Source organism: Anoplopoma fimbria, chromosome 12 (genome assembly GCF_027596085.1).
Source record: "Anoplopoma fimbria isolate UVic2021 breed Golden Eagle Sablefish chromosome 12, Afim_UVic_2022, whole genome shotgun sequence".
Taxonomy (NCBI): Eukaryota; Metazoa; Chordata; class Actinopteri; order Perciformes; family Anoplopomatidae; genus Anoplopoma; species Anoplopoma fimbria.
In genome coordinates, this window is record NC_072460.1 from 12,586,166 (window position 1) to 12,697,968 (window position 111,803).

The 111,803-nt window shown below is 41.2% G+C and overlaps 8 protein-coding genes across 10 annotated transcripts; 6 read left to right on the top strand and 2 right to left on the bottom strand.

The window, feature by feature from the left end:
• The first annotated feature begins 12,034 nt into the window (after nt 1–12,034).
• On the top strand, nt 12,035–40,845 carry LOC129099361 (adenylate cyclase type 6-like). The gene is given in 23 exon segments (XM_054608583.1): nt 12,035–12,104; nt 12,107–12,924; nt 27,811–27,960; nt 28,320–28,441; nt 29,925–30,036; nt 30,317–30,444; nt 30,770–30,931; nt 31,042–31,183; nt 31,423–31,551; nt 33,219–33,247; nt 33,485–33,632; nt 33,755–33,852; nt 33,987–34,074; nt 34,218–34,334; nt 35,150–35,299; nt 35,451–35,626; nt 35,854–35,886; nt 35,980–36,009; nt 36,121–36,253; nt 37,530–37,793; nt 37,963–38,167; nt 38,329–38,453; nt 39,764–40,845. Coding segments are annotated over 23 exon segments (3,558 nt in total). The 3' UTR covers nt 39,893–40,845.
• A 1,854-nt stretch (nt 40,846–42,699) lies between these two features.
• On the top strand, nt 42,700–51,787 carry galnt6 (UDP-N-acetyl-alpha-D-galactosamine:polypeptide N-acetylgalactosaminyltransferase 6 (GalNAc-T6)). The gene is made up of 11 exons (XM_054609173.1): nt 42,700–42,951; nt 44,184–44,692; nt 45,251–45,423; nt 46,871–47,020; nt 48,862–49,096; nt 49,183–49,300; nt 49,410–49,610; nt 49,800–49,931; nt 50,035–50,136; nt 50,238–50,396; nt 50,883–51,787. The coding sequence occupies exons 2-11, from the start codon at nt 44,211–44,213 to the stop codon at nt 50,994–50,996; spliced, it is 1,866 nt and encodes a 621-aa protein (XP_054465148.1). The 5' UTR covers nt 42,700–42,951; nt 44,184–44,210; the 3' UTR covers nt 50,997–51,787.
• A 393-nt stretch (nt 51,788–52,180) lies between these two features.
• LOC129099593 (glucose-6-phosphate 1-dehydrogenase-like) lies at nt 52,181–56,768 on the top strand. Of its 2 annotated transcripts, XM_054608884.1 has the most exons (13): nt 52,181–52,344; nt 52,949–52,986; nt 53,111–53,219; nt 53,307–53,524; nt 53,603–53,761; nt 53,920–54,045; nt 54,149–54,242; nt 54,348–54,534; nt 54,654–54,889; nt 55,358–55,434; nt 55,532–55,624; nt 55,724–55,789; nt 56,654–56,768. In XM_054608884.1, the coding sequence occupies exons 1-13, from the start codon at nt 52,228–52,230 to the stop codon at nt 56,664–56,666; spliced, it is 1,533 nt and encodes a 510-aa protein (XP_054464859.1). In that variant the 5' UTR covers nt 52,181–52,227; the 3' UTR covers nt 56,667–56,768. The 2 variants fall into 2 exon arrangements, with proteins under 2 accessions (XP_054464859.1, XP_054464857.1); XM_054608882.1 differs by lacking the exon at nt 56,654–56,768 and having other exon boundaries at nt 55,724–56,625.
• A 133-nt stretch (nt 56,769–56,901) lies between these two features.
• zgc:158263 (ceramide kinase family protein) lies at nt 56,902–63,196 on the bottom strand. Its single transcript, XM_054608881.1, has 13 exons — nt 62,970–63,196; nt 61,677–61,772; nt 61,310–61,447; nt 61,087–61,215; nt 60,930–60,993; nt 60,674–60,819; nt 60,514–60,588; nt 60,247–60,399; nt 59,860–59,965; nt 58,821–58,924; nt 58,142–58,338; nt 57,741–58,057; nt 56,902–57,537 (listed from the first exon to the last, which is right to left on the bottom strand). The coding sequence occupies exons 1-13, from the start codon at nt 63,094–63,096 to the stop codon at nt 57,423–57,425; spliced, it is 1,767 nt and encodes a 588-aa protein (XP_054464856.1). The 5' UTR covers nt 63,097–63,196; the 3' UTR covers nt 56,902–57,422.
• Nucleotides 63,197–65,187: 1,991 nt separating this feature from the next.
• naa10 (N-alpha-acetyltransferase 10, NatA catalytic subuni) lies at nt 65,188–68,057 on the top strand. Its single transcript, XM_054609590.1, has 8 exons — nt 65,188–65,403; nt 65,559–65,657; nt 65,769–65,827; nt 65,920–65,965; nt 66,087–66,202; nt 66,357–66,401; nt 67,202–67,286; nt 67,391–68,057. Exons 1-8 carry the CDS (start codon nt 65,383–65,385, stop codon nt 67,571–67,573), a joined length of 654 nt encoding a protein of 217 aa, XP_054465565.1. The 5' UTR covers nt 65,188–65,382; the 3' UTR covers nt 67,574–68,057.
• A 1,350-nt stretch (nt 68,058–69,407) lies between these two features.
• On the top strand, nt 69,408–78,147 carry arhgap4a (Rho GTPase activating protein 4a). 2 transcript variants are annotated; one of them, XM_054608683.1, is made up of 22 exons: nt 69,408–69,738; nt 71,086–71,175; nt 71,408–71,579; nt 71,714–71,876; nt 72,082–72,144; nt 72,228–72,356; nt 72,437–72,565; nt 72,767–72,988; nt 73,061–73,162; nt 73,784–73,957; nt 74,139–74,223; nt 74,352–74,379; nt 74,525–74,624; nt 74,707–74,767; nt 75,055–75,132; nt 75,243–75,371; nt 75,496–75,601; nt 76,031–76,258; nt 76,339–76,385; nt 76,468–76,699; nt 76,797–76,845; nt 77,415–78,147. In XM_054608683.1, the coding sequence occupies exons 2-22, from the start codon at nt 71,109–71,111 to the stop codon at nt 77,583–77,585; spliced, it is 2,535 nt and encodes an 844-aa protein (XP_054464658.1). In that variant the 5' UTR covers nt 69,408–69,738; nt 71,086–71,108; the 3' UTR covers nt 77,586–78,147. The 2 variants fall into 2 exon arrangements, with proteins under 2 accessions (XP_054464658.1, XP_054464657.1); XM_054608682.1 differs by having other exon boundaries at nt 74,349–74,379; nt 77,415–78,146.
• A 1,503-nt stretch (nt 78,148–79,650) lies between these two features.
• On the top strand, nt 79,651–83,131 carry ssr4 (signal sequence receptor, delta). Its single transcript, XM_054608684.1, has 6 exons — nt 79,651–79,846; nt 80,075–80,193; nt 80,292–80,366; nt 80,769–80,858; nt 80,964–81,029; nt 82,502–83,131. The coding sequence occupies exons 1-6, from the start codon at nt 79,798–79,800 to the stop codon at nt 82,604–82,606; spliced, it is 504 nt and encodes a 167-aa protein (XP_054464659.1). The 5' UTR covers nt 79,651–79,797; the 3' UTR covers nt 82,607–83,131.
• A 4,502-nt stretch (nt 83,132–87,633) lies between these two features.
• On the bottom strand, nt 87,634–102,336 carry LOC129099602 (vasopressin V2 receptor-like). The gene is made up of 6 exons (XM_054608898.1): nt 102,070–102,336; nt 94,925–95,310; nt 92,189–92,434; nt 91,811–91,957; nt 90,217–90,796; nt 87,634–89,331 (listed from the first exon to the last, which is right to left on the bottom strand). Exons 2-6 carry the CDS (start codon nt 95,306–95,308, stop codon nt 89,132–89,134), a joined length of 1,557 nt encoding a protein of 518 aa, XP_054464873.1. The 5' UTR covers nt 95,309–95,310; nt 102,070–102,336; the 3' UTR covers nt 87,634–89,131.
• Nucleotides 102,337–111,803: the final 9,467 nt, after the last annotated feature.

Below are 111,803 nucleotides of genomic sequence, written 5' to 3' on the forward strand. Positions count from 1 at the left end.
AATTTCTTGCTGTTCAGTCTAAATATAGCTCTCCTCTCCTCTCCTTCCCCTCCTCACATCACAGACTGGGGTTGGCAGTGGGGAGAGGATAGCGGAGGATTGTCAAAGTTCACTGAGTTTTGATGAATTCCCTCAAGAAAGAGCAAAGCAGATTTGAGACTGGCTCAGCTATATTCACTGATGCCAGATAGCCCATCTGAATGTGAACTAAGTGCCTATATGGAGAACAAGAACACACAGCCACTGAGGCTCGCCCCTGCTCAGTCTGCAGTGTGTATTCAGTCTCTGCAGCAATGATATGTTTTTTCTTCTTCCCTCTATGAAGATGATATTACATCTAGTGTTGTTCAATTCTCCTGGTGATGTGACGCAGGTGTACTTCATAATATTTCTTTTTTAAGCACTTTCCTTCAAAGTTCACACAGGCCTTCACGATCGAGGCAAAAGGAGAAAACGGATACGCAGGTTAATTATCTCGAAGGAATGGCTATCTTTTCGAAACAAGTACCCGCAATAGCTGAGCCTTGGTGCTAATAATACTTTTTTAAATTCTTTGCTTTGAGGGATAAACAATTATTTTTTTTTTAAAGTCTTGAATATCTGCTTTAAAGATCAGAGAAGACTCTATACTCTGGCTCTGCTACAGACACATTTCAGTTGGTGACATAAAGGCCCTATCATTTATTTTCTTGCTGAGCAGCGCAGAGCCACCCAGTGCCACCACACTCTTTTACTGTAAGCAACTGAGAAGCTCTGCACCAACTTGGAACTGAGTGGCTTGCGAAAGGGCACTTCAGAGAGGATGGATTTCCTCAACAAATAGGCAGATTTAAGCACAGCAGCTTTGCAGTCACCTGCCCATGTCTCCAACCTTTTGTCTTGTGAAGGTGCACCTTAGTGTCTGTGTGCAGTGGGAGCTGAGGCAGCATTACAGGCAGAGGTGGATCATCCGGAGCCAGTGCAACCAGAGTAGGGCAGAGTGGATCAATAGGAGAGCCACCCAGATTGATACTCCATCCTGTCCGGAGCAGCTCCACCCTCCTCCTGCTCTAATGTTGCCTAAGGCTTCTTTCTCCCTGACTGTAATGAGCCCTTGGCAGCCTATAAATAATCACTTCCAAAGCATTTCAACACACGCAACACAACTGCTTTCTCACCAAACAAACAAAGGCCTCCCAGTAACAGCCGCCTTGTACGTAGGTTTAAAAACTGGAAACATCTTGTATTAGCCAACCGCGAAGAGAAAAGCTACTGATGCAATGAGGACAATGTTATGATGACAGAGAAGATGGCATATAGTGGAGGAAGAGGAGCAGGACACACTGCGAGCCCAAGCCAGGAATTGCTATCTTTCACCCCCACTGTCGACTTGGTCTTGCCGGCTACGCTGTGCATACTTAGGTTTTCATCCCCCCAGGGATCCCTCAACCTGACTTCACCAAACTGCTTCAAAGTGCAGAGAGGCTGGAGCTAACCCACATAAAGCTGTGTGCCCACAGTACAGCACATAATGGCACAGTGCTGCTGCATCCTTCATTAAATCAGATGTGTTTGTTAGACGCTGACCTGATTTAAGTTTCAGTTAGGCCTAATTGGTGCGTCTTGGCTAGTGGGCTGAGCTAACTGAGGGAATGTCAGACTTATCAATATGTAATGGTGCTCTACATTATCAAGCAATCCAGCTTTACATCTAAAGACAGCGCATTTTCGTTCCAGGTTGAAGCTTAAAGGTCTTGGTTGGTTTAAGGTTGGTTTATCAAAATAAAAGTAATTTGTGTGTACATAATCCAGATGTTACAGCCAAGAAAGACAGATGAATCATCTGGAGATGTTTAAAATGGTAGAACAGAGGGATGTCCTAGATAAGACCAGCCAAACATACAGATGAATAAATGAGAGAGTATACATCCTAACGTTAATTCTCATCTTTAGTAATTAAAACTTAATATAAAAATGCAGTTTCTTAACAGGAACTCAAACAGAAACCGAACTGGAATCTTTGGCCCTCTCAACATTGCTGGTTCATCAAATTTAATCAAGGCATTGCACACTGATGCGTCGTCACACACACACACACACACACACACACACACACACACACACACACACACACACACACACACACACACACACACACACACACACACACACACATATGCATGCACGCATACACACACACAAAGCACTCCACTCCTCACGGGATAGGCTTTTAGTGCTCTGTCTCATGCAGTATTTAATTGACCCCACACAGGAAGCCTAGCGGTCCCAAATGCACTCCTTCCCCCCACCAACGGAGAAAGCATGAATGCCTGCAAGTATGCCCACAGCTTCCCACCACGGCTCCTCTGTCACACATCTGCACTAAATGCCATTTTCTGCTTTAGTGCAACTCAGAATTTCCACAGAAATGTCAGCGCTGACGGTGAGGAGTTTGGACGTACATCAAAATTTGTTCAAAAGGCTCCGAATGTAGATTCAAATTCAGCCATGCCCCACTTTGGCAGCCGCATACATGAACTCACATTTCTCAAACTTTCACTCAAAATTCCAATAGCAGAGTTGAAAGGCTTTCTTTTTTCTTCAAAGTAAAACCTGTGTCTTATATCACCATCTGATCAGGTATCACTCAAAAAAAGCATATTTATAATGGCCATCAATGCAATTTGCAGCAGAGATTAGATGCAGCAGAGATAGCAGTGTACTTACTCGGTTGGAGGTTGGAGAGCACACTCCCCGTCTCTCTTGGTCGCTCCCTCTGCTAGTCAGTCATGGTGTGCTCTCTCTCTTGGGTAACACTGAAGTGTACTGTAGCGTGCTTGTAAGCAGTCTATCCCTCTCTCTTTCTCTACACCCCCCTCCTCTCTTATTCTCCACCACTCTCAGTACACAACCCTTTGCTACGTCAGTGAGGCTCTCTCTGCTCTGCATATCATCCTTCCCTCCCTCTCTGCTGCTCCCCTCTCTTACCTTCATCTCTACCTCGCCTGTCCAATAGGTATCTGTATTGCAACCGCATCTTCAGTTCATTCAGGACTCTCCATCACAACGGAACATCACTGTGGTGAACAAGATTACCAGGTCCTGTTATGTTCGATGGGATTGAATCTTACAACGTAAAATCTCTGCTCACTGCTCTCGCGATGCAAAATCAATGCACACTGTCAGATCCAGAAACTCATAATGAACAAAAGTATTTGGACGCCTGAATATTACAACCATATGTGTTTGTTCTATTTTCAAAATCACAAGCAATTACTCTGTGCCTCCACTCTTCTGGGAAGGCTTTCTACATGAATTTGAAACCTGGCTGCAGAGATTTTCCTTTGCATCTATTGGGCCACCTTCACATTTGTGATGTCATGCACTGATGGGGGATGAAGGTCATCGCTTACAACAATTTGCAAAATTTAGATCAGGTGTCTGTGCAGGCCGGTCAAAGTCAGGAAATAATTTCTTTATGCAAATAGCTTTGTGCACGGAGTCAATGTCATGTTGTAAATATAGTTGTGTGTTGTATCATTAAGATTTCCCTTGATTGGAACTAACATAACACGCCCAGACCAAAAGTACACACAAGTAAGTGCACACTGGTATCTTCAACCATGTTCTCTACCTTACAAACACAAAGACAAAATCCTGAAGAGGAATATCAGCCATATCTACAGTCCTATCACAATATTATTTCAGCCACTAAGGATTTCAACATGTCAAAAAGCCAAAAGTTTAGAGACTGGAGAAAGTCTGGTGGTGGTGAGGGAATATGGGAGACATGTAAGTTGTCTCTGTTCGACATGTGGAAGCGTCCCCAGTGTAGCTCTCTGTTCACTGAGTGTGTTTGGTGGATGTCATGGCTGGCTGTATTCTGACATCTGCTCAGCTGCCAAGTGTACCGTATGTGTCATGGATATGTATGGATGTGGATGTTAAGAAAATAATAATAAAAACTTTCCAAACCAACTAAACATGCAAGAGAAGAAGAGCTGCTTCATGAATTCATTTCTGCGCAGAACGTTGTACGTAAGATAGAGTGTGAGATCGACAACATGCATCTAAAGACAGACCAGTCTGACAGCATAAAACCATGACTACAAATGAAACCTCCAGCATAGCTGAGATTCATAATTCATAGGATAGGTTGCAGGAAACAGTGAAGCGGAGGAGGAAAAGAAGAGAGAGAGAGAGAGAGAGTCATTCGACTTCTGCATGAGCAGTAGATGTGAATAAAACATAAAATGAATGAAGGTTTGAAAGTTAAACTCGACATTGCTTTGCGCTGAGCGAGAGACAGGCAGAAAAAAGAGCGAGAGCGGCTTTAGGAGCTGCACCCAAGCATTGAGTGCAGATGTCTGTCAGTCTGTCCCATAAGAAGCGCCTCTGTGGGCAGAGCTGCTGCTGGTGCATTATGGATGAGGGGCTATTTTAAGGTAGCAGGGATGCTGCATTTTGATTTTTGAGTGGAGGTAGATGACACCTGGCTGCTGCCAAATCCTTTCATGAGTTTGTACAGTACTTGATGGGTTCAGACATGCAGGTACAGCATGTGTTCCAACACAGACCTGATCCCTGTTTGAAGTGCGCACGCCAAGAGGAGGGAGGAGGTAAACAGTGACTGATAGTGTCACCAAGCAGCTCTTCACACAGACAGTGTACTTTTTGCACTGATAAATCACACACACATATGCACATTATGTAATATCTGGTGGGTTGTTGGTTAGATCACTGAGCAGTTCATTATTTACAAAGTGAAATTTAGCAACAACAATAAACAACACAAATTTACTCGGCAAACTATTGCTATGCAAAATAAATTGATTTGTACCAAATGCACAAATTAGACAACATTTTAGTTGCTTATTTCATTTTTCAAAGAACTCAGTAACTTCTGTCTTCTCAATATCATTCTAAACCAAGTGTCCAATGCCTCACTAAAAGTTATGTAACCAAAATTGAAAAAGTAATTTGCTGCTTTTTTTTCCAAGAGGAGATGCTTATTTTGATGTGCAAAACCTGCTCCAACGTGACGCTGGAAAGGCTTTTACCACACACCAAAGAATCTCGTGCAGAGAGACTGACTCGACCCCCTGCAGCTTGCCAACCAGACACACACTTAAGCAGATGTTACCATCATATAGCTCCTGTAGAGGACCTTCTCCAGGCTGGATAAGGATGGCAGCACGGTCAAAAGCATGTGCTTTGACTTTTCAAGCACCTTGAACTCAGTCCAGACTCCATGGGAGGGGAAACAAGATCATGGAGGTGCAGATGGACGCCCCAAAGGTGTCCTGGATCACGGATTATCTCACAGGTGGGCCACAGTTTGTCAACCTTAAGCCATTTATGTTCATTATGGAAAAGACATTATCATTCTCTCTATCCATATCTATTATAAATCGAACCTCTAGGAAAGAGTGACCCGCAGCGTGTCATGGTAACCTTTCATTTATTGGCCAGGATGATCAGGCTTAAGTAAGCAAGTCAGCAACCATCATAACTAACACAAAAAAAGACAACATATCAACATATAAAATACATAAAAAAAATATTGCATTATTATCTTCATCACACTGTTTTTCATAAGTATTCTCTGTTCTCTAAGAGACAATTATTACATTTAGAAAAATACTGTAATTACAATTCTGAGTCATTTAGATGAAACTACATCATGTACTCGCATATTGTATTTACAGCTACATAATCTATTGCTACACACAAAAATGTGATTGAGGACGGTCCAACTCTAAATTCCCCTCTTCATTTTTTAGTGTTTGCGAAACAAACAAGCCTTTAATTTTATTTTTTTTACAGTTGCATTGTTGTACTTGTAAATAATAATCTTTTCCTGATGTAATTCTGTTGCAAACTGAGAATAAAAGTTACAGTAAGAATATATGATTGTCAAAACGCCTCATAAGCATGCAGGTATAAGTCAGTCTCTCATGTATTGATATTAAAGCAATGAAGGAGAAAGCTTTTGTTGATTGTGAGTTGATTCCTCTGTACACATTCATAAGGAGTAGTGGAATATAAATGTGGGGGTTTTTTTTACATTCAGATACGAGCAACAACTGTTGTATCACTCTGACTGCATGTATGCTACGTGACAAAATCATTATTTTATCCTAAATGTAATAACTGTGGCTGACCCTGGAGCAGAACTGTAATCATTTCTGTCGTAGCCTAATAAAAGATCAAGTGGAAGCATGGACAGTCCCACAGTGCTGGATGATTGTTTTCATCTGTTGCTCAACCTGAACAATTATTTTTATTTTGGTTCAAATGTTTACCATGACAATCTTAAATCCCACTGCAGCTCTCACCTGTCCCTAATTTCTGCTGGCAGACGGACAGTGCCAGCTCTGCATGCATCCTATACTCCAAAGTGAAAGATTCCCGGTGAGGTCAGCCTGCCTAATTTAATTATCGGTATCCCAACGAGGACCTGCTTCTACCGTTACTGCTTGTTTATGTCTGAAGGGACAGTAATGGAGGGCTACACGACGCATGCATCTTGGTCATATTCATCCGTCAAAAATACCTCGACCACCGAAGAGATCTGAAAGAAGAGACAAGCTGAAAACAACCCACCTCGTTAAGCAGAAAGACGCTTGAATTGGTCAGGGACATCCGCAGTTAACGGGGATCTCGGTCACCTCAGCCCAACTTGGGTATAAAAAGAGCCTGTTTGTACAGTAAGAGGTGATCAGTTAAAGGTAGAGCACCTCGTCTCGTCCGAACATTTTCACAACACAGGAGAGAAGACGGCTCGGCTGCTGTTTGGTGCTTCATCTGGACGTGAAGCTCTGTCGGAATCTGCTCTGTAAAATCTCTTGTTTCTGGATTCACGGCATGATCAGTGACTGTACACAAAGCCATAGGCACGGACACACGGATGGATAGATTACAGCTTTCACAATAAATTATGCAAGACCTGCACTTTTCAACACAGCCCCGAGAAATGTCTGTTTTGATCTTGAATATGTGATGACCGTCTCTGAGTTTGGCATCAGTCCTCTTTAATTTGTGCCCGAACTCGCACACTGACATGTATGTTTGTATTATTATAAATTAAATCTACGGTTTCTGATTAACAACATTAATCTGGAGGCAAATGTGGCCCTTGAAGCTGTTCAAGATCTGTAGCTTTGTAACAAATAAAAAAATATAGGATGACCCATTCCATATGTCTTTTAATTACACGTCGATAATAATAGTCTACATTGTTACATCAGTACGAGATGTTTTTATTGAGTTATTCTTATAAAACATATCTAGAGGTGTGTTTGATTGGGGCGCTGTTTTCAGCGGAAGGAGACGTCTTGTGTTCGCAGGCTGGAGATGCGAGGCTACTCGGTTTTCACTGATCCAGCACTTTGTCCCCTCACATCCTGTAAACGCCTTCAATTTACACAGGGACAATCGATCTTCAGTCAGCCTATACTGCCAATGTCAAAAAGACAGGAGAAAGTCACTGTAAACACACTCACTCACACACACGGTGCCACAGAGGGGGCCCACAAAGTCGACTGGAGCAACATTGTGTGGTTATTTCGCACTGCCATGGACTTGAAGCAGCGTGTTGGTATTCGTGACAGTTCTGGGACAATCGGGAATACAATTGGCAAAATCCAGTGCAAGTAAAATGTAAAGATTCCCTTTTAAGATACATAGTAAGTACCCTCTAAGTTCAATTACTGAGTTTAAATTATTTGTTAAAAGTTTTTAGAATAGTGCATATTGTTCCTTTCTACATTGGAAAAAAGCTGAACTACTGGACACAAGATGATACCTAATCTAACTTCTACATAACTCACTAGACTTATAAAATAAAATACTATTACCTTCACAAGTGCAATAACTATATTTCAAGCTGCAAACACTGCTATACACACTTTACCCACCACCGAAGTTAATTCCCTTAAATGCAATTTTTGTATTTAATTAATATTACTACAACTTCCATGTCTCTTTTTTAGGACTATGTTTTAACTCAATGCACTTAACAGTTACTATTTATGTTGGTGTGTATGGTAGCCTGTGTCGTATTTATTTCATACTTGAATAGATGATGTATTTTTGTTTTTCAAAGTAACATATCTAAAACATCTGTTCTTATGCTTCTGCTGGTGTGACATTTGGCTTTCGTACTGTACGCCCGCAGCTACTGTATAGTGATTTACTCTATTGACTCTACTTCATATATATATATATATATATATATATATATATATATATATATATATATACTGTGTGTATATATATATTTATATATACACATATACATGCTTTGCAGTATATGGTGTAACAGCTTACTGTAACCTAATGTCTATTGTTCCCTGTGGGTTCTTCCAGGGTGTGTAGTTGTTTTAAAGGGTGGAAAGTCAACATGTGCTTCTGTGTCAACACCAGTTTCGCCTCACTGGTTTACAGATTAAACTGTTTCCTGGCTGGTTGTACAGACATTAAACGCGACCTACTCTTGTTTTAACGTCTTTATTGTTTAACTGTTGAAACTGCCTCTTCTAATGATTGAGTAGTTTCAATGTGACTGCTTTGGGGATCTTTGCAGTGATTATACACCGTCTCCACTAGGTGGTGCTATAACGCTGTCTGAATGTACAGTTTGATAGCACTGCTGGAGTTTTGCAACCTAAAAATAGAAATGCATATGTTTCCGATGTGTGTGTTGTGTTGGAATGTGGATGACACTGTGGGCTGATGTAAAAGTGAGAGAGAAAAAAAGACCAAATACACAATATTACAGCAAAGGGGTAAATCAAACACGCGCAGGAAGACCCACACTCGTGCCACCTCTAGGGGGACTCCTGTGTTCACGAATGCAGCCTGTGTGTGTGTCTGTGTGTCTGTGTGTGTGTGTTCGTGTGTGTGTGAAAGAGAGAGAGAGAGAGAGAGCGAGAGAGAGAGAGTCGGGGAGGTCGAAGCGGTGGGAATGTACTGTAGCTCTGGGAGAGAAGAGCGAAGGTTGTCCGGCTAAATTGGTAGTTTTCCCTCGCTTCCCCCGCTGAACCAGCCCCTCTCTCTCTCTTCCAGACCGACGGACCCGCATCTTAAAAGCGCGTGACGGCGGCTGCGTGAGGACAGAACACGAAGCTGAGCTGGAGCTCCACTGCGGTGCTACAGACACTCATGTAACGAAGATGTCCAATGGTAAGTAGGCTGCGCTGCTGCCTCTCTCTCTCTCTCTCTCTCTCTGAAGCTTTCCCGCGGCTGCGTCGGGGCAACTGCTCCGCACAGTGTTATTGTATGTGTTGCGGCTCGGCCGAACTGAAACGCGCAGTAAAGAGGATTGAGCAGGCTGTGGAGGAGGAGGAGGAGGAGGAGGGGGGGAGAGATATGCCAACAGCTGACTTGTACTACAGTGTTTTGCTGTGACGATTGCGGCGGCGTTCAAGAGCCTGACCTGTTCTGCAGGACTGTACACACACACACACACACACACACACACACACACACACACACACACACACTGAGCATTGGTCCGTGTGCAGGCACAGACAATTCATTTACACTTTTTTTTTTTTTTTTTTTTTTTTTTTCACACGATTAAGAGGCGAATCAGCTGTTTTGCTCAATGCATTTCTGGCCCACAGCAGTCTCACCCATTTCTCCTCGCCCAGTGACCCCCTTTTTTTTTTTGAGTCTAAACATAATGACGTACACGTTTATATATTGAGGGAGACAGGCCCAGTTTTGTTGAGCCCGTTATCACTGTGCACTAGTCCTGTCAACCGGGCTGCTTATCCCTGCGATATCAGGAGACACACACTGCCAAGATGGAAGTTGCCCGACGGAATGTGCATACTCCTGATAAGTTGTTAAAGGCGGTGATGTGTGACGAGTTGTGTCCTCCTGCGGTCCACAGACCCCGGGCTGACTCGGGGCTGACTCGGGGCTGTACGGTGTCTTCATGTGTAGTGTGAGGCTTCATTTGAACGCGGAGAGCTGTCGACTTCGCCCGTAGGCTACTTGGAGCGTCCTGTTATGTAATGCGCTTCGGCCGACTGCCTGCATCCAAACAGCCTGGGCCTACACGTGCCATTGCTAAACAATATTATTTTTTTTATATATATATTTTTTTTATACACCAAGCCTGTGTTAGCAGTGGGTACACAAGAGGGCTGTTGGTCAGTGTCACGTGGACAACACAGCAAGATTGTTGTTTATCTTTGCTGAAATGTAAGTGAATGCATCACCATCTTGATTTGTAATGCATGCAGGACGCCTGACTAAAAATCATCGGCCCATATGTGACACAGGTTATGTTCATGTTCAGTGCCAGATGCATGCATGTAACCTGCAGATTGTATTGCATAAGGGTCGCATACCGCTGCCGACCTGTCGTGAATGCATCAAAGGTGAGCCGAGGATTAAGGTTATTGCTGCAGGAAGCCTGCAAGCTCGGAGCAGAAGGTGAGCCGGCCATGCATTTGCATCATCCCAGACTGGGTCATAAACTAAATTGATGCTCTCAATATTAGTATCATGCTGACTGTAGTTTAAGTGTAGTAGTTTGGGTTATTTATGACTATATCAGTATTGGAAGGAGCTTAATTAATCATAGCTATCCGGGAAAAAGGTTTTCCAAGCAGAAACACATTTATAATCTTTAATAGAAATATGTACTGAAGACACAATGCAGCCACACTCAAACTAGCCTTCCAATTAGATTTGCTTTGTAAGTGGGGTGGTTGATCAACTCATATTACAAACTGCTGTTGATTGTAAACACGGCCATGTGTGCAGTTCATGTGCGCTGTTCCCACTGTTGTCTGCCTGGCAGAGATTTGCTTATTAAGTTTAGAGGTTAGCAGTGTCCTTGACATGTGCTGCCAGAAGCAAGCTATAGTGAGTCATCAAAGCTAATGGGGGGAAGCATGGGCAATTTAATCTGGACTGGAGAGCTCTTGATCTCTGATGGTGCCCACTCAGTAGGCCTTTGTTGTCAAATAGAGCACACCCATTCCTGCCCACTCAAGATGTTACGGGCAGATTGCAGTGATAGAGCATAGCGGACTGTTATCAACCAAGAACAGTCTCCTCCAAAAGCCCCCTGTGATACATGTTTAAAAAAATCCATCAATCGGCGGAGGTTTTGTTGAGATTGGACTGTTTTAATTTTTTGGTTTAATGGCCAAAATGACCAGTGGCACCTGCTGCACGAGGCAATAACTGGATGAGATCTGGTTGCCACAATAAATAAACAAAACCGGAAATAATTTCCATAGAAATGCTGTCCCTGCCTGGTGGGGGAAGATGATGAAGTCTTGCCAAACTTTCTGCCAAAGAATCACATATAAAAGCATGCAAATGCAAACATAAATAAGTAATCTGAATCAGAATCAGCTTTATTGGCCATTTATGCGTATATATACAAGGAATGTGACTCGTTTTTTTCTGTTGCTCTCGATATACACAGAAATAGACAAATAAACAAAAACAAGGACGACAAAGTAGAAAAAAAGTAAACATATACGCATTTAACTGCTATGTACAAATATACATTTAAACATACAAAAGTATATGAACCCCATTAACATATGCAATGCAACAAATGTGTGTTTTCCCTGATGTTTACGTATCCATAATGATCTTGACGCTCAGGTGAAGTTTCCTCAAGTGGTGTTAGTCCAACAACATCATGTGTATTGTTTGTGTTTTCACAGGAAAACAGGAGGTCTATAGAGGCACTCGGCGGTGTATAGGGCTGACACACTGACTGTTTCTACAAAGAAAGACGGCTCAGACACAGACACGCCTCTGATGCCTCGGGTCAGTCTGAGCTCATGGTGTGTGCTCGCTGGGATAAACTAGCGGCCCGGCCAAAGAGCGCAGTGTTGCTACACACTATAAAGCTCACACAGGTGAGAGGCTTCTCATTTCTCTGTGCTATTATCACTTAAACTGTCATTTTGCATGCAGGATGTTCAAATTAAATGGCCCAAATTTGGCTTTGCTTTTATATGTTTTTCAGTGTGTATGATCTCTTAATGTCCCAGTGTTTTTTGTTTTCTTTAGGATGTCGTGGGCTAGAGGCCTCTTCGTAGGCACGGTGGATGAGCGAAAGACAGCATGGGGAGAGCGCAACGGCAAAAGAGGAAGGACAGCTCGTCGTTGTGCAACCCACACTACATGAGCTGCCTGAGGGACCCTGAGGACCTGGATCTCCCTAATGCGTCCCCCCAACATTACCATTGTGGAGCAGGCACTAGTGGGGGCAGCTTCGGCTTGCGCTGTGGCTGGCAGGAGGACCACTATGGGAAGAGGATTGGTGGTGGGGACCTGGGTCTAAAGGCTGTGGACTTGGGCTTCGAAGATGTGCAGCTGAAGGGCAGGAAGGAGGAGGAATTAGGGGAACTAGCAGAGGGCGGCTGTAAGGGGATGACAGCAGCGGACTGCTGGATGAGGGTCATGTGGGTTTTCCAGTCTAAGAAATTTCAGTCCGCCAAGCTGGAGCGGCTGTACCAGCGCTACTTCTTCAGGCTCAACCAGAGCTCTCTGACCATGCTGATGGGGGTGCTGGTGCTGGTGTGCGGGGTCATGATGGCCTTCCACTGCATCCACACGACCCCCGACGTGGCCTATGTCTCAATACTCTCCGTGGCCATGGCCCTCTTCCTGGCCATGATGGTGGTGTGCAACCGCAACGGCTTCCACCAGGACTACATGTGGATTGTGAGCTACCTGGTGATCGGGGTGCTGATTGTAGTGCAGGTTTTTGGGGTGCTGATGGTTTACCCCCCTAGTGCCTCAGAGGGCATCTGGTGGACGGTCTTCTTCATCTACATTATCTACACGCTGCTGCCGGTCCGAATGAGAGCTGCTGTGGTTAGTGGAGCTGTGATGTCCACCATACACCTAGTGACCGCCTGGCAGCTCAACCAAGAGTACAAGTTCATTTTCAAACAGGTACGTGAAAGCAGGAATTACACATAACAACAGATCAGGTCTGAAAAAAAAATGTAGGGAAATATTCACTCGTATCTGTTAGTTGGTGTTAGGTGTGGGCGATATGGATATTATTCTATCAGAGCACATTTAATCTTATTTTGCAATATCAACATCAGTGAAAGCCGACACGATTAATCTGCAGCTATTTTGGCAACCAATTTATCGTTTGAGTAACATTTCAAGAAAACGCTTTGCAGGTATCAGAGTTTGAATTTCCTGCTTTTTTTCTGTTCGATATAATTGTAAACTGAATGTCTTTGGGTTTTGGCCTCTCAGGAAAAAAAACTAGAAAAATGTCACCTTAGACTCTTTGAAATTGTTGTTTTGATTTTATACAACAAATCAATCAATGAAGAAAATAGTCGCATCCCTGACACGCATTTTAACATTTTTGTGAATTTCCGTTTAGGAAGTATTTACAATTGAAATGACACATTAAGATCACTGTTTTTCTACACGAAACACATAGAAAAATCTTCATCAAATGAATACATAAAATCCAATCTGGTCATTCTCATACCACCAGTAGTCAAACAACTAAGCCAAATGCACTTTTAGTCATACTTTAGTCATACAACACTTCAAAGGACAGGTATACATTTACAAGTCTGTCTCAGTAAAATACTCCAAATTAAATGTACAGGTAAATCTGCTGTAATTGTTCCTCCTGTCCATACTGGTGGTAATTAAAACAATGTCGGTGTGAGAAAAAATAAATTTTGTTAGTTTTGTGTAACAATACATTTCAAAATTCAGTCAAGGTTATACAAGGCTTTAGCAAATCTGGGTTAGACAAATAAAAATGTGAATCTTCCAAAGTTAGGCTTTGAAAGATTTAGACTTGATTTGTTCGACTGCTGAAGCCTCTTATCAGTTTTGGCTGAACACAATACCTTCTTTAAGAAAACGACATGGATGGATGGCTAACATGCACAGGAACAACAATAACAGCTGCAATTATAACAGATTTTCTGTACATTTGGACATGTGAATATTTCTTTTTAAGACAGACTTGAACAAATGTGAATCAATCCATCAAAAGTCGTAAAACACTTGTTAGGCAAATTTCATTCTTGATGTGTCTTTTTGTCCTGTAGTTGCTGATGAATAGACCGCCGTCTCTGAAAATGAAAGAGAACATTTATATTCATGTGAAAACAAGACCCATGTCTCAGACTCGTGCTGCGAGACAGGGCCCACTATTATCACCATACAATTGAGCACAATGTTGTTACTGTATTCACAAGTGGAAACGCCCTACTTTCTCTTCCCATCAATATAGGACAAACATTGTACAGACTCCTCAACCACTTTTCCATGTCAAAGGTGGCGTACTAAAAGTAGATGGTGCTGTAGATCTCGGCAGTTTCTCAAATGAGATTTTTAATGAGCCTATGTTTTGTGCTGTAGGGCAGCTATTGGCAACTCTGTTGGGGTTTGTGGAAGGTCATCTGGGTTGAATGAGCCCGTTTAGCTGCATTGTGAGGGAATATCATGATAATGTAGCATGGTGCCATTCAGGCCGCAATCCCCTAAAACAAGGAGGCTATTGTAGTAAAGTGAAACAGGGTGGGGTGGGATACTCGGATTGTGCAATGAATTTGATGGAAAACATGAATATTACTTCTTCGCAGTGGAGGCTGTGGAAAAAAATAAATAAATACAGAAGTAGACACTTAAAATGGCTTCAGTTCTAAACACATTGGAATTATTTCTTCATACGTTTTGTCTGTGTATTCTTTTTGTATAAGCGGGCAGATTTTCATAGATTTTCTTATAATGTTCAGTGTGTTTGTGATAATTAGATTTACTCTGTGTCAGATTGTGCAATTTAATTTTATTTAGGGATTCAAAAACTATTCATGAATCTGCTCGACCTCCAAAACAGAAGTAATGTATAGTCTGTTTTTAAGTCCACAACTAACAATTATTTTTATTAACAATGAATGTGTCGACTTCATTTATGATTGTTTGATGGTTCCATAATCTTTTAGAAAAGAGGAAAAAAATGCACATCACAAGTATCCAAATGCTTGTTTTGACCAACATCGTTAAATTACAATCCAACAAAAATGAAAAGAGTCCCTGTATGTATGTTTTGTATGCATGTGTGCACTGTATGAATGTATGCGAGAGTGTTTATGTGGGTATGCACGGTATGTCTGTCTGTTGATTTTCTAGACAACCGTTAATCCGATGGACTTCACACTTGAAGGATTTATTGCTTAGGACCTAAAGAAGTTCAGTATTGAGTACAAGCTCTTCTGAACGACAGGACATATTTATTGGTAAGGTCTTTTGTACACACTGTGAAGTGTATTGAGAGGGTACCCCTATTAAGTGTTACACCGCCGAAAAGCATGCTGGGGAGAGCTCACTCTCCAATGTTTCTGTGATTCATTTTGACCCACATGACACGTATATGCTAGCATTGCTAGAGGATGCTACTATGTCATTGCAGGTACATTGCTTAGGACTCTTGGAAGTGCAGAGTCAAGTTGTTTGAATGAGCGGTTCTCGAGAAAAAAGCTGCAAGCAGCAATAACAGAGGTCAAGCAATCAGAAGGTTCTGAACAGGCACTGCACTTCTGAGATAGAACAGATAAAATTAGTAGACCTCATATTTTAGAGTCCAGAACCAGCAAATGTTTGTTGTTTTCCATTGGTAGGCAACTTCAAAGATTATTTTTAAATTGTTATTGATAATTTTTCTGTCGATCTAGTATTGATTAATCAATTAATCATTTCAGCACGGAAACCTTTTAAATATCGTTTTTAACCAATCATGTTCATTGATACAATAGGCCATTTACATTTTGACAAGAAGGGAAAGCACCGGTGTAAATGATAAAATGAATGGCTGTGTTCCATTTAGGTGCTTCAGGGTCAGGGCCCTTGTATTGGTCATGCTGGCTCACCGTCACACTGTCATGGCTCACTGGAATACTCAAATAGAGCAGAGACATCATTAATGTTTTTATTTCATGTTACACCTCTGATTTCCCAGTATGACAGCTATGACTATGAAGAAGGGGATTAACCCTTTTCAACCTTGTTCACTTTGTTGTTATCCCACAATTTTCCCGCCATTTAATTGGTGCCATAGGTCAACCTGCCAGTAAGAGCTGTGTAGTTAAGTGTTGGACTTTTTGCAGCTTTCAGTGGGGAATTCTTCCCATAATGGGATACATACTGTTTCAGAGGCCTTTTCACCCTTACAAGAATTCAAGAATCATGTGACAGACTTAAGTACATGATGTATTTTCCTGTTTGAATTGGACACGTTTGAAGACAATGGGTCAAACTAACTCCACTTGGTTGAACTTTGTAGCACTAGAAAGACATGGGATTGGTTTTCTCTACCAACCATCGCTATTAAGCAACCAGATGAATATGGAGCCACTCTGAATAAGGCAATATTTACATAACTCTACTGGTCCAGTGAGCTTGTGTGTTAAGTACCCATGCCCGAGACTAGACAGGGCGACTACAGGCGCATTGGTCTCTTGCCTCTGTACTCCCGCCCTGGTTTGTTGCATTGGTCTTCTGATGATGGACTGCTGCCCTGCCTGCGGGCTTGGACCCCAACACAGTGCATTCCAGCTCTCTAAACAATCAATGATGGTACATGGGTAGCTCTCGCTCTCTCTGGGGCTCATCGGCTTTTAATATAGATTGAGGCAAACACGTCATGTTTGCTGTTAGCAGCCATATCATCTGTGGAAAAATCTCATATTAAATGAAGAGGATTATTAATCCCATGCTGATTTCTTTGTTTTCACTCTTTTAGATTAGAGCAGTCTCAACAGGTATCTCGCTTCAACCTTCTTGCAGTTTTATGAATACAGAAAGACTCCATTCAATCTGTCACATCCCTCTGTATCAAACATGTCGGCTCACACAAACTCTGTGGCTCCTGTCGTCACGCGGTCAGACTCTGATCTGGGAAAGCTGGTTTCTTCTTCTTCTGGGACCTCATCATCCTCCAGCCGTTGTTTCTGTGTCCCAGACTTGTTTTTCCCCTATTTGTATTTTCCCTACGGAGATGTTCATGCAGGATCAGCGCTGAGAAGACGTGAGACCGATGACGGCGAGGACAAAAGGGGTCTTTGTGAGGGACCTCCTCGATGAAGCAGGGGAGGCATTGGGGGGGTTTGTGGAGGGTTACAGTGGTGAAAAGGGGACGGCCATGGATGGAGAGTGTGAAATAATGCTGGGCTGACGCACCCAGCTGTAAAAGAGCTCCTCCGTCTTTTCCCTTTTCTCTCTTTTTTTCTCTGAGTCATGATTTAATTCTCAGAAAATCCCAGTCAGATGGAGTAGCCTTTTATTTCTCAACGGGCTCAGATTGAGCTCCCTCTACTCGTGGGGATTGTTTCCATAGATCTCCATGTTCCCCCGCTGAGCTCTGAAGGGCCTCTTCTGACAACTATAGAGAGATGAACGTACAACTGCTCTCAGGAAGAAGCAAGTTACATCGCTGCTGTTCATTTGAAGTGCCTCTACTATCCTACAGGAACAGGGTTCAGAGGGACCTCATTCAATTTTATAGTTGGTGAATGAAAGGTTTTGACTCACACAGGATTAAATAGGGCTTCACTCGAGTCCTTACCCACACGTCCTCAGTGGTAGCCACCACCCTGAATACACACCTTTGGTGGAAAGATATTGAACATTCATGACTTGGAACATGGTGCAATAATATTTCATTTCATTAGATTTTTTAGAATTGGCACTGTTTTCTTTTCTTGGAATCAGTCTTGACTCGGAGCTGCTCAGACTTGGATCTAAGTGGACTTGACTACAGCCCTAGAAGTAACATATTAGTCTCATAAAGGTGGCCTGCTTTCTTTACTTGTTTCGGTCAAGCTTCATTTCTAAGCGGCCTGTTCTTCCTCACAGAAAACATTCAACATCGACAATTTATTTTAATACTCGCTGGCTCATCTTTGACGGCTCTTCTTGAAACATGCAATTCCTTCAAAACTATCTTCTGGAATTTGGATCCTTTATGAAGTCAATATTGGCGTAAGACTTAGAAGTGATTGCTCTTACCGTATAAAACGTTACACTTCATCCAAATGTCATGACAGTAGAACTATAATGTGAGGATAATGTATGTATGCATTCAATCACAATACAGATGTTGAAACGGCATGGTCCTTAACTTCCTTAGCTTCTGAACAATAAAGTTATATATAGTTGTTTAGAAGTTCAATATACACAATATAGGTCAAGACATGTCTTTTTTTACAACATAAACGCTAATAACTATTTAATCAATAAAGTTAATTTATTCTGTCCATGAGATATACCTTGTGTAATCTATATAATTTACTTTTGAACAACTTCAATGGTCTTCACTTTTTGTTGTCATATTGCTGATAAGTGGAAGACATATCTGCAAAGTGGTTCACGTTGTTGGAAACACTGTATGGATACTTAGTCCCTCCGTAGCTGCAAAATGTCCACAGAAGGGTCAATTCACGTTTTCTCTGGTCTTCTCTTCTGCTTACCAGGATTTTGCATGCCTCATCCTTGTAACTGGTTTAAAATGTCTGCTGCTGGCTTCTCTGACAGCTGATGTTGTGAAAGCTGCTTTACTTTCTAAGTTTTGACAGTTGGCTAACAACCTGCAGCCTTTTGATTGTAAGAAGCTTCCATATTCCTATTATTCTACTGGTGACGTCAATGTATGTTGTGGTGTTGTTTTTTTCCCAACATTTCTGTTTGCAACACTCAACATCCTCACGTCCAATCTTTACTCAAGCACATAAAGGCACAAACAGAGCCAGCAGTTTGTGTTGCAGTAGCTTCATGAGGTTTTGTTTGCAGCCTTTAGTGTAGGCATGAACAAACCTCAGATTATCGCCATCTGACTTTTTTAACACCCAATGAATTCTCATCATGTTGGCTGGGGAGTAGACAACACAATGAAGTGAGATTTTAGGGCATCACACAAACTCCAAATTTAAAAGAGTCCTCCTCACTAGAAAATGTCCACTTTGCTTTGGGCTACTTTTATCCGGTCACCTGACTGATTGTCTCATCCTTTGCAGCCGTGCGGCACTCAGTCAGACACGTATGAGTTGAGCCAGAACACACACACACACATCACATGGTCCAAAACAGATTCCTTTGGCCTTCAGAGTGCTTCCCTGTGAGACCACATGTCCCTCATGTTTTTCTTATGTCATTCTCTCTTGTGGACAACAAAGTTTTGCTTTGATATATGTATTTCTATAAGTGAAGTATCAACAGCTGTGCATCCATACGCCTATATGTCATAAAGGGGATTATGTGATTTACTGTGCCATTGTTTTCATTTAAAGAATTTATAACCAACCTCCGTGCAATATGTCATACATGGATTATCAAGGAACTAAACTGAGGTTGTTCTTTTGTGTGCAGCAGGATATATATTCGGATAGTCAAAATGATAAATGTAGTCCTCTAAAGTGTGAGCTATCCACAGGCAGGTCAAGATGAGAGTAAAGTCTTACATCTAGTCCGTAGTTTGTTATTGTGTGCTGATCTGGCACTAGAGGAAAAACCTGTTCTTCTGGCAGATTGTTATGGGGTCAACGAATGTGGGACTAGTGGAAACATACTGATCCCTCTGCTTAACACTGGGGAAAAAGATACCAATCAATGAAATGTCACAGGCAGGGCCGGGGCATACATAATGCATTTAGGCCACAACAAAAGTGTTACCTAAGGATAACCTTAAAGCAACCCACACAGCCTACCTTAACCCGTTATGCAATTATTTATGATGTTTTATTCGAAAGTACAGTAATTAACACTAGCTTATTTTTTCGACTAGGTCTCATTATTTTATACCTGATCTTCGGCACTGATAGTGTTTTGACTGATAGTTTGAAGAATAAAAAACGAAATCCTTTGTTTTGATCTCTTAAGCAATAATAAAGAACGAAATTTAGCTGAATTAGATTAAATACGATTTTGTGATGTTTTCTGATTCTGAGGATATACTGTATTTGATCTAACAATAAGCAGGACAAGACTACGAGTAAAACATTTAATACTTGACGCTCATACGTTTAATACGTGATTCTAGAGACATATTTGGTCAGCACCCAAAGTATTAAAGTTTGATACCCAGCCCTATTTATATTTAGCGTATCCGGTGTCCAGTGTACACATATTATGCACACAGACAGGCCAGGAGAAGTGGAGTGTGTGATCTGTGTCTGTCTGCGTGAGACTGCATGGATCAGACGAGCTCACTTGGCTGCTGTCAAATGGTGAGAACTCATCATCAGGTGCTGTGGGTGCCAAACAATGCACTGGCTCAAATAATAGATCCCCCCTGTACTCCCAGCCCCACACCCTGTCAGAGAGAGAGAGAGAGAGAGAGAGAGAGGGCTTGTGTCTCATCTAGTTATTATATTTCAACCAGAGGCAATAATACAAACCTGGATATCTTCCACCACCATCTTTGGGAGCAATTATGATTAGCGATAAGCGAAATATTGCTCCTAAAATACAGCCAATGATAAGGCAAATAATAGCCGGACTAATAATAGCTGTGCAAGTCTGGGATGAGGAAGTGCAAGCTTCTAATAACAGCTCATGCTTTACTAACATTTGGCTCTCTGCAAAAGTAAATACATGGATTTAGCACTACCATGGCGGACAGCCAAGAGATATATATTAGGAATCCATTAGCAGTGTTAAATGTTCATCTGTGTGGCATGCGAGCCCGAGGCTTTTAAGGGCAGTTTTACTCTGGATCCTTTTGAGCATAGTGCACCCTATCCCAGTGCCGCTGGCAGGAAGGTGAATGGCTCTCTGTCAAAGGTCACCATGTGTCACACTTGCCAACTGTCTTGTTATACCACTATCCCAGTTACAGTTACACCGTTAAAACAGCTTCAACATATGTCGGGCTGGTGTGAGCATGCATTACTGGATAGTAATTAACGAACATGTTCACTATCAGTGCGCAACCACCTTCCGGCTATGAAATGCACACCACTGTGAACAACCCATGTCTCTATTGTCAAAGACATTATAGACCTTCTTTAACCCGCTCAGCCTCTTTGTCTTTCACCTGACCTGCTTCTTAGATGCAAAGAGCAGATCATCCTAATGATTTGGTCCAGTCACTGTAGACAGTTTCTCCTGTTTTAAAGCATCGAGCCTCGGTGTCTCACAGCATGTCTTACTCACATTTTCAGTGAATGATGTCAGATACAATAACAAGACCCGGGTCTCATGATGTAATTGCACACACTCAGGGTTAATCCAAAGGAAGTTATCCTCCGTCTCGTGCCTCCACAGGATCCTCCCAATGAAGTGTGGTGAAAGCTCAGAAAGTGTATTGTCTTTGTGTTGTCATGTGTCACGCTCCCTCCTCGAAAGTAAAGAAAATAAAAGCCCTTTCCATTTAAGGTGGAAGAAAGACGGTACTGTTTTCTTTATTTGGCATCACAAGCACCGTAATGTTGTTAGGAAGAGCCATAGCTGCTAGAGTCAGTAGAGTTAATATGCCTAAATCACATTTCCCCTTTGTTTTTTGTATGTATAGAACAGTAAGGGCTGAGCAGAGGTGATCAGCAGAACATGCATCATAAACGGCCAGAACATGGAGACATATACAGTAGCAGTTCAGCTTGTAGTTTTCAAACCATAGGTTGAAACTCAACACCCATGCTTTTATTTCTATGGAACGCTGCTGATCAGGCTTCACACACTTGTCACATGCGAGATTTCCTTAAGATTGCCCGGCAGGTGGATGTGTTGCATGCATGAGTTTAGTTTCAGCTCATCCTTGACCGAGCAGCTCACGGAATGCCAAAACTTGAGTTAAAGCAACTGCTCTCGTTTCTGCTGTTTAAACTATAACCTGCTGTTCTTGTACCTGTATTGATCTGTATGTTTTGTAGTAAAAGTCAATATTGTGTATGGTTGGAGAGTTGGAACAGGGATGGACAGTAGATAACACAGAGTAGTGAATGTTAGGAGATGCTTATATAACTGCACATTGAAACCAAACTCTTGTATGTTTTTATTAGAGCTCCGGCATCTGGCCCACACACACTATCTCATTTAACGTAGCTTAATGCTCCTGCTCTTAATTCTGTTACTCAGTATTTAAAGACACTCTGCCTAAAAGAAGAGAAAAAACATGCTCTAGCGCTGAACAAATGTGGTACCATGTAGTCACCAGCAGACATTTTCCCTTTTTGGAGTTATCTGTTACATCGGTCTCTGTCGAAGCTAAATGGTGGCCTTGGGTTTGTGTCGTGCTTTGTGCTTTAAAGGAGATGGAGGCAAAGCCAGCTGTAATGGGAATTCCTGCATGTTTAGCTCACAGTCACACAGTTCAAGGTCTGGACTCCCTCACAGAGTTCAAATCAGTGAGAGCAGCCAACAGGGGAGTGAATGGGGCTGGTTGATTTGTTAGGCTAATTAACCAAATCTTGTGTTCACGCAGCCGCCGTGCTGTAATTGCAGCTGTGCCTGCGAGGGTGTGAGTGGGCAGGAAGTGAGGGGTTAGTGAGGACACAGCTGGGAGGAGAGTGTTGTGTCCAGCCCTGCCCACTCCTCCCCCTCCCTCCCTCCTCTGTCTTTGGAGCCAAGCTGACCCTGGACCACTGAGCAGCCAAGACCACTGACAAACAGACACGGTTATCAGCACAGTCTATCTCTGAAACTCAACAAAACAATGGAGCGTTAAATAGTAATATGTGTTTATGAAATCAGTTCACCCTATTGTCTCATAATTCAAATGAGGAAATATAGACACAGTGGACACCTGTTGGTACTGTTGCTTATGCTCCTAGTGATACTGCTATTGCTACTTTAATATTTGACTATAGTAATACGATAATCTATACTGTTTCTATATGAAAACATTCATCTATCTATCTGTCTGTCTATCTATCTGTCTATCTATCTATCCATCTATACATCCATCCATATATGTATTTGTGTATATATATATATATATATATATATATATATATATATATATATATATATAGCTAAAGCTAAATATTACTGACTCCAGCTTCTCAAAAGTGAGGATTTGCTGCTTTTCTATGTCTCACTGTATGACTGTTTAAAAATAATTTTAATCGAACAAAAACAAGCTTTTAGGGCTTCCTTGTGAGTAACAGTTTTCACTATTTTACACTTATTTATGCATTTATCAATACAAAGCATTTCATTGATTAGTAAACCTAATTTTAATTTGCAGCCCTAAAGTTAAAACAGAATGAACATTGGCTGAAGCTGCAGCATTAAGACACGTAAAATATATGCCTTGAAAACTTGAGGTTGTACACTCATTTCATGTAAGACTATTTTGTGGCCGTCCCTCTAGTTCACAGAGACCAGGAAAAACAAGGATTGAGGGACAATTGATAATGTCCTTAGACCTAAACCCAGGATGGTATAATTCAGCCAAATGAAGTAAGCCACAAAAAAGCACAAGGCGGCTTAAATGTCGGTTCATATGACCCTGCTGCTTTGTTTTAGGGAGCCGCCCTGTTCAAAGCTCTGAAATGACAACAAAGAAACTGTTATATCTGTGAGCAGTTTTTCCCAAAAGTCTTTCCCCTCTTTTCGCTGTCGTTCTTTTTTTTCTCTGAGACCAGTAAGTCCTCTGTACTGTTAGATCTTTATCGATTGCTTTCTTCAGGCTCTACAGGTTCAGAAAAAGTTGGGAAATCATGGCCAGCCAGATGCATGTTGTCCTCATTGGAACTGTTGAACTCAAGCCAGTAAAGAGAAAATTGAAGGTCGGGGCATTGAACAAGAAGGATAAATGAGCAATTTAATCTTTTGGTTGGTCAAATTAGAAAAGTGGAGTGGGTTTGAGTTGTTGTTTGCAGTTTGTTTAAGTCAGGGATCGCCGGGAGATATTTTTCCTCATGTTTGGACAACGGTTGTGTGCAAGTATTAATTCGGGATCTGTTTTCTCTGACAGATGTGCGGCCCGGGTCCAGCTCTATTTAGCTTCGCGGAATTTGCTACAGCGTTTCAGAAAGATTACCCCGTGGCCTCACTGGTCGCCTGAGACCAATTTTGGTTTGGCCCAAGCCATGACAAAAAACAAAGCTCTGATTCCAGATGGCAGGGACCCAAGATGGCAAAGACAAACACCCCCACTCCTCTGCAACATATATCTTTATAAGGCATGGCTTCTTTCTTGTGTCAGTAATTACACATTGTAGTAACCCCTGATTAGATCCTGAGTAAAGCATAAAAGTCTCATAGTATTGTCTATTTTTACCTCTCTGGTACAACATGTTATCTTTTCAGGCTGTGATCAGCAGTGTATGACGGGCTTTGACATTAATCTCTGTAAGACTTTTAAAATGCTCCAGATGCCTATCAAAGGCCATGTGCTGGAGAGTAGCCCCCATGTCAACAGCAGTCCGGGTCCCAAGAACCAGTGTGTTGACTTATGGGATGTAGCACTCTGGCCTTTTAAAGTTTAAACTTCAGCTTTACTGGAGCTCAGGGTTTGTGGGATATATGAACTTATCTTCTGTTGCAGGCCTTTTTGATTATGCCTGGACAAATCCAAACATTGATTACGTGGACAAAGCTTTTATTCAATAAGTGACAGTTGTTGTATTTGTGGTTATAAGTCCAACCTTCCCTGAACCTTCTAAAGAGTAAAATAAACACTTGTACACTTACCACAATGCCGCAGGTGGACAAGTCATGGAAACATCTCTTACTGATCAAGACAAAACATCAGTTGGGGCATTAGTTTTGCCTTTGAATGAATGGACCTTGGTGTGAAAACTTGATTTGAGCTCATGTACATTCCAGCATGCATGTGCGTGAGGGAATTGTCCAGTGGGATATTATTAAAGACAGAATGAATATCCTGTGTGTTTGCCAAGCCAAAATCTTTCCATCCCTTTCTGCCATTTGTTCTTTAACACGTTATCCGTCTGCCTTACTTTATAAAGCACCTTGCCGGGAGCCGCACCTTATAAGCCAATGTTTGGACTCCTTTTAACTTCACCGCCAAGAGGTTCCTGCTTAAGTAAATGTCGAGCGAGCCTCGTCTTTGAGAGCCAAAAGTCTGGAGGAAGAATGGTCAGGAGACATCAGTGGGAGAAACGCTTAAGTCCAGCTTAGTGGTTATGAAGAGAGTAGCAGTTTGCTAATGAAGAGAAGCTTCTACTTTTCTCTTTACAACACATTACTGTTTGGAGAGGGGAAGTGTCAGAGCTGCTGTGGGTCTGTGTCGGATTTGCAGGCCTGGGTGATATAAGTGCGGCAACAGACACAACAAGCTTCTGGATCAAAGAGCTGCCAGTCCAAAACACACACACACACACACACACACACACACACACACACACACACACACACACACACACACACACACGTTATATTTATTCAAAAGCCTCTGTGAATGCTTCTGCTTCTAATCTCCAGACCGTGTGGTGACTAAGCATAACTTTGCACGAACAAAATTATTGCTCATCATGTTTCCACACACTTTAGTTTCACCTATTCGGAGCCCCCAGGCTGTTATATTGAGCTATCATTCAAGATTTAGTCTGTCAATTGTTGTTCAGCTCTAATAATGCTCACCCTGAACGCACCATATCTGCTGATATTTGGGGGCTTTTGCAAGGTTTCAATAAATTCTGCATCACATTTTTTAATAAATGTGTATTCATGCTATCACTGCACTATTGTGTGTTTGTCTGTTCAACAAAGACACACTAAATCCTGAATGTGGGAATTCCAATGCTGCATTTAAGCACACGGCATGTTTGTTGCCAAATTATCAAAATCAGCTTGACGGGTATGTCTTAACTTGGATTGAAATGTGAGCGCACTCACATGGGATGCTGAATTAGCCGAATGCGAATTGAGTGCATTGCTAAAAAGTGTGGTCCTGGGAACTGCAGGTGGCCCTGTATCTCAGACAGGCAACTTAAGTAAGTTATCTTGCTCGCTCTGTTCAGAGCCATCTGTTTTGGATTAATAAAATCAGGTTATATCAGGGCCCTTCAAGACTGGAGTGTCAGGTCGCCGTTGGTGATCTGTAACATTACGATGCAGGGCTTATCAGGAAGCTCTGGCCTCTCAATGATTAATGAACACAACAGGCTAATCACTCATTGAGCGACAGTGCGGCACAAATTCAATGTTGCACTTAGAGAACAATTGCTCAGCCAGTCATGTAGAAAACAAGAGTGGAGATTCTTTGTAGGTCCTCACACCTGATCTTCGATATCCTGATGATGAGGTGTCTCAAACTTCTCTACAGCTTTGATCTGAATCTTTGAATGTTGACTGACAGTTGGCATCAACCATTCTCTGTCATCCTGCATCAAGTAAAAAAAAAAAAAAAAAAAAGTCCTTCTTGGTCTTCCCTACAAACCTGTTTGAGGGAACCTGGACGCATCGATATCACTCAGAAATAAAAAATGAGGATAAATTTTGGATGCTTTGTTGTTAGTTCTTGAATAATGTTGTTGCTCTTTGCCTGCATCAGCTACATCAGGGATTGGTATTAATGCACTACATCAAAAGCATGTTTGTGCGCTTCTAATCTAGTTTGACCATTTATTTTCAGATGGGATAGGAAGCTACCAACGACTCTCTTTGAATAAACAGTGGAATTTGCCTGGCGCTGTCCTGTGGAAACGGTGTTGTGTTTCAAGAGCAGGTTGTTAGATTGTCTCTGTCTTGTTGTGACAACAAAGGGCGAGTTCTTGTGTGTACAGTGTAAATCTCATCTCAGGACCACAGCGCAAAGCCTGCCATCACTCTACATGTTTGTTTTAGTCTTTCTTCGTTTTAATCAATGTGTAAATGCTAAGTTAGTAGTTTAATACTCCTCTTTTTTTAAAAGGCCAATAACACATTCATGAAAATATTCAGCGTATGTATAGTGATAATCATCACGATATCTGCAGTTCTCCATCTCTCCTCCGCCGTCTTTGTCATAAACTTACAGACACGCACACAAACACACTCTGGTTTGGCAACATACCAGCCATGGCTCAGAAGTCCTGGTTCTGGTGATGACATTTTTCATGTCCTCCAGTTTAGTCATGATGTTGTTATTAAGACTGATTAAAATTCTGCCTCCATGTGTGTGCTTTGCCTGCATGTCTTTTTCTCATTATTGATGATATCATCTTCAGAGGAAGCACTCTGTGCTCTGGTCATGGGTCAAGTGACTTTCCCAGGCTGGAGTGTGTTTCCGAACATGGAGCGGACGTATGTGTGTGTGTGTGTGTGTGTGTGTGTGTGTGTGTGTGTGTGTGTGTGTGTGCGTGCATGTCTGTGTATTTCTTAGCTGAGGGGAGGTCCTGATGTTCAGTCTTGGCTGTGGACTAGGGAGAAGAGAAATCATTAACAGACAAACAGCAGAGGAACGTTTTTAAGGTTGATGACCCCACAGAGATAACTTTATACAACATCCAAATTTCATTTACTTTTTTCCTTTTGAATGGATTACATGTACACACAATTAAAGACAATATAAACTTTAAGCTCAAGTAGAACAAAAACTGGAGTGACACATGTCACGTGTCCCCAGTCATGCATAACATCCAACCCTCTGGGGTTCCTATCTGCCGTTCAGAGCTCAAAATGTCTTCTTGCAGAGAAACTGCGAGGCCACCCACATGATATTTAACCAGATCACATCTAATGGCCCCTCAGACGTTTGAGGAATTCTTATCCTTGCAGTAAATTCTATGACACAGAGTGTTATCAATTTTCATTTATTGACCTCACCCAAGTCAGGCAGAGTTCACTGTATTCCTGTGATGTGACATATGCATGCATTTCACGCCCTCTGTCATTTTTTCTGTGTGTTATCAGATTAGTGCCAACGTGCTGATCTTCCTGTGCACTAACATGATCGGGATCTGTACCCACTACCCTGCTGAGGTCTCTCAGAGACAAGCCTTCCAGGAGACGAGAGGATATATCCAGGCCAGACTGCACCTGCAGAGAGAAAACCAGCAGCAGGTACACATATGTACACATATATATACACACGGATGCATATCCAAGCAAATAAGTGAGTCAGTCGTACCCGTGTCCTGGAGGAAAACTAAGCACATGCACGGATGAAAAAGAGCAACAAATGGGTGTCTCCATTTTCCAGTCTAATTTTTTTGGTGTCCGCTTTTGAGGTCAACAATATGCTCAAGTATAACGCGTATCTACACTCCTCGCTGTTTAACTAACACGTTCCCACGCAGATGCCAACGAGGCAGGGTGACTCATTGAGCATTCTTAACAGTAGAAACCGATGAAATGAATGGGCTCTCTCTCTCTGTCATTCTCTCTTTAATTTCTCTATTCTCTCTCTCTTTTTCTATTAGGAGCGCCTACTGCTGTCAGTGCTGCCAAGGCACGTTGCCATGGAGATGAAGGCTGATATCAATGCCAAGAAGGAAGATATGATGTTTCACAAGATCTACATCCAGAAGCACGACAATGTTAGGTAAATACAGTTAGATACACGTACATGCTTGCACGTAAGTGCGCCAACACAAACTCAGGAAGATGTCGGAGAGCTTGTCGACTTTGCTGTCACTGCTAGCACCAGTGGCTTTGACCTCACTCTGCTGACTGATGTGTCAGTTACAGAGTCACTCCAACAGCTATTTCCCTGACAGCATGTATTATGCATGTTGTTGTTTATTGACACTGACAGCACCGGGCTGCATTAACGACATTGACTTGGGCACACGGCTGTGCTTTCTGTAGCAAACGATAGGAGGCAGACCTCAAGTTTGCTGGCCCCCTGTCTCAGCCCTCGCCACTGGATTTCCCCTCCCGGGTGGGAATAACTCAGTACTTAACAGGTGATTGAAACTCACAATCTATCTATTAGCCCAGCGTTGATCCCAGCTGCTGCTGTTCATGTTGTGGTGGGGATGGTGGTAGGGGACTATGAAAGGAGGTTGCAGCAGCAATATCATGTTAGAGGTGACCCAAATAGGTGCAGGTGATGCACTTAATGGAATAATATGTTGCAGTTGCAGCTGCTCTACTAAGGTGTAAACTTACAGGAGCAGTCCATTATCAAAGTTTAAAACCTGCTGTCTTTGTCACAATATAATGCACAGGTCATTTTGTGAAACCTCTATACCAGACAACCATATTTTTATTCATTTTTGTATGGTGGTCACATAATTGAATAATCACAATATCAGCAATAACATGCTACATCTCTCTCCAGGAATACTTCACTGTTTACAATCCCCAGATCACAAAGTCAGTTTTCTTTGGCTCTAATTTTACTGTAGAAAATAGTTCAAGTGGAGACTGTTTTAATATCTCAAAACTTGGATAAATAAAACAAAGAACAGCATGCCAAAAACCACATCTGATGCATGGCTAGATAACACTAGGAGTAAGTGAGTAAGGAGTGAGAAAATATGTTTGTTTGTTGTGTAATTTGTGTGGACTGTCCTTTTTAAAGATGATATTCTGGCTCACAGCCTTGGTCAGGGTGGGAAATCCAGGTAGGCTCAAGACTGCTGTAATTAAGGGCCAGTTCTCCCTAAATGGGTGACCTCACGGGACCAACAGTGCCAACTGTCGTCCTCAACTGGAACTCAGAATGTCCGTGGTGTTGTTTATCCTCGTTTTTCTTACATCAAAAGTTAGCAATGAACGGCATGCAGACAGGGGGACGGGGGGGACGGGGGGGTGTTCTCAAAGGGACAGGCGGGAGAAGGTGACCTCCATTGGCCTAGATGATGAGAGCCAGAGCTGAACAAATGTCTGCCTCTCTCCCTCCCCTGCTCACATGGCAGCTGGACAGTGATGATGAAGGGAGGCGCTAGACCATGCTAACCAATTCCATACTTTATTGATTGATCTCATTCTCTGTATCGTTTGTCTTTCATTTCCCCTCTGTCTGTTTTGATGACCCTCAACCTCTCCCTCTCTACCTACCTCCATCACCTCTCTTGCAGCATACTGTTTGCAGACATCGAGGGCTTCACCAGCCTGGCATCTCAATGCACGGCGCAGGAGCTGGTCATGACGCTGAACGAGCTGTTCGCCCGCTTTGACAAGCTGGCCTCGGTAAGCGCCGACAACCTGCCGCCGCCATTTTCGCAGCAGAACTTTGCGGCACAGTTGCTTATGTAACTTTACAGTCTGTTGCCTTCGCTGTTAGTATGATAGAGCCAACATGATATACCAGAGTGGGGGTGTTTACCTAAGCATTGTGTAAAACAGCAATACGCTGAGACTGATGAGCCATCTAAATGATATATGAAAAGCTCTATATTTGGTATGAGCATGCTGTATATTAGCCATAATTGAAGGCCTAATATTTTATGGGTGTGTCTTTGCTGCACAGGAGAACCACTGTCTGCGTATTAAAATCCTAGGGGATTGTTACTACTGTGTGTCCGGGCTGCCCGAGCCCCGGGCTGACCACGCCCACTGCTGTGTGGAGATGGGAGTGGACATGATTGAGGCCATCTCGTGAGTCAAACACACCTTAATGCAAACACTCAAAACGACAACACACACATCCTTACAGTCCTGTAGTATGATCCAGTGAAGGTTGAGTTGAGATTTCCTGCTTTGATTATATCACATGGGAGAACAGAAGAGACGCTGTATAGCCCGAAGGTGACACTATTTTTTACAATTGTGTGTGTGTGTGTGTGTGTGTGTGTGTGTGTGTGTGTGTGTGTGTGTGTGTGTGTGTGTGTGTGTGTGTGTGTGTGTGTGTGTGTGTGTGTGTGTGTGTGTGTGTGTGTGTGTCTGTGTGTGTCTGTGTGTGTCTGTGTGTCTGTCTCTGCAGGCTGGTGAGAGAGGTGACGGGTGTTAATGTGAACATGCGGGTGGGCATCCACAGCGGGCGCGTTCACTGTGGGGTGCTGGGCCTACGCAAGTGGCAGTTTGACGTCTGGTCCAACGATGTGACTCTCGCCAACCAAATGGAGGCCGGGGGAAGGCAGGGTAAGCCCCTCCTACTCCACCTCCTATTGCACTGGCATATTCTTTCATAGCATGTTTTATTTCTTACACACTGGGTGTTTGTGTGCATGCGCATGTGTTTGTGTGTGTGTGTAGGCGGATCCACATCACAAAAGCCACACTACAGTATCTGAACGAGGACTACGAGGTGGAGCCGGGATTCGGAGGAGAGAGGAATGCTTATGTGAAGAAGAACAACATTGAAACCTTCTTGGTGCTGGGCTGCAGCCAGAAGAGGGTTAGTACACACACACACACACACACACACACACACACACACACACACACACACACACACACACACACACACACACACACACACACACACACACACACACATCCTTGATCACCTGCTTGACATCCTCAGAACTTCACACTAGTGCCATATTTCACACAAACAATATAATGTCTCGTCACCTGGCATAGAAGTCCTTGTTTGTCAAAGCCTTTACTCTAGTGGGGTTTCTTCACTTCCAGAAAGAGGAGAAAGCCATGATGGCCAAGATGCAGCGGGCACGTGCAAATTCTGTAGACGGGTTGATGCCACGCTGGGTGCCTGACAGATCCTTCTCCAGAACCAAGGAGTCCAAAGTCTTCAGGCAGATGGTGAGATGCACTCAGGGAGCACTTAGCTGAGCACATGGCACCTGTTCTTCTTGTCTAAATCTGATTTCCTGTGTCATCTTTTCCACTCTCTGAAGTCAAATCATAAATATAATTAGGAATATAATTATATATATCTAATTATGTCATCAAAGTAGCTGTTAATGTTTTCTCTTATACAGTCATTTAAGGGTCACAGGCCTGTTGTTAGGGCAGAAGTCTTTCCAACTTTCCATCAATATACTTCATACCAACTTCTTTTTTTCTCATAGAATCTCTGACAACAGAAAAAGAAAAATGTTGTTACGCATGGCTCTAAGGATGGCAGTATCTGTCTGAAATTGGGTACAGACATTCATGTCCCCCACATGATGAACCGTAATAACTTTAGTGATTCTGTAGGGTTTCCTCTAGCACCATCATCTGGCCAAAATTGGTCCGTACATGAAGTCAATTTATCTTCTATTTTTTACTTTGTGTAATGAACACGATACGTGTGTGTTTTTTCTTCCATAGCTAATGCTGATGATTATATACACGTAATTCCAGTGTTTGAGCCCATCGGCAAATTTTGTCACGATCATTTGTGGTAAAGTGCCAAAAATATGACTTAATAACAGTTATATATTATTTTCATAATTTAGGCTATTTGTTTTGTTTATTAAATATAGCTCTCCGAAAACTTCCTGCACAGACGAACATTTTAGCCTGTCTAATACTTTTGATTTACAACCAAATACTTACAAAACTAATGACATTCTCATTGTCAATGTTCCTTCGCTCTTCTGTTAGATAACTGTACAGAATACCACAGGAGTCGAAGATAACCTTTTATGAAACTTTATGTAGCGTTCAACAACAACTCTTCTGTCCTTTTTAACTCTTCCTTCAATTTCTTAGGGTCACAATATTATTTCACATTTACATACACACTAATAAGCAAATGTTAGCATGCTTACACACTAAACTAAGATGGTGAGCAGGGTTAACAGTATTCCAGTATAGCATCAGTATGTTAGCATTATTATTGTTAGTAACCGATCCTAAATGCAAGGCAAAGCAGGGGAACTTTATCTATAGAATGCATTTAATCACAGAAAAAGTCAATGTGCTTTACATTTAAATGCTGCCAACATGGCTGTGTAGTCTAAATACTCTATAAATATGAATTGAAGTGCCTGAAGGTAACAAATGTGTACTGAACTGTATAAAGCCTAAAGGAGACGATGGGAATGTGAGAAGTATTGATCTGTGCCCGTCAAACAAACAGGAGTTACAACAGGGCTCCCAGGGATTCCCAGTCCATCACATACGACTGAATCTGATGAGGCTGCAGCTGCAGACATTTCTCTTCCTCACTCTCTTTCATATCCTCCCTCTCTTTACGCTCAAAGTCTCATTTCCTTGTGTTTTTTACTCTTTTCCCCTCTCCTCCTCCTTTTGTCCTCCCTATCTCAGAGGGTTTGAGCCCTAGGGGCAAAGAGGGTGTAATTTGAAGCCTCCGAGCATTAATTAAAACATCAGTCTGGCTCTCAGGGATTAGCTGTGCAGATGTCTGAGTCTCTCCGTCTATTTTTCACTTGTACTGTGGCTACACGATAATCTCTCTCTTTCCTGCACTTTCATTGCTCTTTAGTCACATTTTCACTCTGTGTTTTTGTTTTTCTCAGGGCATTGATGAAGCATCCAGCAAAGACAAGTGAGTGTTTTGGCTCCAGTTTTTGTTATCAGGGGGGCTTTGGTTATTAGCGGTTGACTGGCAGACTGTCACTGTAGCGGTCTAACTTTAGAGCCCACTGTTGGTTTTATACAGTCAGATTCAACCCAGCACTAATGCCATATTAGCTCTGAGTCATCCTGCCTGTCACAGCATAGGCCAACTCATGCACGCAGACACAAACGCACACACTGACCTATTGTTCCATCTACCTCATAGCCGCTGCGCTCAGGAGGCCCTGAACCCTGAGGATGAGGTGGATGAGTTTCTTGGTCGGGCCATCGACGCGCGCAGCATCGACCAGCTGAGGAAGGATCATGTCAAGAAGTTCCTCCTCACCTTTCAGACCGAAGAACTGGAGAAAAAGGTTGCTATTTAATCAGAGTTGGTTCAAAATTCACCCAAATTCCTTGTCAAATAAACTGAGAGTTCCCGCTGTAATAATTGAGCTACACGGAAACTTATTTCTCATTGATTTTCTATTTTCAGTACTCCAAAAAGGTTGATGATCGTTTTGGGGGATATGTGGCCTGCACACTCCTTGTTTTCTGTTTCATCTGTTTCATTCAGATCATCATTTTCCCAAAGTAAGTAGCTCTTTCTGATAAGTTGCCTTTCCCAGTTATTCTGCACTGTGGACAGGAAATGTGCTCTTGATTAGTTTATGAGGAGTTAATGAGAGTTTTACATCCTAACCAGCCTGTTTTCTTCTCTTCCGCAGAACGACACTTATGCTCGGTCTTTACATCAGTATCTTCATCATCCTCACCAACATCCTCTTCATCTGTGCCATCTACTCCTGCATCAAAGTAAGAAACAAAGGCCCTCTCCTCTATATGATTGCTCAAGCAGATGTCTTCAGATAAGAGTCATTATCATATGTCTTCAGCCAGCGTCACTAATGGTATTAACTCTCTCTTATCTGATCTTCTCCTTGCCGTCTGTATTCAAGCTCTTCCCAGCTGCCTTGCAGACTGTAACCAAGAAAATAGTCCAGTCTCGTGCAAACAGCACACTGGTTGGCGTCTTCACCATCCTCCTCCTCTTCATTTCCTCCTTTGCTAACATGGTAGGGACTACAGCTCTTCATTTTGTTATTTTTGTTTCATGTAACAGTTGTGACTTGTTGTTTCAAGTTGTCCCCCATAAATGACATCATGGAAGAGTCTATGTAACTGCCTCACTTCCATTTGTCTCTCTTTCCATGAATCACTTCATATCAGATTTTCAAGAGGTCTCCAAGAATCTGCACCAAGCTGGCATTTTTAAAATTAGACTGCTTTGCCTAAGGGGGGGGGGAGCTATAATTAGTCACTGTGACAGATGGGGTAGTAGAAATAAGTCTATTATTAACCATCAACTTTTTTTCATGTTTACCAACATTTGTGTATGCGTAGATTAAAACTAGATGTTTAATGCTAGCACAACTTTATACGCCAATACAAATGCCATGACCAAGAAAAGTCATGGAGAGATTAATATCAATTATCAATTCTGAAACCTCATCAATCAAACATCAAATTTACTTATTTAACAATGGTATGTACAAAATTGTTACCCTCGGAAGCTATGCTGTGACTACGGTTTAGAAAAGAAGATGTCATGTATGTAATGTAACAGTTTAGCGTTGTAAATCTTATATTATATGAATACCTATATTATAAGCTAAATCGAAGGCATTTGATATTCCATGTCAAAATATTTTAAATGACCAGAAATTACAAATATTTCTAGCATGAACACTGTCTGATACAGTGTTTACTGAAATGTTTTATGTTTTATAATAGTGGCTTTCTGTTTGCAGCATGTGTGTATGTGTCTCTTGCTGTTTCATCTTTATTGGCTGACAGTTAAATGACAGACTTCGTTGTCCTTTCCTGCCAGTTTACCTGCAGCAGAGAGAGTCTGCAGGACTGCGTGGCCAACGAGCTGAACACATCGGTAACTCTCTGCCTGCTGCACAACCTGACCAAGACAGCAGAGGACGGGTTGACTCTGTGTTCCAGCCAGGCCATGCCCTGCCATTTCCCCGAGGTCAGTCCCGTAACATTTTAGCCTGTGTGTGTTTATGTTGTCTGTGTGTTCAGACAAATGCCTATGCGTATTTCTCTGTGTGCATGAAAAGTATGTTTGAATATCCACCTAACCTTCCTCCTCTTCCCTGGCTGTCTCCTCTCTGCTGCAGTATTTCAGCTACAGTGTCCTGCTGACCCTGCTGGCCTGCTCCGTGTTCCTCCACATCAGCAGCATAGGGAAGCTGGCTCTGATGCTGCTCATCCAGCTCACTTTCCTCCTGCTGGTGGAGTGGCCTCAGGTGGCCTTGTTTGACAACGCAGACCTGCTGGTCATCGCCAACACCCTGTGAGTCCCCTGCTAGAAACACACACACATACAATAACATACAGTACACTCACTCTTTCCTACATTTTTAAACTGATTGGTTCAGTTCCTGTGTCACAATATTGTGGTTTAGTTTGGACATGGCCTACTTTGATACGATAAGGTTTAGATGGTAAAAGACCTACTTTCTCATGTACCAGTTGGGCTCTATTCCTATTTTTGAATATGTTCTAAATTTCTTTCCTCAGGCAATTATCACCTGTTAATGATTCCCTACAACAGTAAGTTGTATTCTTCTTATTTTGTACTGCCCAATTACAGTGACTCATATGCTTTCTGGACATGACTTTCTCTTTTCTTTTCTCTTTTTCAAGGCCTGGTTTCAATGAAACTGCAGAACAGTGGTGAGTAGCTTTCATTTGGCGAATGTTAAAGTATGTGTCAGGTTGCATACATTTTACTCCAATGCAAGACATACGTTCATGTTTCCTGTCAACTCCTCTTTTTCTCCTCAGCCTGGAGAGCGTGACCAAGGTATCCTTAAAGGTCATGACCCCTGTTATCCTGACGGTGTTTGTTCTGGCTCTCTACTTGCACGGCCAGCAAGTGGAGTCTACCGCACGCCTTGACTTCCTCTGGAAGCTGCAGGTAAATTAAACTTAAACTTAAAACTAAGTTAAATTAAATTTCAATGTGCGTCACAGAAACACAACTGAAGCTACTTTTATTTGAACTCACAAAAAGGCATTTTTCAGAGCAGATATTTTGACTGTTCATAGTCTTCTCCATATACACATCGGACTTCAAATATAACTCTGCTACCTGCCACCTGCAAAAGTTCTCTGACGACTCTGCAGTTGTCGGCCTCATCTCCGCCGGCGATGAGAGGGAATACAGAGAACTGAACCAGGACTTCATAGGATGGTGCCGGCGGAACCGCCTCCAGATCAACTCTGGTAAAACCAAAGAGCTGGTGGTGGACTTCCGCCGGGGTAAACACTGTCCTCCGGAACCAGTGAACATCCAGGGACAGGACATTGAGATTGTGAAATCTTATAAGTACCTGGGTGTTCACTTGAACAATAAACTGGACTGGACTAATCATTCAAAGGCACTTTACAAAAAAGGTCAGAGCAGACTCTATCTGCTGAGGAGACTAAGGTCCTTTGGAGTGCAGGGAGCACTCCTGAGGACCTTCTTCGACTCTGTGGTGGCATCAGCCATTTTTTATGCAGTGGTCTGCTGGAGCAGCAGCATCTCAGCAGCCGACAGGAAGAGACTGAACAAGCTTGTCAGGAAGGCCAGCAGTGTGCTGGGGTGTCCACTGGATACGGTGGAAGTAGTGGGAGACAGGAGGATGATGGCCAAGCTATCATCCCTGATGAACAACACCTCCCACCCCATGCGGGACACCCTGGCAGCTCTGTGCAGCTCCTTTAGCCACCGGCTGCTTCACCCCCGGTGTGCGAAGGAGAGGTACCGCAGGTCCTTCCTTCCTGCTGCTGCCAGGTTGCACAACCAACTCTGCTCCCAGCAGACCACATGACACTAAAAACCTGTGCAATACAAATTCAACGTGCAATTATAGTTATAATAGTTATTCTGTCTGTACATATAATATTTCAATTATTGTGGATTTTACTGTTTTTTATTGCATTTTATTCTTATCTTGTTTTTCTTTTACTATGTCTCTTGTGTGCACTTTACCCTATGCTGCTGTAATCCTGCAAATTTCCCCGCTGCGGGACTAATAAAGGATTATCTTATCTTATCTTATCTTATCTTATCTTATCTTATCTTAAAAGCACAGGGTTGGTAGTAAAATTTAAAATGGCTCCGTTCTATTCAAGTGTCCCAAAGTCAGGACAGTGAAACACTGAGCCATCATGCACAAGCTACCTCATCTCTCCCCATCCCTCCTCAGGCCACAGAAGAGAAGGAGGAGATGGAGGAGCTTCAGGCGTACAACCGGCGCCTGCTCCACAACATCTTGCCCAAGGACGTAGCCGCCCACTTTCTTGCACGGGAGCGTCGGAATGACGAGTTGTACTACCAGTCATGTGAGTGCGTCGCTGTCATGTTTGCCTCCATCAGCAACTTTTCTGAGTTTTACGTGGAGCTGGAGGCGAACAACGAGGGAGTGGAGTGTCTCAGGCTGCTCAATGAGATCATCGCAGATTTTGACGAGGTGAGAAGAGACGAAAGTATGAGAGATAAAAAGAAAAATGCAAATTGAACTAGTGTAGAAAACATTTATTGAATATGTTCAGTTGTTTTATGCTGCTTTCTTTATCGCCTATTCCCGGTTGTCTGTGTTGTTCTGCCACCGTAACTAATTTGTGGTTCCTTGTATCTAGATAATCAGTGAGGATAAGTTTCGTCAGCTGGAGAAAATCAAGACCATCGGCTCCACCTACATGGCAGCCTCTGGCCTAAACGACTCCACCTACGACAGAGAGGGACGTTCACACATCCTGGCTCTGGCTGATTACGCCATGAGGCTTAGGGAGCAGATGAAATACATCAATGAGCACTCCTTCAACAACTTCCAGATGAAGATAGGTAAGCCTGGAAGGAAGCAGAGATTTGGCTTGAAACACTATCTGATAAATTTTCTTTGGCAAAAATTCCCCCAGTTATCTACTTCCTTCGAAACAATATCATAATTGAGTTAATATGCTGTAAGTAGTATGATGTAACATGGCCAGTTGATTTGTTCTCAGGGTTGAACATGGGGCCGGTGGTAGCAGGGGTGATTGGAGCCAGAAAACCCCAGTATGACATCTGGGGGAACACAGTGAATGTGGCCAGCCGGATGGACAGCACAGGAGTACCAGACTGCATCCAGGTACTGAACCCGAACTCCTCTCAGCACGACCACAGCAGTTTGTAACTTTATGTTCACAAGAGGCATTTTGCAGTTCTTATTAAGTGAATCAGCCAATGCAGAATACCAATACAGTTACTGATCAAATTAGTCATTATGCTGTTGTCATTAGTCATTCACATGAAAAAGGAAAGTGTGAGTCAGTTATGTTTACTTATACCCAGTTAACAAATTGTCCACTCTGCAGACGTCTTTCTTCTAACCGAGAGACTTTTATCACTTTTAGGCGTGTACATTTGAAAGTATTGTTTGTATTATCATTATCATTTCATTATATTGTATAATGTTATATAATAGTCTGTATAAAAGTTTCATAGAAGATACCAGTTCTAAGGATATAATCAGTTTACAGTCCTTCAGCTTAAGAAATTAAGTTTAGACATCTGTTCTGCAGAAGTGCCCTTGAGCAAAAATCCCTGACAGCACCGGACATGCTGTTCTCTAGTAGAAATATTGCTCTAATGTCCCTCTGGAGGAGAGCATTATTCTATTCTTAAAGTCCTAAATAGAGAAATCAAAACAGCCATTGTATGTTCCTCAGATGACCAATATCAGTCATTTTAGGTGACTTATTTATTATCTCTAATTCATGAATATTTAGTTGATGCTGTGTAAGCTAGGATATGTAGTGAGTTATTTTTGGCCCAAATCAAATCCCTAAATACGGCTGCTACAAAGATTACACTCAGAACAATGCTGCCATCTGTCGAACAGTATGAGCTACTGCAACAAACAAAAAAAGCCTTTTATAATACACAGTATATAAATAAAAGGGCTGCAACTAATTCATATTTTAAAAGTCATTAAAGCTGCTGATTATTTTTAATAGAATTGATTCATTGTTTAGACCATAAAATATTAGAAAAATAAAGAAATGCCTACCTTGTTTTATTCAACCAATAGTCCAAACCCCAAATGTGTTACTAACAGTTGAGCAGCAAATCTTTGCATCTGAGATGAGTCCAAATAGAGAAAAGCTCCGACCTTGCAAAATTTTCTGCATTTACTGTATGCTTGGTAAATAACTAATTGTCAAAGTCGTTGTTTTTTTCCCTGTCGATTTGACTATTTGTTTCAAGACTAATGGATAAGTAGATATTTTTTGCTCTACTGCTATACAGTGTAATATTTTTCAAGCATTTCATCTATTTCTAATTATCGCAGTCACATGAGGCAGATTATTCAATGTGAAACTGGGACTAACAGTGTTTCTCTTGGGAAGGGTGCAGTGTCTCACATTCTGGGTGTCAAATGTCCGTGTCCTCTCTTAGGTGACCACAGACTTATACCACGTGCTGGTCAACAATGGATACCAGCTGGACTGTCGAGGTGTTGTCAAGGTGAAGGGGAAGGGGGAGATGACCACTTACTTCCTCACCAGCGGTCCTCCGGGCAGCTAACGACAGGCGAGCTGACCGCAGCGTGACTCCCACTGCACTGACAGAACAGAGACTGCAGAGAGACTGAGTGGTCAGCTTGGCGATGAGCACTGAAGCTCGGTGCGAACACACTGGGGACAGAAGACGGCCAACAGAGACGAGCTCGGCTTGTCTGTATTTTGTCAAGTACTCAGATGCACACATGTAGGACGTTGTTCATGTTCGAAGGCTTTTCCCCCCAAGCTGCTCGAAAGATCACAAAGCCCAGTTGCCTTAGGACGGAAGCGACTTTGCTTGTGTTTATAAGCAATAGTATAAAGTATTTCATCTGGAGTCGTTAATTTATTTTCGTGCGGATGGATTTTTGTGATGACCTTGTACAAAAAAGAATATATATATACAGCATACAAAAAAAAACTATGTTACTTAAAAGAAAATATGCAAGGACAACATCAAGGATGAAAATGACCAAAGAACAAATGTTTGATATGAAACACACTAATGATTCTGGTGAAAACAACAGTAAACCTAAGTAATTTATTCATCTTTTGACAGCAAAGGCCACGGTAACGTCACTGTCGTTGACACTTTTTTTTGTTGTTGTGGACTTATTCATGAAGGAGAACACATGCACACATGCGCAGAGATAGAAAACACTCACAATAACCTTGGCTTGGACTTGTGTTTCTTATCAGGGCCTTCTTTGTTTCTTTTAGCCTGTGATTAGCCACAGTCTGGCCACAAGGCCGTTTGTGGTTCACTGAAGTATGCGATCGATTACAATGTACTTTTGGTTCAAGCCAAACAGAAGAAGTATGAAATGAAGGAAGAACAGTTGCATTAGTATCCCGGTACTGGAGAGATTCTGAAACTGTTATGAAACGTTTTATATAAGTGTGTGTGTGTGTGTGTGTGTGTGTGTGTGTGTGTGTGTGTGTGTGTGTGTGTGTGTGTGTGTGTGTGTGTGTGTGTGTGTGTGTGTGTGTGTGTGTGTGTGTGTGTGTGTGTGTGTGTGTGTGTGTGTGTGTGTGTGTGTGTGTGTGTGTGTGTGTGTGTGTGAGCACACATAGGTAAATGCTGATCTTTATCTAGGGGCATACTGTAACTTTTCACTGTGAGGTTTTTATGATACTGTATGACAATGCTTTCTTGCCAAACTGGTTGCTGCAAGGCATGTTTTATATTATTTCTCCGAGTTGTGTGTCCATTCCTGATTTCTCACGTCAAAACCATTATTTGAAGAGAATTGTGTCTACTTTGCCTTTTACTGGTCTGTGATTTTGACTGATTTCATTCCGACCCAAATAAGCAAAAGCCTATGAAACGTTTATTTTGAATTGTGTTACAACGTGTGAACGTAAAGTGGTTTCCTGATGGCTTCAGGACGGACTGAATACAGGAATTCTCTGTCTGCTCACAAGTATTGCCTTGAGATTATGCAGTTCCAAGATTTGCATACTTCACGGACCAATATTCACAACTTTACACAACAGTATTTGACCCCATCTGGTTATATTTGGCACTTGGAGGCTTGTAACCCCCTAAAATGTAGTCTTTTGAAACAATAATCATATGAATGTATGTAATAATTACTTTCTTTGTCCACAATGAAACCACTACTGAAGGAAAACACTCTACATTGCCTTTACATTGTACTAGAGGCCAAATTGATTGGATGCCACGTTTGCTTAAAAGTGAAGGTGTATTTTACATTTAGACGAGCGTAACACCAGGTGTTCATATGCTCACTTTTCTGTCTGAGCCAAAAAAAACGCTGCCTTCATAGGCTATAAAAAACATCCTCGCTTTGTCTGTCCTTAAAATGAAAGGTCAACTAAACACTTGCATTTTCCTTTAAAAGTGTCAGAGTTTAAGAAATAGTGCAATGATTGATTTGATTAATTTACCCTTTGACAATAAATTAATAAATTGCTGTTTTTGCATTGATTGTGTTTATTTGTTTTTGTTTTTTATTCCTGATGAGGCTCTTAGATCTATTCAGAAAAAGTGGTAGTAAAGTAGAAAACATGTTTATGATTATTGCTGTTTTAGAGAAGGTCTGGGACAGACATCTAACACTTCTACCCCAACAACGGACTAAGAACCAAGAGCAAAACTTTCCACATTAGTTTATTCCACAACACATCTTTAGTCTGTTTATTTGTTTGGGGTTTTAATTTAGCTCTCATGTCCATCATCAGCCTGCAATCAAGATTTCTCCCTGTGACAGTAACCTGAGAGAGGCCTCCTCCTTTTTCTGAATAAATCAGTCTACAGTTTCAAGAGGGTGATACAGGAGAGAGTATTTAATTGCTTGCACATGAATAATGAATTTCTGTTGAGGTAATGGCAATGTTCACTCACAGCACTCTATGCTGAACATTAATTAAGCGACATAAATTCCTCCTAATCCCTGATGAAAAAGCACTAATGTTACTATAATGGGCTCAAGATACAGGGACTTGTAATGTGTCGGTACTACATTGTTGTATATTTTTTTCTTTTGTACACTGTGACTATGTATCATCTCATAAATATCCTAAAGCCTATATCATTTTATAATTTTAATATGAAAATATATTTTTACCCAAATGTATTATTTTAGTCAGTTTTGATGTGTGTGGGTTTTTAGTTTCGATTTAATCAATTCATTTAACAGTTGTTTTTTTTTGTTTAGTTTTTTAGTTTCGATTTAATCAATTCATTTAACAGTTGTTGTTTTTTTTTGTTTGTAGTTTCTTCTGCCTCGTTTGGTACATATTGTATACTATTTCAATCACAGGACCCGTGCTCGGTCTTCTACCGTGCTGCACGGATAAAGAGCTCCGTGGAGGACTCCCGCGGCCAGCAGGGGACTCCCTCCCTCTCTCCAGCTAATCATTTCAACAAATGGCACCTGTTCGGTTCAAAGGAAAAGCCGGGAGGCAACGCGGCCGCAGCATCCTGGTTCGATGCGCAAAAGTCCTGTCCAACAACTTAGGTAAACTGGAAAGGCCGCTGCGTGTACACTTGGAAACTTTCCACACTGATAAAGAAATCCACCGAAACGGGTGTCGGCCGCAGATGCTCGTCGGTCTGAGGTAAGTGGTGGCATTTTTGGAGAGGTAGAAACCTTAAAGTGTCAGCAGCGTGTCTGTGTCATCTGTGAGCGTGACTGGCAGGCTTCATTCATCTGTCACCTATCTTGTTTCTAGAGCAGAAAAAAACGAGATCATACATGTCTTTAACTTTAACATATTCTGAATGACAGGAAAGATACTCTTCCTCTTTCCTTTTGCTGTAAGACAACGTTTTGCGGTATTGCTTCCGTCATTGCGCGGCACCTTTTGTTCTTTACTTGTGCTTTAAGTTATTTGAGTTATTGATCATTTGTTGCTCAATCCAGATTTACAATCTCGCATAATATTGAATTAAATATTATCTGATTGAATATTTTTCCTTCCTCCTTTTGTTGTTGGAACTGGTGACAACAAACTGGACCAACTGCTAACTTATTGGACACACAAATACAAAGTGGACCGTGGTTGTTTCCCCTTTCTCGAACACCCAAAAGAGTGTCCTCATGAATCAATTATGAAGGAGGCAGGCTTGAGGATAGAGTAAATTAATTATGAACAAGTAAGAGTGAGTTTCTAACTGAACAGTGATCACCCACTGACTGTTCCACATTGCAGTGATATCCTGTTTCACCTAGCAGGAAACAGTCTCTTATTGGGGCATGGTCGGGTTATGTTGTGGTCCTGTCATGCTCCACGTAGCAAACTCTACTTCCTGCAGCAGATGACAGCCGATCATTATGGGTGAGGTGTACTTGTAGCAGGTGTCTGAGGAAGGCGTTGTCACTTATTAACAGGTGAGCAGGGAATTGCAGGCTGAGCCAACAGTGTCGCGGCCCGCCTGCTGCCACGTGGGTCCTGGAGGACTGTGGTCGGAGCAGGTGAATTCAGGTGTTTACTGAGGGGTGTGGTGTGTTTGTTCACACTCTCCTCCTCCCTGTCTTCTCCACACGCCCTGTGGGACTGTTTGGAAAAGAGACAGGGAGGAGCGAGGCTGGTTAGGTTTCCTGCTGCTATGACACTTGCAGAGACGCACAAACCGGTTTAAGAAATGTTCCTCTTGCTTGTCTTCTTTTTTTCCCCCTTTTAGGTATAACTAACTGAATGTTTAGTGAGTAAAAGCAGGTAAGGGTGACAGAGGAGTTGGTTTTAAAGAAAGTGTTTTTTAGAGCTTGGCTGGAACTCTCAGGTAACGTGCACAAACATTTAGTAGCGAGCGTCTTGGGAAAAAAAACAATTCTCTCTGTTTTTCACAGCCTTGATAACAACACCCATTGTGAAACATGCGACCGTTCCTACGCCGGCGTATGTCCCCCCTGAAACTGGTGCTCCTTGGGGGGACTCTCTTCCTGGTGGTCCTGGTGGTGCTCCAGAGGGATGTTGGCTCTTCACCTGCTAGTGACCCCTGGTTTCAGGAGCTGGTGGACAAGAAGGACAAGGTGTTGATCATGGTCCGAGACGCTGTCAACAACATCGGCTTCCAGATCAGAGCTCCACAGGCGCCACCAGTACAGGAGCAGCCCACACAGGACGCCAAATGCCCTGCTGGATTCTACACTCGGGCTGAGCTCAAACCTCACCTGGAGAGACCGCCTCAGGACCCGGTCAGCCCCGGGGCAGATGGGAATGCATTCAAGAAAGACAACATGTCCCCAGACGAGGTGACGGAGAAGGAGGAGGGAATGAAGAGGCATTGCTTCAACCAGTTTGCCAGTGACCGTATCTCGCTGAGCCGTAGTCTCGGGGAAGACACGAGGCCTTCAGAGTAAGAGCATGTTCTCAAGATATTCTGAGATAGTTTGGAGTTTCACTGCGTTATCAAAGTGTGCTGACATGTACACAGCAGGCCAGATAACATCCTGGGTCTCAGCTGAGGTCATGCTTAGAGCAGTCAATTATTTACATGCATTTTAATATTATGTCTACATTTTCCTGGGAACTCACTTAGTATAAAAGGCTCATTTGAATGTAACATCAAAAAAAAAAAAAAAATGTATGCACATGTCTGTACGGGTGCATACTGTGGTAATTGAGACAGAGTTATCATCTGTGTTGCAATATTACTTCCACTCACTGTATATGTTTGTCAGACGCAATTGGCCTTGAGCTATTTCTTTTTCGAGAGGCTTTTTATGTGAGCTGATTTGTTTATGACTGTTTGCTCAGTGCGCTATTTAAAGTATTGGTGACCAGACCTTGAGAGTCTGCAAACAATGGTCTGTTATACGTGGCCCTGCAAGACCTTCTGTGACTTTCATTTCATCAGATATGCCTCTCACTTTCTCACACTTCTTTGTATTCTGACGTGGCTCACCCGGCTCAGGTGCGTGGAGACGAAGTTTCGTCGCTGTCCTGCTCTGCCCACCACCAGCGTTATTATTGTCTTCCACAACGAGGCCTGGTCTACCCTCCTCAGGACGGTCTACAGCGTCCTGCACACGTCCCCTGCTATCCTGCTCAAAGAGATCATCTTGGTAGATGACGCCAGTGTTGCAGGTGTGAAAAATATAAATACACAATAATGACAAAACATAACTAAGGCCTCACTGGCAGGAAAATATAAAATGCCTTGTTTGTAACTTTGACGACAATAAGGGGAGTTCAGGTTAATTACTTTATTTGTCATATTTGGCTCTTATTTAGGCAGTAAGTGGGGGAAAAATAGTTGTAAGCTCAGCAGTTCTGCTTAACTGTTGATAGCTGGGAAGTTAATCTTTCATTAAAGCTAATGTAAACAGAGTATTTCACGGACAAACAGAGTAGGTAGGGAACTGTCGGTGCTAAGCAGTATAAGAAGCAGTAATGTTGAAAAGAAAACACCCCCTCTGTGTAGTGAAGAAACATTTTCAAACAACGTGACAGAATCACACCAGGAAGCTCTAGTGAGCCATTTCTTCAAAGAGGTGCCACCAGGGCACAGCTGCAGGAGCACAATCTGGAGATGAGGAAGTCTCAAGTTATAAGTGATTTATTAATTAAGTTGACTTCCGGGTTTTAGGTCAGTATCAAGTTACTGTAAACTGTGAGCTTTGAAAAGGATGATGTTGGCTTTGGGATTTTTAGCAGCTTGCAAACACAGTAACATGCAGGGTGTCATTCATAAAAATGTTGTTGTGTTTTTTTACTATGGGGCTGGCCTCCAGCTTGACAACAGACTTTTCAAGAGCACCTCCAACTCAGTGGAAGTTGGCCAAAGCGACAGGCTTCTTTTATCATAAATGTTCTATCTTTGACGTATGAATGCAGCATTGTCATATGTTTTGCATAGGAAAGTGTTTTACAGTCTAACCTGCTATGCTGCCGTGACTTTCATGGGGAAATATCATTGGATTATTGCACAGGAGCAACATATTTAAGTGCAGTTAAAACAAGGACAAGGGTATTTTAACCTCATTAACCACCTATCACTACCCCATTGGTTTATTGGTTGTTCTGTGGGTACATGTATATAAAGACTGAGGTAAAAAATAATATCCTCCTTCTCAGAAGCTAATGTGCCGTTACCCTCTGCACCCACTGTATTTCCTCCTATAAAAAAAACTTCCCTTTTTTGCTACCAGAGCTGCAGCTCTGTCATAACATTTAGACAATGCGGTTGCTGGTTTCATTTAGACTGAAACATGTGAGAACTGTGCAGCGTGCATTGCAGGCATAAAAATAATAGAGAGGAAGTGTGATCCAGATTTACCAGCAACGTTTCCACTTCATTGCTATTTCTTCTGACAGTGGTCTAGCTGGTTTAAATATGATTGTTCCGTTTCTTATCTGGGGTGGCAAGCTGCTTTAGTATTTTATCTATTCATTTTAATATTGCTGGCAGTAAGTTTGTAACCACATCCACCAAGGTAAGCGCTTCAACCACTGGAGCTCACCTTAGACAACATTTTAACTGTTTTAAACGAAGACGAAACATACATGATAATGTTGTTTTTATTTTCTGCAGATCACCTAAAAAGCCCACTGGAGGAATTTGTGCGTCAGCTGAAGATAGTCCGCGTTGTGAGGCAGCTGGAGAGGAAGGGCCTCATCACTGCCAGGCTGCTGGGTGCCAGCATTGCTCAGGGCGAAATCCTAACTTTTCTCGACGCACATTGTGAGAAAACGCCCTCACACACAACCACAACAACAATAGCCACAATGGCCAGCTGTGTATAGCTCATTGGGACAATAGCACTACCAGGGTTAGGGGCTAATGTGTTGTTTTCCCTCTTTACTAGTAATGTACATACTTACACTACTGCAAGAAAGTAATTCATATTTCCTATAGTCCTCTAAATAGTTTGTGCCGTATTTAGACACCTAATATTAGGGTCCTTCCGTCCATCCATAATAAACAATTATTCATGTTTTAGTCCAACTTTAACTTTATCACATTATTTTATAAACCGTTCAGTAAAACTTTCAGTAGATATACAAATTATCAAATTAAAGTCTTATTAATTAAAATCTTTTACATCCACGATTCTTTGGAAGCAGAGAGCGCTCATTACAACATCTGCGTTTGGTCAGAAAATGTACCTGTGATTAAAGTGTGTCCGATTTGGCTCACAAAGCATAAACTTGGCACCTGATTCATTTAATTAAGGGAGCAAAGATAATTATTGTGATAGTAACATGTTTAATTGTGCAGCACTGCATCTATTTTAGATCATTTTCAGACATTTTCCTCAGTATTCAGCTATCAGAAAATTTACCAAATAATTGTAACTTCAGTAACAAGTGTACGCTCAATGTATTGTAATACTATCATATTCATGAAGCCGCGCTTTGCCTCGTCTCATAACTGTCTTTCACCTGAAACTGTTTGCTGTTAAAGTGGCAATCGTTCAGATTTCAGTCCTGGTTTAGGATTTTTTTTTTTTAAGGGAAATCAATGGAATTATGCTCAGAGTTGGAAGCGGGCCGTAGTCATCATTGTGTTCCCTTTAGTGACTAAACTTTAAATGAAAATCATAGATATTGCTACTATGAACGTTATAATGGAGACAAATTATTTTTTTAAAGTACAACCAAAAGCTTTTTATAAAAGAAAAATATATTGCTTTAGCTAATATATATGTTTTTATCGTTGTGAAATAATTAATTAAAACATTTTGTGACAGGGCCAAAATAAATATTTTGTTTATTTCTGCAAAATATATCTAAAGTTTGGTTACCTCTGCTAACAAGTCTTGTGAGCCAACTGTATAATGCCATTTGTTGTCCGCGATCAAGTTGCGCGTTAGTGTGGAAAAAATGGATAAATGGCTAAGTTTTACACTAAGTGCTTAATGATCCAAAAAACAAAACCCATCAAATTGAAAGTTCAGAGGGAGCTTCAATCCCTGAGGACATTAGCATTAGTGCATTATTTAGTTATTCATCATTGTAGTTCACACAAAAATGAAAGCGATAACGAAGATGCCCATCTGAAGGGATTTAGTGGGTGGGGGACTAAAAAATAAGTAGGAATAAGTTGTGCTGCATGCCCTGCACTACACAACCAATTAGATGACAAGTTAAGTGTGACTTAAATCTAGCTAGCCATATCCTAGAATTACCATAGATCACTTTATGAAGCTTGAAACCTAAATCTATGTTATGTATAGCTTCATGTTGCAAAATGACTTCATTATTCTACTACAGAAGATTCATCAGTTGATCTGTCGAGTCTCACTCCACTTGAGAAAATTTTTAGAATTTTTTCCAATCCTGTCCAACCCCTGCTACACAACATAGCTGTATTAAAAGTAAAGATGCACTCTCCTACAAGCATCCTTGGCAGAACTGAAAACCACTTGTTATGAAGTGAATGCAATGGAACGGTTGGAGGTAGAGTCCAACATCTAGTGGCAGAATGTATTCAATAGCAGCTTTTAAGTAGTGACCTATGTTTTAAGAGACTGAAGTTAAGAAGTAGATATGAAGTAATCCCTGTCCTTCCTCCCTGTTTAGGTGAGTGTTTCCATGGTTGGTTAGAGCCACTGTTGGCCCGCATTATTGAGGAACCTACTGCGGTGGTTAGTCCAGAGATCACCACCATAGACCTTGAAAGCTTTCGGTTCAACAAGCCCTTGCCCACCAACCGCGCTTACAACAGAGGTAACTTTGACTGGAGCCTGACCTTCGGCTGGGAGCAAATCCCCGAGGATGCGAAGCTACTGCGCAAGGATGAAACCTACCCTGTAAAGTAAGAAGGATCGCGTTGGTTTCACTCAGACCATCCTGAATCATTTAAGTGTCTAAAGCTTTTGTATCTGCCTCTGAAAATGTCAGAACACCTGCTTTTGCTGGAGGTCTCTTCTCGATCTCAAAGGAGTACTTTGAACACATTGGAACATATGATGACAAGATGGAGATCTGGGGTGGAGAAAATGTGGAGATGTCTTTCAGGGTTTGTCTTTTTATCTATACTTATACCACAGTTCCACACGTTATGTTAGTCTCCTTCTCATTGTACAGTTCGAGTATGAATATCTACCTGCATCAAATGTGATTCACAGGTGTGGCAGTGTGGGGGTCAGCTTGAGATCATCCCTTGTTCTGTGGTGGGCCATGTCTTCCGCAGCAAGAGCCCCCACACCTTCCCCAAGGGCACAGAGGTCATCACTCGCAACCAGGTACGCCTGGCTGAGGTCTGGATGGATGACTACAAGAAGATTTTTTATCGCCGCAACAAGGCAGCTTCGGTTATGGCCAGTGAGGTGAGTGTGACCTGCTGAGTAACACTGTTCAAATGTTAAAGGCACATGGATGCAATGACATTTATCACCCTTCTTCCACAACATTTTTCCTTTTTGACTAGAATGTTTACCCTGTGCTACAACAAGTTGATATGATAATGTAATTTTAAGTGTTTCTTTATTACAATATTCCCCTTTCAATGTTTATAGCATAACTTTGGTGACATCTCCGATCGCCTGAATCTGAGAGAGAAGCTGAAGTGCAAGAACTTCACCTGGTTCTTAAACACAGTCTACCCAGAGGCCTTCATTCCAGACTTAAACCCAGAAAAATCAGGAGCAGTAAGTCACATTACCCTATTTGCATATCAAAGATATAACACACCACACATATTACATAACCGTGGCTGTATCTTACTGTTGTTTGTGTCTGTATTTGCACCAGATTAGAAACTCAGGATCTAAAACCTGTCTGGATGTTGGGGAGAGTAACCAGGGAGGTAAACCTCTGATTATGTACCAGTGTCACAACATGGGAGGCAACCAGGTAAAATTACTGTCGACTCACACGTGTGAAATTCAGATTTGAAGATGATTTAATGTTCTCTGGGACAGTTTGGTCTCTAATTGGATGATTTTCTCTTCTAGTACTTTGAATACACATCTCATAAGGAGCTGCGTCATAATATTGGAAAGCAGCTGTGTCTTCATGCCACGCCCCATCCAGAGGCGGTGAAGATCGAGCTATGCCAGTTGAAGGGAAAGGGCACCAGTGTGTCACCTCAGCAGGAGTGGGTCTTGACAGAGGTGAGGAACAACTGGAGTTTTCTTGACGAGAGTTAGATGAGAAGATTGATATCATTATCATATCCGTCTGCTAAATATAAGGCCACAGCTAGCTGCGGCTTAGCTTAGTTTAGTTCAGCATACAATCTAGAAACGAGGGAAAACAGCTTCCTGACTCTTGTTCCCACCGTGAGGTGGCCGAGCAACTAGCAGAGACTACAGGAAGTCGGGCACCCAGCCAATAGGTATTTTGGCACATAGCTCCACATTTAACGATATATTTCAGTTTTTATGCTTTGGTTTTTGTACGTAATTACCGGACAGACTTGAGAGTAGTATTTATCTTATCTAACTCGGAAAGAAAGCAAATAAGCGCATTATCCCGGAAGGTCTCATTTATTCAGCATAGGATGATTAAAGGAATAGTTCAAATGTAATCTGTTGGTATGTTGATATTCATTTAAGCTTCTGTATTGATCCACCTTTTTCTCTGATGCTACTCTCCAGGAAAGTCTGCTGAAGAATCCCAGTAGTGGGAAATGTTTACGGCTGAATGGAGACCAGCTTCAGATGGATCACTGTAACTCTGCCGACCTCTTCCAGCATTGGACCTTCGGCTGACCTCCCTGTCTGACCATCAGGTGACCTCTGGCACCTTGTGTCCCCTTCCTCAGACTGTGCTCTGAGGAGCCAACTCAACATTGATCCAGAAGGACTTCCTGCTGTGGAGCTTGGGGCATTTGGCCATACTGAGTGGACGGTTAAAGATGGAGGACAAAGAAAAGACTGAACAGGAATCTGTTGAAGACGCTCGAGTTGGCCTCAAGTTGTTTTAAATTTATTTATGATGGAAACTCAGAGAGACGTTTGAAGGTGGCTGGGAATTATACGACACTAGACTGTGGACTTTGCATGCAGGAGTGGCAGCTTGACTGTGGGTCGGTGGGTGTGAACCAGAATCTTACTGCAGTGAATTCACACTCCAGCTTGGAAAATCACCATTTAGTGTTTGTTTTGTTTGTTTTTTGTCTGACAATGAATGTTGAAATGGGGAATATTGAACCTGTGATGCGTCTAAATATGCACTTAAGACATAAAATCAAGAGATGTCTTTTTTTTTTTTATATAAAATTATTCTTTTTTGTGTCAGATAAATGTTCATTTGTGATAGAACATTTTCAACAGTGAAATATATGTATTTTGATGCGTCTATATGTGTACACTAAAGCAATAATCTTTTAAAATAATTTTTTTTATATGCTTTTACTGTTTTTTTTTGCAGAGTAATGGTTGGTCTTGATTCATTGGGTAGTATTCTGAAATGATTAACTCACTGTGGTTAATGATGCTACAAATATTAAATAATTTGAATTAAGATAGATTTCCTGCGATGATTCATGACTCATTTATAATCCTGTTTAAAAAAAAAAAAAATAAAATCTGAGTGAGAGGTGTAACATTTTTCTAAGGAGTGGTTAGAGAGCAAGAAACATTCCTGGCAATTGTTTTCAGCCTTGTCTGAATGGACCTGAAATGTAAGTTTAAATGGATGAACAGGATTTCTTTCAGGTTGCCAAACCTGATCTGATTGAATGTGCAGATTTGATTCCATATGTTGGGTCTTACCTTCTGACTGGAGGGCAGAGTTCACACGTACATTACAAAGCATAAGGAAGCGGCCACGCTAAGGCATTATTTCTGTGCAACAATAGGTGGCAGCATTAACTTGCTGAGTGTTTCTGCAAGGCAAGGATGACAATTGAAATTCCACCATGTGTGTGTGTGTGTGTGTGTGTCATGTAGCCAAAGGGCAATGAGAGTTGCCACAGTTAGGACAGACTGAGAGCAGAAGATGAGCTCTGAGCCTTTGACTCGCTCTGAGGTGTTTGGGCAGCTCAGGAGGGAGCTCTATGGAGAGGAGCAGTCCAGTCCCTCCAACACGCACATATGCATCATTCTGGGAGCCTCTGTGAGTACAACCTCTGAACAACAAGACATGAATAACCAGTTTCCCTCAATTACAAAATGATCATGCAATTTGCCTTGAACGCAATTCATCAAAGATCTGTAGAAATGTTCTGTTTGAGATGTTACAGTGAAAAATAATGTTTGAAAAGAGATTTTAAAGTGACAGGGACCCGACAGAGTTGACACAAAGAGAACAATTCACTGGGGAATATTGCAGTGTTGTAATCGGAGAATGTAAGCCAGTGAAAGAGCGCATGTTGACGGAAATGTGCTGCATCTACTTTTTTCTTTGTCAAGCATTGAAAGAAGGGGATAAATATGGAGCAAAAAGCCCGGCACAAGTTCCAAAATCTAATTGTTTATAGCTATCGTCTTTGTTTGTTTATTTTGTTGAAACCAGTGATCTATTTAGATTTTGCCTGAAGTCTCAGAGTCCTGAAAAGAGGTAGTGTTCAAAGTCCTTCCATTATGCAACAGATTCACCGACTCAACATTACCACTTATGTTTATAGTTTACCTACTCTTTGGACTCTTTTCAGCCACAGTAGTTATCAGTAAGAGTTCACTATCAGATCTCTTTTTTTCTATTTATATTTTCTGCACAGGGGGATCTTGCTAAAAAGAAGATCTATCCAACTTTATGGTGAGTAAAGAATTGCAGTTGTAACAACAAGTGCACAAGGTGTGTCTTCACAGTTGTTTGGTCGCTCTGTATTAAGAAGAGCTAGCGTTATGCATCACTGCTTTATGACCGTCCATTTTTTTAGGTGGTTATTCAGAGATGGTCTGCTCCCAGATGATACCTACTTTGTGGGTTTTGCCCGGTCTAAGCTGACTGTGGAGGACATCAGGACAGCATGTCTGCCTCATATGAAGGTAGTACATCTGAGCTATATATTGGCTATCTGGGTACAATATTATTGATCTTCTGGGGTGCCTTTTTCCATTCTACATTTCCCTTAGGTCACTGATGAAGACAGTGAGTGTCTCTCAGCCTTCTTCAGTAAGAATTCCTACCTGAGCGGCAGGTATGACGACGACAGATCTTTCACTCAACTTGACTCTCATCTGTCATCTCTGCCCGGGGGAGCTGAGGCCAACAGACTCTTCTACCTGGCCCTGCCACCCACCGTCTACCAGCATGTCAGCACAAACATCCGAACCCACTGCATGAGCCCCAAGTCAGTGTCTGTTATAGGAAGAGATGGTTTACTTGCTATTTGATCACATTATTCTAATCAGCTATGTGTGTAAAACAGAGGCTGGAGCAGGGTAATTGTTGAGAAGCCCTTCGGCCGTGACCTACAGAGCTCAGAGGAGCTGTCAGCCCACCTGTCCTCCCTGTTCACAGAGGACCAGATCTACCGCATAGACCACTACCTGGCAAAAGAGATGGTGCAGAACCTCATGGTGCTCAGGTAACAAGCTCGATAAACATATTCTCAAGCACTTTTCCACTGGTAAAAACCTATATTTAATAGATTTCTTGATATTCTGAGTACTCATTATCTCTTTCTTCCTGTGTAAATGGATTTGATGGTTTTATTTTAGTTATGTTTTATTCTCTCACAACCAGGTTTGGAAATCGCATCTTTGGACCCATATGGAACAGGAACAGTGTGGCCTGCGTGGTCCTCACCTTCAAAGAACCTTTTGGCACTCAGGGCCGCGGAGGATACTTTGATGACTTTGGCATCATTCGGTGAGAGACGGTACATTCAGATAAAAGTGAAATGAATGAATACAATGTCTTTGTAACACTAAAGCCTTTACCCCTGATTAATCTTCTTGTTTTCTTAATGTAGAGATGTCATGCAGAACCATCTCCTCCAGATGCTCTCTTTGGTCGCCATGGAGAAACCTGCTTCCACCAGCCCAGATGACGTGAGGGATGAGAAGGTAACACCAATGATTGAATGTAAATAAAAATATAAATATTTTATGCATACGTTTGGTCTGAAATACCAGAGCTTCTACGTCATTGCAGTCCTGTAATTATTACAGGTGAAGGTGTTGAAGTGTATAGCTCCTGTTGCTGCGTCAGATGTGGTGCTTGGCCAGTATGTGGGGGACCCTGAAGGTGAGGGCCACTCCAAGCTGGGTTACCTTGATGACCCGACCGTACCAGAAGGCTCCTGCACGCCGACTTTTGCCACGGCTGTGCTTTATGTCCGGAATGAAAGATGGGATGGTGAGGCAAAACATTGCTTATCTTTTATCCTCACTTGTCTTCGTCTGCACTGTATGACATTCCCTCTGATTTTTTGCACCCTTCACCATCCATCATCCCATAAACTACCCTTCCACCAGGCGTACCTTTCATTCTCCGCTGTGGAAAAGCTTTGAATGAACAGAAGGCAGAAGGGCGGCTGCAGTTCACTGACGTACCAGGAGACATTTTTGGCGAAAGCTGTCAGAGGAACGAGCTGGTGGTGCGGGTGCAGCCGGACGAAGCCATTTACCTAAAGATGATGACCAAGAGGCCTGGGATTTACTTCAGCCCTGAGGAGACTGAGCTGGACCTCACCTACAGGAGCAGATACAAGGTGCTACTCTTAACTCAAAAGATCCTTGTGGTCCAGCAATCAGGTCCAACTTTCAATCTTAACTTAACTTTTTTATGTGTGTAAGGTTAACTTGCTTCTTCAAAACATTTACTTATTTAGTTATAAATGTCGATTTTCAGCATAATACTTAACGTAACTTAAATATTTATTGATTTTGAGATGAGATTTGATAGTTTTTGATTTATATTCAGTCAGATGCACCGAACAGATTGAAACAAGTTTGTCAAAAATCAGGAGTTGGCCACGTAATGGTTGAATACTATTGTCTAATGTCATAGAATTATATCCTATCCAGAAGCAGACAGCTGTTGTTTTTTTGAAGAGAGTTGCAATACAGTGGATTTTTCCTTGTTTCATTAGCTATAATTAAGAAACTTAATGAAATTAATGAACTTGAATCAAGTATGTATTTACTTTATTTTTTTTATATCTGCCATCTTCTTCTAGAATGTGAAGCTACCGGATGCTTACGAGAGACTGATACTGGATGTCTTCTGTGGAAATCAGATGCACTTTGTCTGCAGGTTGGTAGCTGTCATTTACTGTCACAGTTTATCAAAGGCATTTTATTTTAGTGTGGTATTTTGTTTTTGACTTGAAGTGCTTTTCTTTCTGTTCCAGTGATGAGTTGCGAGAGGCCTGGAGAATTTTCACCCCCGTCCTCCACCAAATAGAGGGAGAGAAGACACGACCAATCCCCTACATATATGGAAGGTACAATCCATTTTATGAGACAGAAATTAATACTTGATACACATTTTCCCTTTCAGTGATGGTATCTCTTCCTCTTATCTTGTCTTTGTGCGTCCACAGTCGTGGTCCAAACGAGGCGGATGACCTTGTGAAGAGGGTGGGATTCCGCTATGAGGGAACTTACAAGTGGGTGCCCCGCTTGTGACATGATTCAGACACACACGCACGCACGCACGCACGCACGCACGCACGCACGCACGCACACACACACACACACACACACACACACACACACACACACACACACACACATATATACGCAATAGGCAAGTTTACAAACAATAAAGTTTACTGAAATCTTTCACTGCTGTAAGTTGTTGTTGTTGTTTTGTCTGCAAGTTGAAAAAATACCCTTGCATTTTAACCCTGATCATACAAGAATGAATGAGGAAACAACAATAACTGCACAAGTCTGATTTTAGTGTTCAACTGTAAATTTCAAACTTCTAGTTAATGAAAAATCATGCAGTCTTCTGCCTGCACTTCTCTTTTTAATAGAATTGGCCACTTTTGTGAAGAACCCCCACGGCCTTCAGACATATGAGACTTGAACTTAAATTATTTTTTATTTGATATTTTATGGATGTAAGTCTGGATCAATATTTACACATAGGGTAATTTCAATGTTAAGAATATAAACCTGTGCCATCAGCAGGCCTGTGTTTACAGTCCTCACTACACCATGATGACACTAAACACCAAATACTCTTTGCACTATGGGGGCGTGTTGGTCTGTTTTGTAAGAACAGGTGACTCTTTGAAAAAAAATGTAACTGTAAATGACCTGCTTCAGGGAAGTATAACTTACAGGTAGGAGCTTTGAGCTAAATTCAAATTAAATTTGTTAATACTTCTTTATTACGGTTAATCTGTCACAATACATGAATCAGTTTTAACATTACAACTTCCATTTACTTTTAAATTTGATTTATTTCAACTGCCTGCAGCAGACTGATGCTGTTTCTTATCACCTATGTCTGTTTCTGTCAGGTTCATGGCCTAGCTGGTGGCCTTCCAACTACAAACACACAAAAACATACACACTCTGACCAATAACAGACCATTTGGTCAACCTGCCAATACTCGGAGGGCCTTGGGAAATGCAGCAAAGACTGACATGTACTTAAACTATTCAATTGTTCTTTCATGTGTTATTTGATTTGTACTGTACAATTACTCTATGCCATAGTAATATCATGGTCTTTCAGTATTGGAAGTCATGTTGACACTAAATATAGTTAACACATTTTGAATCACGCAGAAAAACATTGTTCCTACAACAAATTATTTATGTACAAGCTGCTGTTGCTCTTACCCCTTATCGAATGTACACTCATTTTGACAACAATAAAGCACAAAAGGAGCCAGGTAAGTCTTTTTATTGCCTTAAAATGTTTTTGGTTTTTTAACTTCTGTTGACATTCCCCCTGATTTTATTCTGTGGAAGCTCAAGTGAAAATACATACACCAGAAGTTGCATACAAAACACTATATACCAAAAAAAAATCTGCATTACAGATAAGTCATCATTTAGCAAGTCTTTTAATAGTGTTTCAAGTAGAAGAGTTCAACAAACACACTCATTTAAGAATAAATACTTTTTTTCATTATTGTAATGAGAAAATATGTAAAAGTACCTAAAATATTAGGAACTCCTTGGCCATGACAGACTGCAAAGTTGTCTCAGTAAAGTCACAAACTAGTCTTGCCTAACATGTCCGTTGTCACCTTTCCCTCATCATTCAAAATTTAGGTGAGACTATTTGTGTAGTGTGTATCCCCTTTCACACTTGTCATCTTCTTCGCTGCAGTTGTGCACGGCTGCTCCGTCCTCAATACCCCTGGCATACAGACGCACCAGCTGGCCATGTACCCTGAGAGAAGTGAACGTGGTTAAAAACTGTTGCTGCTGAGAGATAATCATCTTTGCCACCTGGCCACTGTTTTGTTTTTGTTTCTTTTGGTAGATGACTGAGCTGAGTTGCAATAAAAATTAGAACCTGACATTCAGTAAGAGGTTAATACAGTTCCATGTGAGAATACACTAAACAACAAATGGATGGTTGACCTCTCTTACCTGCTGAGGATTTCTGTGGAAGACAGAATCTCCCCGTCACAGTTCCACACCGACACAGCAGGAGCTTTACTGCAGCACAGACCACACAAGAAGGGGGTCGTTGTTTTCTGCTCATTCGTCGTTTCTCGTCCGGTGCCTCTCTCTGCCAGGTGCAGCTGAGATCCAGTCCTGCTTACAGTCTCCATGTAGCCCCCATCTTCTTCATCTATCCCACCACTCGACACTCCAATCTCTTCATATGCTTCTTCCTCTTTGTCGGGGAGGAGAGAGAAACGGACGGCCTTCACCCGGTGCACCTCCACAAACGGCAGGTCAAACTAAGAGAAGTGGCAGAGATCGGGGTCAAGCCGAGTTTCAACTTGCTAGCCCAGCTTCCCTGTATTGTAAAAAAAAAAAAATACCTGGTCCTCTGTGCTCGTGTGTCTGTAGAGGAACTTAAGGAATCCCAGCGGGTGAGTGTCCCATACCAGGATGAGGTCCCCCGTTCCGTCCGCAAGGTGAGCAGAGGGAGAGAGGCCCAGGGGACTCTTGGGACACGAGCTGGACATACAAGTGAGAGACACACACCTGAACCTGCCCTGCACACTCACCCACTCGCCTGGACGGACACAGAAAGAGAGACATGATGCTACATTAAAAAATGTAAAAATCACTACTGTACATCACTAATGATTCTTAAAGGACCATACTGCTGTTTTTGCATGTTTTCACCCATCATGCACTCTTTACTACACTTTCTGAGATTTACTTTTCAGGCAACCACTGGTTTGAGTTAGCGTTGCTGTGATTGTTTGGTTACTGAACACATTTCTGTTACAAAACGTTTTTCTTTCTCACTTTTTCTAAATATAGCTTATTTTCTCGTGAAATGGATTATGCTGTATTAGATGGATAATGGATACTGGATAATGTCACTTCTCCAGCCCTCTATAAACGTTTCAAATAAAACAATCTTAGAAGAAAGTGAGGCGTTGCAATTACTTTCAATTGAAGTAATTACAAGCCAAAAAGGCTGCTTTAACGTGTACATGATTTCTGCTAAACGGGCTTGAATATACAAATACAGGACTTTCATGTTACCTTCTGAGTCGCTACTGAACTGGCTGTAGTGTGAGCTGTACAAGGAGCCGGCATCAGAAGAGTGAGAGAAAAGTCTTTCTGTGCTTCGGGAACACACACTGCACCTGAACACACACACACACGCAAAACAAATACTTTTCACTCTGCTTGGAAGTCTGTGAAATAACAAGCTCCTTAACCTTGACACCCATTCATAAGAGAATCATAAACCTTTTGCTGACAGCCAGAGGCAGCTGCCTCAGACAAAGAATTAGGTATTGTACACTCTAACAAGAGACAGAGTCTCAGATTTCATCTAGATCAAGTTCCTCTTGCCATGGTTTTTACCCTCCTTAAGGTGCACCCAACACCTGAGTCCCTGCTGCAGGTGGTAGCAGTTACGGTGTCTCAAGCAGTGAATTTGAATCATTTCACTGGTGCCTTAATAATAATGACACTCTCTCATTAAAAGGGTTTAAGATCTACAAGGTTAAAGTCACTCTCGTCCTCACAGAAAGGATGGGAGTAAGATAAGAAGCCAAAAAATGTAACAGGCTTTCATAATTTCTGGAAGTTTGCATGTTCTTATGGGCTTCTTTCTTTTCATATTCATAACCAGCTATCCAGGAGGAGTCACTTTTAAAAGCTGAACAGCTGGGAATCATGGAGAGACGCTACATAAAAACATCACTGTGGTGGTTTTGTTTACATAAGGTTTGTTTCACCTCACATAGCTCAGCAACAGCCACATAATAATATAAACTAACGTAATGAACAGTGGATACAGGAAGAGAACAGAAAAAAACACATGCAAAGGTAAATACTATACTTGACAAATAACGTTATGTAAATAGATAACACTCCCACGCTCCCACTTAGTGGTTGTGGTTGTGAGTTTTAAGGTGTTAAAACACCTCCACATCACTAGAGTATAATCTGGTATACAAACTGTAATTTATTGCCTTTCCTCTTTTTTAAAAAGTTTCTTTGTGTTTATTATTAATTGCACTGTGTTTACACCCTTCTCTGTGTAAGATCTTGCCAGTAGTTGGTGTTTTACCCTGAGAGGCAGCGTGTTCTATCCCTTGGGCTGGAGAGCAGCGGGTCTGCTGGTAGATACTGAACTATGCCTGCATAGCTTCTGTTGCTCAGGTACACCATTGTGCCTGCACAAAGGAGAGCAACAGGTTTAGCAAAAAATGCACTAGTTGCATACACTTTAAAAGAAGAAAATATGAAGGGAATGTGTTTTTGTGACATGAAATGTTTTTTAAAAGAATGCATTGCATCACATGAAGTGCTTTCATCTTAGCCATAGCGCTATTAGTGACAGTATCAGGATGAATTTTTTACTTTAAGCTGAAAATAGATGCAGAGAATCCAACAGCGTCTTATTTGACTCAGCAAGCAGTCTTGTCTGTTGTCTGTTTGAATCATCAGTCCACACCTGAATAGTCATATCGGAGGGGTCCCATCCAGCGGTGTTTTTCACTCTCAGCCAGTACGTCCCCGTAGAAGCCATAACCCAACAGAGACACGGAGTAGCGTAACAGAGTAGAGGCCTGATGCACTGAACACACATCCAAAGGCTGAGAGTCTCCTGCAAGGTATTGTGGGATAGAAGAAGGACGTACAAGATTAATTATGGAGCTAGGGATTGACATAATTGTTTGGATTTTTTTAATAAAGATTGAATTATAATTAAAAATCTCACCTATGATGACGTGCAAAGCTGAAGTAACAGGGTCGATCACTCCCACTGTGGCATAACACACACAGTCTGTAGATCCTACATTAGATACAAGAGAAGAGGATGAGTGGCGCCACTGCTCTAACTCCATCTGATTATGAAATCCTGATAACAATGTCCTTACCTGCAGGGATAATGCCAATATGGAGCGGACAAGGCTGTAAAGTGACAGCGGGATCGTTCTCACAAAGGCCTGCCTCTTGTTGTGTCCGCCCAATCAAACCGTGAAGTATTTCGCTGAACATGCCATCCCCACCCACACAAACCACGCTGTTATAAACAAACACAAGAGTTCTGTTGTGAGAGCACCTCCCAGAGAGCTTAGCCATTATAATACTCTCATACCACAGTGTTTACTCTGTGGTGCTGATGGCTCTTACCCGTCAAAGCCTGTCAGGTCTTTCTTCAGGAGGTGGTCTCTGGCCTGGTTTGCCCGCTCAGTCACTGAAAAATAAATGTTATAATAACATGTAGACTGCGAGTCACTTTCATTCATTATTTCTTAAATTAAATTAAGGCTGGACACAATTTTGTTACCTATTACATGAGAGCTGATACCGGCCAGCTCAAACAAAGGGGCAACCAGAGAATGGTAGATCTTCCTTCCTTTCTTCTTCCCTCCAAATGGGTTGATAAATACCAACAGCTTGTTTGGACGCAGTGGACCTGAAACACAACATTTGGAATATTACAAATCATTGACAGCCAGTGAACTCATAAGGATTTGAAAGAAAAACATTATGAAATCATCCATCCATACTATGAGTTTTTAGAGCCGTTCTCAGGTGTTTCGTCCACTGGTCTCTGAGCACCCGACTGAGGCAGCTGAACTGGGTTCGGCCCAGTCTCCATAGTAACCCATAAGAGCTGCCACTGCTGCTGCGCTTCACGTAGAAAACTGGAGATACATGTTAAATAAGGGAAACAAAACCATGCTGTAATGCATGCACGTGTCAGGCATTCATTTGATTAAACTGTAGATCTGGCATGCTGTGTGCACGTGTATGCAAATGACTCATGTTCTCACATAGTTTAAAAACTCAATGGCAAAAGATGTGTAATGTTTCAGACTGTTTAGCATTGACTGTGGTATTTGTGATACCCGAAAGTCTCTCATATGAACCCACCTGTGAAGTCTTTGTCTGTGTCCTCAACTGACTTCTGGGGCAGGATCTCCACGCGGCCCTCCTCCACTCCGAGCACCTCCGCCACAGGCACTGAAACTGTAATCAAAGAGACCAATACACACAGCATTAACCATCAGTGGACTTGTTTCTTTGCATACAATGTGGGATATTTTAGTCACCAAAAAGACCTTCCTCACAGCAGATAGTTTATTTGTAATAGCAGATGTCAAGGCACCCAATTCGCTGTTCTAATGCAAAAACTCTCTGATGGGCCTTTTTGTCATGTGATATTAGGAGAAGCACAGTTGTCACTAATAACAGTAATAATTACTGTTTTCCATTCAGCTGCTTCAGTTTCAAGGTTCTGATATTGTGCACGCAAAATTACTGCATGCACCATTATCCATATTATGAGTTACACCTATTGATAGTAATTGGGCTATAAACTACGGTTTTGGAGCCTATGTTTTACACTTTGACTGTGTAAGAGAGATGGAGATTTACAGCCTGTGTGGAGCATGTAAAACATAATTCCGTCTTCTTTGGCTCAATATTTTTCAATTAAATTCAATTCAATATGGCTTTAGTGGCTTGAAAGTTTGAAAGGAGTACACAATAATATTAATATTAACACAACATTAACATAACATTGCGATTGTTGGTTAATAAATTATATACAGTTATTTTCAACACATGTCAGTATGTGTTTTAAAAGACACACAGGTGTGTTGTCTCAAAGAAGACACTGGAATGTCTTTAAAAACTTAAATCCCCATCTTCTGCGCAGGAACAACAGATCCCAGAGTACATTTCTCTCTGTAATGTAGATGTGTGTGACATCATGTGGAGCAGAGGCATTTTGGTGTTGAGAAAAAATGTCAAGATGTGTGTGAGTACTCGAAAGCCAGTGCTTTAGTCAAGTGTTTCAGTCGTGTTTCATGTTAGTGCTGTTTAACTTGTTCTTCACGTTTTCAGGTAGCAGTTATTGGTTTAATTAAACCCTCCCTGTAATTGTTCAAAATGACATGTAAGGTGTAACACATATTGTTTTGTTAATGGTGTCCTAGGCTACTTCTACATAATACATAATGTTTGTTTGTCATCAAGTTATGCCAGTTCCGTGCAGACAGGAAACAGGTTGTGGCTTACACAGAAACATTACGACTGCTGAGGTGTTCCTCTGCGTAGAGCCTATTATTATATTTAGATATGATTGTAATAACACAACAGGTCTCTATAACCACATGTTATATATAGGTCGACTGATGCTTTGGAGACTAAAGAGCCACCTACTTGTTTTCTTGTCTCGATTCTTCTTATCTACCTCGGTCCAGTTGAAATGCCAGCCGGTCAGGACCGCCCGGTATCTTTTATTCCCGACCCACAGACTTGACTCCAGCCTAAGATCTGTCTCCTCCATCTGGAAAAGCGCTTTTCATTCACAGCGTCGCTCCTAGAAGTGTCTCAGAAAACTTTTATAATCACATGTCACAGCCGTAACTTTGGCATCTCTGAGAAAGAGCAGCAGGTCCACAATCTGATCTCTCCATCAGTCAACTACCCCTAGAGTCCGTAGGTTATCTGAAACGAGAAAGTTTTCAACCTCCTCTGAATTAATTCATAGATACTTTTTTCCAGGCACCTTTAGGACATGATTCCTGTTGAATGTTGACGACACCTCCTCGCGCACGGGTGTTATTCTAAAAGTATTCGTTTCCTCTTCGGTCCCTCCCTGGTGACACCTGCTCGATTTGCATGTTGCTCTGCCGATTGGACGACAGTATACATTACCTGGAATTTGAACAATTTGCCAGTTAATGTGTGTGTTGTTAGAATTTGGTTATTTTGTACAGCAATACAAGTCATTTTATGGTTTAAAAGGAGGATTGAATCTTGTTACATATAATACCAGGCAATGGGATGATTATTATATAAGGGTTAAGTTATATGTGAAATTACAAGTTTATATCTAAAAAGCAAATGCAGTTATTTAAGGAAAAATGTAATATATATATATATATATATTATTATTATTATTATTATTTTACACTTTTGAGCAGTTTACTTGAAAAGCAGGTTAAATATATGATGCAGTTGTTTCCAAAGACAAAATAAGTGTTATAAACAAGAAAAACAGGAAAATATACAGAGGAGGAAATACTACAATGCTAACCTGTCACTCAAAGTTTCCTGTATATATTTCACCGTACTGAAATGTTACAAAAGTGTATCTTAATCTAAAGGTGCACACTACCTGATGAGGGATTGCCAAATTATGGTTGGGAAAGATATTTTCCTCCAATATGGGATTTTTTTTCTGTAACCAGGGAATAGGAAATTGCGCAGAATTAAAGTTAAATATTGATTCTGAAGAGCTGAAAATGAATAGTAAACAGTCTTCTAGATTCAAAATAATAATTTGAGAAAATGACCAAAAATACTGAAAAAATGTGGCCCAAAGATGCTTCTGGGGACTGGGATATGTCAGATACGGAAAATAGATACACAAATGGATTTGTGTAGCTTTTTTAGAATAGTGGAGTGTAGTATTTTGTATTTCATTAGACTGTGGTAGTATTACTTGAGGTTGTCTGTTAAAGCCCTTTTTATGTCATGAGGAATCATCATCTATTTGAATATCTTTGGACATTTAGATTAAAATAAATTGTTAAGATAAAAAGTAAATGTAGGAGGAAACCTTAGAGGAAAACCTGCATCAGGGCACACACAGGACAGTTTCTGTGGTTTATAGTACCAACATGGCCAAATGAAGGCTCAGCACTTGCCTTGACTTGTGTTGTTGTGACACTGTACTCCTTTGAAACCTCTTGGCTTGACTTCCTTCATACCTTAAAAAAAAAAAGATCTAACTTTGTCCTGGTAAAATCTCAGAACAATAGAAAACAAATAGAACATGCAGGGCAAGCAGACCTGGCCACACATCTTTAATATCCAAGGCTGAAAAAACTTAATCTCCACTATCAAGCTTTAAATACCTAGTACTATAAAGTAAGTCGATTTATGATCACATGCCATGTCGTGTAATGGTCAGCATTCGGAGACCAAATAGATTTATTAGAATATGAGAAATTGTGAATTGTCATGGATTGTTATGTGGATTATCCCACAAGAACTTGTGACTAGACTTAAGACTTATAGAACTCTGTTTCTAAATCAAAGCAAATACCTGTTATATCAAATTAGGGTTATGTGACATGATTGGGGTCTCAAGGGCAAATATGTGCATTTTGGCCCCCATTGAGAAAACTCCTGCGCTCTGTGTGGGGGGGGCTGGGGCCCCACAGCAGTGATCAGCTCTGCCTGGTTGGTAATCCAGTCTTGCGATGTTAGTTTGATTTAATTAGTTTGCTTCCTTTAAATGTATGTAAAGTGTACGACAATGTTATAACCGGGTTCCTGTCAACGTGGGGGAATCCTTCAAAATAAAAGCAATGTATGCCATGTTTTCGTGCCTTACGCAAATGTTACAACTTTTACTCTGAAGTCCCAGCAACCGGAAATGCTCGACTTTATTGTGGCACGCTCCTTCCTCCCCTCCCTTCCTTGCTAGCAAGTCGAGTTAGCTAGTTAGCGAGACAAGCTCTTTAATCCCTTGTAGTGTTATTATTATGAATTGATTGGTTCGCGTATCGTTAATTAATTTTATTTCCGTCTCCACAGTCCAGATAACACGCCAGCTAACAAAATGAACATACGAAACGCGAGGGTAAGTGTGCTGAAACCCTCTCGACAGCCATGCTGTTTCTACTGACTGCTAGCTCAGCTAGCATAGCTATCACAGCCTGCTCGTTAGCTGTCCAAATGTCGCCGATGTAGGGCTAAGCATTGTGTCATGCATGTTTCTGACTGTTTTTTTTCCAGCCGGAAGACCTTATGAACATGCAGCACTGCAACCTGCTGTGTCTTCCAGAAAATTACCAGATGAAATACTATTTCTATCACGGATTGTCCTGGCCTCAGGTGATTGTGATTTTTCCCCTTTCTCATGTTTCTGCTAACACCACTGCTCCTATCATCTAAACCAAGACTGTGTAAATGTTTGACCCACATTTTATTTTTTATTTTTTTCAGCTCTCATACATTGCAGAGGACGAAAATGGCAAAATTGTGGGATATGTGCTTGCAAAGATGTGAGTATCTGTAACTATTTCTATGTATTATCTGACAGCAGCTACTCAAAGGAGATGTTTAATGTGTTCCAAAAAACCTTTCTGGACTCTAGGGAGGAGGACCCTGATGATGTACCCCATGGACACATCACATCTCTGGTGAGTCTGAACATAGACAAGAGAGTACATCTTCTCCAATCTATATATTACATGTTTTATAGTGCTGAGATGTTTGGCTGGCTTCTCTAGTGCAACATAAACCCTTATCTTTGTCTTCCAGGCTGTGAAACGCTCCCACAGGCGTCTTGGCCTGGCTCAGAAGCTGATGGATCAGGCCAGCCGGGCCATGATAGAAAACTTCAACGCTAAATATGTCTCACTTCATGTTCGCAAAAGGTAAAGTGCACTGTTTGCTCGCTGTGGTTTCTCTTTGTTCTTTAAGGATACATTATTGTGTTGGTCCCTGTTTCCAAAATTTCCCCAGGCTCTGACTGTGTGTGTTAGTGACACGGTTCTCAAGGAACTTACCAATCTTTTCTCCCCACTGCAGCAACCGAGCAGCCTTGCATCTGTACTCAAACACACTCAAGTTCCAGTAAGTTTATTTCTTTGCCAACATTATTTTAGTGTTTTAATTTTAATGTACAGTTTGTACTCTTGTGGTAATGCTACACAGTTATTTTGGACCATAGCCCGGCTTTTCAGAAACACTCAGGTCACGGGTAGAGCTAGAACAATAAATCAGTCCGGCAGTAGCTTATTCTAAGTCCATCAGAATATATGATCAATAAACTTTTTTCCAAACACCGATAATAATAATAATAATAAAGGTTATTGCTTTCTTTCTGACTTAATGTTCATTTTGCAGCTGCCAGCACAGCCAACTCAGGAGTACAAACAGTGTGGAAAGCTTTTTCTTTTCCTCATTCATACTGTCAGGGTCATTTAGGAAAAAGATGTGGTCGTTGACCTTCAGAAAGTTTTGTAAAGTGCTTCATGCCTATCAAACATTATATTTTTTACAAAATCAGCCTGGCAGAACATGCCAACTGGAAAGGCAACTAGAAAACTGGTTTTCTATCATGTGTCGGCCTCATAAATCCATTATCAGTATAGTACAAAGTCTCCAAATTAATTCAATTATTTAGACTTATCTCGTGTTTATACTGTTGTTGAATGATACTTTCTGTAAATTTTGTTTCCCATATAAAGGTTTCAAAACTCTCCCAACAATGCAAAAATGACAATTCTGGTGGAAAAAATGGTCCTTTATTAATTATTTTATTACTATTAATTACTGATATTAATAACATTTGAAAATGTTACATCTTGAGCCCTGACTTTACTTGTTTGTTCTGACTGCAACCGATGTGATAAATTGTTCTTCTTCCACAGGATTAGTGAGGTAGAGCCCAAATACTATGCAGATGGGGAGGATGCCTACGCCATGAAGAGAGACCTGGCCATCATGGCTGATGAGGTGACTATACTTTTTACAATTACATGATTTTCACCAGCTCCTTGTTACCTCACAAGCAGATCCTTACTGTGAATGTGTGGTGTTTTCGTCTACATGCCCCAAAGCTTAGGAAGCCCGGAGTGCGTGTGGCGGGTCAGGAGGCTCCGTCTGGCCAGAGCCCGTCGGGGTCCGGTGACCAGGAGAGAGAGAACGAGAGAGACAGCGGAGGAGAGAGCAAAGAGCTGAGTGAAGTCAGCGAAGCGACAGAAAGCACAGACGTTAAAGATTCTTCTTCTGATTCACAATGACGCTGCAGTCCTAGACATTTTTAAATTCATCCCTTGCTTCCTCCTTTTTATCCCTATTTGACAATATCTCTGGCTTTACAAACTGACTATCTGTGCGTCAAAGCCTTTCCCACATTTCGGTCACTGTGTTTTCTTAAAGCTTGCTTTCCACTGCAGTGATGAACAAAAAGTTTTGAATAATGACATGAATCAGGGTGTTACTTAAATGAAACTAAAATTAATAACTGGTCTCAATGTTTTTTATTGGATTGCTGTTGTCATTACCAAAAGTCGCCCAAAGTTCTGTAAGATTTAGAGAATTTAAAACAATTTGTGCTTTTCAAGTTGTCGCAATCTGGTCTCCTAATTATTTACAGAATTACTGCAAATAAATCTTTAAAATAATACTTTTCCCTATCACGCTTATTTCAATAATTGATCGTAAAAGCAGCTTAGTTGTTTACTTCCAAGTGTCATTAAAATTCTTTGAAGTGGTTCAATAAAATGTCTAAATATATTTATTTAATACAACACTAATTGTTAACCCCTCATTAATACTTTTATGCTATAATACCATCTACACAACCAGTGAAGAGCTTACTGATGAATTCACCCTGTCACCAATATTACCTCTGTACACAATCATTTGAGGTATATATGATCCATAGTAAAGGTTTCCATTGATAGTGAGAAGTGTGAGAGAGAGAGAGACTGTTTCCAACTTTGACGACTCCTGGTGGCGACATCAAACAAAGACACTGGGGCAGACAGAAACCCAACACAATCCCATACAAGTAACTCTTAATAGAGTTTTGACATAAACGTAATTTCTCCCGGGTTTACGGAACGTGGTTAATGTTAAATTCTAACAAAACAGAAAAATGTTACAAAACTACATGGTTAGGTTTAGTGATAAAACATAGTTTGGCTAAAGTTGTCTACAAAAGTGAAACAAAACTAAAACTTATCTGTTGCTAAAAGCAACACTGCACACGTTTTCTCCAGGGTTGTTGCATTTTTCTAAAAAATAAAAACGTATATGACATGATGAAAATAATGCTGCATAATAATAGGGGATTTAGGATAACTCAAAACCTGCTACAAAGTCATGCTGAAAGACTACAATGAATGCCTGCCTGAAACCCTCCTTGTTAACAGTTCAGCAAAAAGATGCTGTCGAAGTTAATTTGTTTTTCAGGGCTCTAAGTTTGCATAAGCAAATACTTATATATAAACATATATAATACATAAGAACTAGAATCTTCCTCAAATCAAACAGTGCCATACTGGCATATCTATGTCAGTTAATTTGTTTTTGAAGCATCACCATCCTATGGTTTGTTAGAGGAAGGAAACAGGAGTGACAGAGAAGTACATGACATAACAAAATATACACAGAGACCTCTCAGTTAGTTTTGCTGTTTGTCACAAATACGAATTGGTTAACTTTCACACCTTCGTGGCATTTAAACAGTTTTCAGAAAGAGGCGAGAGAAGACAATGCTGCTGCTCTTCAAAAGTCTGGATTGTTAAGTTATCATTTAATAGCATCAATGGTTTTACTTTTTTTATTGCCAGCAGTGCACATGTGATAAAAGTTATTTGAGATTTTCTCTGAAGTTATAAACCCTTTAGCATTGTGTAACTTTGTTACTTGATATGAGGTGTTACCACAGTTAGCCTGCTCACCATACATTACTCATCATGAACTGTTGTCATACAGTCTTGTGCTAAGAATACCCAACAGTCTTCAGGAGTTTTTTCCCTAGCTAAAGACCATAGCAGCTGATTTCACTTAGTAGCCCCAGAATAACTAGTGCTGGGGGACTAATCAGTGAAAACAGCTGACGTTTGATTGGACTCAAAACCTGCTGTGGAGTTCCAGTGGCAGCATGAAAGACAGACTCGAAAAGGGTTTTCAATCCCCGTCACACTTGCACAATTGCACAGAGACTCCTGAAACTGAACGTGTGAGTGAGATGAGTGTTGAGAAAGAAAAAGCGGTGGAGCAGTGAGTGTGTAAGTGAGAGAGAGAGAGTCAGAGAGATGAGTTCCACTCCACCCACATCCATCCGTGTCCAATGTGAGGGGGAGGTGAAACAGTTGAGAGCTTACTGTGCTATTAACTGGCATTATTTAGTTGCCTCGGTCTGGAGAAGAGACTAGCCAAGACTGCTCCCCACCAGGTAGGACTCTTCTTTCTTTTTTTTTTTTATGGAATGCATTAAACTCTTATTGATTTTCATTTCCTGACCTGTCTCATCAGAACGAGACAGGTTGCCAGTTTAGTACTGATAAACATATTTGTACAGCAAAGTAAGCGCTGTTTTGAGGGATTGTTAGACATTGCCCTCAGGCCATCAACGTCACATTGCTCAGGCAGCCTGTATATGTTGGTACCTGTTAGAACCTAAAGTGAAACACCCAGAATTACTAGAATAGCAACCTAATAACCAGTATCTGTAAGGTTACGACTATCTTACATTAAGTATTCCAGCAGTGTGTGACGACAGGAGGCGGTGATTCACTGCTGATCACATAGTGAAAGAATGAAAAGGGCTAATGGAAAAGGGTGATAGGTTGGAAAAATGACACTCCTTCTGAACAAGGCGGTTTGTGTTTGCTTTAACAGCAGACTGATTTAAGGAGGTCAGTTGACAAATGTCACAGTTTGCAAGGAGTGGAGAGTGCACAGTTCAGCTGAAGAGAATGCTGATTAGTGATGTTTGGCTTGTGAAAAAAGGAGAAGTTGCGGGGTAAAAAGAGTGTGATGGCTGTGAACAAAGAGTAATGATCCAGCAAAACCAAACCACTCTTCCCCTTTCTACTGGGCACAAAATGTCGTCCTAATAAATTATATCTTGCAGTCATCAGCGACTAAGTTGTTGATTTTCAATTCATCAGAGGCCTGTCAGATGTTCATGTGTTTTTTAAATGACACATGAATGAAGTTAGTTTCTGGAATATTACAAACAGCATTGCGGTTTTACAAAGTTTGCATCAGTAAACTTGAGTATCATTGGTAAAAACCATCTGTAGTGTTGAGAACAAACATCTCCAGAGTTTTACGCCTTGTGGTTCATCCTATTTTTAGGGCAGCTGAGATGTTGCTAGAGCTATTTTTGAACCTCGTGCACTTCTGCAGCGTGACCGGTGCTGCCGGCAGAACATGCCAACTGGTTTTCTAGTTGCCTGCAGTTCAGCAGAGCATTGCAGCGGGTGACCAGTTTGAAGAGATGTGTTACAGTAAGATGAACATGCTCTTTTCTCTTTCTGTGGCAACAGGAAGTTAGCATGGTCTGTGGAGGGGTTGGGGGTTTCAGCGCTTTAGAGTGTGAAAGTTTGTAGAGAGGCATGCTTAGGTGCAGCAGCCGGTCACAGGCCTTGATTCTTTAAAAAGACTTTGTCCAGCGGATAAGATCAGAATAGCTTGCATGCACACAAAGAACACTATGATTCTGCAACAGAGATAAAAAAGGAACAGCGCAGCTGGTATTTTATGCTTCTAAAAAATATTAACTTCCTTTATTCAGAATTCCACCCAGTTGGAGCAACAATGACTTCCCATGTGAAGCTCCGGAAGGAGAGGGTCGGTATCGTGGACTACGACACTCAAATCAAAGGTGAAATAATGACTTTTATCTGCACCACTCTCCCACCTTAACACACCCCATCTTCACTGTGATCAACTGGTGCTCTTTCTCTTGTTTTAAAAAAATAAAAAAAAATAAACCACGTGCATTCAGTTTCTCACCCACAACAAGAGTTTCCTAGTGAGTCGTATTCTCTCGTATGTGTTTCTTTCTCTTTGCCCTTGATTGTTATTATTTCACACCTTCTCTCTTTCCCCTTCAGAGGTGCGTTGCCAGCTTGTAGACCAGCTGAAGGTGTTAGACTTGCAACTTGAGCAGAAGAGCCAGCAGCTGCAGGACCTGACGGACTACCTGCGTCGCCGGGGTGAGATTGAAAGCGAGTATGCCCGCTCCCTTGAAAAACTTGCTGAGAGGTTCACTTCCAGGATCAAGAGGTAAAGACAATCCTTAGCACGTAATGTAATACAATACTTAGCAGTTCATTTGAGGAAGCTGTTATGGAGCTTTTTTGGATTCACCTTACAAAATGTTTGTCCTTGTGTCTTCCTTTCCTCCTTCACATGCTCAGAAAGGAGCCCAGTAGTAACTCTGTGGCCCAGGTCATGCTGGCTCTGCTGTCCCAGACCCGCCAAGAAAGTAGGGACCACAGTGGACTGGGTGAGCGCTGCAGCAACTTCCTCATCCAGCCGCTTACCCACTGCTTGGAGTACACACAGCGCCTTGCCAAGAAGGTACCACCAAACACAAACATAGTCTTTTATTATGGGAAAAGTATGTGTATGTACAGGGCTTTTTGACTGACTGGTTTATTACCACTCATTTTCTGACTCCCACCCTTGCGTTTCTGTTAAACTCTTCACATAAAAAATATTTAGTGGCTCACTGTGTTCCTTCTGTGTTGTTCCATCTTTTTGTGGTATGTTGTCTCTACACCAGAGTAAAGACATCTGTACTCAGCTACAAGATGGACTACTCAAGGTCACCACAGAGCTTCAGACTGTAAGTGAGCACCAATCACCCAAAACATTTTCTGTTTCCTATCCAAAATCGAGGAAAGCATTGTTGCGTGTGTCTGTGTGCAGGAATGGCGCACATACTTCCAGTACCACTCAGACTATGTGTGTGCAGAGGGGAAGCTGAAGGAGGCAGAGAAGCAGGAGGAAAAGCAGAAGCAGAGTGCTTCTAAGAAGCTGGAGAGGTTGATAGAAAAGGTAAATGCCCTTTATGCAGTATAATGTGCATACATGTCTATATAAGTCTTTCATTATGGATAATTGTTTATGTCCCATAGAGACAAGGTAAAGTCCAAGAGATCAACTTTAAGTGCAGCAAGGCCCGAAACGATTACCTCCTAAACTTGGCTGCAGCCAATGCCTCCATGAATAAGTACTACCTCAATGACATCTCTACTCTTATAGATGTGAGTGCATCATCCGTTTTTGTCTTTTTGAATTTTAAAATGCTGACCTTTTTTTATTACAATCCCCATTTGGGCCAATCATCAAACATTGGAGCATAGTATGATGTTAGATCCGATATCACTTAAAAAAAATGATTAAGGACGTGATCTTGAACCCCAAGCACCTAAATTACAAACGTGAAATGTAATTGTTTCCCTCAGAGTGCAGATGTAGGGTACCGCCTCTCTTTAGGTCGGGTGATGCAGGCTTACCTCTCCAGTCGGTGTTGGACACAGAAGAACCTCAGCGTGGGGCTGGAGCAGCTCCAAGGCGCAGTGTCCGGACTGGACCAGAGCCATGACAGAGACACCCTGCTGAAGGATCACTATAACACCTTCTGCATGCCCCTCCGTTTCCCCTATCAGCCCCATGATGGAGACCAGGTCTGTATTTTGTTTGTCTTTATTCAGTGGATTATTCAGCTGTTCAGCTCTAATCTTATGTGTGTCTCTCAGGTTTCCGAGGTGAGTGCAGAGGGTGGGATGAGGTGCGAGCTGGAGACCAGATTCAAACAGATTCAAACCAGACTGAAAGCTGTAACCCTGGAAACGGAGGAGGTTGAGTACATCACTCTAAGCGCCTTTTTATCACCTTTTTTAAGTGGGTCTACTGTATCCGCCCGTGTTATTATTTCACCACGCCAGAGTCCTGAGCAGAGTTCAGTAACAGCTTTTTTTCTTGCTTCCAAAATCTATTTTTCATTGTAATAAAACAAGTAGATGAGTTCAAGTAAAATTTGAAGTAAAGCTTGGTAACATTTTAAGAAAAAAAAAATCAACCAATTTATTAGAAGTGCTTCAAAATGTGGCCAGCTTCCTTCATGTCAGTAAATCTGGCCAATTAAAGATTTTATTTTTGCCCATATTTTAAGTTTGAGTCACTAAACCTCATGTCATGATTGATGAAGCCCACAATTTTTTATCCTTTTTGTATGTATTATTCACTAGTGCAGAAATTGTAAATCTGGCCTTTGCAACAGGCACTTGAATGCAACATAAATTCAAACACAGTCTGTTCACCTCAGACCCTCATATTTTGCACACTGTCACCATAATGGTTATTTATAAGTGTCAAGGCACTGTCAAAATTCTAAAATAAGTCCAATAGGAGGCTAAATAATTGTGTGCGGTATTGCCAAAGCATAATCATCACATGTTGCCTCTGCTTCTGTCATACAGGCTAGTAAGAGCATGTTGGCGGCCCAGTCTTCCCTGCTGGAGAGTATTGGAGATGATGATCTGGAGCTCGGCAGTGGATCGTCTCAGCAGGGCAGCACAGAGAACCTGACAGTCAAACCCAGTGTGGCCCGCCGCAGGGCAAACGCGCAGGAAATTGAAAACCTCTACTTCACTGTGAGTCTGTTTTTTAAGTTGTAAAACAGAGAACTTGCTATTTAGTGCTGTTTTAATGCTATGCAGCTGTGGATATGCAGACATGGTTTTTTTTTTATTGTAGGGGTTTGTTTGACGATGATGACAAGAACCTCCAGGATGCCTGATAATGACTTTAAATCGCATCTGATTTGTATTACAGAGACTAAAAGAACACCTCGTAAGCAGCTCACTGGTATCTAAACTGCAAGCAAAACATGACCAGCTGAAATTGGCTGTAGAAAAAGGTATCACTTCTGCATTTCACACAGAAAAATGCCAAAAGGCAAACTGCTGACCCAAAGTGTCCTATGAACACAGTTGGTGCATTTCTTTTTACTGGTTGGTTCTTTTCCTCCTTTCTCCTTTTTAGCAGAAGCATCAAATGACCATCGGTCTCCTAGGTACGGATATGGGGTCATTTAGAGTCATTGTATTCTTGGTTTAATTGTGAACACTCTTGTATACTTCAGAAACATTGTACATATTACAAGATTGTAACAGAATGAAGCTTACTGTATCTTCACATTATGAAATCTGGCTCTGCAGACACAATGGAAAGTCAATGCGTGTGAGGAAGAATCACTCAAGTGCCAATTTGTTGCACAACCAAAAACTTTTCAGTGGTGACATGCTGTCCTTCATACAGGTCAGCATTTCATTCTCTTGACTTATTTTTAAGTATAAGACTTGAAGTTTGTGAATTGAATCAATAAATTTGCTCCATTCAGGCATCAGGACAACAGATTCCAATTGTTGTGGAGAGTTGCATTTGCTTTATCAACCAGAACGGTAAGTATTCACAACTGAAGGAACAGTAACATGGGAGCTGCACATTTTCAGGTCTAATGCAAAAATGATTGTGCCTAAAAATTACAGTAAGACTTGTGTAAAAGTAGGAAACTCCCAGCTCTAGAGCCCCCAGTGATCATATTAAAAGTTTAAAGCAACACACAGAGTGCGGCAATATATTTATAATATATATTATTGTCCCATCAAACAAGATGTTTATTTGTTTAGTTTTTTTACACATAATGACTAAATATATTTTTGCATTGGATCTACTGTCTGTCCATCAGGTCTCCACCATGAAGGGATATTTAGAGTGCCGGGGTCTCAGATAGAGGTCAACAACCTGAGGGATGCATTTGAGCGAGGTATGTTTGTGTGAGATGTAGAATTTTTTATTTATTTTTTATGTAGAATTGCTGCTCTTACTGTGGAGCATTAATAATGTGAGGCAGTGTGCTGTGGACTTCTCCTGCAGGAGAGGACCCCCTGGCTGAGCGGAGATATGACCTGGACTCTGTTGCTGGAGTGCTGAAGCTCTACTTCAGAGGTCTGGAGAATCCCCTCTTCCCCATCGACAGCACCAACCAACTCCTGGAGCACGTCCGTGAGTGTGTGGTTGTATTTGTTCAAATGTCAGGGGAGTGTGGCCGAGAACGCGCTGCAGGAGCTTACTTTTTTTTTTTTTTTTTTTTTTTTTTTTTTTTTTTTTTTATCACATTTTTTCTCAGAAATAAAGAACGATGCAGAGAGAGCAGCTCAGCTCAAAATGGTCATCTCCTCCTACCCCGAGCCCGTCATCATTGTCATGCGATACCTCTTTGCATTCCTTCATCAGTGAGTATTGCAACTTATCACAGTCATCACCATTCAGGATATGATGTATTGCATCAAGGGATGTTTCTTTCTAGGAAGAGAAAGGACCAAATACTTTTACCAGTTGTCTTATTTGATCTGACAGAAGGAGAGCAGCACATTTTTACAAAAAAAACAACAGGATTTGGGACTTTAATTTAGAAAATCTCTTTTCACTAAAAGCATGCAGCAAGGATTTAGAGAATTATTCATCCTGCTAAATGATGAGACACTACTAAATAGTGACTTGACAGATAATGGAGATGGAGTCAGCACATACAAATAGACAAAGGATAAAATACTTGCACACAAAATTGTGCATACACTTAAACAAAATGGGCGCAAACTAAATAAAACCCCATCTCCTTCATTGTATAATCTGATAAGTGTGTATTTGCTCCCTTCCTCCAGTGTGTCTCAGTACAGTGACGAGAACATGATGCAGCCTTACAACCTGGCTGTGTGCTTTGGCCCCAGCCTTGTAAGAGGGGCTGACGACGATGATGTCGTCACCCTGCAGCCTCAGATCAACGCCCTGGTGAAGAGCATCATCCTTCAGCATGAAAGCATCTTCCCCAGCCAGAGCGAAGTACCAGGACCGGTGTATGAGAAATGCATGACACTGGATCAGGACGACTGGTAAGAGAAAAGATGTTCGTGCACATAACATGGATACAGTTCATGGTGGAATGATTATCTGAGGATGTTTTTCTTCTCAGTGAGCCTATCATTGAAGAAGGAGATGTGGAAGCAGAGTACAAAGATGGTGAGTTTTGTGTGCATAACATCTCTAAGGCTGCGATGGTGTGTCTAAATAAAATAACATAACATAATGTGATGCACTACAGAGTTGGAAGCAGGATACTCGGCTGACAGCAGCACCAGCTCGTCTGCAGCATCAACGCAGAGAAAAGCAGAACGTCCTAGAGCCAACAGCAGCGGCTCACTTGACCAAAGTAGATTGGCAGCGGGACCAGCTGGGAGCAGCATCATTTCAGCTGGAAAGCTGACGCTCCAGATTCCCGTTGGACCACAGTGCAAGCCACGGCGAGGCCCCTCTCCTTGCTATGTGCGCAGAGGGTGAGTAGCCCTGGATGTTGCAGGATTACAACTGACTTGTTGTGTTTGAGTGAGATATTAATATTCAATGTCTTCTGATCTCTTCTTCTGCATACAGACTTCAGGAACACTCATCTTCTGAGGATATTGTTGTTAAAATAGACAAGGTCTGTGTTGTTTCTCATTTCAAATGACTGTTTTCACTCTGTTTATAAGTCTGTTTTATTTCGGGTTAGTAAGATGTAAATAATAGTTTTAAAAAGAGTTTATAAATAATTCACCACTGCTTTTATAGTAATTAAAGGGCATAGGTTTATCATTTTTAGTAAATAATCTACAACTAGAAGTCCTTGAAGGATGTTTGCAACAATCAGTCAAGTCTGTAGTTGTAAATGTTGTAATCTAACAAGTTGCAAATACATTCATTTTTCTTTAGATGTTATTCAGCAGGCAAGAGGGACAAATCAAGCACGAGACTATAACAGCCTATTACTGATATATAGAGCATTAGAAAATGATATATTTATAAAGGGATTTAGTTATAACTAACACACCCTTTTTATGAAGTGTCTTGTTAGAAAGCAGGTGCAAATCACCAGGGGTTTAATGACAATAGTATTTTATGGTTTGTTATTTTATGTTAATACCTAACATAATGACGGGGGAGGGAGAGCAGGGAACAAAGAAGTTTGTCTTGTCCTCGCTCATGGCTCTTATTGTTTATTTCATCTCACAGGAGGTCTGTCGCCAGATGGACACTGTCTTCATGGAGCTTCTCTCACGACAAGCACTGCAGGATCCCACCTCCTCCTCTCCCTCTGCCCAAGCTCCCCAAAGGAAAGGGAAGCGGGATGGACGCAGAGGGAGAGGAGTCGGGCTCTTCAGAGCATCAGATCCACTAGAATAAGAGGATCGGTATCAGTTGATGAACTAAAAAGAGAGCGATGATATAGTGCTCTGACAGCAGCTTTCAGCACATCTATTTCTAGAAAAACTAAAATTACTGAGCCATGGTCACTCCTCTGGGGGCTTGAGATTAGTCTGGGCTTCTTTCCACAGGTTGGATCCCCACTCAAAGCTCTGCATTCATGTTTTATACAGCAGAACGAAGCTGTGACTGCAGACCTGCAATACAATGTGGAAAGTTTGGATTACTTGAAATGCAAGGATGTGTTTATGTACAGCTGAATGTGGTTGGGCAGCTTATGGCTTTATTTCTGCATCTTTGTGTTGATATTCAACTGTTTACACTTTATATCAAATGTGTTTAACAACATGAGATGTAATTTAGCATTGCTGATAAAACTGTGAATACTGTAGCTGTAAGGAATTTTATATATAATTTGTTACTTGTGAAACACTTGATGATTTGCCTGTATATCTAGGCTACGTGCCAAATAAATAGTCTATTCTGTTTTTTTTGTTCCCTTTTTGATTATAAATATCTACTGGAAAATGTGGTAGGTTTCATTAAATTTATATAACTCTGAGTATGTTTAAAATATTATGATTAAAAGTATTCTTTGAGTTCCTTTTTTTTTTTTAAATGAGAAGTTAATAAGCAACAGACCTTTTTCATAGCAGACATTTTACTTCCATAGCAGGTGTAACTAAATACATTTAATTAATGACAGCTCAATGCATTAGTAACCCTACAAAGGGACCAGCATGCACAACACCAGGGCCTTGCTTGGAACTTTGAGCACCTAAAATAAATACAGCCATTATTTATTATTGAAAGTAGTGCTTCTGCTGCTAAAATATATAATTTCCTCTTGTGTTGACAGCTTTCTGTTTTCTTAAGATTATTATTCTTTTTTTTATTAGAGAAAGACATACTCAGCCCAGCCCTCCACAATTACAAAGGGAAATCCAAATGTTTGAATGCTTTTGTTGCTTAAGATACATTCTTGGTATGATTTTAACTATATCAATGGGTTTGTTGATTATACATTTGGGCTTTTCTCCATTCATGCTAGTAGTACAGTGCCAAGATGAGCCTTTAATATGATTGAGACAGAACAAGATGTTTTTAAAACCTAAGGACTTTATCATTTCAGTGGCGGAAACATTTTTCAGATTTCTTTTTTGTAAAGTAGGCATGTAAAATTGCTCCACAAGTAAAATTCCTGTGTTTAAAATCTAACAAAAAATAAAGTACAGATGTTTGATCATTCCAAAATGTCTAAAAGTTAAAGTGCTCATTAGTCTACAAATTTCTCCCTGTCACAACTACAGTATATAATCATATAGAATTCTAATTACTATTATTATAGAATAAGTATTAATGCTGTATTCATTCTTTTTTTATTTTAGTTAAACAAAATAACATTATACAGAATCAGTTAACGGGATAGTAAATTGAGCAAAAACCAAAGAGCCAGGTTGTCACACTAGACAAACATATTTTGAAACATACAGATACTGTATGTCTTGATAGCCTTTTTGATAGAAAGCAGTTTCACATACTGCACAACATCCAAACAAACAACAAAAGACGTTGGTTTTTTTTTTACATTTATGTATAAACAGTATTTGCCAACATAATGGTCTTCTTTTCCTGGGTTTTCTCATAATGATGTCAAAGTCTTGCCAGAAGTTCTGTGAGAACAAAACTAAAAATAGGTGTAGGGCTTTTTCTGAATATTATTATATTCCTTTATTGATCCCCATGGGGGAAATTCGAGTGTTGCAGCAGCTCAACTACACAGACACAGACAATAAATACCATATACAATATCCACATATACAATATCCACCAAAGAAAGAGCAGTATATGTTGATGTATTCATTATTTTTGATAAAATAAATGGCAAACTTCTTTTTCTGTTTTACAGCAAAAAAATGTAATATAAGAATTCAGAAAAAACTTTATCCAACATTTTTCTGTTTTGACTGTGGACGCATGTTTTTCACTCTGATGACGTGTCGACAGAATCATTTCCCAGAATGCTCTGCGGCTTGAACGGTCCACGTCATTGCTGCGCAGCCGCAGATGTGTCGCAGCGGAGAGCTGAGGTGGACTTCTTCTTTTCAGGCAGTGAGAGAGGCACAGCGTAGTTCATCAGCTTAAGCTCAGGAACTAACTAACCCTACCTGACGACCTCTCGGCCTCCGCGATGATTCGTATAACCGCCGTCCTCGCTCTGCTGGTGGTCGCCTGCTCCGGTAAGTCAGCGGGGGACCGGTGGGAGAGATTTACCGGGGCTGGTTAGCATGCAATGCTAACGAAATGTACCTAGTAACGTGAGCGGATTTATTAAATCACTCCCATGTGTCTTCTTAATTAAGGGGAATATAGATCTCGGAGAAATGTGCATGAAGTGTTAATGCTGTGCAGATAATTCATTGGTGTCCAGGATTTCAGCTGATCTCAGCTCTGCTTTGCGGTGACAGGAGAGAGCTGTACAGACCCAGCGATCACCCCGTCGGCCTACACCACCTCCGACGCCGTCATCTCCTCCGAGTCTGTGTTCATCGTTGAGCTCAGCCTGGCCTGTGCCAACGGAGCACAGGTAGCAGCCCACCTTCAGCCCCTACCAGCGGACAGTGTGATTAGATCTTGATGTTATTGAGCGAATGACTGACTGGAGATCATTTCTGTCTCCTCCAGAGTGTGACTCTGTATGCTGATGTCAATGGAAGGCAGTTCCCTGTGACCAGAGGCCAGGATGTTGGCAAGTACCAGGTATGGTAGTGACCTCATGTTCATATGTATTTGCATATGTGCAGTCATATGCTCTCACTGAATCTGATTTAGTAGGTTTTTTAAGGTTTGTACTAAATTACACAAGACAATGACTGATCATATATCAGCAATGAGTTGAGTGTTGAGGGTTGCCTAATTGAAAACCATAGTTACCCTATTCTTGTTTCGGACCACCTTGAACCATTTACCCTTTACTACAAAAATCACATTTGAACCTCAAAGCTTATCCTGAAATAACCTAATTCTATCTGAACATAGACCAGTCGTTTTGTTAATTTATCTTTTAAAAAAAGGGGTCATTGTCCCTCTTAAGATGAACAATCTCTTAAAATCTAGAGTTTATTAAAGAAGCTTTTGTCAACATGTGATTTCTTCCCTCAGGTGTCCTGGAGTCTTCCTCACAAACAGGCCAGCTCTGGAACATATCAGGTTAAATTCTTTGATGAGGAGTCCTACAGTGCCCTGCGCAAGGTTAGTGTTTGATGCATGGTCCATAAGGTCGCGGTATACTGCCAGAAAGCTCCACTGCATTTGCAAGGTTTAAAGGTTGTCTAATTTGTATTATATTTGTTCCAGGCCCAGAGGAACAACGAAGATGTAAATGCCATTGAGCCTCTCTTCTCTGTCAACATTGACCACAGGGTAAGTCTCTTATAGCCACTGAGATTAAACATGTGTATGCACAATTATAGTATAGAGCAACACAATTCTAAACACCCATTGAACACTACCTGCCCGGTACGAAAACAGGAAACAGACAAAGTTAGTGACTAGCTGGTAAACATAGTGGTGCATTTAGCAGATATTTACTTCAGAGATGGTTGAGACCAACAACAGAACTAAGACAGAGTGAATGTTGGACTTGCATCCGTCAGGCAGCTATACAACTCCAGATCCTTGCTAATGTTTCTCTGTTCTGATCTGCTGGATGTGTAAATGGCCAACAGTTTTGCAACATGTTCATGATCAATTCAGAAGGTATAATATGTCAGTGATGTGTTTACAGCTTTTTTTCTGCTGCTTCCAAGAGGCCAAAATCAGTTATTGCAGCCAGTTTCAAGTTGTATTATTCCCTAGAGTCTTAAAACTTTAAACATGTGATGACTTTAAGGCATACTTTAATTAGATACAGTCTGTTAAGAACAAGGATTTGCACTAATTAATATGTCATTAGGACAAGTAATTTTTTTTCTTCCGATTTCCATCCTCGGTACAACATGTTTTTTATTGTATGCGACTGTACTCCATACACCGTAAACTAACTGTTAAGACACTATAACAGCAACCACGCTGATTTTTATTGGAAAAGGATCATTTACAGACTAACATCTGGAATCAGTACATTCCTGAAGAACTTTTTGGGTAAAAAAAAAAAAATATGAAACTCACAGAAACACTCGTTAATTCAGTTAAAGCTACACTGAGAGGCTTGTTTTGACATATTGGGGAAAATATGTTGGTATTGCTCCTTAAGAAATGTATCCTCTACAGTAGTCATTCCTAAAGAATGAGTCAGGACCCACTATTGGATCACAGGAAATGTTATTAGGGTCTCAATAAATTGCAGAATTTCTTCCATAGTCTCTTTTAAGATCTCTATCTGCAGTACAAACTCTAGCCACATGAGGGAGCCTAAATATTTGTGTCGTTCTGATAATTGTAGTCTACTAATAAAATGTATCTTATATGAAAGGTTAGTGTACATTCTGTTTGTGTTATTGATGAGAGGGGGAAAAAACGAGAGCCTGACAACTCTGCCTTAATGCATTTATCTGGTCTCTAGATATGGCCTATTGTGAATTGGGTCACGACAGTTGGATTTTAAAAAAGCGGTTGCCTTGAGAAAAAGTTTGGGGAAACAGTGCTGTTCTCTTGAAATATTTTTTATCATTCAATGGCTCTATTAAAAGTAACATCATACTTAAAAAAGAACTTGTTGGTCTTTGTGAACAATGCGATATGAGGCTCAATCTGACAATCCCATATGTTGCTCTCAGCCTCAAAGTATGTCTAAAACCATGTCTGACTGGAGTGTATCATTTGTCATTGTTTGTTTACTTCTCTTCGTCCGAACCAGTGATGAGCTTTAAAAAAAAAAAAAAATCTCTCTACAGGGTGCGTGGAACGGCCCATGGGTGTCTACTGAGGTGGTGGCTGCCCTCATGGGTATCCTGGTCTACTACATGGCCTTCAGTGCTAAGAGCACCATCCAGGCATAAACGACTCACAATCACTTGATTGTTACAGACTGAACTCTGGTGGATCTCGACCAACGATCCATCATCCAGTGTTGTGGCAAACCGATAGGATTTTGCCACTTGATCTGCTTTGGGACAAGGAACAAGAACCGCAGTCTTTGTATTTTTTTAATCCAGACTGTCTGTATGCCATCAGTCATACACATTTTCAAATGAATTTCGTCATAAGTTTCTCTTGTCAATATTGGATGGGATTTTGTAATGTTTTTTTTATAAAACCAAACAATAAACCTGGACCACAGAAATAAACAAAACACATATAAAAATTATGTATTCAGTTCTGCTTAAAACCTATTGCTAGATCATATTGTCCTTTGTCCTTCTGTGTGGATGCGCTGGCAGGAGTGGGACTTGTAGAGACGTGCTGAACACAAAGAAAGAGCAGTCGCATATGAAATGTCAATAATGTGACTACACTGGCTGGCCTGAACAGGTCTAGTGTATATGTCTCCTAAGTTAATTCATTAAATTGCTTGTTTTCTTCCAGTGTAAAGTGTTGCTTCAACTGATAGTCCGTTGTCAGACTGCCTCTTCTATAAATTCCGTTTCCTCTTAGACAGACTTATTTATCATCTCTTGTTCCATAGCAACATATGTCATCTCTGAGGTTTGTTTTTGGTTGCCAATGTTAAATTGACTAAGTTTGGATGATTCAACAATCCCTGACCTCATCTAGATCAAACAATAACTGGTTCCAAGCAGATTTAGCTTTCACTGACTAATTGCTAGTTTTTATCTTCCTTTCCAAATCTTAAGATTTATATCTACTGTTCTGATGGAACATTACATCTACTATATAATATGTGATTCATTTTAGAATTTATTTAATTCTTATTTTAAAACACTAACCTCCATGTAATCATTTAATAGGATTTATAGTTGTTAACAAACCATATAGAGTAATCTTGTTGCTGTAAATATGTTCAGCTTGGAGGTTGTGGCTGAACTCTGTGGGCAGATGAGCTATTTTTGTCTGTATGGCTGTCCTATTGTCATTCTTAGGTAGTCATGGCGAGGTTTGTGTTCGAGCGCAGCAGTAGCTGATGTTCTGTTCTGTTTTCCTTCAATGTACACCTACAGCTAACATGTTCTATTTGTTAAATCAGTAAAGAGGCACTGAAGCTATTGTTACCTTTCTGATTCGCTGTAGTGCAGTGCTGCCAGTTGAACACACTGTGGCAGCTCTGTGCTGCTTTTTAAAACCTGGGTATATTCCAGAGTATGGTCACCTATTATTACCTCATGGACGGATTACATGTGATTTTTACTGGTTCATTATTAGCTGTTACTAATGTAATGCAATACATCGCATAATGCCCTTTGAGCCCCTGTTCTGTTTGCCACATTTCTACGTACTATCGTGCTTATGTGCTCTGGGTTTATTACAGACATTTAAACTTAGCATGTCTATTTCTGTAGTTGACCAGAACATGCAGTACTGCGTTTTCTTCTACAAGAGCAGCACTGCTGCAACTTGTCACTGACTCCCATGAGACTATTGTAAACTTTGTATATGAGTAATGTGATCCGCACACATAAACACTGCTCAGTGTACAGAGTACACCAGTACTTTCTCAGATGACTGCTTTTATGTAGCTTTGTCAGCACAAACACACACTGTCATGGTGTAAGCACACCGCAGCTTTTGTCTCCTGTCACCTTGGCAAGGATACAATAGAGACATTACAATGTTGGTAATTCAGAGAAGACGTGAGCTGGAGCGATTCCAGGCAGTCCCTCATGGAGTCACCTATTAGGCTGTGGGAAGTGGGGGATGGCTGGATGGATGGATATAAATGGAATGAACAAACAAACATTGAAAGAAGGCAACTGAGTTGATGGTGACACAAGACTCTTCCTGCTCTTTGTTGTGTGATGGAGTTGAAAGTGTTTAATGACTCCAACCCACACATCAGGGCAGTGGATCATGGATGTAGTATGAAATATTTTGAGATTGTTGATGTTTCAGAATGAATGCACTCACAGGAAGTTGCTATTTATTCTTCCAATAACCAAGTGTTTGTCTGTAGACTGTTTTTTCTGTTTCAAACACTAATTTACAAGGTCACGTAAACAACCAAATTACCAAAATAACCACAATTTTTTATATAATAACAGCACATGGTTTTTAACTTGGTTCACCAGTCCAAATTCGTATTTATAGACACTGAGAACATGTGCTTGTTATTATTTAGTTTATCATTATTATTATTACATAAGACAAATATTTTTACTGAGAACCAGGAGTTAGAGGAATATGGGTATGTGTGTGTGAGTGCTGTGAGGCAGAGGAAAGCTGCTTTGACAGAGGTGTGTAAAACACCAGCTGCGAGAGGCAGACACTGATGGGCTTACTGAGATTCAGCAATGTGGAAACTGCGACGCATAAGCGAACCTCTCAGGAAGTTACACTTTCTGTCTCTGATGTAAGCCTTGTTTCTACTGCTCGTTCTTTGCACTTTTTGAAAGAGCAGAACAAAGTCAACAAAATGAGGGCTAACTCAATAATCTGAAACAGACTGTATTATTTTCATGCTGGCTTCCCCTTCCTTACTCTACAATAACAGTTATTGTTCAGGTTATTTCATGGATGTGGATGTCCAGTGAGGCATTTTATATGTATAGCTGCTCCCACCACAAAGAGTTGGACTGTGTTTGGAGTGAATAAACTCACTGTCAGTTCCAAGCTTTTGTGCTTTCCTCTGTGTTATTTCGCTCTTCCTGTCCTCTTTGGGTATCCTAGAATCCGTTGTGCCGGTTGATGCAGTTGCCAGTCAAGCACCAGCCATATATGGGGAAATGCCCTTTTTTCTCTCTATCTCTTTATTTTCCTCTATTATATTAGACCTCCCCTTGATACTTCACACTAAAGGTCAACCACTGCAATGGAGCTTTTATTTATTTATTCACATGCACTGCTCATAGCTGGCCGGTTGCCATAAAATATTGTAGGTTTAAGAGGACCAGACACATCACAACAAACTGTTGTAAAGCCTGTGAAAGCATTTTGACTGCGCCCCCATAAAAACGATTTTATCAGACACTGTCCACATGCCTGCTTTTACTGGGAAGAAAAAAAATGACATCGTCTTTGTTGAGGTGTAAACACAGCCACGCTTAAAGTAATGAAAACAAGGTGGGCGAGAGTGATAAAAGCTAACTTTGATTCCCCTGGCTCTAAGGGGAATAACCTATTCTAAGATAAATAAAAGCTTCATCTATAAAATATGAGGCAACGTTTTTGGTTGGATCATAACAGCTGCTAATAAAAACAAAAGTGTGGCTATATTTGGCAAAAAACACAAGAAAACAGCTGCAGGTAAATTGTTGTCGTAAATAAAGGCCTATTTGGATGCAGATACCTTTTATGTGAGAAAAATGTCTCCCAAAGTAAATTCCCAGCTGCTTTGACATACAGAAAGTATTAAGAAATGCATGCAGTTGAAAGAGAGCAAAGTGAAACAGAGGTAAGAATTTAGTGTTCCGAACAGTAATGATGAATTGCTTGGATCATATTTCTTGTGCTTCCTCTGTTTATAAAGTGTGACGCTCTGGTGCTCTCCGCTAACACAGACTCTACTGGAGTTGGTTGTGTTAGATGGTCGGGGCCCCCCGGTGTCTTGGAATGGACTCAGTAGCAGCCTCGGCAGTCATCAGGTCAGTTGAGGGGTCATGAGTTAAGCAATGCAGAAACATTGCTCGGTGTAATAAAGCCTCTGGCTCCATGTCTGATTTATTCCAGCTTTGGTCAGGGCTGGGGCACTCCGTCACTCTTCAGAGCCACTGGATGCACTCCTTGGCTGACCCTAAATTGATTCGAAGAGCGACATTTACCTATTTTCCTGCCCTCGTGACAGCGACACAGAGGAGTAATTTATTTCCTTTATACCCGCCTCACAGCCCCAGGCCTGGCAGGAAGCTCTGCCCCGCTGTAATGAAGAAGTGACCTTGAAGTTTAGACATCAACCTTGCTTCAGCTGGGAAACCATAAGCATCAGAACATTCAGCATAAACACACATTCACGACCACACGCTGCAAGATTACAAAAACGCAATGACCTACCCTATAGACCATCTATCATATGCTCTGACAAGGAGGGATGATTGTGGTTGGGGTGATAATAGCTAAAGTCAGATGTTCTATCCACAGGAAACCGGAAATTCTCTCCAATGATGAGTCTAATTTTAGCGGTTGTTTGTGCCAGCGAATTCTCCATTTATTGAAGGGCATTCATTATTTAGCTGTTTTTAACTAATGGCTGTGCAGAGTGTATGGCACGTAATGCAGAACAAGGTGTGTTTGGCGATCAATCTGAGAGGCTGGATGGATCTGATATCTGACCATTTCATCATGAAAGAATCATCCTCTGACCTCTGAACTTCCTGACAGGAAGCGTAAAATGCACCAGAGGGATTGGGAAAAGTTCATCTATTTCCTGATATAACAAAGTGAGACACGGAACGTTGTTGCCGTAGCCTTCTGTTTTGGCAGAGAATCAAAGTGCTTGTGTCTGGGTAACAAATGCACAGTGGCGTGCTGAAAACCCAAACACTCCGCCGCACAGAGGAAACAGGTGAGGCTCCTCTTTCGACCTAGACGAATACTCCTGGGACTCCTTAAAAGCATCCAAGTATTATCCTGCAGAATTAAAAACACTGCTCAGTCATGAAAAAAAGGATGTGCTGAACGTGCTCAAAATGATTTACTGGAATATCTAATCAGAAATTAAAAGTTTGACCACAAACAGTAAATTCTAATCTTATTTTATACACACAGAAAGTTATCACATATATGAACATATATGTATGTACAGCAGCTTATATAATCATACTTCATAATACATTACTCTTGTATGTAATATAAAAACTCTACATGAAAATAAGTACCAGGAACTTATAACTATAAATATGTATATACATATATATTTGTTTATTTAAAAAAACACACACACACATATGTTAATTGTGTGTTTTCTTTTTTAATTATACAACAATAAATAGAAATGTAGAAGAACACATGGCTCTTGGTGTGATATAACCAATGATCCTATCTAAGAATAACATGGCTGACATCACCATTCAGAGATTAATCCGGGGAAGGAGGCCCCTCTGAAAATGTCTACTGACATTACAGGCACTTGGTTTGACTGGAAGTATTTTCAATGTTAATGTGGAGTTTTTCTTAAACTGACGTGCAGTAGTTTCTCTTCAGACATTACATGTCTGCTGAAGCTTTGTAATAAGCTTTTAAGACCTCAATTGATTCTACAGTCGAGCTTTAAAAAAATCTTTGGTTTGACACCCCATTGTTTTCTACAACACATATCAGACCAGTACAATTGTATGATTTACATTCAACATTTATCTTACACAAAATGTGATAATATCTAATGTGCCTTACATTTTCAATAAATATATTTTACATTGTTCACCACTGTACATGGAATGCTCTTTGTTTCCTTCCTGCGTCATCTGTTTAATGTCCATGTTCTTGTTTCATATATTCAGAAGAGCATGACAAGAAGGTCATTTTATGTACCTCATATACTGTCTTTGTACCAAATACAATCACACAATTGGGTCCCGGTTGGTTGCAGAAACCTGGATTGTTCTCCTGTCACTTCTATCTTTTGTATGTGTGTGCGTTTCTGTCTGCATTAATCCACAGTATTCCAGCTCCTTGTGGGGCATCGTCTTGACTCTACTGCACCGCTCTCATGAGTGAATCTCCATCCAAGAAATCACTCTTCTTCCTTGGAACTGGATTCCTCTCGAGCAAATATGAATTCAGCCTCAAGCATCCGCCTTTAGTCCGCTTTCTTTGATTCAACAATGTTTGTTCACATTGTTAGATTTTTACTTCAGCCTTCTGACTTCTCCTGCAGCTGTAACATCCATGTCATACCCTGTCTGTTCTCAGTCCAACAGCAGTCTCGCTCTCTCTTTCCCTTGGCCTGCTGCTTTGTTTTCTCTACACCCATAGCTTTGTCTGCTGCTTTGTACATTAGGCGTGCCGTAAGGCTGTTAATGCCGTGATCCACCCCTCGCATTCCTGCTGCTCTGCTATGTCTGAGCAGGGAAATAGTTTTTCTTGTATGAATCAATGCACAGGGTCCTACTCAACTGCAGCGGAGGTGAAAACCTCTTTACTTTCAAGGCCATTTTGCATAGCAGATGTTGTCACTGACAGCCTATGTATATTCTTCAGTGCCCTCTTAAAATGGTGTTGACATCCTCAATGACACCATTCCTCTCTGCTAGGGCGGAGAGGACCGGTGATTACAGATAGAGTTGTCGACAGTACAGCTGTCTTTTGTTGTTGATAACATCTGGTAGAGGTCAGCGCGCTGTGTTGTCAGGCCGGGGCGCTGTAGTTGGTGGTGGCAGAGTTCTTTGCAATAGCACGTCCTTCCATTGGACCCGTGTGCGCCCACGCATGTCTTTTCAAACATGTCTCTGTGTGTGTTTCTGTCAAATCAGCCTCTGTCAGTACAGGCTTTCCTTGGTGATGGAGGTGTGTGTGGTGGTGGAGTCGTCAGGCAGGGAGCCCCGGCGGCCAGCTCGTGACCCACATTGCAGCAGATTCTGCAGCTCTCTGGACACGCTGCTGGAGAAAGCTGTGTAGATCCACGGGTTGGTGCATGAGTTCAGACTAGCCAGCAGCATCAGGATGGTGAAGGCCACTCCTGCTGAGGACACACACAGACACACACAGACACACACACATTATTAAGGCAAGTGCATACACAAATGCGGATGATCACAGTGTACACCACATTGTTCTCTTCTCTCTTATGAAATAAACATAAATATGTTCAAAAAAATTCAGTTTGAATGTAATAAACTCATGATCATTTTCCTTAGGAATAGCTATAAATATCCCAAAAGGACGAACTTCCTTCCTTTTTCAGTTTTATATTCACAATGGCCAATTAAGGACAATTGACCAGGAAAAACACATTTATAGAATACAAAGCTGAAAATAAACTAACACTGTAATCAGCTGGATCATTGTTGATGGAATGTCAACATCTGGCCATGATGCATTTACTGGCTCCTGTTGTTTTGTCTTTGGCTTAAAATCAGAGGTCACACGAGTAGTCCAAACTATCAGCCGCAATTTGAGGCTACTCTAGACTTACTTGCTTCATCATCAGTTGCCAGTAAGCACATCAACTGATGCTGTTTGTGTGCCAAAATGTACAGAGGTCAAGGATTTCAATCAGGGGTTTCTAGTTGATCTTGTATTTGACTCGCTGTAACCACATCTGAGCTGGAGCTATATGTCCTTGACTCATTGAGATGGACAGCAGCATCAGAGGTTGTTGCTGTAAACCAGACCCGGTTGTTTAGCTTTTGTTTGTGGCTGCACCAATTGCAAAACAGATCCATCTCAGAAAAACAACTTAAATGATTAACTGGCAATGGTTTTAATCCAGGTGTCTGTTTTTTTATTGCTTTCTGAGGGCGAATTGCGTACAGAGGTGAATGTTGCAATTTTGATAACATAACTCTTTGAAATCAGACAGGTATCATGTATAAGCACTACCCATAAAGCATGTGTGACTGACCTTGGTCAGGAGGGTTGGGGTCCCAGGCCGCCCAAAGCTGGACTATGAAGAAAGGGGACCAGCAGATAGTATAGACCAGCACAATGACCAGGGTCATTCTCACTGTCTTGGACATGGCTTTCGTGATGCCCGAAGGTGGAGTGGCTGGAGGGGGAGGGCGGGCGTAGTCAAGGGAGCAGCGGGGTGAGCCGGAGGCCATCTCGTAGGACGTGTAGGAGTCCTGGCAATCTGAGTCGTTCAGTGTTTGCTGATGTGTAGGCAACGCTGTCATAGTCACATGATCACCACGGCAACTGCTATACTGGATAGCGGATGGTACATTGTCGTAGCACTCTCCAACTTGGCTGTTATGAGTGTTATTGTGAGGGTTGTTATTCACACCCTTTAGGAGCTGTCCCCCTCTGCAGTCCCTACCTCCTCCTCCTGACGCCCGTCTCTCCCTCTCTCTCTCCCTGGCCCGCTCGTCCTCCTTCTTAAAGCTGTGGAAGCGGAAGAAGATCTCATTCTTCTTTATCTCAGCCATCACCCTCCTTTCTGACTTCAGGTAGATGTTGTTGTGAATTTCTCGGAAGATTCTTATCTAAAAAGTAAGATTATTTTTAAGAATTAGCACAGTTTTATATTTGGGGAACAAGACATACCATCACTCAAAACCCCAGATGCCTGAGTTGACTGGCACGTGCCAGATTCAGATGCTTGTCTTTGCTCTTTGCAGACAATGTTGTTTGGATTTTGGCTTTAACAGTGGCAATATGAAACGAAAGAGACTGTGTGTGTTGGCTTTCACCATCAGCCATAAACCAGTGTCAGACATATTTTTTGCAATACCGCTACTTTTCCACTCTGTTTTAACCAGAGAAGCTATCATAAAATTTGATTGCAGCAAATCATTCTTCATGCTTTCCTGAGAAACTAAAACAATAATTTGAAATAGAATAATAAGTAATTTATACTTGCAGCTATTCTTAGTTTATTATTATTTTATTTTTTTCTTATTTTTAAGTTTGTTGCTGCAAACCGTTGCTTTTCTGCAACCTTTTACTTTTAACTACAGGTCCATGAGGTCACGATCTAGAAACTGCAAACTTTCAGAATGACAAATCCTTTTGCAGAAACTACATCATACATCTAAAAAGGTATCTAAATAGGACTCTGGATTTGAAATCTGATAATGAAAAAAGGTCAGGGATTCTATGTTTGGCTGAGATCTGGTATATTCCACTTCTTGGCGGGAGGTTCTCAGAGTGGGCAGAGTTTCTGAGCAGCCGCCTCAGCAGTGGTTCTGCAAGTGCTGTGTTAATTAGGGGAAATAGCTGGACCCTGGAAATATCTTTCCCTAAATAGAGCAGCAGGGCTGTTGGGGGGGCGGCCCAGAATGCATACCCGCCATGGGATGCTACATAACACCAGCCACAGTCCCCCACAGGGTTATCAAACAATGCCAGCCAGATGCACCCTCCGTGAAAACAAGACAGAATTTCATTCATGCCACACGGTTCATTATTTGATAATGCTCCATGCAACGTGTAATCCTAGTCAATGGACTTTGTGGGCAGTGCAGAGATTGACAGCCAAGCCGCTATAACCATATTACCTGACAGATGGTTATGATGAAGGCAGGTAGGACGAAGACAGCCACGGTCATCCAGGTGACGTAGGCCTTCAGCCCCCACGTCTCAGCGAAGTGACCCCAGCACTCGAACTCCCCTTCGGCCACTTCCGAGCGAGAGAAGATGAACACCTGACAGACCAAACAAAAGGAGGGTGGTCAGCACACCCGCAGATACGACCGTCAGTTTCATCTTCCATTAGCTGAACTTCAATGACCCCGCCTAGCTAAAAATAGAGCACATCTTGAGTTCTACTGTAGGGATCAGGGTGTGAACGCCCGCTAAGTTCTCATTTCCTCCTCCACCATGTGTTTTTGTGTTTGTGTAAGGTTTTGTTTGCATGTGTGTTCGTCCCTCCATACCTGTGGTATGCTGAGGACAAGTGCCAAGCCCCAGGCCACCATGACAGGGGTGTTCCAGCGGGACATTGCTCCACCGCGATAGGCCTGCAACGGGCAGCAGATGGCCTGGTGACGGTCTACCGTCATGGCAACTATCATGTAGGAGGAAGCAAACATGCCCACAATCTGCAAGTACTTGATGGACCGGCACAGAAAGTCAGGTCCCTGAAACCTCTCTGTGATGTCCCATATTAGCTGTGGGAGAACCTGGACACACAGATTGAAAAAGGAGACAGTTATAAAAGTGGATCCTAGAATAGTGGCGCTTTTTTCTAGTTTGGCCTTAAGAAATAAGAGAAACACTCAACGGCAAGTCTGGTGATACTCTATATTTCTATGTACTCAAATCTCATGAAAAGACTGTAACAAATAATGAATTGATCCCACGAACAAGTATTGCCTGTGTAGCCCAAGCATGATGTCTCTTATCTCTCTGAGCCACAGACCTTCATTGTTGTCCAAAAAAACATCAGTGAGCCACGTTGACAATGTTTACACATAAAAAATATTTTCTTTTCCGCAAATTACATTTTTCCCTCTAAGCTGTTTACATGGCTAATGAAAATAAATATTACACTAATAATCCCATTTCTATGCAGCCGTACATACCATGATTAACTTAAAACATCCCCTAGATGTACATCCCATTGCTAGACTCTAACCCTTCAAGTTAAAAAAAAATGTTTTCAAGCTATTCTCTTTACAGCTATAGAACAGACAGTTTTTTGCCGATCTACAGATACATCCTTCAGCCATAACCATAAAATAGTCCCCAACAAATGCACTTTTTAGCCCAGTTTGAGTAAGGTTTGCTGAAAATTACAATGTCTAGCTGTCTTAGGAAGTGACTGAGTTTTTTATTTCATTTTTTGGGATAAAGAAACTATGTGTTTATGAGCCGTTTTTATAAAATGATAAACATCTTCAGCAGTAACCACTGAGTTTAGGGGTAAGAGAGCCACATAGGTATGATGGACTCGTCATTAGAATTGTTAACAATAAGAAGGGGTGGAAGTAACAAAATACATTTACTCCCGTTAATGTAACAAAGTGGTCTTTTGTGTACTTGTACTTTTCTGAGTATTATTATATGTAATTCTACTTCGCTTTTTTCCATGTGAATCTGTTACAAAGTAAAAACAAATGTCAGATGATAAAGTCCTGATAAAGTCCTGATAGTGAGAACTGAGAATGGAGCAGCAGACATGCTCAGATCCAGAGAAGAAGCTCGAGGTGTGTCTGAGGTCGCACGAGGGCAGAGCTCCATGTCCTGAGAGGTGATACTCCGGAAATGATACGTCATAAATGTTCTCGGCTTCTGGGGCCGCCGAGTTCAAGGTGGGGGGGGGGCAGCACGGCAAGCACCATCAAACCAAGAATCACACAGGGGTTGTGATTTATGATAGCATCATTGTACTCAAAATGTTGTCTCTCTATAAGATGGTGACTGATTACCTGCACCACGCCTAATGACACACCCACGTGTTCGTGACCTGTACAGGAGGGCCACGCAGGCCTAGCTACCATGCTAAATGCTAACCTGAGGCTAACAGGCTCTGGTGGATCCTCAGTGAGGTGCGTGAAGACTTCCCGCTGCTTGGGATGGTTAACCCCTGATGTGACGGTATCAGAGAGGTTGAACCCGGAGCAGAGTGTGCAGGACTCCGCGGGGCCGTTTAAACAGGTGAGAACAACAACCACTGCGTTGCCTAGCAACGTGGTTGAGTATAATTGTCTGAGTATTATCTTTTTCTGGTTAACTATTTTGAGGCTCAACTGAGGAAAGCAGTTTATTAAGTTAATTTATAATTATATAATATATAATAATAATAATATATATAATTATTATTATTTATAAAACATAATCAGTTGTATGCAAAGACCACTGAGTGCCCTTCTGTAGGTTTGGATATCATAGGGTTGTTGCTGATGTTGCCTCACTGAAGTTTACCAAGGGCGTAACCATGATACAGACAATTGTAAAATATGATGGATATGAAAAGTTGCACATTTAACATAATTTGAAGACACTGACGATCTGAATTATATTGAATATTTATGACAAAGAAGGCGTCTTTCAACCTAGAAGTTGACATTTAATGTATCCTATTTTGAACCCTGAGTATGTTATTTAATTTTACAGTAGTGTCATATATCATCACCCCTTCCCTTTTAAAAAACTCAGAAATAGTACTCTTACTATATTACTATATATTAATACAATATTCTAGTACAAAAGAGAACACTAGAACTGTTAAAACGGCTTACAGTTCAATACAGTACATAAATACTTTTTTCTTTCACTTGTTCATTTTTGTGGCCACAGTGTTATTGTTACTATTAATCATACTAGCAAAGGCAACTAGTCCAGACAAGTAAATAAAGAGCAATTTGCAATATGTGTCATCTTAAACAGATATTACAACCAGCTTACTACTCATTTAAAGGCTATATGTTGCTTCCCGAATTGCTTAAGTCATAAACAAATCCATATAATTTAGCTTTAGAAAAACCTATAATTTAATTGTAATTTATGGATTATTTTAGGAGATACTTTGTCATTGTTTAGATCACCAGAAGAGAGGAGTCATATTTTGAATATTTTTTGACAAGGCGATGTATCTAAGTATGTCTATTATTTTGCCCATTCTCCTCCATTATATTCCAGTCATGGTCCCAAGTAACTCATGAACTGACCTGAAAAAGGGCCACCACCAGGTCAGCCACGCACAGGTTGACCATGAACACATGCATCGGTGCATTGTGCTTCCTCCTCCTCAGCAGCACCCACAGCACAAAGCTATTTCCCAGGGTAGTAAGAGCCAGCACCACCCCGAGAACTGCGATCTCTGCCCGAGCCAGACCCAGGTCCCTCATCCTGGGCTGGGGCACGGTGTGAGGCGTGGTGGTGGAACCATTCTCGGGGAAGATCCCGAAGAACGATCCCCCGCTGTGGGAACTGTTGAGGGAGTTCAGTTCAGAGAAAAACAGAGATGAGGAGGAGAAGTTGTTCCTTCCTGTGGCACCTAGAGAGGAGAGGGCTAACCCATCCCAGTCCGTTTCCACACTGATGCTTTCCATTCCTGGAAGACAAACAACAAAGTGTTTTAGTGTTAAAGCCAATAAAATAGTTGTGTTATTTGTTTAAATGATGCCCTGAACAAAATGTTCACCAGGAGTCACACTGTCGCTGGGTCACAAGACTGTCTACGCACAAATTTTACCATGCGCAGATTTTATTAAAACACAAACCGTTTACTTGTTCAGTCATGCCTGAGCTAGTTAACAAATTTCCTCAGGTTGTCCTCAGATTTGTCAGCTGAGAAATCTTTCCTGAAGAAATCGATGAGAATCCAAACCAAAGACTTGGGCTCTTTTTTATTTAAGATACTTGACTCATGACATGAGATGCAGGCTTAATCAAGTTTTGGTGCATCTGTTACATTTTTCACAATATAAATAGCTTCTGTTATGCAATTTTATTAAATTTCACTGAAAGTAATGGAAGCCAGAGACTGTCCTAATCATGCTGCCATGTAAATATTGTTGTTTTTTTGTGCTTGCTCAAATTGTTTAATAATTCGACAGTGTGTCCGTATCTCTGAAGGCTGCCAGTTCTGTTTGACGCAACTCCAGAATGGTTTATTTTTATTTTTCATATTTTCTCAAGGCTGATTGACAACTTTCCCTTCTATCCCACCACTCTTACTAGCTTTCCCCTGTTTTTGTTCAACCCCCCTCGCTCTTTCATTTCTCTCATACATCCAGCCATTCTCTTCTCTTCCACTTCTCACACTCTCTCTTGATCTCAATAAACTTTACGTTTATTTTTCCTTGCTTATAAATAAATGTCTCAAAAGAACAGAAAGTTCATAGGAATGAGATGACAATTTTAAGAAACAGTGTCATGGGACGCTGGGGGCAAGCCTTGGTCAAATAAATGGCACGTAGAAAAAAGTCTGGGAGGAAAAATGAAGGAAGATGGAAGAAGAGTGATGAAGGCAGTGTGGAGAAAGGGCAGGAAAACAAAAACGGCACAGAAAAGGTAAAATAATAGTATTGTGGAAAGAGATGAATAAGCTACGGAAAAAGAAGGTGGACAAATATACTTCTAAAGAGAGCTATAAGCTGAGCGTGTGTTGATTGACACCATATTGATGTTATATTTTGACTAATGTGCCAGGAGCGGTTAGGTTTACAAATGTTGCACTTAATGGGTGCTTGGAAAGTTCACGCGTCTAAAAATAGAAGGAAAACTATATTCATAGTATTGTGAAATTGAGTATGACTAACAAGACTTTACAAAGTTGTTCTCACCACTCCTCTGAGACTTAATGGCCAATTTGTGAGTAATAGCATACTCACTGCTGGTGCGAGAGATAACACAGCTGAACATATTGTCAAGCGTTACATGCTGGTTTTGCCAGAGGAATGTATTCAGATGAACACATGATAAGCCTGGCCAGCTGGACCTCTGCACCCGGCATGAAGGTAGAGCCACGGGTGAAAAGGAAGAGAATCTGAGCAGAACCATTTCTCTTAAGTCGGAGAAAGACCCGTCGGTTTGAAGTGACTCCCTGCTGCCCCAGCACTCGAACACAACACTACCATAAATAGTAAAACCAGGTTTAAATCTGCATTGGCTTAGTGGCTTTTTAGTCGTCTGCTCAAATATTGTCCCTGTCCAAAGGTCCTTTGGATCAAAGCTAGTGATATTCTTTCTTATTATCTGTTTATAATTTTTCCTTTTCAAGTTTTTTTAATTAGGGGTTTAGACAACGAGGCCTTTTTCCATCAAGGAATCTCCTGGCCTCTCTTTGTCAGGAACCGAGGAGCCTTGTGCCCCTCTCTGTAATTACAGCATAATTCATGAGAGGATTCTTTGTGCAGCTGCAGTCCTTTATACCCACCTTATAATCTCATTTTGTTGCCTAAATTTGCCAATTTGATAAATTTCTGAAGTGAAATACCTTTTTTCCGGGTATGCCGCTGTGAAGATATGGTGTAATGACTTCGGGATGAAATAGAAATTAACCCACACTATGTTAGTACTTTTAAACTAATTTCCTCAAATTGCATTTTCAACACAAAGTAACAAGATTAATAACTGGTAGGAGAAATCTTCTGTATTGGGGTCCAGATTTATATGGGGAAGTGTGTGAGGCAGATTAGGGAAGCATTGTTGCATCTCTAAGTATTGTATGATTCAGAATGAGCCTCTGTTTTCATGAACTCCTGAAGGACAAAAAGTATTTTCTTCAAATATGCTCATGTCTCATTTGCATTGCTAGTGCATCCAAGAAATCAAGACGGATTGTCTTCAAATTGCTCAATGGCTCCACAACAGGAGACCCACGCAAAGCTCAAAATTTCTGGCACTGATGAGGAAATTCCTTAAACTGAGCGTACAGAGATACAGTAAATGTTGTCTGTACAACTGTGCTGGATGCAGTTTATATATTCCTTTACATACCCTGTCTCCGAAAATGGATTGCGCTTTGCCCTCTCTTTAATAACAAAAAGCACAGCAGAGCTTTCCTATCTGTCTGATTGAGTTACTGTAAAGCACAAATTATTCCATCTCTCCGTGCTGGATGGACTGTAGACACTGCTTTTAGTAGTTAGTGCAGTGCAGTAGCTTCCTCTCGTTACTTTCAGGCTTTCACTTTGATTAATGATGGAGTGGATTCCTCTCTTGCTTTCCGCTCCAGAGGCAAACCGGTGTTCAGCCATCCATTTTCATGTCCTCTCCATCCTATACCGCTTTCCCCCACACAGGACTAGTGCCTCAGGGATGACAGAAACAGGTAGTTAAAGTGCGCAAGAAAAGGTTATAGCTACCGATCACTGACATCTTTCAACATCCCAGTCCTCTTTCCTCGCTGTTCACACATGTTTTGGTCAGTCCCTTTGACAAAAACTACGCCATGTTCCAGCTATGCCGAGCTGAAAACACTATTTGTTTGTGTCAAAGTCCTCTTAAACCATCCTTAAGTATGTTGAGTACCAAATGTCTGCAAGAGACACATTTTTGGGGTTGAGAAAATCCCTACTGTGTTATTTTGTGAAAATGACGCATTTTGCCATTTTGTCAATGTGACAAATATTGAGAATAATCCAAGTTTATAGGTTACTAAGCATAAACCTGATGTGATATAAGCAAATATAACGTGAAGATTCCCTGCGAATCTACTCATAGATTAAAGGGCTGGTTTTAGGCAAAAACTAACAGACAATAACTGCATGTTTGCATCTTATTCATGTGAGTAGTTGCGATTTTTGTTGATTATTAACAAATGCAGGCTATGCAGAGCTTTCGATTTTTTTCAGTCAGTTTTTTACAGTCCCACATCACCGCCATTGTTTTCATTAATTTCTGTATGACATGAAAATAAATCAGCAGGCTTGAAACATATATTGCAAAATCTGCCACAGTGAAAATCAGCTTTACGTCTGCACTACTTTAAATAAAATCAATGCAAACTTGGTCTGCACTGTGAAGGTTAACATGACAATCATGTGTCTACTGATTTCTAATAGTTTCATATTGTGTGAAAATGAATAGAATACAAGAAATGTCTGAAATGGTACACAAAATAGACTACATACAAATAACACAAAGTTTAGATGTAAAGTATACGGTATATTAAGCAAATTTACTTCTCTGGTACTTTAAGTTTATTTTTTTTATTTGTGGTCAAATTGGAAGCAACTTAAAATTAAAATTTTAATAAAAATAGAAAACATTAGGTGGACTCTGAACGCCCCAGCCTTGATTCCAACTATGTTCTGATGTCAAAATATTGCCTCTCTATAGTTCTGTCTTGCCATCTCGTGCTTGGCAGAGAAACACATATCTCTCCCTCTTGGATGCACTTGTCTGCATTTCAAGATACTGACCTCAACCTGGTTGGCAGGTTTAAGGCTAATCAGTTGCTCACATGAAATGATGGTGCCATCAGTGCTAGATAAACAGGTGCTGAAACCCCGAGTGCAATAATCCAAACATAATGGAAGATCCATCCCTTCCCTGCCTGTCTTGTGTGTGCATGTCAGTCACTTGATTAGTTCCATTAGACCAGGTTTAACCCGATCTGATTAATGAGGACCTCCCAGTCCTCATTAGCAGCCCAGTGTACACTTAAACAATCTGTTGCTAATCACCCCCCCGCACTAATTTTCTCCACTTCCTCCTTTCTATTATTTCCCATTCACCCACCCACTTATTTTTCTCTCCTTCTGTCCAAGCCAATCCACCATCTCCTATCATTAGGGATCAAAATTGTTTCTGATATGCTAATTATTTCTGTTGGATTCCCATTATCATTCTCATTAATAGACATTGGCATCAGGAAACAGGATTCAAACAACCAGCTCCAATCTGCGATAAAGGGACTGATAATAAACAAATGAATCAAGCATTAGACTGCACCATGTGATATTCTTAAGTGTTGGTATTCTTTGCTACTTTTATTGGTGTGGCAGGATACTTTATTTACATACCGATCAATAGATTCTTATACAACAAAGGTCTGGATGAGTCATGTGGTGCCACATGCCGGGCTGTGCACCACTCATCTGCATGATAAAGCAGCTATGACCACGCTTTCTTCTTCAAGACCCACATATCACTAAATTAGATCCCCTCTCGCATTCGGCATATATTCCACATCTAAATGAGTCGATTCACTGACAGGTGAATACTCCGTATATATTTATGCATTCCCATTTGTGGGGGCACCTGCTGCACTTACTCATTCACAGCTCTGTGATTTATTCCTCTCTTTCAGACTGTATCACTGAGGTTCGAGCCTCCTGGCTGCAGCCCATATGAGTAATAACTGTAAACACTGTCCTGTCCAAACAACCCATTACATGTTAATCATGTGGCGCCACACCTCATTGCACACACTGATACACTCATTACCTGCCCACATTTTCAGCTGTGAGTTTTATATTCACAAACATCAGCATTAGTTTATTTCCATAATACACCGGCCAGTGGACAGAACTCCTCCTGGTCTGGTGTTGAAAGCCCCACAAGTCCCCCTTATCAGCACTGATAAAGCCTGTTCATAAGACCACTGACTGTTGTTCTTGTTATGTATCATTAACCAGCACACTGCCCACACGCAAGTGACCCAAACGCAACAAAAAAACGTTTACAAATGCCACAACTGATATAAAATTGAGCTTATTCTCCAAGAAGGAAGCTGGAAATTGTGTGGCAGTGTTGTCCCACATCAGATAAAACAAGCCTGAAAGTTTGTAGCCGTTGTGGTTTGATTCGTCCATGTGAAATGATTACACGTTAGAGACCAAACTAAATTGACTGTGAAAATAACGATAATAACGATGATGATTTTTCCCCAATGGGGGCTACATTCAAGGAAGTGGTTTTGTTGATATTATAGATTGTGCCCAAAAAAAATAAAGAAAGTGTGTGATTAATGGAAAAACATGTTTTTTAGCAATTTTTTAAAATGCTATTACACTAGTGGGAACTGGCAAGACAAACTGCTGCGATGGTGGAGATAAAGGCTTTGGCTTAGAATTAAAGCTAAAGAGACGTTTTAATTTCCCATCTCTATTAGTTTTTCTGTCCATTCAGGCCATAAATACATTTACTTTGAAGGAACAACCTTGTGTGCACCACAAACACACAGTTAGTCGGGGGCCACAAATCTTCTTTTAATCATCTAAAGACCTTTGATCTAAAATACGGGCAGGACACATATATGCCCATGGAAAAAAGGCACAAACACACGCAAGCACATAAAAGAAGAGCGCCCCAAGGTGAGAAGATATGCCTCTGTCGCCTCTCACCTTGTTGTCAGTGCATGGTAAGCTTTCTCACGCGTGTCCTTTTCTCTTGGTGTGTTTCTCTCTCGTCTCAATGACCGCAGGGACAAAGCATTAAGAGCCGTCACCATTACAGTCCATTAACATTACATGAGAGAGCAGGTCACATGAACAACCTGACGATTCCCTTGAGCTTTTTTTAATCCATGGAAAAATTTAGAGGACCACATGCATTTTCAATTAGGCTTTGCCAGACATACTGTATATGCTACCATACTGACAGGCATGGTTAATACTCAGGCTACTGTGAGTTCAAATACTTAATCAAAAGCTTTACGTAAAATGTATCCATTTTGTTGTCAAATCAAGTTAATGTGATATTCTATCGTTGGAAATAAACAGATGAGTAGACTCAGAAAATGTGTATGTAAAAATCATACATCAATATTTATGCTATACAAGCTTATTTTCATGCCAGTAATCGCTCATGTAAATGTTTCTTAATGTATTATCAATTTATTTATACCCTTTCCAAAACAGGTGCAATGTTATGGCACTGTCTCTTAAATAAGATTTGTTTTGTATTCCTCTTATTCAATCTCATAAACATTAATTTACACAGATTTCTTTTCTTTTTTTTTTTTAAATGAAAAATCAAGACCTAGAACTGTTATGTTAACACTACAAATGTTACACTCGAGTAGAATAATGATACTAATTACAGCATGAAGAATGAGTGAAAATAATAGTCAAAACTATTTATAAGACACTGAATACAGAGCTGTCATGAGTCTCATGCGGACCTGAAATGCCGTAGATGTACAAAGAGATGACCTAGATTAATCAGTAAACAAATCCATTCAATCAGAATGTGAGCAAGTTAGAGTTCCTACAGATCCCTGGGCTGCTAAGTGTTTTCAGTGATAAGAGAAGAATTTTTGGATAATTTTAAATGTAAGTATTTGTATTAATTTAAGTATAAATATCGCTATTAGTATTCAAATCAAACAATCACCACAGAGTAAATTTAAAGCACTCACTTATGATCCACTTGAATTGTGCAGCTGTTCGACACAAAACATTCAGAATTTCCCCCAAAGCCTTCACATCGTCAGTGCTGTCAATCCAAGTCCCTCCACTCAGCGTGATATTAGCTGGCTCCTGAATGAATGTGTCCTCCTCAAAGCCAGGTAGTTTTTATTTTTCTGTAGTGGGGCAAACAAGTTATTCAAGCTCTGTGCAGGTCCTTTGTGTTCCTCCTGATTGTATTGTCCTTGCTTAATCTGTGTGCACAAGTGTGTGTCAGAGTAATCCATTTGATAGCCATGGGTGTCCCAGGTCCTTCTGCTCTTGCAATGTGCTGTGCCTCCAGCACCACCAGCAGAAATGAATCTGAGCTCCGTCCGCTCCTACCTCCCCCTCCATCCCCCTCTATCCCCTCCTCCTGGGTCAACCAGCCTGTCCTCTAGGACTGAGGGTGGAGCGTGGAGCCAGGGGAGGGGAGAGGGTGTTATACATACCTATGAAGTGTATCAGAGTCAGAGAGAGGGAGGTGGACATGGGTTTATCTGCATTTGCACATGGTGTATCTGTGTGTTCATGTACGTATATATGTGTGTGCAAGCTTGTTTTCGGAGTTAATGCTTTTGTGTGTGTGACAGAGAAGCTCCTCCCCCTCATTGTAATGATGCATGCCTAATGTGAGTCATTGATACACACCACTCATGTTTTTATTCAAAGCTCTCCCCTGTTTTGTTACCTTCCTTGTCCTTTGTTGTTGGTGGACAAGTGCCAGTTAACCTTCACCTATCCAGGAACGCCGATTGGAACAGTGAAGGTTAGTGCAACGCAAAAAAAATGCTGTCTTTCAGTTTTAATGTCAAAGTTCTCTCTCTCTCACACATGCACACATGATGCTAAGTAAATAAAGTTGGCATGCACAGGTGTAAACAGTGTGTGAATTCATCAATTCATTCATACGCACGCACACTCTTATGCACAAAGTTTAAACACGCACACACACAAAAATCCATCCAAACAGGCAGATGGTGGGGATTGACGCACATTTATTTCGACAAGTAAATTGCACCCTCCTCTTACTTTTTCCCCAAAAGTTGCAGTTCACAAGGAAACTGTACTTCATTGACATTTTACAAGTATTATATCATTCCCATTCAGTGGCCCCCAGCAGCAGCACATACATATTGACTGTATTCGATACCCATGGGGGGACTCTTGGGTCTGTCTAGCCCAAAGCCATTGATTCTTGGCCAGCAGAGACTGGATTGTCCCATGATGTCAGCAAACCTGGTGGTCTTCCTCTGTGCTGCCAAGTTCACATCAGAAGTCTACCTCAGTCGAACCTTTCTGTCCTGTTGTGAGGACGTGGGGTTGTAAGCTCCCTGAGAATCACTCTAATATGATTATCCTGGCTCCTCTGGTCTTAGACAACGTTTTGTCACAAAGCGGTAAGGCAGCAAAATGACTCTTCAATCCACTTAGTTCACATGACAACTGACGAGCAAGAGAAGAGGGAGTGGCAACAAAGAGAAGAGACATTAGCTGGACAATAAAATCACGTTGCATGTGTGACAGAGAGATAATGAACAGTTGGCTCAGAGTTTTAAAGCTATGAAAATATAACCTAGTAGAGAAAATGTATGAAGTATTTTATCTGTGAACACGTCAACCCACATTAGATTACTGTTATCTATCATCAGGTAGAGCATCTCTGGTACATCAAATTCAGGCGCCGAGCAGCACTAACGTTTAAAAGGAATGCTGAGACCTTTAAATATCTCAATCTGTGACAACCTTTTCCTCAAGAGATTTCTGGCTTGACATTCTCCCACATGTTGAGGCTTATTTCCAGCTCTGAGTATTGTGCCAGAAATAAGAAATGACAGCTGTTTTCCTCTGGGAAGTGGTGTCTTCTGCGAAGACCTTTCATTGACTCGTTTTAGGGAAATCATATAAAACAAATCTTGCATTTAGGTTATATGATTCAGCCGTGTGGTCAATCAGGAGCTCTCCTCTGCCTGGAGAAGAGAAAAATGGAGACAGTCCTGGAATACACTGAACCAAATCCCAGTTACTCGATCAAGTTCACTTTTCAGTCCAAAGTGTTTGGCTTTATCCCGACTCTGTCAGAAGTAACAAAAATTGCTACAATCAACCTCAACAACGAGATATGAGGCTTTGTATTGTTCACTCAGAAGGACAAAAAAGTCCAACAGAGCCATTTGTCTTCCTGTAGGACGGCCTGAATTAGGCTATTTTTGAGGTCAAAAAGTGCACAGAGCACAGAACACCTGGTCTTACAAAGTTGGCACCGAACAGTCAAGGAACATCTGAGGGAATCATTAACTGTCAGCTAACCCATGAATAACAAAGTCAGAAGGAGAATTTGGGATTCACCTTGCGTGTATCAATAACCAGGAAAATATACTGTGGGAGATTACTTTGCCAATAAAGTGCAGTTTTATTTCTATCAAAGGCCCCATTACAGTCATTATTCTTTAAGCTCTTTTCCTTGAGATGCTACAATAATGAATCACCTTTGCAAACCTCTCACTAACTATTAAAAATACACATTCCACCTTTATTTATAAATAAATAACTACTTTATACAGAACTACAGGTGAAAAAGTAAAGTATTTTATCTAAGTAAGTAAGTAAGTATATATACCACCATACGATAGTACTTAAGTTATAGGGTTTCGTCACCTTTATCCCACATAGTTTCAGTTTTATTTGAAGTTTTAACTACCCTCTCTACCTATCCTACTTCTCCGCCTCCAGCCCAGTGCAATGAAAGTGAAAGGAATTTTGATTGGGGTGTTCAAAAAATATAATTTCTACTGAAACCTGTTCATAGTGTGTTGTGACACATTGCTGTTTTTTAAGATTTTTATGAAATCAAATTTCCATAGCTGGGAGTGTCACAAACTAATTCTGTTCACCTCCATTATATTGACGTGACAGCAGAGATTTCAAGAGACGGATAATTCAAACAGCTGGTCAAATAAAACACAAACTATTTGCATGGCTAGCTAGAGATAAGTAAAAGGTATGTCTTTTTTTGTAATCTAGGTGAACTGACCATTTCTGTATAAGGCCTGCATGAATGTAGCAGTTATAGGCTTTTGTAGAATAACTCAGCAGTTGCAGTGGGTAGGAAATCCATACTTACATACATTTTACACAACAAAGTATGTTTATAAAATATAATAATAAATAAAGCCCTTTATTAATAGCTAATCAAAAGATTTGCATGACACTAAACTCAATTCTATAAACTAAATAGAGTGGTGAGGTTGATAATGTGAAAACATGTTAAATAATGAGGTACTGTGGCAGGACACAATGCTGTTGTTTTGATCACGTCTATGGTCTACAAAGCACATGAGGTGCTAGCTAAGTGCTCTATTAACAACAGTCAACTGCTGTTAGAAAGTGCAGACATTATGAATGTGCTTCTTGTTTACTTGATGTTCGGTTCAAAAGACAGATTGTCCATGACATAATCTGTTCATGCAATTTCAAAGCATTAAGCATGGAGTGGTGAATTAATTCATCATATCATAGCAAGCTCTGCATATGGTCACAGTAAGATAGCCATGACCACTTTTCATAGAGGAATACTGCTATTATCTCGGTGTGCTTTGTCTCTCTAATGGCTGAGGAAGACATTGACGAATAATCTGAATGGCAGACCTGCGACTCTCACTGCCAAGTTGAATGTTAATGGAAGCTTGTGAAGACGGATCTGATCCCCTGGATGGATACATGATGTTGAATTAATACAAAAAAACAGTGCTGTATGAACATGATCTAAATATTTGGCTATCTACTCTAAATTTTATATTCAAGATAACTGGTAGCAGTTTGGAGGCTACATGTGTGCATGTACGATGTCTGATCCAGGCATTTTGAATGGATTAATCAGTATTGCCTTTATGGACCCATCTTATTTCAGATTCTTTGTTTTATTTGCTCGAAACACTCCAGCTGTCATATAAGCTAACAAACTGTTTCTGAAAACGCAGATCCTTGTGAGCAACATTTTGCATGTGGATGCTATGGGTTAAAAACTGCCTTTTATACGTGGATATCTTCAGTTTATGACGCGAGACCGTTACAATTCTATCAAAGGTATCATGCCACAAGAATATCATGTGGATACAGATATATCATCCTATAATATAGCACATAATATTGTAGTAAACCATGAAAGAAAAGCTTTGATGCAGGCCATGCAGAATATATTCTAATCATTCTGCAGCTGTAACAAATAAGTGGAGATCTAATGAATAATACAAAAAAATTAATATTGGATATATTACTGAAATCAGTAGCCTTAGGAAAAACATGGATGGTGACATTTCTCATTTTAGAGCACATCTGCTGTATTCAATATTTCCATTATGGGTACCACACAGTCCTGAGAACTAGCCACTCCTGCAGAAGGGTCTGGGATACATTCGTATTTTACTACTGGGTCTTTGTAACAGTCAAGAATTCAAACCTGTCATCATTTTCATGGTTTCTTCTCCTCTTTGTGGCCCCTCACTTGGTTTGTATATTCTGTTTTTTCTGCTCAACCTGTCAGAGAGCCCCTTTCTGCTAGATCAATGTTGGATTTGTTGTGTGCAGAGCAAACATACAAAAGGCGAAGATAAGGGCAGGATAAACAACAAAGCAAATGTATTCTCAGAAAAGAGAGGAAAACAGAAAAAGAACCTGAAAGACGAATTCACAAAAGAGAGGAAAGAAAAAACACTGAGGAAAATCAACGAAAGACAAGACGGTTAAACAAGGAGGGGAGCAACCTTTTTTTCATAGTTTTAACTCAACATGAAGATGCTTTTGAAATGTTTTGGTTTGATCTACCAATGAGAGTTTTGTTTAAGGAAATGCCATGTGAACCGTCGATCAGGGGAGGCTTCTACAAAAACAAACTTTGAAAGCTCTCTGTCCCGGGAGTATTTCCCTCCCCTTATTGCACATTATTTGTCCATCCATCCTCCGCTATCCTGCATCTCCTTTGTGGTGAACAAAGTGGTTGGGAACAGGAAAAACAGGATCGTCTTCTAATCCAAGCGTAAAAGATGGATAGAAGGCAGCGGAATGGTAATCTGCATCCTGGAAAAAGAAAGAACAGACACCAGGAGGAGAAATAATTAGAGGGATTAAGTGGAATGGAAGAGAGTGGGGTAAATTAGAGGAGGAGTTGGACTGTAAGTGTTTAGTAAAAGAGAGAGCAAGAAATGGGAACACCAGTGACGTCACAGTGGAATAAAGTGCACGGTTCGGGAGCATTGTGCCCGTGGAGCCTTGAATGTGATCGTCCAGAGAAAACAGTCTGTAAGCACAACGTGATGGTTGTGTGAGGCAGTGTGGCGGTGAGTGTACACAGAGCGTGTACACGAGCGAGCAGCGCAGTGCGGAGCATGTTTCCGTACAGATGGAAGTTTGTTTAGATTAGCATGAGTGGGAGAAGTGAGTATGCAGATGGAGATACAGATGTGGTGAATAGCACTCTGTGCGCTTCGGGGGTCTCTGGGATAAACTGGCAGTGTCAAGACATTTTTGCCCCCAAATTTTCACCACTTTCTCAATGTCAGCCAACACCCCCACTGGATCTCTACTCAAAACATGCTGTGTGCGTGTGTGCGCGTGTGCGTGTGTGCGCGTGTGCGCGTGTGTGTGTGTGTGTGTGTGTGTGGCAGAGGATGCAGTATTCACAACAACATATGGCATCTTCATGTTCATTATCTATGCAACATCAAGGGGTCAAGTTAGACCTGTGTCTCTGTATATACAGTATGTGCACATAACCCTTGGTTTGGTGTCGCTATTACTACTGCTGCCACAATGGGCATAAGTGGTGTTTTAAGTCTTTGTCATGCTTAAATTTTATGCATATAATCTTGTTTGTGTGTCAGTGTGTTTATAATTTACTGTGTATAGTTGGACTTTTTGGGAAAGATGCTTATTCACTTTCTGGCAGAGAGAAGATACCACTCTTCTATCTGTCTGTAAATATATCTCTACAGACAGCCGCTGGTTAGCTAAGCTTAGCATAGAAAGTTGAAACAGTGGGGAACGGCTAGCCTCACTCTGTCCAAAGGTAAAAAAATCTGTACAAAAAAAACAGAGTGTAAAAATTTGAATTTGCTGTTTTGCGAGGGGTTATGTGACAGACTCAAGGTGCGTTCTGAAATCACTACAAAATCAACATGTGTACTAATGTTGAACATGGTTTTGTGTGAATAAACTTCCTGAGAGCCTCCTTGCTGTAACCATGATAACCCGTGCGAACTTCATGTGAACCAAAAAATATTTATGAAAATCATAAAGTCTGAACTAATTTAAATAATATATTACGCTTAGTAAAGTGGAATCTCTACTTTCATTGTAGTGTTATTTATGTAACAGAGCTCTCCGCCATTGTCTGTTCAGAGCGTGGTCGTCACTACCGCATTGCATTGTGTGCTATTTATGCAGGGGTTGTGTCCAGTGTTTGCATGCTGTAATATTTCCCCAGAAATAGTATGCATTTTGCATCATTTTTGTTTCTGAATTACAAAAAAATTCTTACGTATAGCATAAGAAATGGCATGTTGGTATGGAGTTTCGGACACAACCTATTTTTTTGCCAGACAGTAACTCCATGGAGTTCCTGGTTACTGCTCAGAGAGGACACTTAACAACTTGTAAAACAGCACATTGTTATTATTACACTTTGGGTTTTGTAAGTATTAAACATCCTGAAATGTTAAACTCAAATTGAATTTAATTGAATATTTGATTTTTTTTAAACATAATGCTCTGTTGAATCTGTGTTCTATACTCTTTGGCTATGCACGTGTATATTGCATTTCCCAGTATTGAGGCACTGTCTTGCGTCATCCTTTTAGTTGATATTGTGCTTACATAGTAATATTCCTATATAAGTTTGTCACTTTAACACAAACACACAACAAACCGGGGGTCAGGTGGTATTCCAGCAGAGGAGTAATAGTTGGTTTCTGGTGCTCCAGGCAAAATATAATCAAGCTGCCATGTGTAGTCAGCAGTGTGCGCTGCACTTGATTGATGCAGGCAGAAGGGAGGCTATATACACAATGCACAGAGAGCGGGAGGAGTGGGGGGTCAATAGTAGCCCATTAGCTCAATTTTGCTATAGCAGATTAGTCTGGCCGTGTGTGCCTGCATGTCTTGACATAGACATATTTTTTCACAATCAGGGACAGAAGTGTGTGAGGAGAAGAATAAGATTGGAGTCCAGATTTTCCTTTTGAGCTGCAGCTATTTGTTTAGACAGATCTCCTTGAATCCTAGAACATCTCTCTGTAAACACCAACAGATTCACTGAGGGAGACAGCGTAACACCGCCTGGAAGAGATGGATTGAAGGGTTGTGGCTGAAAAACAAAATAAGCCTTAATAATAGAGATGTATGAATTTCACTTTGTGAAAACAAAGTCCGACAAAGAGGAAACCAGAGGAGAAAAGCAAGCCTTCCGTTCAAGTGTTGTAGCGAATGAAAGTTACATAAACACCAAGGCAAAATAAACTCAGTTTGGAATCCATCTCTAGGTGTTTCACCTAACAAGGACTGAAGGTGGAAGATGAATTATTGCCCAAATGTGGACAGACACATAAAAACACACACTCATGCCACCTTAAAGGTGTTGTGCTTTCTATCAAAATGAGCATTTGTTTATGCCATATCAAGAAACCAGTGTTCCTGTGGAAAAGCAACTGTTTAAATCCAAGGTGTGTGTGTGTAAGCGCCAAAGCGTGCACTCTCAAATACATGCATGTTTCCACATACCTACTTATCATGCGCAATGCATGAGAGTGCTGACGTCATAGTGTTATAGATGATTATGATGATAGTGTTTATTTATCTGCGGAGGTGGAAAAAGGTAGACGAGGGTTGAATGAATTCAGTGTCATGGTCGGCAGAGAGCGGGGCTCGAGCCAGGAAGAGAGAGGGAGCAGGGAAGAGGGGTGAATAGTTCTCTGTGTGAGGAGCAAGAGAAAAAAGAGAGCCTCTTGTGGTATGTTTACATGTCAATGCAGTTCCTCGTCTGATTGATGGTATCTGTGTGTCCGTGTGTGTGTGTTTGTGTGTCAGAGAGTGGGTTCCCACATTTAAATACTAGGCTTCCTCAAGTGGGACCATTATGTCTATTATGTACTAAGTGTTATGAAATGATATGTTGCTTCATGTAATTTAATAAAGTTGCTCTTTGGACACTGAGTTATGCTAAGAGGGGGAGCGTATTAAAAGCCCTGCTCTCGCTTGTTCCACCATTGTGATTCATTCAGCGTGAACCTACAAACCTCCTCCATGTGGCAAGCAGAGTAAATCTGAACTTGGCTTGATGCTACTTTGGACTGAAAGACAGCTGATTTTTTTTTTTTTAGAACAATGAACCAAATCTGATGCGCTTAATGGAAAATAAAGTAAACCTCAAGTAATAACTCCACAATTACTCAATTGTATTTACAATCCAAGAGTTAAAGAAGAAAATGTTTGTTTGTTTGCTTATTCCTCGTCATCCTGAATGACACTGACACCTTCAAGGCAATTATTAACTATAATCAATCTACTTAATTGGACATATGTGTTGATACGAGGGTGTTTTCCAAGAAACGACCCTTCACCAGCAGACACGCTCTGCGCCGCTTTGAAGCCTGGCTCAAATAATGTGGGAACAATTGCTGGGAGTCATGTGTGCAGATCTGAGTGTTTCTTGAGTTTAAAGCCGCTGAGGGGCTGGTTCAAACAAGCTGGTTGTTATTAGAGTCCATGTTTAGTTTTTTTGCCTTAAGGAGAAATCTGTTTGGTTATGTAGTGGAAAACATCTGACCTGATAAAAATGGGCAGGAAATTTAGGAAACGTGAGGAGAGTGATTGAAAAGGAGGGAGGCAGACAGTGAGATACACAAACAAACATGCACATAAAAAGGGGGTGTTCGGGAAGATGGTGTTCATCTCCTGTTGCACCAAATGAAACATGAAGGGTGTCAGTCACCATAGTGTGTTTGTGAGGTGTCAGGTTATTGCCCTTCGCAGAGGCCCTCCTTGTGTGTGTGTGTGTGTGTGTGTGTGTGTGTGTGTGTGTGTGTGTGTGTGTGTGTGTGTGTACGTGAAGTCCTGGGCATGCACACCTTCGAGTTTCTGTTTGTTTAATGAAGCCCTCTCATGTGTAAAATGAGTCTTAACACCTGATCAGCCTGACTAAAGGTGCTAATCTGATACAGTAACTTTGTTAGACCACGTCTAGACACACATGTATGGTAGTTTTGTTTGTGCTATAAGTAAAGTTATGAAATCATGACCAACGGTCAGCAAATAAGATACTTAAGGCTCACATCAAACATGTAGTGTAATGGTGCCAATGTATATGCTGTAGTGACAGTGTTTCTGGCAATGTTCCCATAGCTTCTCAAGGAGCATGACACTACAGTTACCAGGGAGAGGACACCGGGCACGCTGTGGAAACCAGGCCAGTTTGACCAGTCAGACCAACAAAAAAGATCTTGATATACCCGTTTGCTCCTCCTCTCCTGGCACGGAGGTGTCACCTCTATTTAGGAGTTTGGGATGTTAGAACAAACTGCTTTGTGTCTTGCCGAGCGGCGTAACAGACCTTGCATAAGACGAGTGTTCTGGCAAACCGACATGGCAACGCCGAGTCTCTTTCTCTTTCTCCATCTGCTACTGCTCAGTCTGGGCTCCTGTGTTTATGATGACA

Excerpts from the sequence above, each read along its gene's own strand:
- galnt6 (XM_054609173.1), top strand. The coding sequence starts at position 44,211 with ATGCGACCGTTCCTACGCCGGCGTATGTCCCCCCTGAAACTGGTGCTC. Across the intron at positions 44,693-45,250 it reads GAAGACACGAGGCCTTCAGA|GTGCGTGGAGACGAAGTTTC; the intron begins GTAAGAGCATGT and ends CACCCGGCTCAG. Across the intron at positions 45,424-46,870 it reads AGATGACGCCAGTGTTGCAG|ATCACCTAAAAAGCCCACTG; the intron begins GTGTGAAAAATA and ends TATTTTCTGCAG.
- LOC129099593 (XM_054608882.1), top strand. The coding sequence starts at position 52,228 with ATGAGCTCTGAGCCTTTGACTCGCTCTGAGGTGTTTGGGCAGCTCAGG. Across the intron at positions 54,535-54,653 it reads CCGGAATGAAAGATGGGATG|GCGTACCTTTCATTCTCCGC; the intron begins GTGAGGCAAAAC and ends CCCTTCCACCAG. Across the intron at positions 54,890-55,357 it reads CCTACAGGAGCAGATACAAG|AATGTGAAGCTACCGGATGC; the intron begins GTGCTACTCTTA and ends ATCTTCTTCTAG.
- zgc:158263 (XM_054608881.1), bottom strand. The coding sequence starts at position 63,096 with ATGGAGGAGACAGATCTTAGGCTGGAGTCAAGTCTGTGGGTCGGGAAT. Across the intron at positions 61,773-62,969 it reads GAATCGAGACAAGAAAACAA|TTTCAGTGCCTGTGGCGGAG; the intron begins GTAGGTGGCTCT and ends CTTTGATTACAG. Across the intron at positions 58,058-58,141 it reads ACACGAGCACAGAGGACCAG|TTTGACCTGCCGTTTGTGGA; the intron begins GTATTTTTTTTT and ends CACTTCTCTTAG.
- naa10 (XM_054609590.1), top strand. The coding sequence starts at position 65,383 with ATGAACATACGAAACGCGAGG. Across the intron at positions 65,404-65,558 it reads TGAACATACGAAACGCGAGG|CCGGAAGACCTTATGAACAT; the intron begins GTAAGTGTGCTG and ends TTTTTTTTCCAG. Across the intron at positions 66,402-67,201 it reads TCAAACACACTCAAGTTCCA|GATTAGTGAGGTAGAGCCCA; the intron begins GTAAGTTTATTT and ends CTTCTTCCACAG.
- arhgap4a (XM_054608682.1), top strand. The coding sequence starts at position 71,109 with ATGACTTCCCATGTGAAGCTCCGGAAGGAGAGGGTCGGTATCGTGGAC. Across the intron at positions 72,145-72,227 it reads TCACCACAGAGCTTCAGACT|GAATGGCGCACATACTTCCA; the intron begins GTAAGTGAGCAC and ends GTCTGTGTGCAG. Across the intron at positions 73,958-74,138 it reads TTGAAAACCTCTACTTCACT|AGACTAAAAGAACACCTCGT; the intron begins GTGAGTCTGTTT and ends TTTGTATTACAG.
- ssr4 (XM_054608684.1), top strand. The coding sequence starts at position 79,798 with ATGATTCGTATAACCGCCGTCCTCGCTCTGCTGGTGGTCGCCTGCTCC. Across the intron at positions 79,847-80,074 it reads GCTGGTGGTCGCCTGCTCCG|GAGAGAGCTGTACAGACCCA; the intron begins GTAAGTCAGCGG and ends TTGCGGTGACAG. Across the intron at positions 81,030-82,501 it reads CTGTCAACATTGACCACAGG|GGTGCGTGGAACGGCCCATG; the intron begins GTAAGTCTCTTA and ends ATCTCTCTACAG.
- LOC129099602 (XM_054608898.1), bottom strand. The coding sequence starts at position 95,308 with ATGGAAAGCATCAGTGTGGAAACGGACTGGGATGGGTTAGCCCTCTCC. Across the intron at positions 92,435-94,924 it reads TGGTGGTGGCCCTTTTTCAG|GTTCTCCCACAGCTAATATG; the intron begins GTCAGTTCATGA and ends CTGTGTGTCCAG. Across the intron at positions 91,958-92,188 it reads TTGTCCTCAGCATACCACAG|GTGTTCATCTTCTCTCGCTC; the intron begins GTATGGAGGGAC and ends TTGGTCTGTCAG.